Genomic DNA, 125,308 nt, shown 5'->3' on the forward strand with positions numbered 1-125,308 from the left:
TCAGAGGGCCAGTTGCCTCCATAACAGCCACCTAGGTTTGCCCGTCATAAGCTCTGCGTAGCAAGCAATTTTACACAAAAGTCCACTGAGGTGAGGATGGTCTTCTCATGCATAGCCCTAAACCATGAGAAAAGGGACATGACAGAAAACTCTGCCATTTCTCTAGCACTGCCTGGCTTGAAGCCTGGAAGAGGGAAAGGTTACCCGCAGTTAACAGATGACAGTAGATACCTAGTTTTAAGAACAGAGCCAGAGTCACAGGTTGAGATGTTCCAGTCAGCTACTAACAAGCCCTGACCAGAGTAAGGATTTATATTCCATCCTCCTCTACCCACCTGCCAGTGACATTGATTATTGTGCCCTTTTCCCTTGAAGTTTTATCTAAACGTAGGCTTCCATAAATATCTTTCTTGATCATTCATTCCTTGTCAGGTGGGTGAACTGAGAGAATCCTCCTTCATGTGGGAGCAGAGAAAGATTTTCCACTGCAGTTTCTCAGCTGCAATGAAGCCAAAGCTTTGTTATTGCTCTGTACTCCTGCCGTGTTCTCAGTACGAGAGCTCTGACCTGTCCCTGCACTTCAGACATCTCACAGATGTGCCTCAGCAGTCCCTCACAGACCAGACAGAACTGAACCCCCAGTATAATCCTGTACACCTTTTCCTTCACACCACTGGTCTTGCTCCACAGGATGGCAACATAGTGCCATCCTACATGCCTAGCCTTACCCCCTAAGGCTAGTTGGTGTACAAACCTTGATATTTTTTTTTCCTCCCTCTATACAGCCAGAATTTAGTCCTTTATATCTACACCAAAATTCACCAACATTACCTTCACTCCACTCTGCTAAAGCAGACTTTGCTGACTACCTAGACATGCACTGAAATTCCCAGTCTCTGAGGAATTGCCTTTAAAAGTGCCAGGAGGGTTCTGGAGGCTGATAGACAGCCCTTTGCATCTGTTCTCTGCTGGGACCTGTAAGACTGGTAGTTTTGGCCAGTAGATTGTAACTCCCTGCTCACAGGCAGCAAGACCAGGAGGCAAAGGACAGTACCTTGTACAGGTAGAGCTTCTCCAGCTCCAAGCAGTTTCTCTGATCTAAAGAGAACCACAGTGTTGTGATGCCAGGTGAATTCAGCTAATTCCTGAACCTGCCCCCTAAATGGGCAACTGCAAGGCAACTTTTGCTCTTGCCTAGGTCTTGTAGGGAGCACATCCCACCTCACTCCAGATGCAAGTCTAAATGTCTTTAGGTGCCCAGCACTAACTCCCAAGGAGCATGGGGTCCACCTAGCGCAGTTAGAGCAGTACTGCCAGAGCTGCAGGCAGAGCAAGCCACACATGCGAGCTTCCTCTGTGAGCACAGCAACACTTAAAGCCTCAACCTCTATATAGTCCCCGGGGTGGGGGGGAGAAGGGAAATTCTCTGGAGGAGAAGGCACTTCCATGAGGACAGCACTTACTGGACATATTTCATCACTGTAGAGTGACTGAACGCAGGCAGCACCTGTTTAAGTTGAACAGACACAGCGCATTTACTGAAAAGACTAACCTAGCATGAAGGCTGCATGCTTAAAACCTGCTGAAGGCAGGTTTCATTTAGGAAAAGGCTCTGGACATTGCTGGTTTGCTACCTCCCTGACGTTACTGCTGGACTTTCATTTCCCAGAGAAGATGCCAAAAGAGACTTAAGCAAGGTCAAGGCGTATGAACCAGATCAGGAACTAGAATGGTTCAGAAAACAACTCCTCCTGCCATCTTCCACTGCTTAGTTACCACATCGGAAAGAAATTGGGTTTATCTAATGTCTCCTACCTACACAAGCCTTTAGGTCTTGCACTTTTCAGAGGTACTTCTTGCTGACATATCTGAAAACTGAGGTAATAAGGGTAGGGCCAAGACATGGCTACAGCAAAGGTTCAGACAAGTGTCTTAATCATGTTCTAATTATTCCCATTTCCAAAATGCGATAATGCTACATCCTGCTCCCTCTGACAGAGGCATAACTAGGTGAAGCTTGCTGACCGCAGGAACAAGTAGAGAGTGTTAGCTGCTGCCCCAGATCCCATCCATATTCCGCACGTGACAAAACTGCAGCAGACTACCTAGGGATGAAGCTAATGCTGGCAGGCTGTAAACTGTCTGACCACTAGAAAACATTAGGCAGACCTGTGCTGTACCTATGCACTGTTGAGTAGTTTAGAAAGGCAGTTGATAAGCTTAACAGTAACAACAAAAACACTTATGGCAACGAACTCAAAAGCTCATAGGTTGCCATAAGCAGTCTCCTTGAGATCAAAGTCATGCAGTGCTTCCAGATTGAAATCTTAGACAATCTGGTTGTGCTCAGATAAAACATAGAAGAGGGAACAAAAATAATTCTCCCATCTCTCCTTTTACCCACAAACAGATGAATCACTTTGATTTAAAAGACATCTAGTGGCAGACAAACTACAGAAAACAAGAAATCAAAAGGACATTATTTTGGAACTCTCTAGGCTTCCCATTCCACGGGAGGTTCAGGAAGGAAAGGAGCTATTTTACTCTTTCATAAAACACAAGGTGGGGGCTTGGGGGTGGAAAATAGATTAAACTGTGAAGCAGAGTTTGAAAGTGATTCTCAGACAACTAAGTCAAAATGATAGTGGAAGATGGCACTTGAGGACCCTTAAGTAGTACTCCAGATCCTCCTCTACATGCATCACCTAAACTTGCCTTCCTGCTGGCAAGAGAAGACAGCAGACATGCTATGAAACCTGAGAGTCTGGATGACTTCGGAAATTCCAAGTTAGGCTTAGGAACGGCCTAAAACAGCACTGTGGGATGAAGGAAGAGGTGCGTGCATGCCACGCGTGTACTTTTTTGGTTAAAAATATAAATAAGTTATTAATTCTTCCTACCTCAATCTTCTAATTCTGTTTATTTATAACAAATAAAAGTTTTCATCCCACGGACTGACAGAACAGCAAAAACACTACAGATTGCTTGGACCCGGACAAACCTGCTGCATGTTAAGAGATTCAGTGAAGCGGCTAGGAAAGCCCACAGTGAGTTGGAAAGTGGAAAGCCAGCAACACTGGGAGGCCTAAGGGAAGAGATACTCAGAGTCCCATTCAGTTGAAAAACAAGGACTAAGCCGCAGAACCCCAAAAGAATACAAATTCTAACCGGGTGCAGAAATGTGTAAACAATGCCAAACATGTTTGAACTTTTTTTTTTTTTTTTTTTTAAGTAAGAGCTTTCAATAAACACACATATATACAGCCCACTCTTGCAGAGACAAGTGGTTCCATGTTCATGACAAGGCTGGGGAGTCAGCACCACCTGGCAGGTGGTTCACAAGGCACAGAAGATGCTCCTGCGTGCATGCTGACAGCTACTTCATGTTTCAGAAGGGGAGGCCAACAGCTCTTCAAGATAAGCTCAAGGCAGACGCGCACAGCTTGAGTTATCTGCAGCAGCCTGCGTTACATGGTGAGGGAGATGAGAGGGAGCAGCCGGAAAAAGAACAAGCAAAACCCCTCCGGGGACTGTCGAGAAGGGTCTGCAGACAGTGTCCATCCACAGGAAGTCCAGTCAGAATTTGATAGAGAAGGAAGTCCCACACGAGCAACCCTTCTCGGCCTGGGGGTTGCTCACCACCTGGAACGAGCTGCGAATCAGCTCCTGGCTGAAGTCCACCAGGGAGCCTTTCACAAAGGCCAGACTGTCCACATCCACCACTACACGGGCACCACCTTGTTCAAACACCCTGCAGAAAAGCAGCATATTTAACCATCCACTGTGCTGCCCGCCACTCCGACGGAAAAGCGCAACCCGAGCGCCTTCTTGTCTGGCGCGCACCCTTCCCGTCACCTTCGCGGTGAGTGGTCGCCCCTGACCGACACCGCCCGTTTGCCCTTGCCTGTCATCGGGGTGGATGACTGTGTCCAAGGAGAACTTGTACTGGAAGCCAGAGCAGCCGCCTCCTTCCACCTGCAGCCGCAGGAACTCGGCGCCCTCCGCCACCTCCAGCAGCCTCTGCAAGGCAGCAGACGCGGGGTGGCGGCGCTCGCCCCCGCCGCCCGGCAGCGCGCGCCCGGCCAGCCCCCCCGGCCGCGCCCCGGCGCTACCTTCACGCAGCTGGCGCTGAGGTAGACCCGTCCCTCGCCGGGCTCGCTCTCCGTCTGCCCCGGCGGCGAGGAGGAGGAGGAGGAGGAGGAGGAGACGGCGGCGGCGGCCCGACGCGGCGGAGCCGGGCGGCAGCTGCCTCGGGAGAGGAGAGGGAGGGAAGGGAAGGCCGAGGCTGGGCGGGCCGCCCCAACGGGCGGGCGCCGCCGCCCCGCTGTGCCGCGGCGGGCAGCGCCCGGCCCCGGCCCCGGCCCCGGCCCCGGCTCGACGCCACCACCGCCGCCGCGCCCGGCCCCGCGCAGCGCTACCTCGTCCAGCCACCCAGCGCCAACCGCCACAGCCGCCCAAGCGGCCGCCCCGCCGCCATCGCGCCGCCGCGCCCGCCCCCGCACGGCCATTGGCTGACCCGGCACCGCCTCTTCCGCCGGCTGCCGCCATGACACCTACCGAGGCGGAAGCGCGCAGGAAGCGGCTGTTGCTAGGTAACGCGCTGGCCACGAGGCCGGGAGGGGCAGGCAGAGCTGCGGGCGGCGGGGAGCCGCGGGCGAGGCCTCCCCGCCCCATTTTTTGTACGCAGGAAACAAGCGCAGCCGCCGCCAGGCCCGGGCACCGCGCCCGCGGCCGGGCTGTGTGCGCCAGGGCGGCGGCGGGACAAGGCCGCCATGCCAGGGCGTCGCAGGCAGCGCAGGCCCGGGGCGCTGGAGCGGTCTGCGGGGTGACAGGCGCCCCGTCCCCTGGAGGCAGCGTCCAGCTGGCCGCCAGAAATCGGGCAGACCTAAGCAGATAGACACCCACTGGCTGACGCTAGCGCAAGGGTGAGGGCGGCCAGGCTGGCGGCTGGGGTAGCGGCTGCGCTGGCCGGGCTGGTTGCTGCCTGGGCGGGCGGCTGTCAGGGCAGCGCCGGGGAGGAGGGTGGGGAGCGGGGAGAGCCGGCAGCCCCTTTGCTGCGCCGAGCGCTTTGGCAAGCGTGCTCTGAGAGGCGGTGTCCTGCGTGCCCTTAGCCGTCGCCCACCACCACTGAGCGGTGGAAGCACAGCTCTGGGCTTCTGAATAATATTTTGGTGGAAATACTGTAACGGTTCTGGAAATCTAGGGAGAACGCTGAAAACTAGCCCCAAACAGTTACTTCTGTCACTAGAATCGTGTACAGCTTGGGCCATTTCTTAGGCTCAGCTTGTATTTTCTTCCTTCAGCAAATGTGCATCTTGTGCTACGGTTTAAAACAATGCTCCTCTCACCTTTCACCTATTCCAGGCAATGAATGATTCAAATACAGGATGATTTTGACGTGGTTGTGTCAGCACAGTTAGGATGCCTTGGGTTGGGGAACAGGCCATGGCAGAAAGCACAAAACTTGGTTTTTGTCCTTGAAAGCGTTTGCTTTCAAAACTAGCCAAGCTCGTGAGAGAAAAATAACTTAGTAAATAATACAAAGGTTTTCAGCAGAGTGTGTTTGCACTGGAATTAGCTGTTAAAATTATTTATATGGAGTAGTACCCAGAGACCCTGATATGGATCAAGATCCTCTTGTAGGGGGAATTACACAAACAGAAGAATAAACGCAGAGCCTGGCCTGAAGGATTTTTTATGTTTTTTCCTGGTATTGACTTTTCTGTTTTGTTTTCTTTTATCAGACAGGGTCTAAGCTCAGAAATCCCTGTAGAGGTCAGTTTTCCTTTAGATGAGTATTTATGACTCTGATACTGCAAACACAGACATACACATGCTTTGCTTTATGCATACCTCTGCAATTCCACCTTGTCCTCCGTTCTTGCTCATCACTTCTCTTTTGTGAGAATAGGATGCAACAGGATTGGGCAGATCTGGATTCTTAATCTCAGCTGTGGGTGTATAAAGCACATTTCTCAGATGCACTCTGTATGGTTTCACCTTTTCTTGGAGTATAGAGTCTTTACACTAGTAGCAGTGCTTCAGATCTCTCAAGCCCCCAGCTAGCTGCGCATACCCACTCCCTCATATTCTAAACTGTGTAGGTGTTTAATGGCTTTTCATTAAGTTTTCAGGGTCAAAATGGAAAGCAAGCAAGGAAGTCAAGCTTAGTAAAAGGTTATGTGTTTTTGTTAAAGATGCTTTTCCTCTTGAAAAACTTGTAACTAGAGATTTACAGTGGATGAATCTTCTCTTACCTGGCTGAGTCCTGAACTTGGCTGGCAGCCAAGAGCTGAGCTGCTCTACCTAGTTTCTCTCTCTTAAGCCTGATTTGGCATGTGACTGTTGCTCAAAGAAGTGCCCACATTTAAAAGAGTCTTTATCTCTTTGTTCCTCAAGTGCTTCTGCTGGAGGCTGCAATCCTGTCCCTCTGCCTCTTAACTCAGGTTTGTGGAGAGTCATACAGGGGCATGACTGAGGAAAACCAGTCAACCCAGCGTGAGGGAGTCATTTGAAGTCAGCAGACCTAGGGACTCTCTGACTGTTAGCTTTCTCACGCATCTGAGTCTGAGCAAAGCCATATCTAGAACAGGTTGACGTCTCCACAGCCTAGCAAAGGCAAAGTAGGTGCTTAAATCCAAGATGAGAGCTACTTTACTTAAATTGTTACCATTAAACACAAGAGTGGCACTTTGATGCAGGGACCTCTAGTCTCCTGTAAGTAGAAGTATTTCTTTTGGCATGTGCATAGATATTAAGCATGTGGTTAAGTGATTGCAGTAGTAAGCACATAGTTTCATCATACATATAGAAATCCCACAGTTCAGTAGCGAATGCAGCTGCCAGGCTGAGAAGGAGCCAGTAAAAGAAATACAGCCATGTATGTTTGTTTTATTTATGCCACCCTAAACAGGTATATATAGCCTGGCCTTGGCAGTTTACTTTCTCTTGTCTATGGGTTAAATCTAACAGTTATAGTAAAACTAATATATTAGAGTATCACAGGCAGGGTCCCAGAGGAGCTGGTGTTAATCCAATTATTGGCAACACTTGATGAATCCTCAAACCAGTCATACTGGAACACTCGATGTATTAAAAACATGTCTGGGGGTTTCTGAAGTTATTATCTAAGTGGTGTCCCAAAAACAGAAGACCTTTGGAGGAGTGAATCAAGAACTCCTGGGAGAAGAGGGGCAAGAATCATGTCCACTTTCCATTTTGCACGGACTTCCATTCTCTCTCCTACAGAGTTATTAGACTCATCAGCAGGGCTGCAGCTCCCTGTATTGTGACTGCATTTACTGGAAACAAGTTTTTAGGGGTTGATACAGCCCCAAAAATAAAGACACTCTTACTTTCTGATTGCTTTCCGTTTTAGCAGGGCTAGGCGTCAGAAGTGTGACAAAGTGTCTTTGAGGCATTTCTGGAAGTTGCTCAGATAGTTACTGCAGATTGAGAGAATGAGAAAGAGGCCAGCTGGTCTCAGTCAGAATTAATTTAATGTAATTAATAATCCGCTACTCGGATGAGTCACTCAGGTGCTGGGGGGAAATTTTCTGAGAGGCTAGTCGGGGTGGGTGTAGCTAAAGAGAAAAGCTATTTCCTTGTTCCTCTCCTTTGGCTGTTTCTTTTGTGAGCTATGTGGCGTGGTGTTGTTTTTCTGTTGTTGGAGTTATGGTCTAAGTTTTCTTCCTTCCTATACTGCGACTTTGTTGGTCTTGTGGTTCCTGATAGTTTGATATAATCTGTTTTTGGGTTTGATGTTTGCTTTGTTTTCCCTATCTGATTCTGATCTGTGGACTCTACGCTTGGGAATTTCTTTAGCTCTGTGTAAGCTCACTGTATTGAAGAGATCTGTCTCTGAGTTTAATTCTGTAGATATTTTGCTCTCTTCTTCTTGCTCTGTGTGTGTTTAAAGCCTCTTTTACCTGTTTCAGTGAAAAACAGCTTGTTTCAGTGATTCAGAAACTGGTGATAATGTCTGGCATGGAGGTAAATGTAAAGGGTGACTTGTAATCTGTTTAGATGTGAATTCTGATGGTCTGCAGCAAAAGGAGTGTTGTTCTGGATGAAATAGCAGTAGAAATTAATTAGTCCCTGGATGTGGATTTTGGTAGGGATATGACCCCTGTGTTCACTGCTGCTAGAGTGCCTGCAGATTTATCTGTGTACTGAGCTGCAAACGCAAGGCTGTTAGAGGGATTTAGATTCATTGGGTGTAACTAGCTCGTAAAGTGGAACCTTAGACTTTTACCTTATGGAATAGAATTGGTTGGATTACAGAAATGAAGAACTGTAGTATCAGTCTTCTTGCTGGAATTAATTATCTGGAAGCTTTCTTAGCTTTTTTTCTGGTATTTCTGCACTTTGTCATATGCGCCCCACGATATTTATAGTCTAGGAGGAGTTCTGTTTGTCTGCAAAATAACACCAACTTAATGGTGAATTGAATCTTTCTGAAGTATTTTAGTGAAGTGATAAGATCTGAGGTGACCTGGAAGCCCATGTATCATCTCAGATGTTCAAAGGGCCGCGCTCGTGAAAGAGGATCTGTTAGACGTGTGATGGCTTATGCCGCCCTGGGGAATTGAAGCTTTGGTACTGTTACGGCAAAACTAGGATGGTGTTGACATGTGATGCAAGCTAAAAACCTTGGGCAGAGCATACTTCTTCCTTGTGTAAAGGCCTTGTTCATATTGGTATTGATTTGTGTTTATTGGGCTTTTTATTAATCCAGTTCTGGGGGGAAAAAAACGTGTGTTAATACTGATTTTAGATTCAAAGACTGTTAGTTCAAAGCTTTTGAAATACATAAAGATTTGAAGAAAACAAATCATTTCTTCTTTTGCTGCTACTGGGCAAGAGCATCCGTGAAGTAAAGGCATCTGGTGAGCAATTTCACAGGGAGGAATCCTGATTCATTTCTCATGGAATTTGCTTCCCAAGCTTGACTCTACTTATTCTGCGAACGTGTTACAGTGGCTGATATAGTGCTGCTCTGAACTGACAGGACTTCTGCTCCTGACAGCCAGATAGGCAGCCTTGTTTACCATCTGTAAGAACTGAAGGTGGAGAGAAGGAAGGCCTTTCAAAGGACGTCAGTTCTTATGCACAATGAAAAGACTTTAGACAGGTCGGTTATGAAGTGTACTAGGTGGGTTTAAATATGCAGCTTAGTCCCAGCGGGGCCTTTTGTTTTTGGACAGGGCTGCTGTAAGCGCTCTAGTCTGCTTTCGTGAGTCTCTGCAAGCTGAATGACTGTTCAGAGTATATATTTTTTCTTTTTTTGAAGTCCCACTCTGCTTTCTAAAGGAACGGCTGCCCTCTCTCTGAAGAGCTAACCGCTCCATGGAGATATCTACTCCAATGAGTTTCTCTCACTTCTACTAATGCTTTAGGTGTTTCTAATGTGATTCATTTTATGGGAAATATGCACAAAGCATGGGAGCTTTACCTCTGAGTCACTTGGCAGTGTAGATGAAGCTGAGTAGGCAGACACCTTAGTGGGACAGAGGTCTGAAAAGGGGAAGGCTGCGTCAGCTCTGTCTCATGTCGCATTCCTACCGAATCAGCGCTCATGTGCCTTTATCTCCGCTATGTTCCTGACATGACCCTGTTAAGCTAACGCTTGCTAGTACATGAAATTGGTGAGAAGCTTTAAACTTTAGCTTGGACCAAACACTTTCCTAAGTGTCTTAAATGTTCTCTGGTTTGTTCCAGTGTCAATAGCGCAAAGCTGGGAGTCTCTGGCATTTCATGAGTTTGAGAAACAGGACTAACTTGTATATACTCTGTGAAATGCAACAACCACAATTTCTTAGTAGAAGTAACTCTTGGCAGTCAGGTTACAGAGACAGCTTTCAACGTGCAGAATATCAGATACAGAATCACTAATAAATGAGGCTTCAGGCCAGTCTACTAAGGTAGCTTCTCCTTGGTTTCCCCTCCTTGCTGGAGACACTGCAAAAGCTCTTCCCAGTCTATGGCATTTGCTGTATGTGAACATGTCCTCCATCTGCTGCTTCCATCCTTTCTAGTACTGGGTGCTTTGGTATAGCATCCAGAGGCCAGAAGTGAAAATTTTCAGTGGCAACTCTATTGAAGAGTCTTTGTCCAAGTGCTGTAGTTTCAGCACAGCTCTTCTCCTGCAGTGCCCTTTCCTGTTGCTGAAGGAATCACTGTGGCCTGTCTGCTGATCTGCCTTTCCCCTTTTCCAGGGTGCAGCCTCGCTGCTACCTCTACCTGCCTGGTCTCAGGTGCTCCACCAGGCCCCTCCCTTTCCCTTGCTGCACTTGCTACACTGGCTATGCCTTCCACATGGGCTTGCGTAGGTTTTATGGGATGCAGAAAGGCTGTTCCCCTGCTCTGCTTCATGGCCTGATCCTCCCACCCCATGCAGTGGTAGGAGAGCATGACATATCCAGATCCGGGCAACTGTTGGCACTAACCCTAAACCCAAAAGCCAGTCTTCTAAGTCCTTAGAGCCGTGAATCTTGTGACTTCTGAACTGCCTTTAGAAATTATTCTCCTCTCCTGTACAGGTTTTTTATAATTCATCCCTTCTACAGCCAGGAGTTCTTATGTTACCTCACACAGAATTGTTAATTGCAACCTAAACACCTGCAAATCCTAATAACCAACGGCTGGGTAACCTTCCTGTGGCGCCAGTATACCCCACAGTGGCAGCAGGACATCAGTTTCAATAAACCCCCCGCGGGAAGGCTGCTGAATGCGTGCCGAGGGGTGTTGAGGCACGGCAGCACTGCGTGATGTGATGCCGTCCCTAAATCTGGAGCCTACTGAGCCCCGGCTTATCTCACGTATACAATACTCTTATTTGGTCATGAGGGGGCATGTAGTCCTTTGAACAGTCGACGCAGGTGGTGGAAGATCGGCGCGCAGCTTTTGGCCGGAGAGCCCCTTTGCCGCGGTGGGCTGCCTGCGCTCCCCCCTTCGGCCAGGGGGGCTTCGTCCGGCGGCGAAGGGCAGCGCGGGGCCCGGCTGGTCTCCGGGGCAGCGGGTTCCGGGGTCCCCCCCCCCGCCCCCCTCCCGGGCTGGCGGCGGCCCCGCCCGCAGTGGCGCGGCGGCGCTCAGCTGACCGGCGGGGCGGGGCGGGGGGGCCGGGCCGGGCCGGGCCGCCGCGCTCATGTGACGCCGCGGAGGAGCCCGCGCCGCCGCCGGCAGAGCCCCCCGCCATCGCCATGGTCCCGCCGGCGCTCGCCCTGCTCCTGGCGCTCGGCACGGCCGCCCTGGCCGAGCCCCTCCGCTTCCTCGACTGCGGTGAGCGGCCGCGCCGCGGAGCCGCCCGCGGGGCGAGCAGGCGTCCGGTGGCAGGGCCTTGAGGGGGCACACGGCAGAGCGCCGCCCGCAGCGGCACCGGGGGGCACTTGGCAAGGTCTTGAGCGCTCGGCCCCGGCTGCGCTCCGGCGGCCTCGGGCGATGCGGAGCGCGTCTGGCGCTGTGGCCTGCGGCCTAGGCCAGAGCCGGGTTAGTCCCCGGCTGCCGCCCCTTTGAGAGGGGGGTGTGGAGCCGAGGGCCTCGAGCTGTCCCCGATGGCTGGGGTAACCTGTTGGGACCACGTGTTGCTGTCTGGAGAAGGTCTTAAAATGGGACGTCTTTGCTCTTTCTTGCAGGTTCCAAAGATGGAAGCATCCAAGAAGTGAACGTGAGCCCCTGTCCCACGCAGCCATGCCAGCTCCACAAGGGGACCTCCTACAGCATCAATGTTACCTTCTCCAGCAGTAAGAATTAGCTCCTCTGGGCCTCGGGTGTTGGTGGGGTAGAAATATTTGTGCTGCTCTGTGAGGAGGGATGGGGCAGATGAGGAGGTGATGCCTTTTGTCCCTGTGCCCAAGTGTTTGGGGAGGATTGGGGAAAGGTGGCTGGAGGGCAGCTTTGGGTGGGAAAAAGTAGCAAAAGAAGGAGGAGGAGTGTTGCTTATTTGTGTTCTTGGCAATCTCCAAGCAAACCAGAGGGATGTCTGGCGGGTGTGATAACAGAAATGTTTTCCCTGCTCTGGTGCTACTCATGCTTCTCCATATTCTGCAGAGATTGAGAGCCAGGGCAGCAAAGCAAAGGTGTATGGGGAGATGCTCCATGTGGACATACCCTTTCCCATTCCTGAGCCTGATGGATGCAAATCTGGGATCCAGTGCCCCATTCAGAAGGGCCATTCCTACAGCTACCTGAATAAACTCCCTGTGAAGAGCGAGTACCCTAGTGTAAGTAAGCAGGAGGCTGGTCAACTCCTCTCAGCTACCATCCTTCCTGGGGCAGTGCCGTGGCCTGCCTTTAAGGAAGGAGACCTTGTCCTGTGGTGGTGGGGAAGAGGTTAGAAAGAATCCTCGACTTTCTGGTATCACTTCTGCTGTGAATATAGCTCCTTCTCTAGTTCCTGCTTTGGGGCAGACCCAGCAGAAGCAGCCTGGGGCCAGCTGTTGGGAAGTTGCTTCAGCTGCCCAAGCGTCTGTCCTTCTGTACTGTGCTTGTATGTTGCCTCACTGCAGAGCCTGCTACTTCTGGCCAAATGCTCAAGTTTGGGGGTGCTCAGCTTCAGGACACGGTTCAGCTGGGAGGCTGCAGGTTGCTTCCCCTCCCTACTTACTTGGAGAGTGGGGGTCCCAGTGCAGAGCATGCAAGTCTCCTGTGTTGCGTTGCAGAACCCTTACATTGTGTGTAAGATACTCCAGGAATTGCTGCATGAGTGTGAATCACCTACTGCATCTGAGGCAAGGCCTGGTTCTGCTCAGTCCTCACTGCATGGAGCTCCCAGGGCCTCTTTCTTGCTCCACAAGCCAACTGAGGCTACCCTGTGGCCTTCCCTTTCTGAACACATTCACTTCCCTGTTTTCTTTTCTCTCTCTTCCAGATTAAGCTGATTGTGAAGTGGGAGCTGGTAGATGATCAGGACCAGATGCTATTCTGCTGGAAGATACCAGTGCAGATCACCAGCTGAGGAGCCCTGTAGCTAGCAGGCCTTGGGGAGGGGAGAAACAGAGAAGACAACACAGACCAAATTCTTTTATATAATAAGCATTTCTTACTGCTTCCTTGAGAGCTCCACAGCCTCTGAGCAGCCACTACTGTGATCCTGCAAGGTCAGCAGTGGGCGGAAGGCTCCTATACCGGTTAGAGTCCTCTGGGGTCTTCTAACAACAACTCGGGGGGGGGGAGCAGAGTCTGCTACTGTTGGCAGGTGTGACTGAACATGAGGGCATTGTCCTCCAGGTGCTCTGTGGAGGTGCTTTAGGTGTTTGAAACAGAGCACTCTCCCCTCACAAAGGGATTTCTCTCTGCAATGAAACTGGCTAGTATCTGAGCTGCTACCTGGTAACCCTTCAGTGCCTCTTGTAGAATGCTGGCTGCATCCATCCTCTTCCATTTCTCCTGCTCTGTTGTGACCAGGGTGCTCCTGGGACATGCATCTCATCCATATGGCTAAAGGAGAGGGAAGAAGAGGAGGCTTTCCCTGAGTTGGCAACCTAGTCTGTTCTGGGCCCTGCTGGAGCCAGCGGATGTGGAGCTGGGAAAACTTTCTTTTGGTGGATGTAAAGCCAAATGGCGTTCAGTGTCTCTGCAGGGATGTTTCTTTCTCTAACCAATGGTTTGCACTGCCTACTAACTTGGAGCTGCTGGGGCCTCCATAACCTATTTTTATAGCTTTCCTTTTAATAAAGGCTAAACAAAAGCTTCCTGAGTTGTCTTCTGTGAGTGGAGGGAAGGAGGAGAAACAGAGATCATACATCTTCAGGTTGTGGTCATGCTGCTCGTATTTCTCAGCTCAAGGCACAGAGGGTGGCCTTGCTTTTCCTGAAGCATCATGGCCTTGGTGTGGGTGACCTGTGTGCAGCTGTGTACCTCCGTTCCTGCTTCTGACTGCTGGAGTGTCCAGCTGGCAATGTCTGGCTGTGCTCCTGCCTTGCTGGTCCTGTGCTAGCCTGAAGCAGTGCAGAAGCTCTCTAAAGACATGATTATTTTTGATGCTGCCCTGCTTCTGGCAAGGGCTCTTGAGACCTGCAAAGCAGCTCCCAGACCTTCTCGAGGGCTCTTGCCAACTGGGGGAACATGCAGACCCTAATGCTTAAACTGCAGCATCCTTGTATGTGAATGAGGCAGGGTGTGTGGGGACACATCTGCTAAGGGCCTGCATGGGCTGGAGTGGGTTCCAGCAGCTGGCAGTGGGTTGGGAAAGATAAAGCAAGTATTTGGCCTGGCAAGGCTCTCTCTTCTCATCCAGAAGCAAGAGGCTAGTTGTCAGCAAGAGAGAGGGGTAGGAATTAGCTTACAATGGTGAATGGGCCTTGCTAGGCTAGACCTCCTGAGAGGACATGGTTCTTGTACCACAGCTGAGGCATTTCCACTTGGCAGAAAGAAGGCAGACACAGTTCAGACCAACCCCAGTGTCTTGAGGCACAGGGCCCAAAATAAATGTTTTATTTAACAACATGACAGAAGTTTCCAGCAGACTCACTTAAAAAAAGTCACCAACAACTTGACAGAAACTAGGCTGGAACTGCCCTCCCTCCTACCCACCCAGCCAGCGCAAGGCACGAAGGCAAAGTGCAAGGGTAAGGATGCGCCTGGGATGGCTGCAGGGAGAGATGGCTGTGGGGAACCAGCTAGCCACCTCACCATCTCTTAAGGTTAGGCAGCAGCTTTAGAAAGCTGGGATTGACCCCCCACAATGCTCTGGCCTTGGGCAGGGTGCTTCATGGGGAACAAGGGGGTGAGCACCTGTAGTGGGGGGTGAGGCTTGTTGCTGGGTCAGTGCAGCCATGGTGCTCACTTGGGAAAGCGGCAGGATGAATCGAATTTCTCTGCCCAGTGAGGGAAGGAGACGGGGTCTGTGCAGTAGGGGAAGATGTCCTGCAGACCTCTGTGGTGGGAAGTGGTGCAAGGAGTGCTGGGAGTCTGTAGCCCAGGCAAGGGGAGGCTGGGGAGGGCTCTGCTGTGGCACAAGCAGGAGCTAGTAGTGAGCAGGCCAGGAAGGACAGGGGCTGCAGAGGCTTGGAGCTTGGCCCTGGCCTGTACACATGCAGGCACCGCTGGGAGAGAGGTGGCAGGGAAGCTGTGTGCTTTGGAGGGGAAAGAGTGAAGGGCCTTAAAGCAACCAGAGCCCCAGGGGCCTTTCTCTGTGCTGCCGGATCCCAGGTACCAGAGCAGAGTGCTGGAAGGGAGTACCCTCACCTGCAGCTCTCCTAGAGCTATGCTGCGGCTGGGCTCTGGGCTGTCTGGGGCACGCAGTGGTGGGGCTGGGCCAGGGCCACGTAGCCCGGTGAGCAGCGGCAGCGGTAGGAGCCCTCTGTGTTCTCGCACGTGCCACCCTGGCACAGGGGCTCAGGGCCGCTCACCTCCTCACATTCGTTAATGTCTGTAAGGAGAAGGGATGTGAGCTGGTTGCATGAGGATGTCCTGATTGCCCCTCCCCACTACACAGCAAGCAGTCCCAGCCCACAGCCAGCATCTCCTTGTGCCCCTGCCAATCCCCACAGCCTCCCCAAGCTTCCCCAGCACCTCCAGGCTGCCACCATGACCCCCTCCAGCCTCCTGCACCCATCACACCAGACAGCACCCCTCTTCCCTCCCCACCCTTGCTCCATTACTCTGTTTAGCATTCTCGCAGAGCCCCTTCACTCCCCCCCCACCTCCACCAAGTATGACATCCCCAGCATCTGACACCCCCATCCCCAGCAGATAAGGTGCCCCCCCACCATGATATGTAGCTGGTGACCACTCAGAGGAACGCAGCAGCTCCCTCTGCTCCACTCACAAGTTGTGCTATAGCATAAGATCTGGGAGAAAGGCCAACTCCAGCCTTGGAAAATGCCCTTTCCTGATCTGATATGGGCTGGAGGAGGCAGATGATGGTGACCCTGAGAGGCTGATTATCACCTCCAGGACCAGAACACAAAGGAAGCTTGCGCTGTGCAAACAAGGGGTTGTTTTATTAACCTGCAAACTGTGCCAAAGTGCTCATCCAGCCCGTCTGCTGCCGGGCCAGCTGTTTGCGGAAGGGAGCCCCATGTGCAGCCGCACTAGCTGCGAAGATTAGCTCTGCTAAAGGCAGCTTTCCAGGACCCAGTGCCTAAACTTTGACTTGTGGAGAGGCAATCAGCTGGGCAGAGCATCCCAGTCTGTTTCATACCCCTTGCTTGCACTTACAGGACCTTCAAATGCCTGCCCAGACCCCAAATTCTCATCCGATGAGGCAGATCTGAGCCCTCCGATCGCAAACTCCAGCCTCATCCTGAGCAGATTGGCAGTGACTCCAAGACCCAGGGAGTGAGCATGAAGGAAGGAGGGACAGCTGATGGGCTCATCAGTCCACCCAAGTGAGAGCAAAAGACCGAGTAGAGACAGATATCGGGGGCCTGAACAGCTCTGCACACCCCTGAGACCTTAGACTACCCTAGCACGGCTAAAACTCTGCACAGATAGGGCCAACTGCCAAAGAAAGGGAAGCACAACACTAGGGAGGGAGATTTGAAGCAAAACCTGCAGGTGTGGTATGAGGAATTATAGCAGCCACAGGAGGGACAAGAGGTTAAAAAAAAAGGGGAAATGTGAGATGGCAAGATTGGGGAATAAGGCAGCTTTAGTATGCAACAAAGCAATGGCTGAACTGGCACTGCAAACTTGGGATAAACTGCAGGACTAGAATATCAGCACAAATGAGACAGGCTTACTTAGAAGCCCAAGCAGGAAAAGATGTTAGAGAGCACATTGGAGAGTGGTTCTCTACACAGTAAGCTGTCTACGAAGTGCTGCCCAGAGGGCCTCTGCAGGCTGGGGAGTGGTGGGAAGCAGCCTTGTTGATGTCTCCAGGAAAAGGTAAAAGGGGAAAAAGCAGGCAAGATGTTATGGCTGGGTCAGTTGTGGACCACCAAAGGAGAAGGAATAGAATGAGGCTATTTTAGAGCAAAACCACCTGAAAGCCAGAAGCAGTAGAGCTATTATCAGTGTGCGGCACCAAGCTAGTGAACCTGCTCACTAGGACCGGGCAGCGGCTTTCAGAGCTGTGCAGCAGGGACAGCCAGATTGCCCTAAGGGACAAAGGAATCAAGGGGAGTCAGCCTTTACTGAGGGACAAGGCAAGCTAGCCCCATATGGAGGAGACATAGAGCAGCATCAGGAGTACTTTAAAGGCTTGAAGTCAGCAAGGTAAAAACATGGGTGTGTGACTAAGCACCATTGTAGGGAAACTAAAGGGAAAAACTGAGAATGGCTTCAGTGTAAAATGACTGCTAGTTAGGAGAGGACACAAAAGGCAACAAGAAAAGGCTCTATAAATACATTAGCAGGAAACAATGAAAAAATGTCCGTCTGCTCCTTATCGGAGGAGGAAACAAAAGCCAGACAACGCTGAGCCAGTTAGAGTAGCTAACACAGGCTTTGTTCCAGCCAAAATGTTGTTACAGTCATAAAATGCCCATTGTGACCAGATACAGTGTGGATCATGTTTAAAGTGTTTAAATGAGGGCACAGGAGTACAGGCCAGACTATGGGAGGCAAAGGCAACGTGATGGGCAGGTTCAAGAATTAGTTAGGTAAAATGCATTCATATCATCAAAGGCCTGCTGAAACTCATCTTCAAATACTTAATGCTCCAACAGACCCTGAAAAGTTAGTGTTTCCCTCTGAAATGGAGGATAAAGCAGGTCCCAGAGACCTGAGGAAGGGTAACCATGGTATCTATCCTCAAAGACAGAGGAGGAAGAACACAAAATTACAGACCACTCAGCTGGTCCCCCCCCCCCCCCCCCGCCCCAACTTCAACAGTACAGGTTTCTGAGTGATTAGGTCAGAACTCCCCTCCCTCCAAAGTCTATTAGGGTCATTAAGCAGCCAGGGTAGATCTGTTAAGGTCTGATTATGTTAAACCAATCTGGTTCCCTTCATTGACCTGAAAACTGGCCTCTCAGATAAGGGAGAAAGAGTGGGTGTGATATGTCTTGGCCCTGGTAAGGATTTCAACACACTCTCACGTGACACTCTCAAGCAGACTAAGAAAATATGGTCTAGATGAAGTTACAGCAATTGCACAAAGAGTTGCAAAGCTGCTCTCAAAAGATAATTAGCAAGAGTTGGCTGCTCAAATAAAGGTCATTTAAAGTGGAGTCTGCCAGGGTCTGTGCTGACCCCTACTCCATTCAATATTGTCAGTAACATGGACAAAAGAAGAGTCCACATGCTTATAAAATGTGTGTGTGAGATCTCAAATTGTAAATACTCTGGAGAGGAGGCCTGGAGTTCAGACTTACTCTGATAAAGCACAGAAACAGTCCAAAAATCAACCAGACAAAATTCACTAAAGACAAGTGCAAAGCACTGCAAAAAGGAAAACAGAGAGAACAGGGAATAATGGGTTAGGCAGCTGTTGCGCCCAGCAGCATTTGGGGAAGTAGGCTTTGTGTGAATAAGTTGCACGATTGTGTCACACAAGGTAAGCTGGGAGCTGCAGCGAGTGCCGTGGCTAAGGAATGAGAGGGTCTTTGTCCGCTCTGCTGACTGCCCAGGGCCTTGGCCTTGGCCTCTGCTGGCTGGCTGGGGGAGCTGCATTGTAAGAAGTTTGGAGACACGATGCAGGGATGTAGAGGAGATGAATGAGGAAGCTTTCGAGACCATGGCTCTTAGGGTAGAGTGCAAAGTACCGGTGAATTTAGGGGAGAGTAAGCAGGGATGTAGTAACAGTGGCTGATCATGTACAAGAAAATTACATGAAGAAGAGCATCAGCTGCTCCCCATGTTCACTGATGAACTAAGATGCACTGATTTAGCTGTTAGCAAGGAAGAGGTAGTTTGAAATACTAGAAAGATTTTCCCAGCTCTAAGGGCACGAAGCATTAGGGAAAGTGGGGAATACTTTTTCTGGATCCTCTGACAACTGTCCCAGCTAGCACCAGCAGAGAGCGGCAGTAGCTAAGGGATGTGAAAGCCATGTTGCCTTGCACAGCCCCAGCTCAGGGGACAAGGGAGCAGAGAAGGCCCTGCACTCCCTCTGGGGCTGATGCACTTCTCTGTTTCTGCAGCCACTCACCCACACAGGCCATGCGGGTCATGTCCAGTTGGAAGCCATCAAAGCAGTCGCAGGTGTAGCCCTCCCTGACGCGTACACAGCGCCCGTTCTCGCAGCCATTGAGAATCCCACACTCTTCAGCCTGCAGCCCCTCAAAGCCCTCGAAGCGGCCTGTAGGGTGTCAAGGTGGTATCAGAGTGGGGTGACCTTCCTCCAGCCCGCAGAGGGGATGTCAGGCAAGTGGTGGGATGGTGCTGGTGAGGCCAGAACAAACTCAGAGCAGCTGGGAGGGCAGCAGGGAGGGAGAGCTCACTCCAAACCTGAAGCACGTGGTTGGGGTGGGAACTGCCAGGCAGTTCCATGGACACATGCTGGGTTGGAAGGCACCTGTCTGTGTCTCCCAGTACTCACCAGTTTGGCTGGGCAGGTAGCGGGGCAGGGGCTGCACTGGGCCATGGTGAAGAGGGCTGCCATGAAACTCATTGTTGGGTTCTCTCCGGGGGAAACTAGCATCCGAGTTTCCATACTCAGACTCCAAGTAGTTGTAATAGGGGCCCATGTCTGGACTGGTAAGGCCATAGTGAGAGTCTTCCAAGCTTGGTCCGTACTCATACCTAGGCCTTTCTTGGAGATCAGCCTCTCTCTCACTGTCTTCACTGGCCCCATTACACAGGAAAGCAAAATCAGCTACAAACCATGAGAGAAAAAGGGTCAGCATAGCCTGGCTCAAGAGAGTTAAGCCTCCTACAGCTAGTGAGGGTATGCCCACACTAGGCTGGCAAAACCAGGCCTTCACTCAGTAGCAAAAGGCTCCAAAGCTGCATCTCTGTAGTTGGCTCATGGAGACCTCATCTCTGAGGAGACTAGCTCCTATCTGGGACTAGGGAGCCCTTGAACGGTGAACCCAAACTCCCAGTATGCTCACCTCCCAGGCACTGCCTCATTTCTCCTAAGCTGAGCAGGACTGAGCCTTCTGAGGCCTGTAGGGAAGCAGTATGGAGCATAGAGCTCCCCTCTCAAACGCCTTGGAATAATTTCAGACCAGTTTTCAGCTATATCCCACTCCATTGTTGCACCTCAGCCCCTGGAGAGGCAGGGGAGCTCACTCAGTCCTTGGGACTGCTTTGGAAAACAAGAAGAGACGCAGCTGCAGCCATACGTGGCCGACCATGTGTGGCACGACCAGCCGCAGCCTAGCCTGTCTCCACCTCTGCCAGGGGGCTGATCGCCCATGCCTGTGCGTGCTCACCAGAGGACCTGTGTGGGCAGAGTGCGCAGTTCTGTCCCCAGGCGTCACCAAGCCGACAGCAGCACTCTGTGTATGTAGTCTGCTCCCCGTGCAGCAGATCTTGGCAGATGTAGTCAGAGACAGTCTGCCAGCAGACATCCAAGTGGATTTCGTACTCATCCAGGGCATCTGAGAGTGACATAAGCAAAGAATGCTGAAAGGTGCAAGGAAGGTGCAATCCCCCACGTCTGGAGAGGGACAAACATGCGCCCCATATCCTGCCTTGCCTATCCTAGGCTCCAAACTGGGCCTGGCACTGAGCCCCTGCTCCCTTGTGGGCAGCCCCTAGGGCTGGGCATGTCCCTGAAGGCGCTCAGCTGCAGGGCAAAAATGTTTGGGCTAAAGGTAGGTTGATACCAGGGAATTAGTCTTACCTGCCCTGCTAGAGAGGTTCACACAGCGGTTGCCAGTTGCATCCAGCACAAGGGGGAGGCTGCAGAAGCAGTGGTAGGAGCCGACCGTGTTCAGACACTCACCACTGATGCAGTACACTTCATTCTGACACTCATCCTGATCTGCCAATGCACAAATACAGAGCAACTTTTTAGGCTGGCAAGCACGGACAACAGAGGCCTACCCCTGCCAAAATGAGGACCCTGGGGGGTCTCTGCCACTTCTTCTCCCATTCTCCTAGGAAGGTCCTAGGAAGCCTGTCAGCCAGACCTGGCCCTGCAACACAGACAGCAGGGACAACAAAGAACATAGCAACACTGCTGCTGACCCTTCTCACAAAGTGTAGGCCCCTTCTGCTCTTTGGGGCCATCTTACCAACACACTCGAGCCTGCTAGAGTCATAGATGTAGCCTGTACGGCAGAAGCACTTGTAGCCTGGCACTGTGTTCAAACACTGTCCATTGCGGCAGAATTCAGAGCCGAATATCTCACACTCATCCATATCTGAGAAAGAGATGGAGGGAGAGAGAGTCTCAGGGGCCAGAGCCGTGGAAGCAGGGCATGCTGGCCTCTGTGCATGCAGAAAGCCAGCACAGCATCTTAGCCTGGTCCACCAGCAGGCCCCAAAGTGAGCCCTCCTCCTCTTCCATCTGCCTTAGGCCTGCAAGCAGACAGGGAAGCACCCACAGGCAGAGCCTGAGGACAGACGACAGGGGATCTCTTTGGGCAAGATATTTCCACAAACAGGAAATGCAAACACTTCTGGAAGGCTGAGAACACAAATCCCTGGAGGTAAAGTGCCTCAGAGTCAACCAGTTGCTGATCTGAATCCCCCAGTGGGTGGAAGTGCTGTGTGCTGGACCCCATCTCTCGTTTGAGATGCGCATGGGAGATTTCTACCAAGAAAGAATCACTGCCAGCAGTGAGACAGGACTGGCAGAAGGGGCACTACTGGCTCGGTGACACCGAGAATCTGTGATTTCTCTGAATGGAGGGAAGCAGCCATTTCTTTGAGCAAGACATAAACATTCCCCACCACGACCCTAGGAAGATAGTTCTGTGAATCCATCTCCTTGCAGGGCTTTCCCCACTCCCATCACTCTCTCCCCTGGAAGAAAGAAGAGAAAATGGTGCTAGTACCTGTGAAAGAGATTTCTCCTAAGAGCAAGTCTTCCTGGGGAACATAGCCCTTCCCAAGAGGGCAGATCTCTTCATACTCCACTGGCCAGGAGGCAGATGCCAAGGGGAGATGAGAAAAAAGCAAACAGCTCATCAGTACAACCAAACTGGGAGCTGATGGGCAGAGCACTGGCCCTGCCTGGGCTTGGAAAGGGAGTGGTGAGGCCATTGTCCTACCTGTGCCTAAGATGGGGCAGGGGTAGGTCTCACAGTTGTCACCCCAGGCTGCCCCCACAGTACAGCAGCACTCTTCCTTGGTGATGTTCTTGGCCAGGACACTGTCACACAGGCTAACATCACTGATGTGATAGTAACACTGCTTGCGTTCCACGCTGCCAGGGAGACGGGCTGTGCGTCTCTCAGGGCCCTCTAGGACACAGCAGAGCAAAGATGGGATGGGGGCCTCTGTACCCCACTGCAGCATCCCATACCCAGGAGGTCCCAGAGCAGACCCATCACTGGCAAAGTGGCCTTCCCAGATCCACCCCTCCTGGTTCCTCAACTCTTCCCAGAAGAAACCTCACCCATGCCTGGGTGGTCTTGTGCGGCCCTGGCCAGCACCCTGTGACCTCCCCAGCTGTACTTCACTCCAACTAGGGCTGCCATGCTCCTGCCCTAGCTGCATCTCACCCATGGCTGCTCGTGGCTGGCACTCTCCAGCCTCTGTGTTGTACTCCTCATGGTCACTGGGGCACAGGCACAGGAACGATCCCTCCACGTTCTCGCAGAGTGCAGTCCCACACACAGCAACCATCAGCTCACACTCATTCACATCTGCAAAGCAAGGGGCAGTGATAGATGTCTGCTCACAGAACAAGAGTAGGAGAGCGTGGCTGCTCCATGCACTGGGGAACCCTGTCTCAGTGTGGACAGTCTCTGTATGGTCTGCAGCATCGAGTCACCCACTAACAGGGAGATGGACCCCACTGGGGAAAAGCTGGGAGCTCTGTTAACACTGTGGCTAGACACAAGTCTGGCAAGTGCATCTTGCCCTGTTCCCAGGGGATGAACTCCAGCTGCTTCGAGTCATAGGATCATAGGATCATTCAGGTTGGAAGAGACCCCTCTAGTCCAACCTCCTGCTCAAAGCAGGGTTAGCTATGAGCTCAAACCACGTTTCTCATGGCTTTACTCAGTCAGGTCTCGAAAAACTCCAAGGATGGAGACTGCATGACCTCTCTGGGCATTTCCACTGCTTGACGGTCTTCATGGTGAAAAAAGTTTTTCCTTATATTCAGCCCTGCCCATTCTTTCTAGGTACCCGTTAAAAGGCCTCTCTAACACCTTTGGCGTTTGCAGTCCCCAAGCAAGCTTCCTTTTACCTGCACAGAAAAGGGCTCCATACTCACAGGGAGGCCACTTGTTCTTTCATGGAGCCCCATTCCTCTGCAGTCCTAAGAGTCTGGTGTGTAATGGGAACAGGATGGGACAGCTTCTGCCCCCAAAGACTGCCTAGTCTGTCTGCGATTCTCCATGCCTGGACACAGTCCCTGCCCATGCCCTGGGAGCAATCACACACTGGAGGCACTTCTCTACGAGGGCTGTGGAGCGGACCCATACGGCCCCAGTATCTACCAATGGCTCGTCCTCAGTGATCCATAGAGCGATCATGGGGGACAGGGCCCGAGAAACTGGCTCTCACCAATGCAGTAGTGCCCAGAGGATGAGCTCTCGTAGCCGCGGTCACAGAGGCAGCGGAAGGAGCCATCCGAGTTCTCACAGAAGCCATGGCTCCCACACAGCGTCTCATTGGCACACTCATCTATGTCTGCAGGAGAGAGGAGAGCAGGAATCACCCTAGAAAACACCTCTTCCAAGGGACTCCTCCAGCCCATCCACTTCTGCTCTGACCGTGAGGCACAGAGAACAGAGCAGGCATTACCTTGGTGTGAGGGATTGGGCCTGGCTGCCCTGCTCACTACCTTACTATGAGTGTGTGTGTTAGAGCAGCTTCTAGCAACATCCAGAGCTGCAGAGAGGCCAAATGGGTAGTGAGACAGGAGCAGGAGATGGAAGGGAAGCGCAGGAAGCGGCTGGTGGTGGCAAATGAGGGTAGCAGAGGTCTTTGCAGAGGTGGAAAGGGACACGGAGCCTGGTTCCTACAGGCTCACAGCAGCAGGAGGTACAAGGGTACATCTGAAGTGTGCAGGGCAGTTTCAGAAGGGTGGGGATGAGCAGATAGATCTAGGATGATGCCATTCTGCCCCTGACCGTGCTGACCTTCTCCATTTGCCACAAAGCAGGGAAGCGATCTCTGCCTTGCCCCAGCCCAGAGGGGTTGGACAGTTGTGACCGAGTCCTCTGTCTATAGTCCTCTGGCTGCACCTTGCCCCTCTCCTGCCACTGCGTAAGGGAGATATCCCTGGAGCAGCCAGGACAGCCGCCTGTCCACAGCCCGCTGCTCCCAAAGCCAGGAGCAGCTCCGTGTGCTCTAACTGTTGAGCACTGGCACAGCCTTGAGCCCAGCAGTTGGCAGCAGCTCCTCTGAGCCACAGGGAGCCTTAAAAACTGCAGAAACCCCTTTGCCTTTATCTCTTTGCTTAGGGTTGGAGCCTGAACTCCAAACCTAGACCCCACAGCCTAACACGCTGTGGTACCAGCAGCCTTTCCCCTCACTCACCCCTGCCATGTGCCTGGAACAGGCAGTAGACCCAGCAAGCACAGCTTACTGGGGGCTACAGTCCAGCCCCAGCCCTGGAAAGGCTGTAACCTGCCCAGGACTCTCCCTGAGAGGGAAAGCAACATAATGCAGTGTCTATTCCAGGTGCCAGGAAGAGAGAAGTCTAGACATAAGCAGGCAGCTCAGCCAGGAAAACAAGCTCTCAGCATTATCTGTCTCCCCACTGGCCACATGCTTCCTCCTTTGTCTCCTCCCCCACACCCCTGGCAGAGATGACCTGCAGCCACCTTACTCCTGCCAGGAGGAGGGACAGGGACACTCGGGCTGTACTCACCAATGCAGTCACCCAGGGGGGTCCAGTGGAAACCAGGCTGGCAGCCCATAATACAACGGTAGGAGCCCAGGCTGTTCTGGCACCTCCATGCGCCACAGATGGCATCCCCATATTCTTTACACTCATCCACGTCTGCAGGCCAGCACCAAGAGGTTCAGGAAGAGGAGTGCAAACGGACAAGGATAGTCAAATAAGGACCCTGCTAGCCCACTGCACAGCATCAACCAGATCCAATTTGCCAGAGACCCTGAGCTACTGCTAGTCCTCCTTAGAAGCCATCAGCAACTTTGGGCATTGGGAACCAGAATGCTCCATCCCTGCACCAGCCAGAGGTTACATCCTTCCCCCTGTGTCCCAGGGGTCTGATCTCCCCCAGGATGAGCTCTCACCTACACAGTCATCAGTCTCCTGGGAATGCTTGAACCCATTTTCACACAGACACCTGTAGGAGCCTTCTGTGTTCAGGCACTGGCCTTGCAAGCACCGGGACTTGTCTGCACATTCATCCACATCTGCAAGAGCAGGAAAAATTGTCACCTCAGTTCTTGCAGCAGGGGAGGGGGTGAAGGGCAGGACCTGAGGTATGTCCCTGCCATTCGCCAGCTCACCTTGGCAGCTAACTCCACCAGCCGTATTTGAGAAGCCAGGAGCACAAATGCAGAAGTAGGATCCATGACTGTTGAGACACTCGCCATGGGGGCTGCAGATCTCGCTGTTCAGGCACTCATTCACATCTGCAGAGGGAGAAGAATCAAAGCCATGCACCCACCTCTGGGAAACATCCCTTACCCAAGCCACATGGATCCTCCCCTCCAGTCCCTCAGAGGCAGCCCCCTAGGACTTGTGGTCACCCTGGCTTTCTTGTCATTGAGACAACGAGGCTCTTCCGCATCCATGGTGACTTTGTGTTTGGCCACCCTACAGGTGTGCCCAGCATGGTGGCATCACCTACTTTGGTACTGGCATCTTCCCTGCCAAGAGAAAAAGGGAATCCATGGGGAGGCTGCATGTTGGGGACCCAGAGGGCTACAGGGACGGGACTTGTACCTTCACACATGGTGCCGTTGATGAACTCGAAGCCAGCCTGGCAGTGGCACTGATAGGACCCTGGAGTGTTCCTGCACTCTCCTCCCACACACTGAATGGCAGGATCTTCACACTCGTCCACATCTGCCCAAACAGAATGTCACAGCACAGAGTAAGGCCCCAGCTGCAGCCGCTACCTAGCACAGCCATCACCCAGTTGACAGCCTGCAAGGTAGGCTCAGGGCACCCTCACAGAGCACCCCATCACAGTCAGAGGAGGGCAAAGACTCACTGTTATTAGGGTGTTAGAAGTCAGCCTATACCTTTTACACACATACACATGCACGCGCGCGCACACACACACACACACGTATGCACGCCTCCTAAGGCACTTGGGTGAACTGGATCCCAGCCCTGAGCTGAGTACTCACAGACAATCTCACAGGGTGCTAGCCCCAGTATCCACCTCCACTGGAGCTCTGCTCTGGCTGTCGTGACCACCAAGAGCCCAACACAGTCCCACAGCTGCTGACGAACCTTCTCTTCGGTCAAGTGCACAAGAGCAGACATCAATCCAGGACCAGCAACGCCTTCTCTGGGTCTGCTTTCTTACCTGCCAGACTTGCCTACGATACCCTTCTATGCAGAGGCAGGGGCCTATATCAGCTCTTACCCAACTGCAGAGCCTCCAGCAAACCCTCTCACCCCAGCTCCCTCCAGGCCTTAGCCAGAGACCGCTGATACTCTGAGAGTTTTGCTCACAACAGAGGACAGAGTTCATGCCTTCCTTCTAATGGAGGGCTGTGCGATGCCAGCAGACTGCAGTTTCCTGTAGAGCCCATGGTGCATGTGTGCATGGGGCAAGGGCAGAAGGCAAGTCTCCATGCTCAGCCTCAAAGCAGCAACGATGTTCATCACTCCCACCTTCTGCAGGACAGTTACCTAAAAGGTCTTTGCCCTCCTTTCCAGAAACCATGTGCAAGGCAGAAGGAAGGAGGTACTTTCCTGTAAGGGCTAGTATTCAGGCAGCAGAAGACATGCTGGTGCAGAAGGTCCTGCTCTACCATTTTCCCCTGCCAGGAGCTAAAGCACTGAGAGTGGCAGCTCCTGTGCTCAAGACAGGGACCTTTTCTTCCTCTCTGCAGAGCACTGAGTATGCTATAAGCATAAATGATCATTGTTCCCTACCACCTCAGGCAGGATAGCGCCCAACGGCTCAGCTTCAAAGGGTTACAAGCAGCAGGAATGCTGTTGCATCCTTTTGGAGATGAACCATAACCTACTTTATTTATCACAAAACTATCATGAAACCCTTATCATTCTTCAAATACAAAACCCAGATCCAGAGACAAGGCCACCAGCTGAGGCAGGAAAGAACATGCCATCCTGCCATTGGGTCAGTGTAACCCAAACAGCACCAAAACCTGATAAGGAGCCCTCATGACACAGCCAGGGCAAGGTGGCTGACAAGGGGGTCATGTGGAGTCTTGGAAAAGGGGGAGGGCAGACAGAAGGGACCAAACCCAGGCACAAACTGAAATACAGGAAATTCCACTTGAACACAAGAAAACGCTTCTTCACTGTGAGGGTGGTTGAACACTGGAACAGGTTGCCCAGAGAGGTTGTGGAGTCTCCGTCCTAAGGGATATTCAAAACCCAACCGGACAAGGTCGGGGACAACCTGCTCTAGCCTATCCTGCTTGAGCAGGGGGGTTGAACTAGGTGATCTCCAGAGGTCCCCTGGAACCCCAACTATTTTGTGATTCTATGAAATCATGGTTCTTCCATCTCACCCAAAAATCACATGGAAAGTGACATCATTTCACACTGGATTTCTCAGATACCAATACAGAGGAAAAGAGAGGGACGAAAACCACCTTCTTTTACCCTATTGGAGGCCCCCATGCACGGGGAACTTCTGAGAGTCACATCAAAGGCAAGCTCCTCCAGGAGGCTGTCTGTCACCTATGTGCAGATTGCAGAGCCCTGTGGCTCTCTGAGAGAAATCGTCAGTCCATGGGGCAATCTTTAACCAAATACCTTTGCCAGCTCCGTCCTCTTCCTTCCCTTGCCCCAAATAGGGAGTCTGCCTTGAGCTCACTCTAATAATGGCCCAGGACATATCCTGGAGGCCAGCAGCCAGGGAGAGAGGGAGTTTTTCCTCTCTGTGCTAGGGCAGTCGAGCTGTAGGGCTGGAATATTGGGTTCTCTCACATGGGTCCCTTTCATGTCTGAGCAATGCAACCAACGCAGATCCATACTTGTGTTAACATTCTACCACATATACCTGTCACAGCAGAGCTCTTGAATAACAGTAAAGAGATGGAGAATGATTGTAAGGCTATAGAAATCTTCAGACCCCACTGATAACCCAGCTATGGCTATGTACCCCTTTTCCTGGGAACTCATTCCCTTCAGTGCCTATTCCTCTGCCCCTGGGAAAGGGATACCTTCACACATGCTGCCATCTCTGGACACGGCATAGCCAGAATCACAGGCCACACAGGAGTAGGAGCCCTCAGTGTTGAGGCAGAGTCCAGAGGGACAGGCAGCCTCAGCTGTACACTCGTCGATGTCTGCATAAACACACAAGCGAGAGTGGGATGAGCAGGAAGGACAGAGAGAAACCATGAGCAGGGGGATCAGGAGCAACTGTGTTGAGGGAAGAGGCCAACACTGGGGCCAGAGGCTCAGTACTAATTATCGGCAGCAGAGCCAAGCACTCAAGAAGAGCCCAAGAAAACCTCTGGATTGGGTGCACAACACTTCTGAGGGTGATGGGTCTGAACCAAGAGCTCCCCAGTACCTTGGCAACTCTTCCCATCAAGTGCCACCTCGTAGCCCTGGTAGCAGGCACAACGGAAGGAGCCGTCCAGGTTGACACACTGTCCATGAGCACAGGTCCCCTCCACAAGGCACTCGTCCACATCTGCGTGACATAGCAAAGGGCAATACAGCATGGCAAGGGTGCTCAGAGACCCTGGGCCATCTCCACCGCTCGCACCACAAGGGTTCTGTGCTCTGGCCACAGACATTGTCTGTCCCCTGGAGAAATGTGCTGCATATGCCCCCCACTCTGTTTGAGGCTTGCACATAGCACTGCCATGAGTGTGCTTTCCTGAGAGTGCCCAAGTTCCTCACCAATGCATCTCCCATTCCTGGGCTGATAACCATCTGGACAGCTGACACACTTGTAGGCCCCTAGGGTATTGACACACTTTCCATTGGGGCAAGGACTGGGGTCCACACACTCATTGATATCTGCCAAAAAAAAAAAAAAACACCACACACACAAAAAAACCCCAATACACTCCTTTCAGGCTCCGAAAGACATACACTGCAGGCTTCTCCAGAATGTCTCTACAGCCAGAACCTCAGAATCCCCCTTCAAGACAATGATTCCGAAGGACAGGAGTGCTGAGTTCTTCAGGGCTTGGGCGACATTTATTAGAATCTCAATTATCATTTGGGAACCTACAACTACCCCTGAGGGCTGACATAATCCAGCAGTGCAAGTCACTGCCACAGGACATTGTCAAGACCAGAAATATGTACAGGTGCAGAAAGAGATCAGACAACATCTATGCAGGGCTGTTTCACTAGGAGTTTTCATAACTATGATTAGGATGCAGTCTCCAGCTCATGAAGTCCTTAAAGCCAGTACTTCCTGAAGGCTATGTTTGGGACAGCAGCATTCTGTACACACTCTAATTTCTACACTGTATCCTTAAATGTGCTGCCATCCTCCATTGGGAAAAAGGCTACCGAGAAAGAAAGATCTTTGACCAGGCAGACCATATGCTCACAAGGTCAAATGCTCTCAAAGGCCCAGGTCATTTCAGATGAATGGAATGTTGTGGGGACAGGTGGTATGAGTCTCTGCAGCCTTCTCTCCCTTCAACGTACTGGGCAGCACAGGGATATGGTGACAGAATCAACCTGGCACTAAAAAGCACAGCCATCTCTTCCCAGACTGGAAAGCCAGCACAGGTTGGTCCCAGTGTGCTGTGGAACTCTTTGTGGGGAAATGGGAGAGGATCTAGAGAGAGCTCAACCAGCCCAGGAAAGCCTGTCACTCCTGCAGGGTGAGGAGGGGACATCTGGCTGTCACAGGAGGTACACAGCAGACAAGAATGTCTTTCCAGGGCAACCAAGCAGTGAGGGAAGGAGGTATTCAGCTCTGGCTGGATTTGAGGTGCAGGGGAAGAGGGAGCAGCAAACTTCACCTTCGCACTGTCCTCTGGGGTTCATGACAAAGCCCTCCTTGCACTCGCAGTGGTATGAGCCAGGAGTGTTGATGCATTGCTGCCCGGGGCATGTGGAGGGCTGGACACATTCATCCCGATCTGGCAACACACAAGGAGACAGTCCTGAAGTCTTCACCTTCCAGCGTGGAGAAGATTGGCTGCAGGAGAGGAGCTGCTCCACCTGCAACAGGCTCTGCCCAAGGATGAGCCATGCCAGGACTATCCTCCATCGCCATCTCAGGCCATCCCTAGACCCCTCCTCTGCCATTATACCAGTGATCAGGGCTGGCATTGCAGGCTCCTGTCCATTATCCCCATGGGCCTGCCCTGCTGATGTTTATCACCTCCATGTGCCACAACTAGATGGAGCAAGGCCTTCCCCCTTGCTCAGCCCAAATTCCAGCTGATGACAAACGTAGAGCAGTAACAAAGCAAAGCAGCTTTCCTTCACCCCAGCAAGCAACTACACTCTAGTGAGCTCCCTTCCCCCACCACTCACTCCTCCCAAACTGTCAGCAAAGGGCAATGGAAGATGTCTGCATGTGAGCTGAGGAGTCCTGCGTAGGGCAGAGCAGAGCTCACTGGGATTTCTAAGGCGGTCTTTGCTGATTGCCATCTTCCACGACAGGGTCCTGTCCCTGAGTGAGCAAGAGAGAGTGATCCCTGTGGATCAGGGTCTCCCAGGCCAGACCTGCAAGAAGGGAGTATGTGCATGTGTGTATATATGCAGATGAGAAAGAGTGAGGGAGGGAGAGCGAATCAAATGAAAGATGAGTCTGGAAAGACCCAACTGGGGGGGGCCTTTCAGAAGAAGCTTCTCCCTCACCCTGGGCTGGTGGCAGTCCTGGGCCAGATGGCATATCACTTACCCTGACAGATCTGCATGTTCTCTGAGACGATCAGGGTGTACCCAGAGTAGCAGAGACACAAATAGGAGCCCACGTTATTGATACAGCGACCTTTTCCAGCACAAGGATCCTTCAGGCATTCATCTTCATCTGGGCTCAGGCAAGAAAGGCAGTCACCATGAGCAGCTTCCTGCTGACCCTCCCTCCAGGCCTGAACTCTGTGGGGCACAGGGTGGGCAGGGGCCCAGTAGAGATGCCAGAAAACCTTTCCTCAGGGAATCTGCATGACCAAAGTGTCCGTCGAGCCCTACCAGGCACCCTGCGAGTACTGAGGGCCTGCTCTTTGAACCTCCCCTGAGCACAAAGGCTGGGGAAGCTGGTCAGAGCAGGTGTCCTCTGGCCCCAGGACTGCTTAAGTGAGACAGGTGACTAGCTCCTCTCCTGTACTGGGAAGTTTCTACAGGCTGGAGAGAGCTGAAGGTCAGCACTGCCCTGAACTCTCAGTGCCTCACATGCCAACCTGCCTGTTGCACTCTGGCATGGGGCTGTGATGCCCCACATCTCCCTGCTCACCTCTTGAAACAAAAAAGGTGTCAACATACCAATGCAGCTGAGGCGGCTGGGGTGCAACTGATAGCCAGGGTTACACAAGCAGCTGTATCCATCCACGGTGAGCACACAAGTGCCTTCTCCACAGGAAAGGGGGGAAGAGGCACAGCTACCAGTCCCTGGGGTGAAGAAAGCATAAGGTTGGGGGCAGCACCTAAAGGGTGCAAGAAGTCCAAGGTCTGTCTTGTGTCCCCACTAACACTCCTGGGAGATTGCTGTCCCCGTGTTCCCTTCTTGGACAGTAATGGAGCAGGCCCAGCTTGCTCCTCTAATCTTCAGGCAGCCTGTGTCCATGGAGCTGTAGGGAGGACATGACATCCTCAAGTGCGGACCTTGCCCCCTCCTCTGGCCCTGAACTGAGCTGGGATGCCCCAGTCCCCTGCATAACTGAGCCCAAGCCCACAAGGTGCTGTTATGAAACCAGCCAGCCCCATACAGACGAGAGGCCTTGGAGAACAGCTGCTGGCAGAGCATGGCACATTCAAAGGGGCTCCTTCTGAGGCCAGAGCAGGGTAGGACACTCACCTGCCTTCCTACAGCCCCATTGAACAGGGGTCAGCCAGTGGTGGGGAGGCAAAGGGGTGCAGGAGAAGGCCATCAGTGATACTACACACCTCTAAGTGCTCGGCCAGGCCCACAGCCAGACCAACCTCAAACAAAAGGCTATTGATGGAGGCACATTCCATAGCAAGGTGCCTCCGCCAGGCCTTCTCCCAGAAGTGCTCCAGCCCTGTGCAGAGGAGCAGGGGCTGCACTCCCAGACACTTAGGCAACCCTGCAACAACAGAGTTCTTGTTATCCGTGCAGTAAACAACCCGCCCCTGGGAGCCACGTGCTTCCCCTTCCACTCTGACTTCCCAGTGACTCAACACTCTGCTGCAGAGGGGAATGGTGCCAAAGACACTGGAGCAAGCATGTGATTCCCCTTCTCTGGGAGTCACTGCCATGCTGTGTCAGACGAACGAACTGCAGGCAGGGAAGGACACAGAAAGCCAAACTCTTTGCTCCCTGTACAGGATCACTCTCATATCTCCCCACATCCGGCTGTCTTTCCCAGGCTGGGAGCAGTCAGGGTCAGGCTGGGACAGGGTGGGTGAGGCAGCGACAACACACCAGGGTGTTATGCCAGGGACTTTTTGGGAGGAAGTCAAGTGGGGCATGTGGGAAGACAAGAGGGCTGGGAAAGGAGAAAACCCTAGTACAGAGCTTTGGGCACAGTTTCCCTGTAGTTCCAGGCACATAGAGGAGGGAAATCCCCAAGAGCTGTGGACACACACCTGAGCCTTGTGTTGGCATCTGTGTTGGAGCTGCATCAACGTGGTGGGTAGTGGTGCCAGGCCTGGGGGGAGCATGCAGGGACTCTTCTTTCTCTGCTGAGATGATTGAGGAAGAATAAGAAAGACATGAGCTCCAGCCTGGGATCCCAGACACAAGTGTCTGCCCAAGATCTGCCCATGCTCGGTATCCCAGCACCCACAGCCCCGAGACAGCTTACAGGAAAAGGCAGGGGTAATATCAGGCCCAGGTGCAGAAACCTCACCATCTTGTTATTTAAAAAAAAATTTATCTGTGTCACTCCTTATAGAGCCAGCATGGCCTGCTCGAGAGGCAACACATCCCCACATCCCTACACATCCCCACATTGGCTGCTCCAGAGCTGCTCCAGATCTCAGATCATCCACCCACTGTGTAACGAGGACTCCCTCTGCACTGACCCTTAGCCAGAACAGCCAGGAGCCCATCCTGCCCAGCACTGACTGGTGCCATGCAGAGGAGGCAGCTCAAAACCTCTTCTCCACTACCACCCTGACCATATGCCAGCTGGGCACTTACCGGTGTGCGTAGCAGGCTCTGGGGTGGCATCAGCAGGGCCCTGAGGGACAGAAACATAAGACTGTCTCTTCCCACGTGAACGCAGCTGAAAGGTAATTTCCCAGAGACACTGCCCTACCCACTTTCTGGCTCCTCTTGCACTCTGAAACACTGCTATGGGAGGAGGAGCTGCTGTGAGTGGGTGTACACGGCAGGGCTACCGTTACTCTGAGCACCTCATCCTGAACAAAGCACAGTTCCTCTGGACCTTGGCATCCCACTTTACATTCTGACTTCTCAGTTAGACACTCCAGGGTAGGGGTCTGCACAGTGTAGGGTACTGGTGGTGCAGTGACTTCAGCCACAGCAGCTCATTCAATGTGGAAGAGTCTGCAGTTCACACTCTGTTCCCTTAGCCAGAAGATATTTGCTCTCCTTAGCCCTATCTCTGATCACATTTCACACCTCCCCATCATCTATTTATATGATACACATCACTCCTCCTGCTCCTCATACCACCACAGATACACACAGGCTTAGTGAGAGGAGCCTTACTCACCTGTCCAGCAGAAGATACTTCACCTGGAAAGTGAAACAGGGCCTGGTGAGTAGAGACAAGATAGTCTGCCATCCTTCCTGAGTCTTGGCTGCTCTAACATCACCCGCCTCCCAGATACTGCCTCTGAATCCCTCATTGTCCTCAGTAAGAGCTTGCTCTCAAAGCCAGCCCACCAGGACTCCTCTCCCAGCTCTTCACAGACCCCAGGAGCTTCCACTCCAGCAAATGCTGGCACAAGCAGTCAGTCATACTTCTCTCTGGCTGTACCAGACAAAGGCCTAAGGACTGTAGTGCCAAGGCTCCCACACAGACCTAAGGTCCAAGCAGAGGTAGCCTGGCCACCCAGCACCAGTTGCAAAGATGTAATCACAGGAGGCTAGAACTCTCAACCTCCTCTCCAAAGGCTTGAAGAGCTTGCGTCTAGTGCCCCGGGAATACTGGTCAGACTGAAAGACACTTTGCATATCCACATATATGCAAAGAGCCCCTATCAACTAGAAATCCAGCCATGGGGACAAGACAGGGCCTGGGAATTTGCCCTTCCTTGCTATAGGCCAGGATGGAGCAGCTTTGAGCATCAGATCCCACACTACCCTCTCCTGCTGAGGTGCCAGGGTGGGGGAAGGTCTCCAGGATGCTCCCACGCAAGCTGTCCTGCAGTTGCTGTCTTCTTCCTGCCCAATCTAATGTCCAGTTGCTGCTTTGCCCTTGCTCTTCCAAGCTGAGCGGTAGCTCTTCTGCCTCCGCCTTTCTCATGGACAGGCGGATATCAGAGCTAGAGTAGGTGTAGCCATGTCCTGCTGGGCAAATCTCCTTGAAGGCTTCTGTGAGGGAAAACCAAGCCAAAGCTTTAGAGGGTAGGAGGTGAAAGGAAGAGGCTGATGCAGAGACCACAAATCCAAAACCTGGCTCACAGCACCCAGACTTGAAGGTGGGACAGTGAAGGAAGGAGTAAAAACAGATAGGCCTACAGTGTCTGTATGTGAATGTAGGTGACAGTTTCTCCTAGCCTATCCTCTTCTGAAGTTTTCTAAGGGTTAAATCATGGTAGAAACACATCTGGGCTGCAGTGGGTGGATGCTTCAAGCGGAAGGAATTGGCTCATAGTGCAGGGTAGGTTTCTAACAGGTTCTGGCCAGCATTCCTGGACACCAAGAACTACATCTGTCCCCTGGGACAGTACTGCTGGGGAGAGATCATGCTGCATGAAGGTTGAAGCTGAGCGAGGGAGCAGATAAAAGTGAACCCATGATACCCTGGCACTGTGGGCTTTGCACATCACTCAGGATACTCCGCACAAACCACCCGCAGATTTTTCCCATCCCCAAATAATTCATTTTTGTCTCCTTCACACTGTATGCTGAGAGATGTTAAACTCCTCCTCACCTGGCTGTCATTCCAGCAGTAGATGAAACATTCATTTTAAGGGAGGCAGAGTGAGACGGAAAGAGCTGTCAAGAAAAGCTAGGCACAGATACAGCTGTGCTCTCCCTCTGGTGCACAGTGTTTTCTTACCAGGGACTTCGGTATCCACCTGATATTACCCAGGTCTGCTCCCTGGACTGCTGCACCTGTATCACAGGTCTGCCTCTGCTGCAGGTCCTGCAGCCATGTACATGGTCTAGTGCTGTGTCTCACAGACCTCTGAGCTCAAGTCCTGGTCTATACACTGTTCCCTGGACTGTATAACCCTTGCCTCACTGTGGGCTGGCTGTAGGCAAGGAGCTAGAAGAGAACATAAGTTCAAGCAAGCCAAGCCCCAGTCTAATCACAGCAGGCAAAGCCAAAGTGGGCATATCTCACCTGAACCAGGCACAGGGCACTTCTCACAGTTCTTCCCCCAGCCTTTGCCAACACGGCTGCAGCAGCAAATCTGCTGGGTGATTCGATGGGAGAGGGGGAAGGAGCACACACCTCCAACTGCTGAGCGATAACACAGCCCCTGCTCCATGGACACTGCCTTGTCCGCTGAAACACAACAGCAGAGTCAGCCTGACATCAAGCTCTACCCTGACCAAAGAGAGAAAGGATGTTCAGCCTTTCCACCTCAGGCCTACTCTTTGCCTGTACCTCCCACCCTATCCTAAGAACTGCCCCATTCTCATTCCAGAAAACCCTCTGGGCCATAAATCATCAGGCCATTACCCCCACCTGCGCCAATCCCCAAGTTAATTCAGCTCCTGTGGGAGCTCTGTCAAACAGGGAAGCTGTTCTCCTCTACACTACTACTACTACTCCTACACTACTACTGCACCACACGCACGTTCCCTCAGGGCTCTGCAGTGAACACGAGCAGAAGACCATGAGAGGCCCACAGGGAAGAGCCCTGTCTGAGGAGGGATCTAGGTACCCATGTACACACACACAAAACAGCGTACAGGCACACAGTGTCTCCCTCTGCACCCACACACCCTTGCAAGAGGCACAAAGCATACTGCAGCCCCGACTCAGCTCCCGATCTGTGTGATCCTGCTCATACCTGGAGGGCCTTGGGCAACTGCCCCTTCCCAGCTCGGGGATTCTCTGGAGCACTTACAGATACAGTGGCTGCGGGATGGGTCCAGCATGGTGCCAGGTTTGCAGGTGCAGCGGAAGCTGCCACGGGTGTTCACACACTCAGCATCTTTGCACAGGCCCTGCATCAGGCATTCATTGATATCTGTGTGGAAGAGAAAGACTGGCTCAGCCAAGAGACCTTGACCCTGCTGCCTAGTTAGGGCCTGGAAGCCCTTGCTGGGTATGAGAAGGACTGTGAGGAAGAGTGGAGCTCTCCCCTACTGCTTTTTAGTCAAGCCAGCCTCCACAGCCTGGATGGTGCCTGCAAACTGATTACAAAATCAACACGCTGTTCTCTGATGCCTTCCAACCTCCTCTCCCACAGGCTAAGAGTGACCCCAAGCAGGAGCAGAAGGTTACTGTTATCCTTCACCTTCCAGATGAGCTGGTCTCAGCAGAATCAGGCCACAGTGGGAAAGAGAGCAGCAGTCAGTGGGGTCATGTGCCAGGGTGCTCCCACACACAGAGGTTAGGTACCTTCCTTGCTATGGCGTTAGGGACAGCTGAGCCAGGACTCACTGAGAGCTCCCAGGAAGGGCACAGAGATAAGTGGCCAGTGCAGGTACTGGCAGAGGCTCTAGTTTAGCCACAGCTCTTGGAGGATGGGAGACGTAGGGAATCTGGGAGTTGGGATGATGCTCTGATAATCCAGGACATTTCAGCCCTCCCTCCACATCACAGGCGTTGGCTGCCTCTTGCCACAAAGCCTTGTTTCTCAGGCCTCTTGGATGAGCTGCATAGTCTGTCTGGCTGCAGGCATATGGTTCTCCTTGTCACTGCCTCAAGTGCCCGTCGCTCTTTAGTCTCTGGGGCTTGCAGTGATGCAATTGCCTTTGACAGATGGGAAGGAATCACCATCTTTGTTGTTCACTCTTGGCTCTGTGCTGTCAAATCAGATGATGTCAATGCTACTCCGTCATTCCTCCTTCAGGTCCCCTTAGCCCAGAGCCTCCCATCAGGTGCACCAAGTCAGAGCCCGGGTCTCAGCCACACAGGTGTCCTAGGCAGCCTCTACACTGAGCAGTTTGGTGGGAACCTCCGTGGTAACAGCAATCCCACATCTGCTGCACAGAGCTCACTTGCTGCAGCTGCAGAGATGGCTCTCAAATGACTGTTCTGCTCTGGAATACTCATGGAAAACAGATGTGGTGCCTCTGATGAGCCATCCTGTTAAGATCACTCTTACAGCCCTTAGGGTCATGTTTGTGAGCCTTGATTGGAAGGCAAGTCTTGTCCTCTAACTCAACCCCTGGTCCTGCTAATCTGGAGCAGCCCACCACAGAGGATCCTTGTTGAGAAATACAGGCCCACGCACACAGAGGGCAGTGACTGATCCTCACACACAGTGCCCAAGTGCCAAGCAGAAGAACAGGGGGCCAATCTCCAGCTTGCCACTGTACTGTGCCTTTCTGTGAACAGGCTGCGTGAGCAGAAAGTCACCAAGTTCAAGCACTGCCTCTGCTACTGACTCAGCATGCAACATAAGACACAGCCTTTGGGAAGGGAAATGGTTTTCCAGAAGGGAAACACCATAGATCTTATCTATTTGGCCTGCAGTAAAGCCTATCCTACAGCACCACATAGGAATGTATTAGCTAAGCTGGAGAAGATGGGAATTCACAAAAGGTGTGTAAAGGGGGAGCTGAGGGCAGGTTTCAGGGTGAAGGGGCAAGGAGGGAGCGTTCCTCATGGCTTGGTCTGGCTTTATATCTTCAGTGAAGACCTTGGCCCAAAAAAAGTAAGTGTCCTGATGAAATGCACTGTGTCATGAGGCACGAACAGTGGAGGAAGATCTGGACTGTACAATGGAGTGGTAAGAATGGGATGAACCTCAGTAGCACTTGTGGACAAACTACAAAAACATTTATCACAAGCTAAGAGTGCATCAGGTGGGAGCAGCCAGTAAGAGGGACCTGAGTGCTCCCAGAACAACTGTAAGCTGCCAGCATCCCATTGCTGTGAAAAAGGCAAATGTGATGCTAGGTAGCACCATGACAAACGCTTTCTGAAGACACAGGGTAGTCCTAATGCACATATAAGGCTCTGGTGAGACATCAGATGCCCTGAGAGTACCTGGTGGTGCTCTAGAGACTGACTCAATGTGGAACGGGTGTAAATGAGGGCTGCTGGGACACTCTGAAGAACAGAGACATGAGAAAAGCTTAGCTCAGAACAGCTGGGCTCAGAAACTGCTTTCCTAGCACTACCTTATTCCTTGGAGACGGAGCATCACTGCTTGGTGAAAGTGAGGCTATCACACAGCCAGCCACAACAGCCAGAGTTTTGATTTAACGAGCTAGGAGGTCCCCTCCAGTTCTGTGCTCTTGAACTCCTCCTTTCATCCTACCACCTGCCCCATACATGGTTGAGACACACTGGGGCTGTCAGGGTCAGGCTATGATGTTTGACCAATCGGAAATATTAATGCTACAGGGAGGTGCAGCAGTCTATAGACAGGAGCAATCAACAAAGACTTTCTATTCTAGATGATACAGAAAATCTGTGCATAGCAGTGCCACTTGCCTATCCCTCTCTTGCTACTCTGGGAAGAAGGGGTGGCTGTGACAGCACTTGTGACAAGTACTAGTCTCCTGTCCTGTGCTAAGTAGAGGACAGAGATCATGAGAAGCAGAACCAGTGGCCAAATGTGCTATAAACCCCACTCAGAGAAGAAGATTGGGCTCTCCAGAAGAGCCTCGGGGTTCATCTGTCTCACTCCCTGGCACCACTTGAATGCCTTGTCATTCTGACACACCAAACGGATGAGGTGTTTGGCCTATGTATAAGCAAAGGGATTGAAGGGATTAGAGTAATGAGAGTGCAAGACAAACAAGCACCAAGGGCTCGGCTTTGTGCGCTTAATATAAAACAGGACCACATCCTGGCCCTACTCCAACCCCCTCTTTTCCACTGGCAGCAGAAGACTCACCCACAGTGGAAATCCCCAAGGGGAACAGAGGCAGGCAGGCAAGCTCTGCACCACACACTCCTACCCACTATGGCATGCCAGAGACACAGCTGGACCCAGAGGAAGAGGCCTAGAGGCCCATAAACTGAGATCCATAAGCTGTCTCATCTGCTTCCTCATACCTCACACAAACTGATTGGTGCTCCTCAGAAGCAGCCATGGTGGATCAGGCAGCCTGCAGCAGAAAGGTGCAGGCTGGGTCTGGTGAGCAAATAGGACTTGAGTTAGCAACGGACACAAGGAGACATGGACACCAGGGCGCAGGTGTATGTCCAGTGCAGTCACTACAGTGTATCGTAGACCTCCCTACCATCATCTCCAGCTCCCCCAGCCAGCAGCCCCCAATGCATTGCAACCACATTAATCCTTCCAGGGACATCCTCTTTGCTGGTCTATGCAGCACTGGGAGGTTCCCCGGCCGATGGAAGGACAGCCTATGCTGTTCTCTTTAACAGCCATAGATCTGAAGCCTCCAGGCTGTTGTTACAGGATCACAGAATGGTTGAGGTTGGAAGGGATCTCTGGAGATCATCTAGTCCAACCCCCCTGCTCAAGCAGGGTCATCTAGAGCACATTGCACAGGATCGCATCCAGGCAGGTTTTGAATATCTCCAGGGAAGGAGACTCCACAACCTCTTTGGCTGTTAATCAGAATCCGCAGTCACTGAAGATGCTATGGCTCCCAGTCCCCAGCTGCTGGTGCAGGAGGATCTGTGTTGTGTGGCCAAGCTCCTTTCTGGAGGAACGAGTCTGGAGAATGTCTCCTGGAATCTGGTTGGATTATGGGAACTGAAGCCACCCATTGCTGGGTATTCCAGACACTCTCAGCTCAGATTCATTATGGTCTTGTTCCTGCTCGATGGGATGCAGTAAGCTAAGGAAAGTGGTTCCCATAGAATGAGCTATTTGTTCCTCTGCTGAAAGGCATCAGAGACAACCCTTGCTGTCTGTATGGAACAGAGCGAGGTGGGCTCTTGCCAGGGCCCTCCTCTAGTCACTCATCAGTGCTTTCACGAGAGCCTGCAAAGCTGGAGCTCAGTGAAGTGGTCATTCAGCTCCTTCTCAGCTCAGCTCTTCTACAACCAACAGCCTCAGGAACCATCAGTTCTCATCAGCGCCTTGGTTCTCCTCCTACCCGGGCAGGAAAAAGAGGGCCATATGCAGCCTCCCCCACAGTCCGTCAGCCAAATTGCTCACTCCAGACCTTGAAAGGACGTGCTGAGCTTCCTGACATGCATCCCACAGCCACAGCAAAGATCAGGAAAGCACCTCAAGGCAGCAGGCTGTCTGCAGAAAAGTACTTCTCTAGCCTGGCTTACAAAGGAACCAGCAGAAGCACATAACTCTGCTTCATGATTTTTCCTGTGCAAAAATATTTTTCTAGCCAGCTCCACATTGCTGTCTCCCTCTGCTCCTCAGCCTCACCCTGCTCCAGAGGGGATGCCAACCCAGAGCAGGCACCATATGTCTCTGTTCACTGACACCAGTCACTCATGCTGCTCTGTTCCTCAGAGTCCTATTTAGCTTCTCTGGGTAGCTCCTCCTATCCCTAGCACTGTCTCTGGCCAATGGCTGCAGAAAGGATGAGATGTGAGCACCAAAGAGAATAGAAGCCACTGCGTTGTTGAAAATTCTCCCCCAGGACAATGGGGGGAGGCCGACTCATTAATTAAGCAAGCATGGTGGAAAGTCCCAGCTAACAGATGAGTCATTAGATTGCCAGCCCTCAGTTTGCACGGCAAGGGCCCAAGCTCCCTGCTGCATCTTCTACGTGACACCTCTCAGCTTATCATGAATCACAAAAATGGAACCAAAAAATTCCACTTCAGTCAGAACACAGAAAACACAAACATTGTGGGCCAAGAGACTCTGAATAATCATGAACAGAGGAGAAGTACAGGGATGGTGCCTTCCTCATATGGAGCTGAGGGACTGTGGGAGGGAGAGCGCATAGACCCCAGCAGTATGGGGCAGGCAAGCAGAGCCTGGCAGCATATACAAGTGACATACTCAGAACAGAAGGATTCACTTTTATGGCACTCTCCCACTTACAAAAAAGATAAATGGACAAGCAGACAATCTTCCAAAACTTTTGAGGCAACAGAATTTCTGTTGCTTCAGACCATAGGAGAAGTGCTTTTACACATACACTTAGCACAGCAACAATGTAGCTCCTTACCATGTATGTACAGCAGGGAAGTGATGTCAAAATTAAGAATGTCAGTAGTATTGATCAGGTGAGTTTCCTTGTGTTGGCCTAGCTGTGAGCTGACTATGTTTATGAGCTGAGTCATGCAGCCCAGCGTTACTTGGGTTTTTTCATGCTTGATGGAAGCACAGGGATGTTTATCTTTGTAGCTCTGTATCAGGGAAGTTGGATAACTATTTTACTTGTGTAGATAATTATTACTCTTTCTGACAGAGGATGTGAGGAGAGAGAGGGACAAAAGCAGCATCCTTACCTTGACAATGGCTCCTGTTCAGGCTCTTATATCCTTGGGGACACTCCACCTGTCCATTCTCAATCACAGGGTGTGCTGGGAAGAAAGCAAAGAGTGTGGGACATAGGCAACAGAACAAACCACCAGGGCCCTATCTTCTCTTCCTCCTTCCTTGCTTCATGCCTACCTCATCAGCTACTGAATGTGGGCTCAGTGTCCTCCCATGCAACTTTTCCCTCTCCTGCCGTATCTCCTCTGCCAGTAAGACACGATCCCCATCTCCATGCTATTGCTTGTGCGCCTCTTCATTATAGATAATAAAAGAACCTTTGCTAGTCATGATCTTCCCCTCCATCCTTGTGCTCAGCCCCTCTACTACAGGCACAAGAGTGACCACTACCAAGACAGCCCTTCACAGGGATCCTACAAGCCCTTTCTCCTCCATAATGAGACACACTGCTTCCTGCTCAACCTGAACACAAGATCAGCAGCTCAGTACCCATACAGCACAACCAAGAGGCAGCTCCTACCCACACTAATACCACTTGGGCAGAGGGGAACCCAGGCTGGCCTTCAACAAGCTCCCAGGGCAGAGGGAAAGGCAGGAGCAGCCATGGAGGAAAGGCTTGGATGGCAGACCCAGCCATGAAAACACACTGACATATTTCCCAAGCAGTGGCTTCTGCTACTTGGCAGGTGCCACACTGGTGACCCAGAGGTGCCACCTATGTTTAGTTGTCTGTCACTGTATCACCTCAGCTTCCCCTAACCAGCTTGGATAGTCAGGTTGCACATGACAAGAGGGATCAGAGTGGAAGAAATGACAGAGTTCCTTGATGAGATGCTGAAGTAACAGCCCAGGCCCCATTTATTACCTTTTCCCCTATTTTACAAGGATCTCTTGGCTCTGACTCCATGTGGTTTGCAGCCCCAATCACTCTCAGAAAAGACAATTTCAAATTGCTGCTTAAAATAGTTTTGTGAGTTTCAAAACAGCCTGTAACCTGCACAATTAAATCTCTCAAAAATTTTTATAGGCAAGTAAAACGTGGTCAATAAATTCTAAGGTCAAATTTAGGCATCATATATTGGAGCAACAGAAAGGGAATTTGGGAGGTGAAGGACTGGGGAGTGAGTAAGCATGGGGTGGAGTAGAAAGGATGGAAGCCTAAGGATGGGATTTTCCCAGGGTGGAACTTCTTTTTAACGGTCTGGACCATATGTTTGGAAACAAGATGTGAGCGTAACCGCTAAGTAACTGTTCAGCCATATTCCCAACAGTCAAATTCCTCCTGCCTGTCATCAGTAGCTTACACTCTAGTGTCATTAAATGAGAAGCCTTTCATGGCATAAAGTGTATCTGCCTCTAGAATCTGATAGACTCCTAACACTTTGCAGCTTTCAAGAACCAGGGGCAAATGTGGTAACACCCCTGAGACAGGAGTTGGTCAAAAAGAGCCTACAAAGGCTAAGAAAACAAACACAATGCTTGTGGCAGAAATCAGGGGAGTCCATAACATTGAGCCCATAAGCACAGTTCAAACCCATTCTAGGACACTTCCTGGAGGGCAAAAGCTAGGCACCAGCTTCCTAAAAAAGGTGCTTAGGAAATAACAGACACAAGAACAAGAAGGTGTTCACCATCCTGTGTCAGGATGGAGGAGAGAAAGCCTAGTTTCTTCAAGTATATTAAATTAAGCTACAAGGGTCTTTAAGTGCAAAGAGAGATTCTCACTGCCTGGTTGAAAGTCTAAGAAAAACCTACTGACTCCCTTACCAGTTCAGTCATGAAGCAGGGGTTGTTTTAAAATATCTGGATGTTAAGGGAAAGGGGGTGCAGCTGGCGATATGATACTGGGAATCACATACCAGGACCCCAGACGTTGAGAGCAGGGGCACTGGGTAAATTTCCAACCTTCTGGAAAGGGAAAAACAACCTCTAGCTCGTGAGCTCCAGGCCTGGGGCCCCAGTGAGATTCCAGGTCCTCCCACACCGCAGGCTGTGGGCTAAGGGCTGCCGACAGGCATTAACTGTGCTTGGAAGCATCTGTCAGCCTCAGCACAATGTGATAACAGACGCTCAAATGAAGCAGCATCGTTATATATGAGCCCTCCGACAGGGAGCCAAGCATACTGGAGATCAAAACAGTGATGACATGTGTCAGAGCCCTGCTCCATCTCCAAAAAGCCTTTGCAGAGAAACAGACCCTGTGCAGCATCCCTCTGCCAGATGCTGCTGGAGAGAAGGCAAGGCAGAGGGTGGAAAATACTGGGGAGGGGTGAGTGTGCAGGTCTTGTGCCACCTCAGCATCCATACAACTCAAGTCTGCAGAAACCTGCAGCTCATTAATGCAGTAAATTAGTCGTGAGGCTGTAGATGAATGGCATAATTTTGTGAAGAAACCGACGTTCCCTGGAAAGAATAACTGTAATGTAACGTGAGCAGATCTTTCTGTACCAAGGGGAACCAAGACAGTTTCTGAAGTACTGGATGGAAGCTGCTCTCTTTCTGCCAGGATATAGCCGCAAGGGAAGACAGCATGTGGCTGCAGGAGGATGTAAACTATTAACTCTCAGCTTTGTACTTGATTACTCAAGCAGAGGATCGTTTCCTTTCATAAGCTCTGATGTTGCCGAACTACAGCAGAGACTACAACCTCCCTGAAAAACCAGCCTAGAACACCTGAGTCTGCAGCAAAGGAGATCAACATCCATCCCTTTCCCACACCACTGCACTAGGAGACTGAATTTGGAAGCTATTCCTCTGAAACTTAACAGAGGGAATGCACAGGAGAAAGCAGATCTGATGATCAGAGAGGTCAAGAAACTTGTCAGCATCCACAGCTAGAAGGCTCTTGGGCTCCTGTGTCTGTTTGTCTACCCTCTCTCCAGGAAGGAAGAAGGAGGCTTAGGCTGGAGACGGAGCAGCTGAGCTGCATCTGTCAGGAAGAGGGATTCCAGGCTTGTTTGAGGGCAGGTAGCTCTGGCCCCTGATTGAAGCGTGTGATCTCAGAGCCTCACATCCCAAGCACTTCTGCCCAGCGGGATCTGTGCTGAAGGGATGAACTCTCCAGGTAGCTGCACACCAGGACTCCCCCTGGCTCTTGGCAACACCCCCCCTTCCCCATCCCATCCAGCTTTGCTTCAGGTCACCACACTGTGCTGCTTTCTGTGAGTAGACAGCAGGTGACCCCAGTGAGGTCAGGCTTGCAAAGGGGAGTGTGTGTGTTCCAAGTGGTTTCAGTGACCAGGTAAAGTTAGCTCATAGCCCCAGAAAAAATAACAGGCACAGCCTGGGCTCATACTAGTGCCTTTCTCCTCAGCTAGCAAAATATTCAAGCACATCAAAATCAGAAGAAAAGCAGATGCATGGAAAGCAGGCAAAGGGTTTTTTTCAGTCTAGCAGGATGATTTTTAAGCAGCTAGGCACACTCCAAAAGTTTTCTGTCACTTCCCGCTCCAGTCCTGCCATCCTAGGAAAAGAGACTCTACTCCAGGGCCCTGGCTCTCCAGTTACTACAAACCCATGCTTTCCTAGGTCCTTGTCCAGAGACACAGTCCATCCCTTATGGTAGACAGAAGCGGCACAGACACAGTCCAAATGAATGGTGAAAAGGAAATGCTGCCTGAAGACAGGATGAAGTTCAGACTGATGGTGAATTGAAAGTAAACTGCTCCTAGTGGTGGTAGCCACAAGAGCCTGAGTGAGACAAGGTTCATAGGATGATATAATACACTGTATTAGGCAGCTAATACGACTCGGTTAAAAGGGGTAAAGGCAAGCCTGCAGTTAGATCAGAAGAGAAATGAGGAAATGCTTGGACAATAAAAGCTTGCCAGTTTCTTTCAACTCTTTCCATTTATCAAACTAAGGGCATTATCTCTCTGAGAAGCCTGGGGCTCAGGTCAGTGTTTTGCCTCCAGCTGGAGAAGAGCAAGTTTGAGTGAGCCTCCATAGCCTTCATCCTGTATTTCCTTTTTTTTCTACTGTATCTTCCCTGACCTGATTGCAACAAGAGCAGACCAGGGGTTGATTTCAAGAGGATTCCTGTTGCTCTTTCAGTGCCTCCAGGCACAGCATAGAGGAGCATGTTGCTTGCGGAGCCACTCAGTGTTTCTGATGACGGCAGCTCCATGGGTGAGCTGCCACCCCTCTCACAGTGGGAGGTCTGTTTGGGGAGCACTGCAGATGCCAAGCCAGACATTGCAAGATCCAATTTTCCAGTGAAATTCAGACTTTTCTCTAGGACAAAAAACTTGAAAAAACATGGGGAGTGGGAATAAAAACAAAACAATGGCCTTCAAAGACTTGACTCTTAATATAGTTAAAACCCATCGGCAGGAGGAGAGAAAGCAGCAAATGAAGATCGGCAGTGTGTATGCCTGGCCAGTGTGTTACCAAGCCCATGGTTAGGCTGATTGCCCAGCTACGCTGCAGGGTAGAGTAAGGGATGGTGGGCAGTGGAAAACCAGAACCTGGAATAGGCTAGTTTACTGCTGCAGCCAGAAACTCCCCAAAACCCATACAGGAAGGTTAGCCTTGTAGCTCCTGCACAGTACAGGAAAGGGTGTACATCATCAGCATAGATGCAGCAGCATGGCTGCCTTCTCTTGGAGCGCTCCATGTTGCAGAACTGCGATGTCTCTGGAGACAGGAAGGAGGTGGAAGATGAGGGCTGCGACTGTCTCCGGCTGAGTGCCTTGCTCTGTGCACCCTTCTCAGCGAGGACCTGGGAAGGGAAGTGGAGGAAGCTCTGCAAGGGTATATCTCAGCAGGCACAAAACAGGGGAGTCTCTTCTACTGGAGAAGCCCTGGGATATTTCAGAGCCTCTCTGGCCACGCACCTCAGAAACCAACCTCTCTGATAAGTCTTAGGGTTAAAAAAGGAAAAAGAGTAAATTTGAGATGGGAAAAACTCGATGTCTTACATCATAGTAAACACTTTGCCTTCAGGGAAAATCTCTCCATTTCCAGCCTCTATTTGCACATGCCTGAGGAGGGCCAAGACATCCTAATGCTTCAGGGAAAAAAGTGTCCAAATTCACACCCTGCCTGGGTTCTGTGTCTACCTGTACCTAAAAGGTATCTTGGGCTTTGTTAGTTTTAGTTTGCACAGATCATCTCTCATCCTGGTCTCAGCATGCTCTTCTTCACAGATCACTGTATACCCCAAAATAGTATATGCCTGTCTGGTAGATAAGCAGGAGTAACTCCACATAGCAATGTGCCTGGTACTAGCCCTGGCATCCTAAAGTTACCACAGAACAGTACATTGCTTTAGCACAACTTCCTCACCAGCACAGCTCAAATATCCTGCCTGTGTTTGGGCTTCCTCCCAGCCACATCCAAATGTCTCTGCTTTAACAGCTTCCTAAGCATCTGATTCCCTTTCACCACTATCGACCTTCTTTGAATTTTATCTTCACAGTCTTCCAAGTCTTCCATATCCCTCCTGATTTTGTTCTAGTCTTTTAGTGAGTACCCCAGAGCCTCTTCTGAGTATTAAAGACCTGGAGGGTTATTAGACGTTTTAGTCTGATTTATTCTGTATTACAGTGCAGTACATTTCATCCAGCAATCTCCATTCTCAGCTCAAGGACTATAGTTGCACTATAACATGTAGGCGTCCTGTCATACCCCAAGCCCTCTCTCACATTTTCAGTGACCACATTTACCCCAGCAGCTCACAGAGCAATCTCTTTGCTCTCCCCCTCCCCCAAGTCTGTCTCTGGTCTCCCGTATCCAGGAAATCCCATCTTCAGCACTCATTCACACGAGCAACAGAAAATTCCCAGGGCCCTCTGCAATAGCTTGCTCAAAGCTGCTTCTCTAAGTGTACTTCTCTGAAGAAGCCTAACAATATGCGCTCTTCCAGGAGCAAACAGACAGCTGAAAGCCCAAACAAAGCCCAACAACCTCGGAGGCTAATGCAACACTTGTTACAGAAAGTCCTGGTCTGGTCACAGACCCACCTTCATTCTGAACTCAGCTTTTAGATACATTCTTTTTAGGATTCAAGTGCCTTAGCCTTTTCTGGTGTTAGGTAAAATATGAAAAATAGCAGGAATCGGTCATGGCAGGTTTGCTCGGACAGATGCCTGCCTTTGTTTCTTCCTCTTCTCTGATGTCTTTCCGCACACAAACACGTACCAAACATGAAAGCTGCAGTCGACAGAGACATCCGGACGTATCCAGACTCTACTAACAATCAGTGTCTCGGGCAGACAGTCAATCCAAACAAGTTCTCCACTTGTCTAGCTCTTGCCTGGCTGCACTTCTGTACATTTGTAAGTGTTTACACTGAACTAGCTTCTGCCATTTCTGTCTCTGGTTGCTGGAATGTTTGAAATTCCCAGAGCTGTCAAGTCTGGTTCTGGAGTACGCCTCCCCAGGACACATGAGTGCAGAAAGGAGTTTTCTCTGAAGACCACAGTGCCAAGAAGAAAGCTGGAAACATCAGTCAGACATGTTATCTCGGTATGTATGACCAGGTCTCTGAACTACAGTTCAGTGACTTTGGGTGAGCAAAATATAAGCCAGAAGGACAGGAGATAGAAAGGATATGACTGTGGGACATGGTTTACAGGTAGGAATGATGCAGAGTGATGCCTTCACGCTGGAAAGATACATTTGTGAGCCTTGGCAGAGGAGGCACACGGCTATAAGTGGCAGTAGTCAGTGTCTCCATTAGAGCAATAAAGTAATGGAGAAAGGGCTGTTTCCCTGGCTCCTTTCTGGGGTGAGATCGCTCATAAGCTAAGACAACACTCTAGAGAACAGCATGCCAGCAGTCTGATGTTCTTACTTCACAACAGCACAGCTCTCTTAAGCTATCTTCACCAAATGTCTGCTTGATGACTCCCTTCACTTGCACCATGTGGTCTCCTGCACGTGCAGCTGGTTACAGAGCAGTGAATCAGAGGTAGGCATAGACAGAAGAAACGTGCACACAATTAAAGAGGATGAAAATGGCCCCTTCAACTAACCTGAATTCCTGCCAATATCAACAAGAGCCATTTGGTCTCCAAAGGGAAACTGTATAGCCCAAAGACAGGGGGACTGGGGATGGGATTTCCTTGTGGTGCAGGAAGACAGAAGACCCACAGGGATCCATATTTCATATCCTCATGGAATTAATCTGAAAAAAGTCAGACAAGCATCTGTCCACTCAACAAAGATGAGCAGTGACAACCCTGTCTTGAATTCCAGCAGCAGCTGGAATGCAGGGCAGATGCTGAGCTGCAGAAGTGGGACCTGCTGGCAGCAAACATTTCTCAAATGCATTCGCTTTGCTGGCTGACTGCAAGAAGCACATGTGGGTATTTCATGCCTGTTTTTGTGTCTTGGAAGTCTGTGGTTATAGAAGCATTTTGAAGCCCAAAGATGTAAGTCCAGTGAAGCTGCTGCTCTGGCCATGACTGCTGAGTGATACCTAGCATCCTGGCACCAAGAGGAAGGAGATGCAGGAATTTTATAGCCATCTGCAGCCTAACAAACGTGCTAAACTGACCCCGTGCTTCCTAATGGAAGGATCACAGAGAAACATGGTAGGTAGGAGACTGCCATGAGATAGGTAGGAGAAAGCAGTGATTAGGGATGCGAAGATCAGGCACTCATTAGGGATGAAATGCTAGAATGTCATGAGAAGAAGGGGAGGGGGTTGAGGCCTGTGTAGGGCATTTCCTTGTTTGTACTAAACCAAGCAACCATTTGGTCACCCGCATACTGCACATGCTTAAGTCTCCCTCAGGGCTGGCACATGGATGAGCACAGACAAGCAACAACATGACCCAAGGCCACAGCAGAGTCTTACAGAGCAGAAAGATCACAGTAATCAGATGTCCTCAGGTTTGCACTGGGTTCCAGGATGCTGACAATCTAGTCTGCGATTGCAAGGAATTTGGCTCCAGCCAGCTCTACCCCTGACTGAAGAGAAACTGCGCTAAGGCAGCACAGGGAAGACAGAGATGCAAACAGCTCTTGCAGGTGTACATGTCAGTAAGAAGGACAGCCTCTGGGGCACAGGTAGAAGGGGCCAACATCACATTTCCACAAAATCTGCTGCCTTGAATGTCTCTAGTATCCTCAGGGGTCAAAGAGTCCTGGGTCACAGGCTCTGTTTATTTTAGTCCTTCTATACCGTGAAGGCAAGAGAACGAGCAACTAGACAGTGATGTAATGGGGCAGCTAGATAGGAAATAGGTGAGAAGATCCCTGTCTGCCCAAGCTGAGCCACAGTCTCCCTATAATACCCAGGATTGCACCTGGGACAGGACAGCACCTTGCCCCACCCTGGACCAATGGAGCAATGCCTCTGACTGCAAGGGCCACAGTGCCCTTAGAGTTGCTCTGACACTGGCCCACCACCTCCCCTCTTCCACTCTTTCGTCTCCAGGCCAGTTGTGCCTCTGAGGCTGGTGCACAGTGTCCTGGTAGTGCCCTGGGGTTCAAAGGCAGAAAGCAAGTCCTGCTGAGGAAAGATGTGCACACAAGATGAACTGGACATCTCTCGTGAGGGTCTGAACAGGGCCTTCCTCCCAGCAAGGAATTTTTCATCACAGGCTCCCTACTGTTCCTCCAGAATACGTGGGGAAAGCTGAGGTTTGATGGGCCGTGTCCACCATCCCACCTCCAGCTTCAGTACAGCTCTCGGAGGCCATGTTGCCTGCCTGCCAGTTCATCTGCAGCTGCCAATTCCACACTCTTGTTAAGGAAGACTGAAGGAGGGGCAAGCTAGACTATGCCACCCTGCTTTTCAGCATGGCATCTCACCACCTTCTCCTGCTCTGGGGCGCATCCTGTCACATTGGCCTTTCTGGGACCTCCACTTCCCAGCCACCCTCTCTAGGCTTTGAACCTGGGAACCACCATGTGGCTGTGTCTGCCCAGGAGGAGGGCTGTGGAGCAGATGCCCCAGACAGCACTAGAATTACAGAGTCCCTCTACCCTCTCAAGGTGGGGGTCTTGGTCTTGGAGCATGGTGATGGCCTAACGCCCCAGTGAAGCAGCTGAGGAATCCCCTCTCTCTGGGCTGGATCAGTCTGTCCAGCTCCTGAGAGTAGAAGAAATAGAGCTGGATTCCTGTGCCCCTGGAATGGACTCTGGGTGCGCTCCTGCCAATTGTTTGATGTAGTGTTATTTCCAAAGCCGCTGCCAAGCCTGTGTTGGGCCTAGAGCAGGCCCGTAATTCTATAGGGCCGAGTCTGCAGCCTCCTCAACTAATCTAGGACTGCACCTCCTAAAACCACGGCCGTTGTTTTCCTGTTTCTCCTTCCTAATGGATCTGGCATGGATCAAACCACTGGCTGCACTGGGGTTTTACAGAGGCGGTTTGTGGAGAAAGTGTTGAGCTTGGAGCCAGCACCCAAACCAGATCATTCCTCCCCGGTGCGTGGGCTGAGGCCGGAGCAGAGCAGACATCACCCTGCATACCATGTTAGACACATTCTTCTTCTCTGAGGGCCTTTGGCAAAGGACACCTACATTCCAGGGCACCTGGGATGTGCAGCCCTGCTTTGTGCCTCCTAATCTGTTTGAAGCAGCCTGTTGGCCCTGGATGGATCTCTTTTGCTTGCAGAGGTTGCAGGCAGTTCCTCGGTCCCTTTTACAGAGGCAGCCTTCTCTTGCAGCAGCACTTACCTGGTCGAGGGGGGCAGGCTAGGCACCTGTCCACACCCCAGAAGAGCCCCACACTGCCACAACAATCCTCCAGCGTGGTCAGCCCTGGCAGAGGGTTAGCGCACTGCAGAGAGAGGACCAGAGGGTTCAGACTTCTCCGTGATAGGAAGAGGACCATGCACCTGCCCTTTGTAGATACTGTGGAAGGAGGAAGGCAGCTTTGGCTTGCTTACAAGGTGGGGGCAGAGTCAGCATGGGGGACTGTGGCCTGGGGTTAGATGCTAAGACAATCCTCATAGCATAGCTCCCCACAGGGATGCAACAGGATCAGGGATACAGTTTAAGACAGCAAACAGTTTCACAGGCACAAAAGCATGAAACTCCCTTAATTGAACCCCTTTGGAGGAGAAGAGGATATCAAACAATGCAGAGCACAAATGAGAGATGATATCACCCAGCAGAGCCCTAGGATCAGCCCAGTGCCTGCTTTTAGCCACGCGCTGATTAGCCAGCAAAATGGGTGCACCACTCCAGCCCTGCGGGGAGCTTGCGGTCAGGCACTTTTGCTTGCTTAATGTGTCTCTCTTCCCCCCGGCAAGGCCCTCTGGATTACAGGCTTCCCATTAGAGCTGAGCTGTCGCAGTCCACAGGCCAAATCTGGCCCTCGTCCATGTGAGAAATGGCCACGTGCCCAGTGCTCACATTCCAATCAGCTTGGCTTCAGGCTGAGAGGGAAGAGACAAACACTTTCTGCCTGGGCTCCTTGCCGTCACCCAGTCTCCTCAGCCACAGACCCAGCGATAGCTAAAAAAGGTGTGAGCCCAGCAAGGGCATCCTTTCCTCCCCCTTTGCCCTTTTCAAGAGCTTCACCTACAGCCCTCCGTAACTGCTGGAGAAAATTAGAGTGTTTCTAAGTGCATCTTTAAGCTGGCCACTTGGGAGGCAAACCTGCTGCAAGGGTCAGAGAGCTGTTGTCTCCTCACAGAGGGACAGGGCTTTTCCAGCCCCTTTGCGAGATGTTTAGGGCCTGATCTCATTTATTTTTGTGCTAGGGAATTGCTGAGAATTTATCCAGCTAGAAATGCCCTGGCTGAAAATACCTAAAGGATAGGAAAGGAACCAGGAGGAGCCCTGAAAAAGAACTGAGTTCGCTGAGCAGTGGAGAGAAGGCAGAATCCCAACCTGCCCAACTGGGGGTCTCACAGAGAGCAAGCTGCTCTGGGGTTTTCACAGGTGTTCTTGTGGGTGCCAAAAACCTCCAATACTTTTCCAGTGATGCAATAGAAACATATGGGGAAAGACAAAATAAGAAGTTATGATGACTGCGGGAGAGGGGTGAGAAAGCCCCTCACATGCATTTGCTTCCTAAATACTGACCAAGCTGCCCAGGAAGGTGATGTTCCATGGAAATCAGACTTTCATTTATTGTGTGAGAGGGAAAGGAATTTTCCTATGTTTTATACGTTTCCTACAATAATCACCGAGCGTGGCTGTAAATGTTTCTATAAATAGGGCACCCTTTTTAAACAAGACTGTATGTGAAAGCTATCAAGTCTGGGCTATACTGCCCCAGGGCACAGCCTGCTCAGGGCAAGACATTGTGGTCTCTCTGCTGGGCCCTAAAAAGGGTTTTCCTTCCAAGTAATACCCACATAGCATATTGCTGCCCATGCCACAGCACTCGGGTGCTGCCCACGCATCATTCAGACATGCTAAACAGCTTCACGCAACGAAAGGCCACGCTCACTGCCCCACATGTAAATGCACCCAAACCCAAGAACAACAAATGTATCTGCAGGCAGACCTCAAAACTTGACAGGTGATCCCTTACCTGTCCATGGAGAGCTTCCCGAAAGCACCTCCCCATCAGACCTGGAGGTCTCTGCTGCTGCCTGCTTTCCGTGCCAATGTTGTTGCCATTCCCACTGGTGTAGGTGGACCATGGCACCGCAGCGAGTTGAGGCACCACCACTCTCTCCACACTGTTTTCTTCTGACAGCTCAGAGTCACCCCGCACCCTAGCCACCTGGTGAATCTGCACAGTAGCTTCTGGCGGATGGTTGATGTGGACATTCACCAGGGAAGGGTTTAAAGAAGCTGGAAGATGAGTTTAAACAAATGTTTTGACACTAGCAAAAATTTGGCACCTGAAGAGCATCTTGTCCATTAGCAAAGTCATGAGGGAGGTGAGGTAGGCTGACACTACGAGGAAATCTAGAGGAAGACTATGTCTAAGATAAAACACTTATCTGGCCTTCTAACAGGACAAACCTACCAAAAGCTTTCTCCAGCAACCTGAGCTCTTCAGAAACTAAGGGAGCCACTTTTCCAATAACCTGGCCTGAAAAGCAAAACATACGGAGCTACTGACCTCCTTGGGCCTGTTGATGGCTCCCCTGAAGTTCTGAGAAATAGCCAGGGTAGGAGGATTCAGAAGAATGAGGGAAACCTGGGCTTCCAGCAGAGGAAACTAGCATCAACAGGGAGCCATCAGCACAGGAAATAGTGGTAGGGATGATATTTTAATCTAATTCCAGTACAGAATTTAGGAGCTCAAAAGGATTTTCCGACTCAACATCTCCTCTCACCTGTGCCAGAGCTAGCCCTATCCTTTGCTCCTCTTTCATCCCCATAGCATTCCTCCTGTACTTCCTGATTCCCATATTCGCCGCCTCAGTAACCTTCCAGTCCCCAGGGCATGAGGGTCAGGCCATGGCTTTGTAAGTGCAACAAATCGGTTGAAGGACTCTTCTCTAAGACAGGTGCCTCTGCATGCTGAGAAACCAGGGTTTGGAGGCCCAGGCCACACTCACCCAGCTGGTTGGACAGGGGCAGTGTGTATGTGGAGTGCTTCATGGAGCCACTGGCCATGGTGTTTGGCACTCTCCCTGCTTGCTTCTTTTCCAGAGTGGAAGCCGGCAAGTGGCAAAACTTCCCCGTGGAATTAGAGGGACACCAGCATTCATCCCGGCCTACACAACGTCCTCCATTCAGGCAGGGGATCTGGCAGAAATCTGCAAGGCAAAAAAAGGCCTGCATAGCAAAGAAACTGAGCTACTTCCTCTAGCTAATGAGTGGCTGTGGGAGGCTGGACAGCTGGAATTGGCCTGGCACTAACCCTGTAATGCCCAATGAGCAGACTCAGGACGGAGCCAGGCCCTGCATTTGCAATAAGCAGCCTGGAGGCAAGTCTGGGATCCCTGCTGTGTGTCACTAACCAGCAGGCAGCAAGCGGAGAAACCAAGGTACTCCCTGAGCTATAACATGGACCTGGAGTCATGGGGTGAAGACAATGAGTTCTCACTTGGTCTCTGGGACTATGGACAGCAGGAGGCATCCATGCCCTGCGGGGCAGCCCCACAGAGCCAGGGTGATGTTGCAGGCACCAGCAAGATCCCTTGGAGCGTGGCAGGACTACGGCAGCAGCATGTGGCTGAGTCAGCAGAACACCTTTTCTTGGCATCAAGGGGTTTTAAGCCCCTTCCTCACTTGGCAGGCTTCTTACTCCCATCCCAGAAGGGAGCTCTGTGGGGTGGGAGAGGTGGAAAGAGAACAGGCAGAGCGCTGTATACTCAGAGCGTCTCCCTCAGCAGCTGAAGCGGGTGAAACATAGAGTGGGACAAAAGAACTGGGACAAGTTACTGGGAGTAACTTGTATGCACAGGCTCAGAAAAAGCATCCACAGATGAAACTGAAGTTTTGTCTGCTCTGGCCTCATCAGACGCTTGGAGTAACCCATTGTCTCTCTCAATGTGAGTGACACTCAGGTAAGGCGCAGGGTTTCCTGACAGATCATCCTGACTTCATTTCAGCCTGAGATGAGACATTGCTGCTGCACATTCCAGGATGACTTGTCAGGTTCAGCCCAGGGGATGAACTCCCACCCTGCTCAGAGCTCATTTACTCAAGCCTTGCAATCAGGCTGGGGGGATGAGGAGACACCTCACTGGACTGGGATCTAGGCAGAAATTCCTAGGACCTATATCACTCAGTCTGCACCACAACTAGACTTTTCTTTGCACTCTCTGTGTTTGAAGGACCTGAGAGTTACAGGGGCTTTCAGAGGATGAGCCCTACCAGGGTCCTGTGTGCTGCTCCCACTGACTGGCTCCAAGAGGATATGCCCAACCCCGTGGGTATCACAGTGACCTAAAAGGCAATCCCAGCAGCTCTACAAGGTGAAGAGAAGTTTCAGCAGCCCTGTTTGTAGGAGCAGCTTGCAACCTGCAGCCAGCACTCCTGGCTGCCACGTGAATCAAAGGAAAGAACAGGAGGAAATTAGGTGATGAAAGTCAGACCCAAGACGGGATGCCAACAAAAGCAGGGAGCTGGCTCTAAGAAGGAGGGGGAAGCGAGGCCCGGCTGCAGGCCTGACTGAAACGCACATGTCCCCCCTACCTAGGGTGGGATGGAAATCGAAATTGCCTGCCCAGGAAAGAGAGAAATGAGGCAAGGTCTGTCTTGCTCCCTTGGAGACAGAGATGGAGTAAGCCCTAAAGGCTCCAGGGGATATCTCTCTACGCTCAGGGAAAGACCATCTCCTCCCATCCCCAAGCCCAAGCCCTCAGTCTGTAAAGACGTGAAAGGCAGAAGGAGGAGAGTGGGAGACCAAGAAAGGAGATGGGTTGGGGGCCTTCAGGTGCTCACAAATGCGGAAGCCAGACTTGGGATCATGGTTGTGCCCCCCTTGGCTGTAAAGAGTGGTGGTGTCTCCCTTCTCGCAGCTGTTGTAGCAGTGCCCACTCTGGCATGTCTGTTTGCAGATGGTAGGTGTGAAGACAATCTTTATTTTCCTAATCTTCTCTGTCAGGTTGGCCCCTGTGAAGGAAAAGGGCAGTGTTGAGTGGAAGCAGCTTCTCCAGGCCAGGGGGTGGGTAATCTGCAGCTCTAGCTCCAAAGCATTCCCAGAGCAGGGAGGGATCTGTGACCACAGCCCTGGGCAATGTCTTTCCTTGCCCCTTGTCCATTCCTGCCTGGTCTTCTGCTCCAGCATCATTAAGGGTTTATTAACATGAAAATCACCAGCAACATGCTCTGCCTGCTCAGCTAGACTGTGGCATAATTCCCTATGAAGAGAGACAAACTAATTCCAGTATAAAAGGCTGTTTTTCTGTTTTAGGAAATATTCTTTCTCAATCCACTTAAGTAGTGTGGAGCCTGGGTGTCCTTACACCACTGACAGACTTCCCATGCAGACAGCCACACCGGTATCCACTAAGGAGCGCATCTGGCCTTGAGAAAATAAATCTCTCTCTACAAACATCCTCTGACCTCTTCAGTTACCTCCTCTTCGTCTCCTCACTGTCTTCACATTAGATAAAGGAGAAAATCACACTCAGAGAATTGGGAAGCTTGAGGAAAATGGACAACAGGCTGTTGCATAAACATGAACCATCTGGCTCAACACCAGAGCCCTCTATCCCTGCCCTGCAAGACAGCAGCGTCTGTGGGTGCCCCCCTTGCTGTGCTCACACCCCCACCACATACACACTTCCCATTTCATCCCCTACTTTCAGCTTGCAACTTAAATCAGGCTCACAGTCCTACTCAGAAGGGCTGAGATGCCACATGAGGCCTCCTTCAGGAACCACAGCTTCAGGAGCAGCCAAGCTGCAGTAGTTTTCATCTGTCCTAGCTGGAGATCTTCTGAGACTCTGTCTCAGAAATGACAAGTTCTGGCAGCCTGGCCTGATCCCTGCTCATGTCAGAAGGCACAAAGGGGACAGCCAAAGGGAAAAACTGAATGCTGGTTGCACAATGTGACCTTGAGGGCATTTCAAACAGAGGAAGATGCTGGGAGGCACCGTTCCTACAAACTGATGAATTTCCCCTTCAGAGCAGTGAGCTGGGGTGATGCTCTACATCTCTGCGAGGCATCTGTCACATCCCGTGCCTTCCCTTCCCTGCCATCAGCATTTTGCTCTCCTGCTGTGTCCACCAAGAGACCTGTGGAGTCTCTCTCTTCCTCAAGCTCAGCCATGTGCAGGCTGACCTTCCCTTTCCTTCCTGCCCAGTTTCACTGTCTGGAAATCCAGATACTCTTTGCTATCCTGACTCTGCAGTTCACAACAGGTTGCAGTAAGCTGTCTCAGCAAGATCACAATTCTTACTGTTCTTTCCTCGGTCCTAAATTGTCCATTTTGCTTCCTTCTCCCCCTTGGAGTCGGGCTCTCTTCTCCTCCCCTCTCCACCTCCAAGGTGCTACAGAAGTGACGGGAGTCTCTTGGGAGTTTGCTTGCCACCCCTGAACTGTGATATCCCCACTCATATCACTGCCCTTCCCCAGGAGGCTGCAACATGAAGCCCCTAAAAGACTGACAGACCTGAAGGCCTTACCTCTTGGAGACGTGTACTCCTGGGAAGCTGCATGCGGTCCAGAGCTGCCCTGTTCATATCCATTCCCACTGGGGAGTGCATTAGACATGAGGTGACGGCTGCTGTCTGGGTAGCGCCGGACAGTCCGTGAAGGCCCTGTGTGCTGGGGGGAGATGGGAGAGCCAATTCTGCTCTGAGTCCTGTGGAAGACAAAAAATGAACCAATATTCCTCACAAGTAACTGTGCTGACTCACAGTGCCTGTCTAACGGGATACTCTTTGGCAATATTCACTGCCAGGCTGTCTGGGCCACCACTTTGATACAAAGCTCTGTCTACGTGAGCAAGGTGCCACTCTTCACCCGTTTCCAGTCATCACAATGACACCACCTTACTTTAGGGACTGTGACCCTCTCCCTCTTCCTCCTTGTCCCATCAGCGTAAAGTTCCCAGAAGGTCTGCCTTGCCTCACTCTCTGCCCTCTTCAATATAGCATCAGCTCATCAACTTCCCAAGACAGCGCACAGTTGACAGACCTGTCACCAGAAGGACTTCTCCATAATAACACACTAGCTAAACTTCTCTCCCTTTGGTAAAATCTCAGCAAAAGCACCAGCCCAGTCTGAGCAACAGAGCTGACACCAGCTTCTCTCTCCCCCTCCATAGCCTTTGGCATCGGACACATGCCTTGCCAGGCATGCCAGCTCTCTAGGGAGAGTGCAGCCACGTGTGATGAGCTGACTGCAGCAGCACAGCAGTTTGCCTACTCTGGCACAGAAATGAGATTGTGGAGTGCCTGAGCCTGGAAGGACACAGTGATCACCAAAAAAACCCTCTCTTTGTGGTCAGGCTGCCACAGCATGGGGACACCCTGACTGCCATGCAGAATTTATGCCAATCATGCCATCATGCTCAAGAGCTGCTCACTCTCCTGCCTAATACCCGTACACAAACCCTCCAAATGCCTGCAGTAATGATGGTGCTGAACTCTTCCCCTCACTTCGATGGCAAGGCAAAAAGAAAGGCAATCTGGAAACGCTCAAAAGGAGGCAGCTACTCATAGTCTCTCAGCCACATCTACTCTGCTCCAACATATGCCTGTTTTGTGGAGGTATGAGGAAAAGGAGACCACGCTGACCAGCCGGACCTCTGTGACATGAGTGTGATCCTCTCACTGACCTAATACCCTCATAGTTGCCCCAATTCCGATTTGTGCACCAAGAAATGCAATGCAACATTCTTCTGCTTTCTAGCAAAAGTACAACAGGTAAGGTGTCTTCTTGCCTCAAAAGCATCTTCAGGCACCCTCAGAACAGTTTGCTCTGCATGTCAGTTGAATGTAGCAGTCCAGGGTTATTATTCTGGAGTCCATTTGTCAGTGTTAAAATATCAGGTGCTTGTTTTTTAACATGGGCAGTACGAGCACACAGTTATGATTTTAGTAACTTGTAGTTTGCATTGGCTGTAAACCAAATGTCCCAGGGACAGGCATAAGCACAGCTGCTGAACAATGCTGTTACGGTGGGAGCTGCCTCTGAGCTAGTCAGAAAGCCGTGAAGTTGCCTGATTTGTTTTGTCTTGTACGAGGGGCAGCATTTTCAAAAGGAGTCTTCTTTGGACCCCCCACTCATTTGATGAGGGTGGCAGAGTTGGCTGAAGTAGCGCCCTGAGTGTGGCCTGCTCCTGGGAGCCCGGGGGTCTAGTGTACTCAGCCCTGTGGGTACACGGCAGTTGCCCTCAGAGGTGAATCATAAAATCAAAGTCATTCTCTCCTATCACTAAGAAAGCTCTGTGCCTGCAGGAATGACCACTGGGACTCCAGAGCAAGGAAGAATTGTGCCCATGTCAGGAAGGGTTGTGATGATGAAGAAAGCTTAATGGATTGTCTTATCATAGCCCTCTCCCAGCAGACACAAGCAGCTCCAAATCTAGTTATTCTCATGGTGGGAGCTTTCTCTGGGCTTATATGCCCAGCCCTAATAGAGCACTGAAAAAACAGAAAGGCAGCCAAGAGGGGAAGTCAGGCCAACCAAATAAATAAAACATGGCCCATGAGAGTCACAAACAAGAGAAAATGACCAAGAACTCACTCCTGTAAGTGCAGTTACAACTTTTTGCAATAATTGCATTCATGGCTTGTGGTCTTTTCCGGGGACTAAACATGTAGAAGCCGTCCAGCTCACAAGATCACACTTCTTACACTCTGTGATAAGGGTATGTAGATCCCTAAGCAGAGGTCTTTGCATTAAACCAACACAACAGCACATCTTGCCCTACTGCATTCACTCCCATTCCCTTTTGCTGGCTGGCAGCATTCAATCTCCCAGGGTGCTCTGCCCTCATCAGCAAATGTCTCCCTCATTCTCACCTGCACCACCTGCAAGGAAAAAGGCTTTAGTGCACAAAGGACCAAAGCAGGCTAGCTGTCCATACCCCTCTTGAGTTTATTTGAAAGTTCAAGACTGGGATTGCACTGCAGTTGAACTTAAACACCGACTGGTCCTCTGCTTACACCGTTCACACCAAAGCCTCTACTTTGACCCAATGGCTGGGGCAAAAAGGCTAGCTCATTCCCATTGAAGTGTCCAGAGAGGTCCACCCATTTTATGTTTTTTACCGTTTTCCTACCACGGTCAGGACAAAGGAGGTGTTACAGGGTCTACTGAGAACACAGATTTCTAAAATCAATAGGACTGGACAGTCCAACAAGATTTGGCTGACAGCAGCTCTGGCTCACTGATGTTCCTGGCTTGGATATCTTGGAATAATGGTAAGATCTGGGGAGATGGAAAGGGAGCTAATGCAGTGCTGGTATTCAGACAGGTCAAACTTGATACACAAGGTAACTTTCTGCCAATGAGCCAGAAATCAGCCCTGAACAAAATAACGGAAAAGTTGATGCATGGGTCAATTAATTGGGACCTAAAGGAAAGGAATACATAAATGAGATCAAGTCAACAGGGTCTGTGGAGAACTGTTCTTGTCAAATGAATCCATTTTCATCATTTGATAGAATTATGTACACACACATGACAGGCTTGGAGCCCATGCTATTCTGATAAAAAAATAAACACAGCAGTACAATGTCAATCAGGCACATGTGAAATGAATAACAATCTGGCTATATGACAGAGTACAAGAAGTAGTTGTCCCTGAGGAGTGTATTAGGTGGGTTCCAGAGCGATCAGTATGAGGCCAGGCATGATTCAACAATTTCATCTGGAAATAAATATTTTTATTTCAAAATAAACATACGATTGACATTGATAACGTGTGCTGCTGACACAAAAATTTGCAATGTGGTGTGTTGTGATGAGAACAAGCAATCATACAGAGCAGTTTGGATCACTTTGTAGGGCAAATCCATCCAAGCAATATGGGATTTTGATACAGCCAAATGCAGAATTACACTTCTAGGAAGAAGGAACGAGGGCAGCAGCTGCACATCGGGGGAGGGTATCCTGGAAACCAGCATTTCTGAAAAGATTTCAGAGTTAATGACAAGCAATTAAATATGAACTGTCAGTACAATACCCTGACATCAGGGTAGCGAAACATTCTCCAGGAAAAGGAAGGTATTTTTACCTCTCTACATCACAGTAGAGAGCATATATACAAAAATAGCAAATCTAGCTCTGATGTGAAATGTGCCATATTTTCTAAGGGATGTTGAAAAATTGGGGAGGATACAGGAAAAAGCATGATAAAAATAATTTAAGGGCTGGTGAAAATGCTTTTATGTGAGAAACCTAAAATACTCGATCCCTTCAATTGAACAAAAGAGAAGGTGAAGATGTTATCTGATCACAGGGCACAGATATCTCCACAAGAACAAAATCTCAGATGTGAAGAGCTTTATAATGTAGCAAAGAAAGGTAAAACATGAAATGACATCTGCAAACTGAAGCCAAAAGATTCCATACTAGAAATCACATACACACTTATCAGTATAGCTGTTTTCCTACTGTAAAAAATATCAGATGTAGTGGATTCCCCAACTTCTAATACCATCAGTTCAGGAGAAGAAAGTGTGCTTCTGGGAGATGAGATATCACTGGAACAGGGCAAATATAACTAAGTGAAGATTAATAATCTGTACTATCCCAGAGGTTTATTTTAGATTATCTCTTGTTCTATTGATCATTTCTGGCTTTGCACTGTAGGAATCTAGGAACAAACACATTCATTCCAGAGAAAGAAGTCCCTGGTCAGGGTACTTAAAACCCAGCCAGTTCTACTACAAGAAAAGCTTGAAACTGAAGTAGCTGAGCTGCTGTAAGGAGGCAGGAAGGGCAGCCCTGAGAAGAGCAGCTCAGGTAACCCACACTGCTGGGCAGACATCCAGCTTTGCAGATTGAAGGTTATATGCTTTTCAGAGTGGAGTGTTGCTAAAGGTCATTCAGGTATGGAGGAAGAGCAAACGGGACAGTTCAAAGAGCACAGATGGATAACAAGATTCATTAGGAATATTTCCTTCTGATAATAAAGTCTTGTAAAGTCTAATAAGTCTTGTTAAAAACCAGGTCTAAACTGAGATGAAGACAGCAAACTGCTTATTTTTAATAAACAGTAGGGATACTGTTATTCTGACACCACCAGAAAAATTGCAGAGAAGTGAACTTTATTTCAATACTACATCTATCCCTAGCAACCTCTTTCAGAAGCTCTCCTGAGATTTTGCAGAGTACCACCTATCCCGACTTCCAGTGGGCCATGACATGAACTGCCTATAAATTTCGAAGCAACTAATCCAACCCTGCCGCCACCAAGAAAACTTTTGTGTTGCCTGCTGTGCTACCTCTGATGTTGTTAGTGACAAACTAGAAGTCATATGGAGGTCTAGGGAGGCTAGATGACAACTACCAAGCCCTGGAAGCTCAGGTACATTGATTATCCAGTCTTCCAGGATGTTTTATTGTATTGACAGAAGGCCCCAAAGGAGAAAAGATCAGAGTTTCCCAGCCCAGCAACATTCACTGTCTTAGTGTTGATCAGTGCAGAGCAACTTCAACCCTGGGTTTTGAAGGGTCACTAGATCAGCAAGACCAGTGGCATGAGATGGGGAAATAGCAGCAGCTCTTGTGCTTCAAAATACTCACCCCAGGTCTATCCTTGAGGAAGAGAGAATGCTACATTCGATCATATGGGCTTGGCTAGGCTCTGCCCCATTGCCTGTGTAAAGTAATTCCACCTCCTTTGCTTTATGGACAACTCCTGTGATTCCCAGGATCATCAGATTTTGTAGAGAAAACAATAGCACATGAATGGGTTTAGGAAAATAATCATTAGCCTCTTGGTTATGAAGAAAAGTGGATTATATGTGCTCACTGCAGGAGGGCAGTGCCCACCTCACAAAGAAAAAATGGAGGAGGAACATTGCTCCGTGCCTGGTAATACCTGAGGAAAAGCCATTCTACTGGAATCATGTTGGCAAAGCATTTCAGTATGTGATGCTGTGGGGAGGAGGCAGATTTGCTTTGAATTAATTTGTTTATTTGGTTCTATTCTAGGCAGATGAGCTCTGGGATTTGTACACTAAGTTGAGTAACACCCTCCCACCCCAGGCCACAAAAATCAATGGCAATCCACGGCATCTTAGTTTGTCAGTTCCAATCCATCCCCAAGTCATGCCAAGCAGCTAGCTCAAGGTCAGGAAATATAAAACCGAACTTTTCACCTACAAAGCTCCAGACACTGGGCGAATGGGAACTGGCTTGCTTGAAGGGTCTTGGGGAACGGGCCTGAGCTCACCATGGCAGCACAGTCCTGGCCAGAAAGCACAAGCACCTCCTAACCATTTGGTGTCTCTTAATACATGACCGGAGTTTGCAGTCTCTATGTAGTTCCCCGTGATCCACACTGCTGCAAGTTCTCTCCCTTGCGTGGCTGTCCTAGGAGTAAGAGTGAAGATGGAAAACAGATGGGGCGGCTCAGCAGAATGGGGAGCTTGTGCTACTGCTCTCCGTGCCTGCACCTGCTCAGAGATGAAGCATTCAGGCTCAGGAGATTGAGACCTCAAGGCCTGTATGTTCTGGGATAGTTAAAGCCCCAGGGCTTCACATTCATTCAGTCTTAGAGCCTCCCTCAGTGCTGCATTACTCAGTTCCACACTTCCAGCCAGGCACATGGCCAGCACAGATCTCTACAGCCTGAAGCCTCTGCAGAGAGGCAGTGGTCTCTTCTTTTATAGGCGACCGCCTGCTAAGCAGCTGGTTTCCCTGCTCTTCATCCATCAGAGCTGCTGACAGCTTTCTCCATGTCAGGCACAGCCTGTGGGACAGAAACAGCATGCAGACTGCTAGGACACCTCTCCTTCTGTGCTGATCTGGGGCACCCATCACTGTAATGTCCAGTCAACATCAGCAGGGGTCCTGAGGGAGCCATGGGTCAAAGGGGAAGGGTAGAAGGGGTAGTATTCTTGTTAGAAGAGCATGGATCTCTGTATTCCTGCTGATCTCTCCCAGGACAAAGGCTGAAAGGTTACTGACTGAGAAACCTCAGTCACTGGCACACAGATCATCCCACTCCTATAGGTATTAACTGCTAATCAAAAATAACAGAGATGCAAGGCAGCGGGCAGCTGTGCAGACAGACTGATCCATATCTGCAGCAGTTCAAAACTACCCAACAAGCAGTTGTAACTGCCCCCTTCTGAGGTGCAGGCCAAGGATGACTGGAGTCCCCTTAAATCCCCTAGGACCGATGCCGTAAGTCAGAAGCAAGGGAGACCTGGTTCCTTACATTCTCATGCTACACTCATCCCTGCAAGATCCAAATGACACCTGTATGACATTCAGCAAGGGAACTGCATACATACCACATGCCCCTTTCTTCCATCTCTCCTTTTCTTCCTGGGAGGAAAACAATGTCTATGCAAAAGTGCTTTATTTTAGATAGGTTTTCTTACTGGCTACATTGTGCAGACAGTTAGAGAAGGTGCAGAAATGTTTTATTCCCTGGATAAAATGGCTCTCCTGACCAGTCCCAGATGAACCTGCAAGATGGCTGTTCCCTGCCCTGAAGAGGTGAGTGGTATCAGTCACCCCACTGAACGCAGAAAGCTGAGCCAACAGCCTCCTGGTAAATGCACTGACAAATAGGAAGATCGCTGTTTTCTGAATCAAATGCAACTTTTTAAAAAGCCTGCAATTTCAAGCTCAAGCTTAGGTACAAAGAAACACAATAATCAAGTTTAAATTAGCAAGACGACCAGATCCAGGAAACAATACTGCCTTTCTAACTCACTGAAGATAGGAAGTATTTTTCAAAACTCAGGTTACTTTTGATGGCCATGGGGAATCTAGGTGGATATACAGCTGAGGCATCTCATAATGACCTAAGGATAGCTATCCTCCTTGGAGCTCGAGGCAAAGGTGGCAAACTCTTCAAAGCACTTCCCTCCCCCCACCAGCAACACCTGAGTCTTTCCTGGATTTAGCTTCTATGAGCTGCTCTTCATCCAATTGTTGATTTTGGCCAGATTATTAGCAAGTTGGGAAATAGTGTTTTTTACATCTTGTATAAAGGACATGCAGAGCCAAGTGCCACAGGAATATTACTGTTTTTTTTATCCAACCTGCCTCACCCTCTCCAGCAGCTAACCAGAGTCTAACCAACCATAGTAGAGTGGATAGTCTGAGGAACTGTGGAGAAAGTAAATCCTAGACAGCCTGGTCAGCAGGAAGGAGGTGCTGATGTCAGACAAGGGAAGTGCTCTCCAGATAAGGATTGAAGAGTCACTCTTTCAGGTGGAAACAGATCTGCACCCTATTGAGCATCAGTGAGCTCACATACAGACCACTGATTGCTGAGGAGCCAGTGGGCATTTCCCTAGAGGGCAATAATAGAGAGTGGGATGCGATTGGCTGAAACAACACTGAAAATCACATCCTCTTTAAGAGGCCCTCAGAGAAGGAACCATCTCCCAGAAACCCCCGCCTCAGGATCCCAGTTCAACAAGCTCCATCTGTCCAGCTACAATCAGACTGCTGCTTCACCCTCTAGGAAGTAACTGCTACCTACAGCCACCTGGTTTCTGCTGGCCAACTCTTCCCTGGATGGCTGCTGCTTCTTGTTTGGGGAACCCTGCCATGCAGCAGGGAAGAGCAGGGCTGCTTTCTTGGCCTGGCCCAATGCAGCAGGGACCACTGGCTTCAGAGCACCCACAGAAAGGTAACGTCTTCCTCCAAACAGTTACAAAGCAAGGATTGCCACAGACAGCAACCAATACAGTACTGGTATTTGCACCCCAGCTTCTTAGCCCATAGTCTGGGCAAGCTGCTCCAAGACAAGTGCTCTCAGCCAGGACGGGGGCTGAGTCACGCTCAGCTTCTGATAACCTGCCAGAACAACAGGCGGGTTCTCCCCTGTTTTTCAAGCACTGAACAATATACTCCATATCTGTCTTGTCCGTCTGCCTGTCCCTTTGGCTAGACGCCCTCCCCGCTTGGGGCCGCAGGGACCAAAATCAGTGATTCACTTCCCCCTTTGTAATGCTCTGCAGTTGCTGATTTTCCACTAAAGCATCGCAGAAGAATGGGCAGCCTCAACATCAGCGTCTGTGTCTACAGGGAGAGAGAGAAGCAGCCAGGCTTGGAAAGCAGCAAATTGACCACAGACAAGAAACTTCCCCTTTCTTGGACTCTAAACAGGTTCCTAAGCAGGCAGACGGGATTCATGGCTCCGTGTCTGAGCCCTGGAGCACAAAGGCATTGCTTTGAGAGCACTGAAGTTTATTATCAATTAGCTCAAAAACATGCTGACAGGGAAGACAGCTCTGTTAGGACTCAGGGAGGAGGGGGGAACCACACCATACAAGGCACCTGACTTCAAGCCCACCCACATTATGCCCATACATCTTGGCTCAGGTTATTACCCCCATGAGCAGCGAGAAAACTCTAAAACCTGCCCTCTTCAGGCTTCAAACTGTCCCTCCTGCAGCTACCTTCAGCCCTGCTACCCTTTGTGCAAGTGAGAGAGACACCAAAGCCCAAAATCCCCTGCGAAGGTGGAGGGGGGGAAAGTGAAGCGAAGATCCTCTGGCCTGGAAAGGCAGGCAGTGTCACTGCCACCAGCCTCAGACAGGCAGGAGACCTTCCTGGCTGGGGAAAGGCTCAGCTGAGCAGGACTTGCATACCCTGAAGGCCACAGGAATGACCAGCAAACTGCCTTCATGCCCAATTCTCAGTCACTTTCAGGCAGATCTCATGCCAAATGGGACTCCAGACAGAGACACCTAGACTGTCACAGTGATATCCAGGCAAGTGATAACCCTACTCCTTACCGCAATAGGTCTCAGACACACCATCAAGCTGCCTAGATCTTCCCAGGGTCCCACTGTCAAAGCTCACATGCTCACCTGTCACCTCATGGTGCTCATACCAGTCACTGCTCATACCAGGTTATCGGGCAAGCAGGAGGGAGGACATCCAAATCCTCTCCCCACCTGAAGCCCCTGCCAGTTCTTGAGGGCTCCTGTAGACAGAGACACCACTGACAACACCCTTGTTGCCAAAAAAAGCACTGCCAAAATGGGGTTACCCTAGGCAGAAGTGGGTGTCAGACTACCTGCCTCACACTCACACTCACTGCTGCCAGAATAGTGCCAGCATCCGGACTCCATTGCCACCAGTCACCACAGCGATCAACAGACTGTCACTGAGCCTGCACTGCTCCAGCTCTAGGATCTCTGCTGTGCCACCTTGCAGCAGTAAGTCCAGCTTCCTGCTCCATGTAGCATATGCTGGCTTAGAATTCTCTGCTGGATATCGGCTGTTCATGGGTCTCTCACTAGAAACCACAGCAACAAACACGCAAGTTCATAGGACAATAAAGGCACTGTACATCTGCCCTATACCACCAAGTTTATTCCCTCTACCACTAACACAGCATCTTCCTTCTTTCGATCTCTAAAGCAGTTCAGGTGCTTTAGGGTCACCTGAGCTTGCTCTCAACCTGTCATGTACTACAGCAGCTCCTTTTCCTGTGCTACGGCTCTCTTTTCCTCCTTCTTCATTTCTTCATTCCTCCCTCTTCATTTCTAAGTCTAGACCCAGAACATCAGTGCAAACTTTGGATCACCTCTCTGTTGCACTCCCCCATGCTGTCCCCCATATCAGTTCAGCCTGCAGAGCCCGAGCCAGTTTGCGTAGTGTTACAACTCCACAGTGGGAATTCACATCTCTGCAGCAGAGCTTCACACATCTGCCCCTTTACTGCCCAGCTCTGTCCACACCTGCCTAAAATCAGCACCTCCTTGGAAATAACAAGGAGGAAAAAAGCACTTTAAAGAGATAATAGGTGCAGAAGACAGCCTTCTCAGAAGCAGAACCTATACTGTGGAATATATCGTTACATGAGACAAGATGGAGTACAGACCTCACTGCACCAACAGTGAAATGCATCTAGATGGCGGGCTGGCATCTGTCCTTCTTTCCTCACCAAATTCTCCATCAGAAGTTTCTCTGCAAGCAATACACTTGCTTGCACATAATTACAAAAAGCAATTAAATAAAAATGCTAGAAACTAATCCAACTACTTCTGCACGCTGAGAAAAAATAGAGGGAGAAGGTGATGGACTGTGAATTCTATTTTTAACTGCTCAGGAGCTGCCAGACACTACATAAATGGATCTCTGTAAGCACACAGACACACAGCTAACAGGTTCTTTTTAAGCAGCCTCTGCAGGTCTAATTTACCCCTTAGCCAAAGTGGCTGTTCACGCTTCTCTGCACAGCTCTCTACTGGCATAAAATGCCCTTCCCTTGCCACACATGCCACCTGCCACTCTGTCATTGATCTTCTTTGCTCTCATTTCGTGTATTAGGGAATGAGCAACTGACACCCTGGAAGAAATCCAGCTCTCCAAGTAGAAGAACATCACCTGCCTGGCCCAAAGGCAGTGCAGAAACACATCCCGCACAAGGGCATGGCACCAGGCTGTCACAACAGAAGATCAGCCTGTGCTCCTGCTTGGATCTATTAGATGCTAGCACTGATCCATAAAATGTCCAAAACTCTTGATTTCAAAATATCAAGCGTGATGCAGGGCTGTTTGAAATCTGCCTGTCTCTATAGCTGAAGTGCAGGCCAGTGAATCCCAGAAAAATCAAAACACAGCCTGCAATTGCTCTCAGCTTCAAGTGGAGCCAGCAGAGGAACCAGGCCAGGCTGCTGAATTACAGATGCCATATCTGGGCCAAAACCTGCGTGCTCCATAGACTAAACCAGGTATCTAGTGGGAGAGGGAGTCAAAGAGGGCTACCACTTCTCTGGAAGCACAGTCCAGTATGGCCTGCACTCTGTTGTGTGGCGGGCAAGACATGCTGCTGCACAGCCCTCTTCCTAAGCGCAGCCACACAATCTCATGGGCTGAAACAGTATGAAAGCTACTCCAGTTGGTTCTCCTTCCTGGATGCAGGGGCTGGTGCACTCCCAAAAGTTGTACAGCAGCATGAAAAACCAATATGGCACCACTGCCAGACACAGTAACACAGCCTCTCTCATGAACTGCTGAAAAGAGATCCATCCAGAAACGTCCTAACAGCTGCCACCATCCTAAGGACTCCACTAGAATAACCATGTTAATACAAATGTCACCCCACGGCCACAAGTTTTCCACCATTGCAAAATTAGGTGTAGACTAGGCCAAAACATGGTCTTAAAGTCCACGGGAACATGCTGAAGCAGTGGGAGAGCTGCGTTACTCCCTGTAGTCTACAAATTCACTAGGCGTGAACTGAACATCCCACAGAAAGTTCAGCCATCATTGCTGGCTACGGCTCTGCCTTCATTCCCCTTCGCCTTCCCCCATGAAGCACCCTCCAGTGCAGTGAACAGCAAGGTCCCTGCACAGCAGAGAAAGGAACTGCATTTAGGGTAGAGATGCACAGGAGACAAAGACAATATAGCAACCTGCCGACGCAGGCTTCATGCCATAAGCACGCCAAGGTGTCCTGTCCCAGAGGCCACTCCGTCTCCACAAGATACAGCAACTGTGAGCTGAAGAACTGGTCCCAGTTCAATGAAACCTCCTGCAGAGGTATTAGACAGAAGGAAGGCTCCCACTGGGTTATGGGGAGGGATCACTTATCTCCCTTGTACAGCAGAGAGGAAAAGAAGCACTTTAAGTCTCATTTTTCATCTTGTTGACTAGCAGCACTCGCCCCCTCCACCAGGCTCCCAACTTCAAAGCCCTGAAAAAACAGATTAGCCTATTCATCCTTACACCCACATACACCCTCAGGAATCAGAGAAGTCATTCTCCCTCCCCATTTTACACACGATATAGAAAGGGCAGGCAAAGTCTCTCTAGTCACAAGCATAAAGCAGGGTGAAGAGCTTGCCTCTACTCACACACACAAAGGACACAGGAACAATGGGGTGGAGAGGAGCCGTGTCTAATCCTCTCACCTGGAAAAGCAGCTTTCCGTATACAGCAGGAGATGCTGGGAAGTCACCACTGTGGATCTAAGATATACTTCAATTTAAAATGATGGCTTGTATGCAGCTTAGCAGCACCCTCCCTACCCTTTGATCTATTAGTTTGATTTAACTAGGTTGCCCCATGTCCCTCCATCATCTGCCATACATAGGGTACTCTCATCTACAGTACTCAAGCCATGAGAGCTGTGCTGGGGAATTACACTTTGCTGCCCACTCTCAAAGTCTCAGAATTGCCAGGAATCAGGGAACAAGCATCCCAGTGATTTTATTCTGTTATCAGCACTGGCTCCATCCCTCCGGTTGTTTAGTAGTCAAAATATTAGAGCCCAGCCAGGGGCCAAGAACATATCTGGATACATATGCATATTACCTGATACCTGATGGCAGGGTAAATGTTTCTAGGGGAATGGTTCTTGCCCCATGAATCTGCTCTCACTCCCCTGCTATGTGGCCTTCAGTATCCCCACTGATGGTCGTCAGTAACACGTTTTTTGGTGTCACTAGGCGTGACTGGATCAGGAGCAGATAGAAAGACTGTGTCTGCATTGGCAAAACCTGGGCTCCAATTCCTCAGCTGTGCAGGCCCAGAAGTGACAGAGAAGGCAGAACTCCAGGGTTGTTATCGACTTGTCATTATATCCCTGGAAAAGTTTGGCACTTTGCTGTTGTAGAAAGCCTTGTAGCTGAAAAATTAGCACGACCACCCTGCCAAGGTTAAAGGCAATCTAATACATGCTGTCTGCCCCCTCCCGCTATCCTCGAGCTCAGGGTATGCTCCCCATACTCCGAAGCCAGCACTCAGCTCAGCTCTGCAGAGGTAGGTCTGTTAACCATTCCCCCCAGCTCTCTCCCTGCCCGGCATTTTGTAGTTCTCAGAATTCCTAGCAATTGGTCAAGATCTTTTCTGGCAATAAATGGTACTTTGACTCGGGGCAGGACCCCAGGGCACGCAGGGGAAAAACGCATGCAACTCAAGTCTTCTGACTCCAAAGTCCTAAGCACCGCTGGTCTTTCGTATAGGGCCATGCTGCATTACTCTCCTCCGCTCAGTTCGCTGTTCACTCCTACTCTGCGAAATCTCTGCCTCTCCTTCTTCCCAGATTTTTTCCTCCCATGGAGGCTTTTTTTCCTTCAACTGTAACAGATGATACTTTTCCAGCTTGAATATCTTCTTATTTTCTGCCTCTGCATTCAGTCTCTGTGTGACCCCGAAAAGACTGTATGCAAGCCTGCACCCAGCCACCAAAATGGGCTGGTGTAGGCAGCTCAGTGCCAGCCCCTCGCGGTACCAGACGCTTACGGCAGCACTTGCCAGAATGCTTCTGGAGAAAGGCGTGTTTCTGATGGAGACTTCTCCAACTCCATTGCAACCATGCCTTGCACCAAATCAGCTTCAGTTCAGACCTCATGTCCTGCCAGCACTTGGTGATATACAGAAACTCTCAAAACCGAAGAGAACCACTTTGATTTTGATTAAGTACCAGCCTAATCCAAAAAAGGCAACATACGATCAGGTATGAGAAACCACAGCATTAATCTATATGCACCAGGGAGCTGAAAGCAAGCTGGAGGGTAATCCCAATACAGGCGTTAGGGCAAAGCTCTCCCGCGTTTGATCACGCGGCCTTAGTGCTCTTTTAACGTTTTTCTTCTTTATATAGCTGCTGTATAAATTGCATTGTCATACATGTCCCAGATGATATATGTCTACTATATAAATTAGGCTCCTATTGGGTATAAACAGTAGGGTTGTGGAGAAGGCTGGGAACTGCCCTGGGCTGGTCGCGGCCGGCTGCAGCCGGCTCCCTCACTGAGGGTGCCCAACCTGCCGGGGCAGTGGAGGACAGCAGTGTGAGGCAGGGAGCGGCCGAGAGGGACGGGTCGGCTGCGTGCCGCCCCCCGCCTCACTGAAGGGCGGGAGTGTCATGTGGGGCGAAATCGAGGGGAGCGGAGGCTAGGAAGGGCAGAGGAGAGGCATTTCCCTAAGCGTTTGTCTCTTTATGTCTTCTTTGGTTTTAATTCCTGAATCCATACTTAAAAGTTTATTAATAGGCAGGGAATCAAATTAACTGAAATTCCCCAAGTAAAGACTGTTCTTGCCCACAACAAGGCTCTAAACGGGATTTTTCTGTACTCCTTGGCCTCTCACATGTGCAATGCGTTTGCCCTGCCCCCTGCTCTCCAGCATGCAGTCTCAGACTAAGTTGACAGTAGCATCATTTTTCTTCTAGTTGTAAGGAAAAGTGCGTTTGAACATTTTCTCCCAAAGCTTAGAGGCTGAATTAAGCTATAGGAACGACTCCCAAGGAGGTGCAGAAAAAACAGGCCTAGTATGAGGACCATATTTGGAGTTCAAAAGAAGCCTGAAAAGCTGCTCTGAAGCATATGTAACCCCCTAGAAAGTAAATACATAAAACACATAAAACAGAATAGCGCTGACAGCTTTAAAACAGCAGAAAGTAGAGCAACTGTATCTAGTGCCAGGCTAGGGAAGGTATATCATGTAATTTAAAAATAGAAGTATTTTTATATAAGAAAAATGACATTTACTCTCCTCTTGGGTAGCTCAAGTTTTTCCTTTAGACTTCCCAGCCAGCTTGCCAAGGGCTTTCAACTGTGTCAAAACAGGAGAGGGGCTGAGATCTGGAACTTATGGCGATCTCATTGCCGTGAGTGGAATTCCTTTTCACATAATCCCACATGGACTGGCACTGGGTTTTTTTGTTTCAATTTTTTAACAAGGTCTCAGATATCCACTCAAAGCTGGCTCTGGATCAAGGATTATAAGTGCTTGGCCACCTTGTGAACACTATATTGCCAAAGAGAAGTACCCAGGAAAACTGCAATTAGGGCTTATCTGCATTGGGAAAACATGCCATTCAAGCAACGAGCATAAACACGCTGCAGTGGCGGAAGTCAAGGCTGGCACCGGTATTTACCCCAGGAATTCAAAGTCACATGCTGTGGATCTCCTGAGCTGGTTCCATCCTATGCAAAGTAGGAAACCATCCGTGGCACGTGCAATGGGAATGCGCTTATCCAGAGAAGCTTCTCAAGCAAAGTCAGCTTTTATTTTTAGTAGCCATTTGGGTATTAATAAATCATAATCCTCATTAATGTAAAGTGAATGACAGTCATAAGTGAGCAGAGGAGCAGGAGGGATATACAGTAGGTGCATGTGGTAGTACACAAGTTCTCCTTGTACTGTATGTACTGTTGCAGTGGGCAAATAGTCCTGGACACTTGGCAGAAACCCAAGTGTAGTGGTAAGAAAGCTCCCCTTTTCCTCATAAGCGTGTAAAGTTCAAAGCTGGCAAGACAGGAGGCTTCAGACACTGCTTTGAAAGTTAAGACGATGCTTTTCCTATTCAGAGCAGCATCTTCCAAACAAAGGTAATCTCTTAGTAAATTTCCAATTTATCTGCTAGCCCTTGATAACAACAAGCTAATCAAACTGATTTTGCCAGGCCAGAGCTCTCAGTGTCACATTTTGAATAGCTTTACATCCGTCCTTAACAACTACAGTGGCTGCCGTGGGCTCCACTCTCCTCTGCAAATAAACATGCTAGACATTTGACTGCCACCAGGATGGGAGCTGATTTCCAGTCATGATATTAGACTCATTACAGCCAATTTTCAAAAGGAGGAAAATACATTTTCTCCATTCAGCAACCTCTGCTGCACACCCGAGATCCTGTCTTCTGTTTGCTCCCTGCTGCTCTCATCATTAGCTTCCAGGAGAGAGAACAGAGACGCTGGCAAAGCCTCCATGCTGTCTTGAGGATCCCAGTGTCTCCAGGCAAGGAGTGCTTGCCACAACTTCTCAACCCTTGCTAAGGCACATATCCCTTCCTCTTGTCAGGGAGGGAGGAGATGTCTCCTCCTGGGTGCTGGAGAGGAGGCTCTGAGGTCAGGATTCAGTAGGTTGGGCATGTTGCAACTCAGTCTTCTTCCTTTTCCATCCTGAAAACACCAAGCACCTCCAGCAACTGCCTTGTCTAAACAGAGCCCTCACAAAGAAAGCTCGCTGCTCTCCAGAGCTTAGTTATATTAAGCTGTCTGTGCAGTATCTCAGCACCTTAAACCACAGCTATTTCCTTTTCCCATGCCCAGGTTGCTGGGAAAATGATTTGCTGGTCCCAGTCATCTTTTCTTCTTTTCTGCGAAGAGGCAGCATGTCTTGTATCCCAGAGAGCCTTAGTCCAGCACACACGCCCATCTGGGCAGCAGAGTTGCCTGGGTAGATGCCGGTTAGACTTGTGTCCCGTACTTGCACAGCTGTGACTTTCTCAGTGGCAGCAGCAGGGCCCTCCTCACATGCTGCCTGGAGTCAGAGGCAGGTGGCTGCAGAGCAGCAAGCCATCCATCCTGCCAGCGAGGGGCAGGGGCACAACCCCTTTCCACTCCCTGCTAAATAAACAGGAATTCTTGTGATACTCCAGCCTTAGGAAAACAAAGCTGTTTCCATTTAGCTTGGCTTCTGGGCTGAGGTGCAGCTCCGCCCGCACAATGATCCATCAGGGCTTTGCTTCTCTGGGAGGAGATTCAGGCTGAGATCAAGAAGAGGGAGGATTTGCAGCTAGTCTGTGCTGGGAGGGCCTCTAACACCCCTAGGATTTCACTCTCCAGAGCGCTGCCTATTCCAAACAGCACAGCACCAGGGCCTCCCAGCTTCAGCAGCAGCTAACACATCCCCACAGGCTCCCTCAGACTGCCAGCTCTAAATCTCCACTGAGCCATGACCTGCTAAAGGGACTTGGGAAATGGTACTTATTTCTCAGACTGTTTTTTAGGAATGAAAGTTTGAGCATCTCCAGCTACAGAGTCAGCAAAGTAATCCCAGAGCTACTTTTCTTCTAGCCTTGTCTCCCCCTGTGCAAGTGCTGAGGCTGGAGAAGGCTGGGCATGTGTTCCTCTTTAGCCTCAGAAAGAAGACATAATATGCACAGGATGGGGAGCAAAGGAAATGGTGATTCTTCCCTGGTAACCTCTCCATCCAGAGATGCAGATGGTTATGTGTAACAGTGCAGTACTAACATCTGTGCTCAGGAAAACCCTCAGGCTAATATTCAAGTCCCCATCTTCCCAGGGCTGCCAGTGTGCTTAGAGATGGATATATGACTGCTGCACTCGGAAGACCCACAGATCCTTTTGTTAACCCTAAACATCTGCCAGTTGCAAATACAAACCCATTGTGTGACACATATAACCAGTCCAAGTCTGGTGGTCAAGGAGCTGCTATTTCTCACTGAGACAGAGGGCGGGAGACTTGACAGTAACTTACTTTCTGCTGTGATAGTCACACTTCCTAGGCTGAGATACAGTGCAGGGACAGAGCTGGGCACTCCCAACTCAGGTGCCCAGGACAGTAAATACGGGCTGATAAGATGAGAGGAGGAGGCACCACACTGAATCCCATGGACTCTGCTAGGCAGGCAGTCTTATCAGTTTTTCTAAGCATCTCCGTAGCAGTCTGAAAGGTAAATCACCAGCAGTCCAGCTAGCTGAGGCTAAGAAATTGTTTTAAACCAGCCTTGCCTCTTAAGGAAATGGGCAATATTTTGGTCCAGATAGTTTCCGAATAACCCAAGAGGCTGTTCTCCTACCACTGTCTGAACACTTGCTTCAAAACACGTTGAAACCAAAATCAGTCCCATCCCTGCTTAGAGAGCAGGTCTCTGAGGAGGATACATATTTTTGTTGTGTGTTTGTACAGCATCTAATACAGCACTGTTCTAGTCCATGGCTTCAGAGCTTCTAATTGCTACCTCAGTACAAATAAACATGAATAAAGCCAATATATATGCAAATAATTAAAAAGAGAATACAAATCTCAGTTGTGTGTGGATTGGTTTGCTTTCTTGGCACAGCAAGATGTGGCTTAGAAGTCTATAAGCTCCCACTCTTGCACAATTCCTCCTTGCCGCCAATGCAAATGTACAGGAGGTTGGGGACTGATCGTGTGTTGTGGACCACAAAGTCATCTCACAACAGCTCTGACCTGGAACCACCAGTGGCCTTCTTTTCCTGACCCACCCAAGAGCTTCTTCTACCATTTCCTCCTCAACAAACTGGACAAGCAAGCCAGCTGCTGCAGGATCAGGGCAGGCTTACTGGAAAGAGTCAGTGTCCCAAAAGCACAACTTATCCAGGAGGACAGCTAGGACTGGAAAATCCATCTGAGCCGTTCCTCTCAGACTTCAGAGTGATCAGAAAGCCAGTGAAGTTGAGCTCAGGTATGCACAGTCTAAGAACTGATCCTTGTAGCTGCAAATCTGCATTAAGATCTGCCTAGTTCTGGGAAGGCCAATATGCATGTTCGTTGTGCTGCTACAGCTCAGTCCCAGTATGGAGAAGGTCTGATGCAGAAGCACAGAAAGTACTTTAGTGATAGCACAGAGTGGTTGTGATATTGTGACTGCAGGAACCAGGCTCCAAATTCAGACGAGTCTGAGAGTAAGTTTTTATGAAACGAGTGACCAATCTAATAACTGAGCGCCCCCAAAAGCAGAGTCCACCCCTTCTCTTTCCCCCGCTCCTAGCCTTGCAATTCTGCCCAGCCTGCTTTGGGAACTGTCACCCTCTTACCTTGCTCCACAGCTAGGCCAGAAGTTGGCTGACTGAAGGGGAGATTCAAAAATATTTGTGAAACAATTCATCTAAAAGCAGCAAAACTTTTAAGTCATGCCAGACTGTGCCATGTGGTACAGGAGCTGAGCTGTACATGGAAATCTGCACTGGCTGAAGTGAGGCCTTTCAAAACGTAGACAGGTGCCTGGGTGGAGGCAGCTCCCCACCTGCCTGCGGAACACCACTACGCAGGTCACCTCATATCACCTGAGAAGGAAACACACCAGTCTGCAAGCAGAGCTTCCCAGAGAAGCCATAAGAGCTCCCTCTTGGAGACATTTGCAGTGACCTACGCAAAGCCCTGAGGAATGTGCTAGAAGGCAATCGGTATTGGCTGAGGCCTGGGATCCTACCTGCAGTGACTGGAAGAGACAAATGTCAATGCTCTCACTGAAGTGTGGGATAAGGCAATGTCCCATGGCTTCCATGGGGTATGAACAAGGAAAGGCATGACATGGTCCTCAATGGAGTCCTATTTATTTGGGACAGTGCCAAAGGATTTAAGGTATAGAAGGCAGCTGGGCATTCAGCAATCCAGGCTCAGCAGCCACTAGACACTGTGTCTGACTGTCTGGACAGTAATATTCTGTCAATGCCTGCACAGTCCTGTGCCCTCTGTGCGGAGCCTGAGGTCATGTTCCTTACTGGGAAAGCCTTAAACAGGTGGCGTATCTCCAAGGGCACTGCTCTTTCTCCACTCCAGTCCTTGCACACAGAGTGGTGATTTGGAGGGGTAGGAGGAGGTCATTACTGTGCGGAAACTTGTGAGTAATGACCAGGATTGCAGGCATGTGCTAAGGCTGTGTGCTACTTGTGAGCCAAGCCTCTCTCAGGGCAGCAGTGATGTTGGCTTGGCAATCACCTTTGTTTTGCCTGAATTTGGTTCCCATCAGATAGTCTTTCACTTGGGCACCAAGATATGCTGGCTTCAGTGAACCAGTTCATGTCAGTAAATTCCTTTTCAGCCATCTGAGCCCCTCCATAATTGTAGATGCCTGAAAGTAAGTGTCTAGAGATGTCTCCAGCCCATACACTGCCTCTGCTCCAAAGAGACTGAAATGCAACAGCTACAGACACTTTAAAAGTAACCTGTAGAAACACAGAAAAACAAAAGCCAAATTGTCCATTCCCCAGGCAGCTCTGATTAGCACTGACTTCCACTGGAAGGCACATTTAAATTTTCTGCTGTGGTGGCCACCAGCAAAATGAATCTTTCTGATCTAGCAATTGGATGAGTAGCAGCAAGAAATACACAGGCCTTTACAGGTGGTGCAGAGTCTACCGTTTTGCTCCCATGTCCATGGCTTCTTACAGAAAAGCAGAGGTGGGGGTTTTTTTTTGAAAAGTGTGCAGGTTGTTCTGTTCCAGGAGACACCATTCCCAACCTCTCCATCCCTGTCAAGCTGCCAGAATAACAGAAATACTAGTCAGGGAAGGGCACCTTTCATAGTTACTGCCTCCTCAAGCCGAAAAAAACACAGCTCCAGCAAGACTTCACGAAACACAAAACGTAAAGGAGTTGCAGCTCAGGTATAAGCACCTCAGAGCTGGCTTGAGGTAGCCAGGTTGAAACCGGTAAGTTCTTTTTGACACACAAGAAACAAAGGCAATGCCACAGTTGTCACCCTAAGCTGAAAATGGCCTCTAGAAGAGTTTTTCCTTCACAGACCACCCCGAACTCCAACAGCTGCATCTTTGCTTCAGTACCAAATATGCAGGCACCTAACTGGGTACAAAAATGACCCACACAACAGTAGGTGACACAAGGTTATATAACAACTAGCTCAATGATTGCTAGGGTTTCTGAGGATACTCACCTCAGACATGCTACGTGTATCATCACTTTCAGTTATATTGACATAGAATAGCCAGACCTGTGTACCTTCCTGTGGGTACTGCCTGGACATACTTCCCTAAACACATCCTCTTCTGAAAGAAAGTAAAACCCCACCCCTCAGTCCACTCTGCTGCTACCTCTAAAGCTGCTCAAAGGCTGGACAAGGGCAAACTGCTGAGCTACCCAGCACTCATTCACTGTGGGACTTATCCTCTCCCATTCCAGTTTGTGCCTGGGGATCATGACACAGTGCTGGAGACAAACCTAGTCCCTTGGAGAGACAGCAGGGCCTGACACCCTTATGTCAGCCCTGGGGAAGACCCACGACCTGGAATCAAGGTATCCTGTGTCACAGAGCAGAGCAGCAATCTCTGGGCAGCGGTGAGACTAACAGCACGGGAGCTTGGGGCTGGAGCTGGGAGCTGACTATGGCCCAACAGAGCACATCATTAGCTGCATGTCTATTTGTATGAGCTCCCTATCAGGAGTTGGGGTTGACTTACACAGCTGGCGAGTGCCGTGGAACGGGTGCCTGAGCCACTCTCGGGGAAGCTTCTCTCTCCGCAGTGCTGGTTCTCCTCCGAAAGGAGCTTGCAGGGGGCTGGAAGATGGCAGCACCAGGAGGATGGTATTCTTGCTCGGGAACAACTTCTTCACACCTGGAGCCCTGGAAGCCCGAGCGACAGGTACAGACCTGGGGCCGACTGCAGGAGCCCTTGTTCTGGCATGGAGGGTCACACACAGCTGAGGAGACACAGAAAGACAGTTAGCAGGACGCATGACTCGTCGAGCAGTGTGCTCAGTGCTAATCAGTGCACCCTCTTTTACACCATGGTGGTACACAGCGTGGGGTAGCACAACCAGGGAGGCCCCATCTCCTCTCTGCTTTCTGCTCCTGCAAGCAGGTAGATCTCTCCTCCTCATGAGAAGCATTAGGACATACATTTCACACATGCTCGTTCCTGCCCTGGCCTGGAATCAGGGCCCAGGAGCAAAAGGGTCGGTATTATTACTACTGTGAATCTCTAATGCAGGATCACTGCCACTAAAGACAAAGACCCAGGCCTTGTTTCTGTTCCCACACTTCTTCCCCATTGATCTAGCAGAGCACTTCTCAAGCTATATTTGGTTAAGAAAGATCAAAACCGGCCAGCAGGGTTTGCCTAGGAGAGCCTATGGTATCCAGTTTGTCCTGTAGAGCTGCAGGCAGGAACAGGGACTCAAATCCAAACCGGAGGCAGCAACGGCACAAGGAGAAGCAAGAAGACGCAGATAAGGCAAGTAACAATGCACTAATGAAGCCTCTTGGGAGCAGTTCACATGTTATGGTATTGTTTTATTGTGTTTCAGCATTTGATTTGCACAGTGCCCCTGTCCTGTTCCCTCAGCAACATTCCAGCTCTCCTTGCACCAGCTAATTTTGGAGTCACCATGCTCAAATTCTTCTGCAGCTACAAGGGCTTACAGTTCATTAACTTCATGCCCAAATCGCTCTCCAAGCCTGTGTGTGTTCCTAATTACAGCACATCAGCTTCAGTTTGCGCCCCAGGAAGAAAGTGCTGTTAACTATATGCTGTACCTTAACACTTCCCAAGTTAACAGATGCCAAATCTGGTTTATAATCCAGTCAGCAAAAGCCAGGAAACCACAGTTTGCCCAGGTAGTACCAGGCTAGTTGTTCTCAGCAAGCATAACTAAAAGTGTCTTCCTTCAGAGAAGGAAAGGGCTGGTTAGCCAAAGAGCAATGAAACCCCACTGGCCAATGTAAGACAAACATTAATCTTCAGCCACATGAAAACATTGTGAAAGGCTTGAAATGCGCAATGACCACTTCAGCTCAGGGCTTATTAACCAGAACTCCCCCAGGGAGGTAGCAGGAGCAGTCTGACATCCCAACTACCTTCACACACAGCTACTTGGTTTTCATGAACCCATCATTCCCTCTCTGACTATGCTCTCACACAGCATCCATCACTGTGAGATCTAAGCACTCCTGCAAGATAGGTTGAGTCCGGAAAACAAACATATTTAGAGCTGTAACCCCATGTGCCATTCATACATCAGGCCCACCATACATCATGCAGCTGTTGCCAAGCGAGAGAAGTCTTGCACTGGCTCTGAGCCCCTCTCACAGCAGTAGAGGAAGACGCCTCAACAACCCTTCCTTCACCCCAAAACTGGTCTCTCATCAACTTTTCCTAACTAGATCAGGGATGTGTTGGCTGGAATACTTAATCTGACCTTTGTTACTGTGTTAATGCTCAGGAAGGAGGCAGACCTCAGGCAAAGGGAGAACCCAGATCACGTAGGGCTGCATAGGTTGAAGCCAGAGCTTTTGATGAAATCCCTCAGTAAAATAAATCAGACACCACTGTAGACTCTGGAACAGAGACAGGGCCCTAGTCAGGCAGGAATTAACCGCGTCTGGGAAGTTCGGCACTCCAAAATTTGATGTCATTTATAATAATTCAGCTGTGATTTAAACAGGCTCCCAGTCCATACCATTATCTCCCAGTAAATGCCTGATTTAGTAAACTCCATCATACCAGGAAGCCTGCCATTCCAAACAACCATTTCATGTGCTGAAATATTGCAGAGCAGGGAATTGCAGTAACAGAGACTCCAGGACCCGAGATCACAACATTCCTCACAACGTCTCCCACAAACAACGTTAATATTCAGGTTAGGTGTAGATTATGCCCTTCAGCAGGAAAACAGTGATAAGCGACCAGGCACTCTAAATATTAAAGTCCCTAAGGCAGCTGATATAAAGAAGAGGAAGAAGGGAATGGGTTTAGTCTTCTTGTTCCTTCATGCAGGATGGGTGGGGAGCTGCCTTAGCTGAAAGATTCCAGCTCTAGGATTAATCCCCTTCCCTATTTCTTTTGCAGACTCAGAAAGAACTTGAAAGAGCTTTTAAAAGTCACTGGTTTTGACTGAGTCTAGATATGCAAAGTAGGAAGAACAGATCATTCAGCAGAAGTACTGCCAATTCCAAGTGTGTGAAAATCATGAGTCAGGCCCCCAAAACTGTGAAACTGTCAGATAAAACAAGAAGGTTAAAAATACATATTTGGAATTTTTCTCTTTGCTTTTTGGTTTCTGAGCCCAGGGGTTACTCTGAGATGTTTCTCCCCAGCCATGAGGGTTATAAAAAGATTCTGTTAAGATGAAAGCTACTCATTTCTTCTCATTACAATCTCATGTAATCACCTGCTTCAGGAGGTGGGGCTTTAAGAAAATCAACAACAAATATTTCAAAACTCTTAATAAAAGCATGAGATTTAGAGCCCTGGTAAAGTATTATTCAGTAACAATCCTATTTTTTTAAAGAGCATCTAGCAATACCCTCATCGATCAAGTCTTGTGCTGTCTGATCTTCAGTGCATGAAATACATTCTCACTGCAGAGTAACACTGCAAGGATGATTGTCGTGTGACTCTAACCACCTAGGCAGGGAAAGCAGGTCTGTAAGAGGGGAAGGCTACTGAGTCCAGTCTCCTATCACTGTGCAGGTGCTATGCTATAGAATTCCTTATGTTAGCTTGGCCCAGGTTTGAGCAATGACATTGCAAGGTGACATTCAGTTACTGTGCCCTTGCTGATCTGCATGCGTGCTAGGTCTAGGACAATGGTATAGCTCTTCACTGTAAGCTCTTTGAGCTGCTCTCCTGCTCAGTCCCATTTAAATGCGGAAAAACCTGTCCATCTACCTAGGCATCCCCCAGAAAACAGTAGGAAGGTTATGGAGGACTCTCACCACTGTGGTGATTTAATCCACCTTCTCATGGAAGAGTGAAGTGCTTATCGATGCAAACTGGTATGTAACCTGGGCTCCAACTTATGCTTCTGACTACATTAGCAAACTCAGAAGGGAAGGACAGTTTAACATGAGTGAGAGATCTGTGTAGGCTGACAAGCAGGGAAATCAATAGCAATACATGAATAACAGAGAATGAAAGCAGCTGCAGTGAAACAGTCCGTGCTCAAAGAATGTACAGTTATTGTACAGAGAATAGACAAAAGGGCATGTGAACATCATCTCCATTTTGCACATGTGGAAAAGCCCAGGCTCTAATGTGACTGTCTGAAGACATACTGTGAGACTGCAGCAGAGCCAGTGATAGACCCTGGGATCCCTGCACCTTCATCAAGTATCCTAACTACAAGTCTGTCTACACAAGATCAGAAGTGCATGAATTTATTGAATTCCTCCCAACATGCTAATTTAAAAGGTTTCTTTTAAAGTTTAAAATATCCCTATCATAAAAAAGCTTATCCTGTATTGCCAGGTCATCCAGGACTGGTACCTTGGGGAGCAGCAGAGAACCGTGGTCAGTCATGTTGACTGATAGAAGTGGAAGTAGTTAAACTAACTTGGGGTGTCTGGCAGAGGGAGGCTGAGCAGGAGGATTCCCCTGCTCTGATGGTTAAGCAGAGAGGATAGAATCAGTCTGAGTTGGAAGTGAATAGCCAGCTGTGAAGAAATACAGGCAACAGCTAAATTTTCTGCAAGTGCACACTGCAGTCCCTGCTTCCCCCGAAATCTGGGCAGTGCAGGGAGGCTTCTAGCTAGCCTGTGTGTACAGGTTTCCTCTTCTCCAGGACATAAAGCGAGAGAGGAAAGAGCTGGTATGCACCTGAGCCTCATCCCAGGATGAAGATGAACAGGACAGGAGCTCGGATGCATTCATAGGTACCAAGTCCAGATGTAGCTTCTTTCCTTTAATTACCCTTCCTGAGGGAAGATCTTTGAAGTCCCACAGGATGCCCTGTCTGCAGTTCAGTGTTTAGATCTGACGATGCTTGGGTAGAAACCAAGCCTGTTCCAAGTAGGTGAGAACGTCTTCCTTAACTGCTTTCTTAACTCACGTTAACTTTAGCAGAAAATGTCTGAAAATCTGATATTTCTCTTTTTTATCTTCCCAGTCATTGACTCCCAAGAAACTCTCCAGGTACTCACTGCACTTTAGTCCTAGAGGTTGGAACATACCAAAAGGCTAGAGAAGGCTGCCTAGGGCTTGAGGTCAGTCATGAAAAGATGTTACAAGAGGAAAAACCCTGGAAAAGTATTGGTGGAGAAGGAAGAAATCACTGGGCTTGCTACGTGATGGGAATTGGACTAAGGCAACAGTTAGGCCTATCCTCTCTCCTATGTCCAGACTCACACCCATCAAAACCAAGGTTCTGCCTGAGACCTGAATGTCAGCTTCTTCCCTGCTTCATCACACTAGGATGTTCCCTCTGGCTGTGTTTCTACCCTGCTAAATTTCCTAATATGCCCCATAGCAAAGACCACAGGATCCAAAATTAAACAACATTACAGCGCAGAAATTAACTAGGACGGGATGTCCAGCTTGCCCTGGCAGCTTTAAGAACAGCCAAATATCCCCAGCAGGTTGAACTCCAGCAGAAAAGCCCCGTGAGCAAAGTAGCTGGGAACTAAACAAAGTTTACACATCACTGGTCTCAATCTAAGGGCTGCCTGAGGTTTACCATCCCCTGTTGGGGGGACACTGTCAGGCCTGATCATGTCATGACATGACAGTGTCCTTTTAGTTAACCCTTGGGAACAATGGCCCGGCACCTGAGCAGTCACTAGACAGCCCACACGGCTATGAGCCCAGATCTGTGCTGCTCCCACAAAAGTCCCTAATGAGAGAAAGATGCTGCCATTGCTGGCCTCACGCTCTGTTTATAGACACTGTCTGGCAGCACAGCACGCTTTCTACCGTTTGGCTTCTGTTTACAGGGGGAAGGGAGACAGAGAAAGGAGGTGAGTCAGCCCTTGGCCCCCTGCTCCCGAACAGTGATTGTTAATGTAATTATTCCAGAGCAGCCAAAGTGTTCTGAGATCCTGCAGCAAACAAAGCAGAGCCTCATTCCCACTAAGCATGTGGGCAGCCCCTGCCACTTGAGCGAAGTCAGATGCTCTCAGAAATTCTGGGCAGAGCTGTTATGTTCAAAAAGCCGGCCCAGCGTCCGTGCTCGTGCTCCCCTCCCATCCAGGCTGCCTCGGCGCTGCAGACAGCCCCTTGCCTCCTTAAGAGAGAATAAAAACACCAGGGCAGGTGCGCTGGTGGGTGCATAGGACAAGTGATCCCCTAGGAAGGCACAACATGAAAAGGCCTCTGCCTGGGCTAGGTGGTGAAATGCTGTCATTTAGAGATAGCAGTCACTGACAGGGACTGGGCTGTGATTAGAGAGAGCTATTATGGACAGAGACAGCAATACGGTTGCCTCTAATTTGCATCTCACTGTTGCCTTCACAAACTCCTTCCCTTCTAGTCCTGTGTCTAGTCCTGTGTCTTGAAATGATCTCCACCCAGCAACCAGCTGTTCTGTAAGTCCAAACAGCCACACAAACCTGACTGAGCACCTCAGGTCCCCCTGGCCCCCCGCTGCTCGGGGCTGCCTGGCTCAGCACGGCTCTGATTCCCGGCAGCAAGGCAGCTCACTCAGCCTGGCCAGCCGTGGTGCATGCTCCCAGGCTGCAGCTCTGACTCCTGCACAGTGCAAATGGCTTTCACAGAGCAAAGGCAGTCGGGGCCTCCATCACGAGCCCTGGCGCGTTCGGAGTAACAGCAAGAGCGCTTGGTGAGCGGAAGGTTTTAATCAGCCAGCACTATGAGAGCTCAGAGCTGGGAAGTGACAGCCTAGCATGAAGGCTATAAAAGACGAGTAGAGGAAAAATGTCATTTGGCCACAAGAGGAAGAAGAAATTTCAGAGGCTGGGGGTGTTGCTGGCCCACAGAAACTCAACTCCAAACAGGAAAAGAATTCAGAGTGCTGCATTTTTATGCTAAAGAGAAATTTACGCATGTTTATGCTGGACCGAGATCACCACTGGGCTGGAGGCAGCTTTGGAGCCTCAAGTCAGCCAGTGCCAGTTCAGCGGGGAGGACTGGTTGGCCCGACAGCAAGAAATGCGCTGGCTCCTTGCCCAGCAGCCCCTTCAGCAGGGACACAGGTGGCACCAGCACCTCCACCCAGCCCACGCCTTGCCATGTACCCTGTGGACGTCTCCAAAGGCAGTGTCAGAGACCCACGCCCCAGGGAGCTGCAAATCGAGGGGCCCAGCGAGGACCTTCAAGGCTTCCCTCCCAGGCTTTCCCTGTGCCCAGGCTCATGCCACCTCGGTTCCTAATGTCTATAGTCGAGAGGAGCACGGGGCCGGCCAAAGGAGCGGAGCCCTTCTTGGCCCCCACTGTGGCCATAGGATCCCGCTGTAGGCACCCAGGCCCACCATGGCCATTGCCATGGAAATGGCGAGGCCTGGCCTGCACTGGTAGGGGCCACGCTCTCCTTAGCCCTTCTGATTTGGGAGGCTTAGGAGGGCCAGGGCCCTCTCCCCTCCTTGCCACAGTCTGGCTGGGACCCGGCCCCTGGCCTCCCCTTATGGGATGGGAAATGTCCCTCCCTGGCAATGCTCAGCCCAAGGGCGTGCTGCTCTCTTCCAAGGCTCCCAGTGATATTCCTATGTAATACACTTAATTATTCCCTCACAAAGCTTCTAGTCACTTTCCTATACAATACAATTCATTAATTCCCTCTACACCCTTAGCCCTGCCAGTCATCCCTCAATAGTCGAGTCAGGAGTCACACTCTGCGAGTAGATGACAACCCCCGGCCATTACCAGGAGGAGCAGAGCAGTCTCCTGGCACGGACTCCACTCGCTGATCAGGCTCCTGTTGTCTCCAGATAGTCTTCCTCCCTTTCTGTGTATTTACCAGCAAAGGCGACTAGGGATGCCAGGCTAACGGAGAGGACAAATGCAATCTACCCGGTCATATAAAGCCCCAGCGCAGTCCCTTGCTCCGTGATGGCACAGCTGTGTCTCACCGGTGATGCAAGATTCCCCCAACAACTGCTTCCAGAATTTGGACTCACTGAAGGCAGGCACCTGAAGTGGAAAAAAGCCCTGCTGGTTCGATCTGAGGCTCCCCCGGCCCAAGAGTTGAGGGACTCACTCTGGGCTGCCTGTCCCATCGGCACAGAGATGTCTTTTCCAGCAGATCGAATTGCACAGCAGCAAATACTGGAGTGGAGACATTTGTAAGACAGACTCCTCACTTGCTGTGCGGTTTTGGAGGACTGATGCATTTGGAAACTCACAAACAGCACTGGATTCACAGGTATGAAAACTAACCAGCAACCAGCAAGCAGCCCTGATTTACAACCTGATTCGTTGCATCTCTGGGTCCTAGCTTGTGTGTGGTTAATGATGTCACCAGAGCCCCTTGCACAGGATTATTTCCTTGTAAATCACTCCGCGCTGCTCTCATCCCATGAACACATGGGGGCCAAATTGCCCCCGCCCGGAGGCTCCGACTCAAAGGGCCCAGCATTTTCAGGCACTGGAGTTCTTCCCGTGAAGGACACCGTGGGGCCACACACATGGATGCAGGGGAGAAGGACACAGCTCTTTGCACTATACCAGCCCCAGTAACTCCCCATTTCGAGAAGGCATGAAGGGTCTTGGTCTTCTGAATGCAGCTGCCCCATGCTGGGCAGTTTCAATGCTGTGGGAATTCCCTGCTGCCTCCTGCTGTTGCAAAGCCTTCTCCCATGTTGCCTCATGCTCCAGCCCCACCTATCCTAGCCATTTTGCCAGTCTTATTAATTGCTTTTTTTAATAACATTCAGATAACTTGAAGCCCTGATTTTGCCCTCAGCATAAGTATTGTTTGCTTATGTAAGCACAACCCTGGACTCTGCCAATTCCCATCTGCTGTGTTTTTCACAGACTTGTATCTTACTCCAAACAGGAAAACAAGGTCGTAGGGCTAGAAACTAATCTTTAATATTTAATTATGCCATTGCAATACCCTGCCCCGACAGGATTCTGCTCTTGACTGAAACTAATAATAATAATAAAATAAAGACATAATTACTCAGTGTGAGCCAAATTTGCCAGCAGGTGCAGAAAGTTGACCCCAGGCTAACATTCACATGGGAAGGCCACAGCGCTGTAGAGGCTGTTCTCTGCTGCAGCTCTGGGGAATGCACATCTAACTGCCCTACCCTGGCCAAAAGAGAACACATGTACAGGGTCAAAGCAGCATTTGAATGCTTTCCAGGGGGCGCATTATGAGACCCGTGCTGGCTGAGACTTTCATACTCACGTTTGATGCACCGGTTTGTGCCCGGAGCCATTGTCCACCCTGAGCAACACTGTCTCCCACAGACGTTCGGCCTAAGCAAAAAGACAAAACAACATGATTAGGAAAAGGGGAAGCTAAGGTCTGTCTGCAGCCAGCACCTCTGAGTCACCCATAAAATTATTTCCTGCAGCATCTGATATTTCCTTCCAGATGGACCAGCAGCTGAGATCAAAACCAATCAGACAAGGGCTGAGTTGTTTAAGTGCTTGGAAAAGAAACCCCCAAGGAATATGTGAATGCTGCCGTGTGAGCAATTCCGTAGGGAGTGTCTCCCTTTGGAACTGTTGCTATGCTCTGTTCCTGGCACAGTGCTGAGAGCAACCACTTTCCTTCCAAGAGTAATTGAAGGCCAATGACCTGTGATCATTACAGATCTCACAGCACTCTATATTTTGTTCATAGTATTGGGGTGTAAAATGGGCCTACTTCCAACTTTGGTCATTGCATTTTGCCTCCATAAATGTCCCAAGCTGTTTCAGCTGAAGACAACATTTTGCTCTGTCTCCTGTTCCAGACTGCTGCTGTCTGTTGCTGTTCAGTGCTCCAGCCCCACCCAGAGAAGACCTGCATGCCAGCGGCTACACTGGCCACTCCCCGGCTTTTCTCTCTTCCTGAGAACCCATGTTCCACATCCCAGCTACCTACCTCAGGCATGACGAGCCCACTGAATGGCAGGGCACTCTCCAGTGCTAGCAACAGTTTTTGTTTCTACTTGACATGCACAATGTTATATAATTCCAGGATGCTTAAATCTTTTCCACGGTTGTTAAGTCCAGCACTTTGCTGCAAGGACTTTTTGACTGCCTTTCCATAAACAACATCCTTCCCACCTATCCTTTATTATGTATTTTCGGGCTATTTTCTGTAGTGATCACTGGCAAAAGAAAGTCGTGCGTCCAATAGGTACTCTGGAAAGCTTAAGCAGGCAGCTAATCCTGCTTCCTCTGGTCACCCCTCACATTTAAATGGCTATCAAGAGAAGGAACAACAAGTGGCTGGTTGTTTTCCAAAACTATTTAGCCATCACGGAGGGAAGTTTTGGGGAATATATTATCTTTGCATGTCTAAGTAGGTGGGAGAATACAGTCATCAGAAGATGTAAAGTTAGAAGTAGGCAGCCTGAAAGCCCTGGAAAGACTCTGGAAATGAAGTTGGGAGTACGGATTATTTCTAACATCAGACAGGGCAGTTAGAGCAGCTGACAGAATTCACAGGAATCCCAGAAACGTGTACATTTGTTTTCTGGAACGACTTACACATGAACACAGCGGGGTCAGAGGATGCTTTAGCTCAGCGCTGGTATTCTAGTGATTCCTGCATTCACATGGCATGAGATGGAGACTCCAGAAGTGCTGGAGCTCAAACTGTGGGACTCACATTTTAAGAGTGCCAAAGACAGTGGGTAACGGGCATGTCAGGGGATGTTCTGGAGTTCAGGAATGAAGCTGCCTGTATAGATGCAATCACTGCATACGGGAAGAGAAAGTGGTCTGAGAAGCCTCATAATTTGTAAAGCACTACCCAGCCCTTCAGAGTCAACATTTTATTAACCTAGGTAGACTTTACAGGGAGAAAGCAGAAAAATTCCCTTGATGTGACTTCCTGCAACAACACAAGCCAAAGAAATAATTCTTGCATCAACTCACTTCTGTTCTGACTTGGTTAGAGCACTGATTTTCACTTTGTTGTCCATGGACACCTAGGCTATCTATGAGGCTCTTCTTTAAGACAACTGCAGAAAGTATCTAAGGAAGGCAAGTCTATTGTCAGCAAACTTCCATTTACTTACTATGTAAGAGCACACAAGAGGCCTTGAACATTTTAAAGATGTGCCCATCAGTAAAGGTTGAAAATGACTTAGCTGGAGCATGTCTTTCTTTAGATAATTAAGGGCTGCTGAAGAACTCCACTCCAAGCATCAGCAAGGCCCGCTTTGCTTAGACTGTCACAGCTCCCATTCTTCCGTCAGCACTGCTGAAACACACTTTGCAAAGCATATTCAGCAGATCTGGCAAAGAGCAAAGCCCTTTCCCATTCTCTCTTTAACTTACTGACATAATCAGAGGTTGTTTCTCTTGTAGGCAAAGAAGAGGTTGCTTCTTGTGTGCTCCTTCTGGAGGGAGCGTATGAATAACCGCTCTCAAATGCCAACAGCAAGTAGAAGTTTCTAGGAAACAGTGCGAGACTAGACAGACAGGGGCCTGAACCCTAGCAGACAAGATCACTCTCTGAAGGCACTAAACCCCTGTAGGATTAGGCACAAGTGAATCAATAGTAGAGTTAAATTGTATTCCCATAATCAGAGTGGGATTGGATAAGAGTAGTCTGAAACAGCAGCCCCAGGCAGAGCACTGTACCTGCCAGAGGTGATGAAGGTAGCACCACAGGGTCCTAGCAGGGCTTTTCCAAGGAGTCTTTACAAAGAGAACTAATCTGAGATGTTCTTACCTTGCTGGACCCCAGTGTTATGCCCCCACCTTAGTAGTCCAAAGATAGTCTGAGCTCTCACATGTTCCACTTTCCAACCATGGGGACATCTGGGGCCCACTTGGGCTCGCTGAGAGGTGCTGCCAGATTTTGCTGTGGCAAAGGCCAGAGCAAGCTTTCCATGCCACAGATGCCCCCTTAGGCCACAGCTAAGCACTTTTTGTAGCAGCCTGCCCAGTGGCTCTCCCGTCCCTTCCCCTCGCTGGGCAGACCCAATCTCCATACCGTGCTTGGTCCCTTATGGCTGCCAGCACCCACCCCTCTGTGTCCTGCAGCTGGCCTGCCATGCTCTTTGAAGGCAAGGGCCAGCAGGTCAAAAGGAGCAGCCACAGTCTGTGTGGGCAAAGCAGAAACCCAAAGAGCAAGCATAGAGCAGAGCAAAGGTCAGGGCTGAGTCACCAAGTAAGTGTGGTGAGTTTGGCAACAGAACATCTCCAAGAGGGACATACTAGGCAGAGCAAGAGGACAGGCACGTTCAGCAGCTGCTTTCTGGCAGTCTGTACCCCTGGCCAGCCAGGCTCCTACTAGCGGCATCCTCAGTGCCTGTGCCCATGGGTGCGAAGCCCATACTCCAAGGAGCCCTGTGATCCTCCTGCAAGCACCTTCCCACTGCTGGAGGTCATTGCAGAGAGACTGGCACCGCTATGGTGCGTTCTCCAGGCCTCTGCTCCCACACAGACACCCTCAGGGCCACCAAGTCTCACCACCTGCCATGACACCACAGACACCAAACCAAACCCCGCCCTACAAGGCCAGCACAGTGGGGAGGAGAGAAGGAGAAGGACGGGGCGTATCCTTGGATTGGCTGTTGAGCGTTGCACCCTCCTTCTTGGGGCACAGCAGCAGAGGAGCTCACCCTTCCACAAGGAGCCTCCTGGAGCCTGCTTCCCAACCTCACAGCACTGAGTCTGGGAGACAAGGTAGGAAGAAAGGACCCCTACTGCAGTCTCAGGGGACTGTGGAGAACCCCTAGAGAAGCAGAAGAAACACCCAAGGGACAGAAGGAGTAGAGTGGAGGTGTCTAGAGGGGTGCGGGACTTGTTGTCAGACAGGACTAATTACTGGGCAGGGGCTAGAAAAATAGAGGACGACAACTGCAGAGAGGAGGATCAAAATCTTCGCTCTGTTATTTGGGGAAAGTAAACACCACAAGAGACAACACAGCCCTGCCAGGCTGAGTGCTCTACACATGAAATCAGCAACAGATAGAAAATAAACTGAAGAGGAAACAGTTTTGTAACCTTGGGAGTCTCTTCATGATTCCTGTAGCAGAGGCAAGATTGAATCACTCATCTTCCAAACCCCAGGGAGACAAGCCAGTGTCATAATCTCCAAGTTACAGATGGAAAGAGACTGCGTTATGTCCACTCAGTATGTTACCAGCAGAGCCACATTTGTTCTGCCCGTGTTTCGAGCCAGCAGGACATGGCCCTGCTTCCAGTCTGAAAGCCGCAAACCTGTTAGCCTAGTGCCAAGCTAATACACACTACCTTTTAGCTGGACTCCCACCCACTCACCATGTGTTGCGTAGACTTAGCGTGAGACAGAGAGGGAAATACTTTGCCAAGGATTACACTGCAAGTCCGTGACACAGCTCAGAAAGTCTCACAGCTCACTGGCTCGCTGTTGTGCATGGTGAAGCTCAAATAGCTAATGCCAGTGTGAAGGGTCCTTCAGACTCTAGACATATCCCCGCAAAGCGGAGTTTGTTCTCAAGCTGAGCTATCCCTGCCTCAGCCACTCTCCAGCTGACTCCAGACATCAGTTGCTAACCTCAGGAGAAGGCAAATGCTAGCACTGGGGCTATGCTCTCCAAAGGACAGCCCAGCATGTGCAGACAGGCGCAACTTAGCGGGGCTGCCCTTATGAGACGGGGACAGAGACAGCACTTCAATGAGAGATGTCCTCTCCTTCCATAACCTCCCTGATGCGAGGGTTTACACAGAGAGGGAGACAAGGGAGAACCTCCTGCAGGTGAGTGCTTGGGAAGAGTGACATGTGGATAGTACCAGAGGGCAGAGAAGGAGCACAAATATTTCACAATAAGGAATCCCAAAGAGACAACTCCAGCTGGCAGCCAGGCGGGCAGGAGCCCACAGAGCATGGGGGATCAGGTGAACAAGGGCACCAGCAGTGGGAAAGACAGCTATTGGGGTTTTGCAGGATGAGAGCCGGTCCTGGAAGCATAGGGTTCCATTTAAAGCATTTACTTGACATTTGCATGGCTTAAATGCCATGCAGTTTTCACTGTCTTATGAAGAATTCAAAATGGATCCTTGGAGGTTTAAGGAGCACAGCATGTTTATAGCGTGGAGGACAGCACTCGAGAGAGCGGTGGGCTCCCTATGTTCCCAGGTGCATTCGGCCTGCTGCGCACGTTTTGTCACCAACACTTCCAGCAAACATGCGCTCAGACATGAGCCACCTCTGCTGGCACTTCCAGCCCTGGGCCTCCAACAGTGCTTTGATGCAAAGCAAAGTGACTGGCTTCCTCCAGGCCTGGCATGACTGTCTCTGGGGAGCGCCAAGGTTGCTGCGGGGAACTTGGGGGCTGTCCTGAACATGCTGAGCTGTCTCTGATCACCTGTCATCATACAAGGGACGGGGACTTCCAAACAGATGCAAAGGCAGCTGGCAGAGCTGCCCCAAATGGGGACCTGCTAGGCTTTGTGATGCACTAGGCCCCTGGCATACCTAAGAATAGCATAAGCCAAGGCCAAATTCATAACCTCTGAGGCACCCAGCTGACATGTGAGGCCGAGCACCCAAACTGCCTGCTGCTTACCAACCCCTTGGAACAAGAAGCAAGACAGTAGAAAAAGGAGAGCAGAGAGAGGGGAGAGCAGGGAGCGGGCAGCAGCTGGGTCTCACCCTCCTGTCCCTTCAGCCTGAGTTGCAGAAGGGACAGGAGGATGGAAGGGCATATGGAGGGGTCAGCAGCTCTTCCAAGTCAAAAGGACCTCAATATGACCCTGCTCAGAGCAGACAGAAAAGATTTCCTCATGCAGGTCTTTCAGCCAAAGTCCCACTGAGCACCCACACTAGGTCATGCTACACAGGGAGCAAGGAGGGGTGCCCTAATCCCAGCTCTGCACTGATGCCAAAATGAGCCTTGGGCAATCATCCCTCTTTCCTGTCTAATGGAATAGGTTAATTGGCACCTATGCATTCACCCTCCGAAGGGCCAGATCTGCTAGGATACACCTTTACTAGGAAATGAAATGTCACTGGGGTCATTCCCAGTTTCTGGGACTTGGTTGCCTGTAGCACTGGCCATTGAGCACCCTCCAAAACAGTTCCCAGAACAGCTCACAATAGAGCAGAGGACAGAGACCATTTCCAATAGCCAGTTTCCTTTTTTTTTAAGAGAAAGAGAGTTAGATAACTCAGACTGCTGAGTAGCCACAGTACCAGAAAATGCTCTAGGGCATATTTTACTAGCAGAGATGTGGGCCTTAGGGTTTGCATCTTCAACAAAATGCAGGGTGAGGTATTAGATAACAAGCCACATCTCAGCTCCTGCCTGAAGTCCCAGGTACTCCCTACTGTAAACACTGCAAAAAGCAAAAAGAAACTAAAAATCAAGCTTGTCCCTGGCTCAGTAGATAACATGCACCTAGAACGGGTAGGTCGGTGCACAGTAGGTATGAGCTATTTATCACTGGCCTACTTCTTTTCTGTGACAGATATCTCATAAAAACCTCTTCATAAAGCATGAGGCCAGTGCCATGAAGCCTGCTCTACATCAAGAAACACCGTTCATGGCCCTGACTGAATGCACAAGCATGACCTGCAACCTGGTCAAAGGAGCAAGGCAATCCTTTGTGATCTGTATTGCTGCAGCAACCAGAGGCCACCGTCAGGATCAGGTCCTCACTTTGCAAGGTGGTAGACAAACATCCAGGATGATAAAAACCTGCAAGTTTTGCAGTGTTACAGAGACCAGAGACAAGCAACTGTAACAAACACTATGGAAAGAAATAGTAGTAAGAGCATGAATTCACATAGTTAAAGCACGTGCACAGCCTCAGTGGTGATCACTTAACTGTTTCTGAAACATTCGGTAGAACCATTCTTTCACTATTTATTTAACAGCAATCTATGCATCATCTTTCAACTTTATGCAGCACTTTGTGCTGCCAGATACACTGGCTCCATTCAGGTCATTTACAGTATCCTACACTGAAGGCCAGGGGGACCATTAGATCATCAAGTCTGCCTTCATACTGCAGGACAGTGAACTTCATCCAACTGCATATGAAACCCTTGCAGTCAGATCCAAGGAAGAACATTAGCAAAAGGCTGCTGGCATCGATGAGGCACTGAAAATGCTCTGCCAAGACCACATCAGCATTAACTGCCTCAGCTCCTGAGCAGTCCGATACACACACTGCAGAGAGAACATAAAACCCACAAAGCCTAAGTAAAGTGGAACTGTACAACCACAGATAGTGTCTACAGCAGGGATTAAACAAGAATTGGGGTGCAAAATGCACAAAAAGAAAGTGAGAGGGAAAGGGTAGGAGAGAACTCAGGGTTCGCAGCTTAATACTCAGTGATTATATGTCAAAAAGCTTCAAAACTTTCCCTGCACCACCAAATTGACCATGCAGGTAACAGAAGTGGAGGTTTCCCCAGACTATGTCTCCCCAGCTACACACCTTCCTCTAAGGTGGAGCATCTAAGATGATGCGCACATCATCTAAGGATTCATTTTCACAGAACAATACTTTTAAAGGGGGGGTGGGTTGTCTAAGATATAGATTATACGGGTGAAAATACAGTAGCTAAGGTATCTAGCAGAGGACTGTATAGGGAGACTGCAGGGACAGTAGCCTCACAGCTGGAAGTATTTCAGGTTACCCAGGCTACCTAATTTGGGAGTCTCCAGGCTCCTAGAGCTTCACCACACAAACCTTCCTGTCCCGAGGGACCTGAGCTCTGGACAGGAGGCAGAAGCAGGAGTGCTGCAGTGCGGAGAGGGGATCTGTGCAGTCTGCCTCTTCATAGGTGCAGCAAGGCTGGATGAGGTGGTAACACAAGGGATGCATGCAGCAGGTTGGCTTATCTCTCAGCGCCCTGACTTATCTCCCCCTGTGCCTCCTAGGCCTCCCACCCTTCTGGTTGTGGGGCAGAGCAACAAGGGTGGTCACAGCACAGAGGACACAGAGGCAGAGGAAGATGCTTATGGCATCACAACAGGCCTCCCAGCAGGACTAGCCAGCCCAAGTTAGGGACACATCCAGCACAGGAGTACAGCCATACCTGGCATGGTCAGGGCCATTTCACAGGTTCAGGAGCTCGCTAGCCATGACACTCAGGAGGAAAATCTTTCCATGGACCAGGAGCTGCATCCATGAACTTACACACACTTTAAATGTCAGACTGAACACGCAGGACTGGAAAGTCATCTGCCTCATGGCAGTAGGTAGAAATAGCTTATCTGCAAGAGTCGGGGGGGATGGAAGTGTGTCTGGAAACCAGTTAGGAGGGGGCTGGAGAAATCAGCAGGGTAAGCAGAGCACGGTAAAGCAGAAAGAGATGCTTTAGGGGTTGTATTTTTTTCCTTGTTCAATGCTAGAAGACAATAATTCTCTACAATTCTCGCTGCGGTGTCAAAAGTTGCCTTACAGTGAGCCAACAGGAGGAAATACTAACATCCAGCTCTTACAAGACTTTCAGTTGGATGCGCTCATGGACGGGTGTGAGCACGTCCCACCTGCAACAGTCAGATGTGAGCAGGGTGGCAGACATATCAGAACAGTCCCTGAGCAAGAAACTCAGTCTTGAGCATACCCTTGCAAAACAAAGCGGGAAGATAATTATCCAGAAAGGATATAGCACTAACGACTGGGTTTTTCACCTGCAGGATACGGTCTCACAATAAGAGCGGTGGTCTGTGTGAGGCCCCTAGAGGTCCAAGCAGAGAACTGTGACTTGAGAATCAGGAAAGACCAACCTGACGGTTTAGATTTTAAGCCAAAATAACTAAATAGCACTGGGGCTTAGTACAGCCTGCAAAGCTACCTGAATGAGGGAGAATTAAGGTTGTCATGCTAGAAAGTAGCAGGAGTGCAGTGTAAACAGCAGAACAGAAAATATCCCACCTGGCAAAAAAAATGAAACATCATGAAATGAAGCCTTCTGGAGGCCCTGAGTTTCCTGGATGGAAACGTGTCCAATGCAGCAAGGGATATAAGAAGATGGATGAGGTGGAATCATGGGAATTTTACAGAATGACTTGGAGAACAGCAGCAACTAGGTTTCCATGAGGAGTAACGCCATGTGGTTACTCACTATTATTTTAACTAGACTTTCTCATAAACTCCAAAGACAGTCGGTCACAGGGAAGTTTAAAAAGTGCTGATTTGGACTCCAGAAGAAATGGAAAGCTATCGATGACAAGCCATTATATGCATGTTCCAGAGTTCAAGTTCCTGAGGACCACAGTAAGCACATTATTCCTAGCCCTCATCTTCCAGAGCAAACAGAAGGTAAAGAAAGCAGTGCAGATTGCTAGGGAAATACAGCAGCAAGTCTCAGTATTTTCATTCCTCTAAGGTGGGAGGTAGTAGCAGTCTCACATACCCCAGGAAGCCAAATTTAGCTAATAACAGGTCACCAGAGCAGAAATGCTGGACCAACCATCCTCATTCATGCCCCTGATTAAAGGATGAAGGTTACTTTCAAAGAGGTTCAAAACTCTTCTGAATATAGCCTGAACCTCAGCGCTGCCCACCCACTCCTGATGACAGTGGGGCCAGCTGTTGTCACTGGAGGCAGCTGCAGCCTGCAAACCTGGTGGAGACTATTCACGTAGTCATTACAAAAGAGACAGGCTACATCTCAGATGACTCAAATCCAGTTAACTGCCACGTGATCCTGAAGCAATGCTGACCCACTCAGACTCTGGAAAGGATAAAAACCTTCTGAGCCCACTTTTGAGTGCCCACACCTGACTGAGCAGGACTGGAGCTTCCCAAGGAATCATTTCAACATACTCTCCTTCCAGACGACTGACAAAACAAGGCTGATGGAATAGGTAAGCCAGAAACTGCTCAGGACTACCTGCCATTGACTACCCGTTAATGATAAATACTTTGTATATCAAACGTAATGGGAAGCAGAGTAAGGCTGTTTTTACTGCTTCTGTAGGTTTGCTGTAGGAAACTACGTGGAATGGAGCAAGAGGTGTCTCTGGCTTTAAATTTTGTAGGGATGCAAAGACAGGAGAGAGAAACTGTAGGGATTAAATTGCTTTTTGTAGTCCAGTGAAGTTCCTTGCCCAATGTCAGCAGAAAGTCTTTCTGTGGATCTCCTCTCTGGCCATGTCAGAGGGTGATGAGCCCACAGCCTGCCTTCTGCATACCCCGGGCAGGGCTCACATCGAGAGTGGACACATGCTGCCACATGGGTCTTACAAACTGTCTGTGCAACAGCTTCAGTAGCTCTTCCCAGCTAGCAGAGAAGCTCATTGCAGGGGGTATCACCCATTGGGGAGCAGAGAGGGGAACTGCAGAGGAGGGAGCCTGAGGCTGAAGGGTACGTCAGCATCGCACCGGCCATCCCATTTGCAGGCTCCCCTCTATAGCGGAGCAGCTGGCCTTGCCATATGATCTGCACTCCACCTCCACAGGGTTGTAGCCAGGGACTGGAGCTGGAAGCAGCTCTGCCAGGCAAGTTGTAGGAAGCCTCCCCCGGCTGAGCCAGCTGAAGCCATGGGAAGCTGTTGCGTGCAGTGCTTACAAGGGGCCCATTATGGGAGGAAGGAGCCAAGAGACCAGGTACCTGCAGCCAGACTCCATCCTGCAGAGCCAAGCGAGCCCCTCTAGCCTCTCCTGCCACCCCCAAACAGAGCACACCACTGCAGACACACGCCTTCTCCCCTGGCAGCCCCCCACTCTGCACACTTTCTGGGATGGCTGTACACAGCCCCAGAGAGGCACAGTAACAGCCACCGCCTGCAGCACAGCGCAGCTGTCTGACCTGCTGAAGCCCTGATGTGTCAGCAGAAGGGCATCAAATCCAGCACGCTCGTAAACCACATACCCCTAGCGAAAGGCAGCAGGCAAACACAGCGTCTCCCCCGCCACCTGTATCTCACACACACACAGACATGCGTTCACACAAGCACACATGCACGCACACATTCTGTGTGCGCCCGAGCGGTGCAAACGCCTCCCGCACATGTGGGACAGACGCACGGCACAAAAGCGAGTAACTGAGCTGGCTCCTGATCTGCTCTGGAGCCTGGGCTCTAAGCCAGGGCCAGCCAAAGGTCAGCACAGCCCAAGCCCCACATGGATCAGCCCTGATAACTGCCCCCCAGATCCGGAGAGACAGGCATCCCAGAGAGACACACGAACTCTGAGTGCTGCCTCCTCTCGCAGCACCCATAGGAGCGGGAGGCAAAGGCTGGGTTATCAGGGAAAAGGGAGATGTGCCAGGAGCTAGCACAGGCACCAGAATGGGCTCTGGCATCTCCGCTGTGCGATTTCCTGAGTTCAGGACCTCCAGGAATCACATTACACATCTGGTCCTAAAGCAAAGTCCCTCTAGCCACAAAACTTACCCTATCATTCTCCCTCCGCCACTTGGCTCCTTTGCCCGGGGCACGATTCGAGCTTTGAGCCCATTTCTGGGCCGCTGGCGGGAGGGGTCCCCCCTCTGCCTCTGGCCAGAGCTGGGGCTGAGGCCCCGGCTGGGGGAGCTTGCAGCCCCTCTGGCATCGCTGGCCTGGCTCCAAGCACCCTGGGGAGCGGACAGTCCATGATCGGGACGCTGCCTCCGGCTGTCCCCTCTGCTCAGGCTCCCCATCCTGGCTGCAGAGACGTGGTCCAGGTGACGGGCTGCGGGGAGGGGCCCTGACTCCGAGGGGAGGGTCTGCACCTGGAACAGGTTGTACATTGTGCCCGCGGGTCGCACGGGAGCACCCTGGCTCCGAAGCCTTGGCCGCGTTGCCTCTCTACTCCCAGGTTCAGCTCGGTAAGAGGCGCTCGGTTCAAACCTTACAGCAAAGTCTCGCTGCGAATCCCCAAGTCCCAAGAAAATGACAAACGTGAGAGGGAGGACGCTCCCCCCGGCGCACCGCATTGTGTCAGCCCGTGGGCAAAGGCGAGACCCGGGAGGTGCAGCGAACGCTCAGCGCTCAGCGTGGGGCTGGCATCCTCCTGCAGCCTGGTGTCCAGCAGGAGCTCAGAGGGAGAAGGGACCAGCCAATTTCCTCGAATGAGTCTGTTGAAGCAGCAAGTCACTTCCCCATGTCACCGGGGCTTCACCAGTACCTGTTGCCTACAAGATCCAGGGGTGAAGATAACCCAGCTAACCCAACGGCGTGGGCTGTGGAGCGCGTCTGCAGCTGTCCCTCCTGCCTTGCAGAAGGAGAACTGCCAGTCCCTCCTCTCCGGTCCCCTCTCGCCTGGCTGTCAGGGAGCTCGTGTGCTCTGCAGACAGCTCCCAGCACCTTCTCGCCTGCCTCTGGCACTGGCAGAGTCTGGAGGGGATGGAGGGTTTTATTTTTGGAAACCTCCCCCTTTTGTGTCTTTTTGATGCTGACATCCCCCCTCTCCAGAGGACACGGCTCAGCCCCCCTCCTTTAGAGAGGAGACATTCCAGCAACACCCACTTTGGCAAAGGGAAACAAACTACAACAGAGAGGCGTTAACCCCTGCGTGGCCAGGGAGGCCCTTCCAGTGCCTGCCCGGGAGCTGGCGCGTAGCCTCCAGAGCCCTCCCCGCCGCGGGGCAAGCCTGCAGCTCGGCTCACAGCAAGTGTTCGGGTTTCCGCGCAGCTGTAAGCACTCAGGAAAGGTGGATCAGGTGTGAGTGTGGGGCATACAGACCAGGAGACATGGATGCCCAGGAAACACACCACCGCATCCCCTGCATTTGGGGACTTCCTGGAGCTGCATCAGCACTGCTAGCCCTCTTGCCGCTTCTGGCCCCATTTCCCAGGAGGGAGCTGAAGCAAAGCAAAGGGAGGAGCCGTATTTACCATCTCACCCTGGCTTTAACACTCTCAGATCCCTCCAAATCCAGCTCAGTGCTTTAGACACTTACATATATGGGGCCCAGGCTAGAAGGGGGACCATCCAAAGTTGTTGGTCCTTCAGCTAAGAGATGCCTTCCAGGATACATGTCCCAACAGCTTAGAGTATATGTCCCTCCCTCCCCTCAGCTGCCTCTACATGGGCACCTGGAGATTGAGGGATAACTTGAAATGACTGCTTAAATGCCTTGAGAAAGATTGAGGGAAGAATAGGAGGAGGGAGCAGGGGGCCAGGAGTCCCCTTTCAGTCCCCCTACACACATTGGCTTGGCCTTGTCCTCTGCCACATTGCTGCTGCTCTGTGCTCCCCATGGCCACCTCAGGCAGGGAGCAAGTCCTGCCAGAGGAGTGCAGGCTGAGCCCCAACCTACCACATGCTACATTAACAGTGGGCTTGCTCTGCCTGCAGTGGTGACCATGAGCTTGGCAGGTGACTAGAGGACTCTCATCACATTTCTGGGCTCAGGGAGGGCAGAGGAGGGCACAGTGAGTGCTCAAGGGGAGGAGATACCCACCGGCGCAAGTCCCTGGTGGCAGGTGCTACAAAGTGCATCAGCCGGTTACACTTGCTAAGCTAGTCTCACAATGCCAGGCTCATTTTGTCACCAGTCAGATGAAAGGCGCATTTCACTCATCATCCCATTGCTGAGAGCAGCTAGAGGATGTTTATGGAAAAATATGAGAACCAGAGTATGTATAGAGCAATCCTTCTGGTACACCTTTATGTCTTCCAGCAACCTGTGGTGCAGGGGCTTCACTGAGCCAGATGCAGCAGCTAGGCCATTGGGTTTAAGAGGCAAATTGTCATATCCACCCATTAATTTACCTAACCTGTTTTTAAATTCACTGATATGGGGAGGTCTACAACATCCACAGTAACTTCCAGTGCTTGAATATGCACTGTACACTTGGCTTGTTTTAATCTCGCACCTGATGATTTCACTGGTGATTTTGTTGTTATAAGAAATAGGAAGGGACTGTGTCCTAGTCCCCTGCATGCAACCATTCTAGCTCCCCCGTCCCCCCACTCATTGCTTTGATGCCAGGGAGTCCTGGCAGAAGACTCTACTTAGTCTTCTGCCGCCTTTGTAGTGCTTAGGATGAACGAATGCCCACACTTCACCTCACCATCAACAAGCTGTCTCCATTTCTGTGCTACACACTAGCAGGCAAAGCTGCCTCAGTGACCCCAAGACCAGCTCCTGCCAATACCTGTAAACACACAGACCCGAGGGAAGCTGGCTCCAGCTTCTCCTGCTCCCCCATGCCAGCCCCACCAATGCTACATGAGCGCAGCCCCTGCTCCACACCCACCATCCCCCAGCATTTTCCGGGACCCCTTCCCACCAATGTGCCTCTCCTGCCATCAGGCTCCTCTCCCTCGCCTGTCACAGAGGCCTGCCTCCCCTGGCTGTCATGGACCACCTGCTTCCCAAAGGGTTTGTGGCGGGTGGTCCTGCCTCCTCTCCAACCTCCACCATGTGTGTTCCTAAAGCCTCTCCTGTTTGAAATTGGCGGCTCCAGCTCCTCTTTCCCCACTGCCTCTTTCCTTGTCAGGTTTTTCCCCCACTCCAACACATCATGGATATTTGATCCATCTCTGAACTGTCCTATCCCATGGAACACCTGTGCCTTACCACACCAGTGAAATCTGCTTTTCTGGAGGGTCCTTGCCTGGTGTCTGAGAGCCCCTCGGGGTCTTGGGAGCATCTCTCCTGGTAGGCTTAAGGCCTCGGGCCCATCACCGGGGCCTCCAGGCCGGACACGTGCTGTCCACCTTTCCAGCAAACACTCAGTGACCTGAGAGTCAACTGCAACCAGATGGCTCTCTCTGGCTGGCAAGTGAGGCTTGAGCAGACCCTCCTGAGACCGCATTGCCCATCCTGTTCCTAGCCACTGCTAAAACCCTGCTCCTGGTTTTCCAAGTCCCTCTCCATGCCACCACCAACTCACCTGTTCCCTTGCCCACTCCCACAGCTCTTGGGCTCAGCTGCCCTCACCCCTTCCCTGCTGCTCTTCACAGTTCGAGCACTGGGAAAAGGGGGAAGCAAAGAGGGGAGCTTTGCTTGCCTGCGCTGCCACCCTGGGCTGGCACCCACATTCCTACCCCCTGCCAGGCCTTGGAGTCACAGCCACTCTCTAAATCCCAGCTCAAAACTAGGGAGCCAGCAAGGGTCCCAGCCACTGCAGGGTTAAGGAGGTGGTAGCACAGACACCAGGGTCAGATGGCATCTCCAAGAGCTTCTTGCGAGACCCTGCTATGGCCTCTGCCCTTTTAGGTCCCCTCAGAGCACAGCTGTACCCTCCCTGGGCTGGGAGTACTTCCACCAGCCCACACGTTGGGGTGTGGAGGAGCCCACAAAGAAGGAGCAGAGGGGATAAATCCCTTGGGAGTAGCCAATTCTGGAGCAAAACAGGGACCAGGGCCCACAGCATTGGTATCCCTGCAGGCGCACTCGCCAACAGCACAGCAACGCAAGCAGAAACCCCCACAGCAGCGTTGTCCTCTTGGCAGGCATGAAAAGTGATGAAGCGGGGAGGTAATTTGGCAATTCCCTCCTGGTTGCGGGCAAGTGTGATGGGAGCAACGGGAGCTGTGTGGGTTCAGGTTTTGACCTTGGCTATGGCAGCTAGCTCCCCAGGGCAGCAGCCTCAGAGCAAATACCAGGGGTTGCTTTGACACTTCCTGGGGCATGATCAGCTCTCCCATCTGCACCACTGAAGCACAGCCGTCACTTGGGCACAAGCTTGCAGTGGGGAGTCCGCAGCTCTTGAATCCAGTGAGCAGTGCCCGATAAAGCCATGGCTTGTTTCTTTGTTCTAAGGAAAAAGAATGTCCTTTCCATCCTCACCTAATTACTTTCTTATGCAGCAGTGGAAGGAATGCTTGGTGCCTAAACCTGACACAAGAAAATTATCAACACCATAAACAAAGCCATAAGCAAAAGAAGCCAAAAGCCCAGGCACTGCTAAAGACTAGAGCAAAGCAACCCTGATGCAGGCTCACTCAGGGTGCAAACAAATTCCTCTTGCCGGTAGGCGCTGGGTCACTCCTTGGAACAAGCAGCCTTGTGACTTCACAAGGGAGCACGCCTTCCTGGGGCAGCGCCTCGGGGCCCCAGCCTGCAGCAGGGCTGTGGGCGCTGGTGCCTCCCTGCTGGAGCCAAGGAATGAGGACTGTAAACCAAAGGAAGCCATTGACGGTCCTCCGGTATCCGGTCGCAGCTGCCCCTGCCTCTGGCTTTCGTGGAGCCAGGCCCAGGGAGCTGGCATCCTTTTTCAAATCATTTTCATTCCATGTTTACAATAACCCCCCAGGAGCTGGACACTGAGCTCTTTCCAGCCTCACACATACAAACACTCGCTCGCTTTCTCAGAGATGTGTCGGAGCTGTTTGATCCTACATAGCCGCCGTGGAGAAGCAGGGGCCTGCCGAGGGCACAGAGCCATGCCCCAGCCTTGCTGTGCCAGGGCTGCTTGCCACAGTGAGCCGGCGCAGGCGGCAGGCAGGCGCAGGCTGTGCGTTACTGGCTGGGGCCTCCTCCCTGAGGCCACCAGCCCGAATGCTGCCCCAGCAGCCTGGCAAAGGAGGAAATGGCATGAGCACCCGCTGGAAAGGCTTGCATGCCTCTGGAGTGGAGCAATTTCCACCCCTGGCGCAGGTCAGCAGCAAGGGCGATGCACAGGGTACTCTGGCACCAGCTCACTCCCTCCCAGCACAGTGAGTGACTCATTTCATATTTGTCCTTCCGTGAAAACGAATCTGTCGGAAATTGGGAAGCACAGAGTCCATGGGGAATTGTAACGCAAGTTGGGCTTCAGCGTGCTGCTCAGCAGGGGCTCAGCATGCAAACATGAAATACCTCATTTCTCAGGAACTCACACAGACAGCAGTGCACGGACAATCAGGCTGTTCACCAAGGAGACCAAACCCTTGCCCAAGAAGAGAGATGAGCTGCAGGGGGGGTGACGAGGGAGCAAGCCAGTAAGCAGGGCTTGACAACCCATTGCTGGTGGCTGGGCAGCCTGGCCTGCAGCAACGGGGAACATAGGGCTCATGCGAACAGCAGGGTGGGGGCGGTTCAAAGTCCTCAGAGCAAAGCAGAGCAGCTCCGCACTTGCTTCACTTAGTTCACTGTCCAAGCTTCTAAGTGGCAGAGAGACAGCACCAAGGAAAGGCCAACTGCAGAAGCATATGCAAGTCAGTGCCTCTCAAAGCCTACGCTTTCCAGGGCTAGGGCTGTGTATCAAGGTGAATGAGATGCACGTTGGAGCCAGCACAGGAAGGAATGGGCTTGCTGGAGCCCTGCAGAGGACAGAAACCGGGGCTGATTGTGTTGATGTTCAGGACTGCACTGATGGGGGGGTCCTGCTACGTGCGGACCCCTTGCACCCCCAGTTCCCTACCCTTTGTGTCAGTACCACATCTGCAATACCCACTTGGAGTGGTAGCACCTGAGAGCCATGCTTCCATGGCCACTTGGCCCCCAGATGTGGCTCCTGGCACTGTATCCCTTACATTAATTAGTCCCTTTTCTTCCTCCTCAGAAGGGTTCACAGCCCATATGTGCGTCTTCCTCTGCTGTGAGCACATCCCTAACATGCTGCAGATGGAACACATTCCAGGGATTCAGGAGCTGCTCCTGTAGGGAAGAAGGAACACTTCCCTCTGCTCACAGATGAAGGGCAGGGGAAGGCGGGCCAGCCCCACTGGCTTAAAAAATCAGGGCCAGCCTTTTAGAGGCACAAGTCACAGGACACAACCTCTCTGAGAAGGGTCCCCTCCTCACAGAAGCAAGAGCCATCCCACACAGGGAGGGATGACATCGCAACCCTGGGGAGCTGGAAGAAGAAAAGCCTTCCAGGCAGCAATGCAAGAGACCTCTGGAAAAGACCTCTGTAATGAAGGGCATCAGACAGGCTGGAAAAGCAGCTTCTGAATTGCAGAATGCAGCCAGCAAAGCCTCCATGGATACCATTCCACCTCCTTGGCTTTGGCATGAGATACATGCAGCTCAGCACACTCACGGTTACTGGACACAGTAGACTTTCCCACCGGACAGACAAGCTGCGTGAGCTTTTGGGAACAGCTCCAGCCAGACACATGCTGGCCCTCCAGCCACCTCCACCCTCTGTTGGTGTGTCTCTCAGTGCCCCAGGGTATGTCCCAGCCTCCCCCATCAGGAGGAGGCCAGCAGGCAGCTGAGAATCTTGCTGGCAACAGCTTGTTGTCAGAAAACAGAACAAGAGAAACTGTCCAGCAACTCCTAGTCAAAAGCCCAGGTTTGCTGGTTTTATTTTTCCTTCTGCTTTCCTTCAAGCAGGACCATTTCTGAGATAGAGGAGGGAGGCACTGACCAGCCAAGCGGGTGTCCCTTGACTGGACTCCTTGGTCCTGCTGTTGTCTAAACATATGTCCGTGCGTTACCAATGGCTGAGACCACACGCTGGAAAGGAAGTTACAAACATGAGATAAAAATATACTGCTGCAAAGCAGAAGAAACCTGGGGAACAGGAACAGATGGCAGAACCCAAGGGACAGGAGTGAAGAGTGAGGCAGAGAGGAGTTTGCTGTGGGCTACTGCTGCAGAAAGGCTCTGGTGGGGCTGGCTATACAACACAGCTGGTTCCTTATTTAACCATCACATTATTTCAAGCCCCTTCAGCAACTCTTAACTCTTCAAAAAAAAAAAAAAAAAAAACAGCTAGAAAGCGACTCATGCAGAGCTACAGCAGCTCAGGGGAACCTGTCCATTTATAATTAATGAAGTCCTGCTTGCAAGGATCTAACTGCAACCTCCACTCTCCCCAGGAGGCTTGTCTGGCTTCTCGGCTTCTTCGATACCTGCAGATGGACTGGCATGTGGCAGGGAGAGGGGCCTGGAAACCAAGAAAACCTGACAATCTCTTAGGAGCACGGCAGCCCCGATGAGCAAGGAGGCTGCCCTAACCAGGAAAACCATTCCATCATGCTTTTCCTGCCTGAACAAGCCTGCTCAGGACATCAACGTGACAAAAGGGTTTCAAGCACAGGACTCATTAATCAGCTATTTTCAATAATGGAAGAAAGGAAAATAGAAAACAAGGCTGTGCAGGAGAAGGAAGCAGAACATCCTGGCATCTTTAAGGACTCCGACCTATCATCACAGAATGCTCCCCAAGCAGTCCGGACACTGTGGAGAGGAGTGTGGAAAGGATCCTGACGCGAGGAATTTCTGTAACCCTCTCTTCCCCTTCTCACCAGGGTGTTAGCTCTAAGAGTCTAATCCTGAGGCAGCTGTTGAACATCAACTTCTATTACAGACTGCAGGGGAGCAGGGAAACAGGGAAAACAGTTTCAGGATATGTAGAGACCCAGGGGTGCTCTCCTCAGTGATCTCCTTCCTGATCTTTGGTATCACTTCATAGGCAGTGCTCCCTAAGGAGTCCAGAACCTGGAGAAGAGAAGGGATAGAGACCCAAGCAAGATCACCCAACAGCAGGGACAGAAGGAGGAAGGTAATGCCAAGTTTGCAGTGAGGGATCTCTTCCTGGGGAATTCTTACCATGGAAAACTTTTGTTAAAAACACTGAATTTCCTCAGCATTTCCTTAAACAACAAGAATACCTGAAAAAGCAAACCTTAACCAAGCTCTCAAGTCTCTGTGTGTTTGAGCTTAAAGTTGTTTCATTCTTGCTTCTGATTCCAAAGCAGTTTTCCTAAAAGTCAATTCCTTCTTTTGTTTCTTTCAAGTTCTTATTTCCTTCACATTTTTGTTCCTTCCTTGAAAACCTCACCTTCGCTGCCCCAGGCACTGGGAGGTCAGACTGGAAGTTCTTCAGCTTTGCATTTCAGAGGAAAACTGATGATGGCCACGCAGATTCCGAGAAGGAAATGAACAGCAGAGCTCACATTATACCTGTAGTTTAGTTTGGATATGCTGCCATCCTGAAATTGCTGGGCCACTCCCCATTACAGAATTCCAGATACTCTCCTACCAATTTGGGAGCTGGAATGGCTGTGCGAGAAATGATCTCAGCTGATTACAATGCAGTGATTTCGAGTGAATGTTAAATAGCTTATTAATAAGTGAATCCGAGGGAACTGCAAAAAGTGGCAGTTATTAGGTGGTGCGTGTTAGAGCTCAAGTAGTCAGTCATCAGGCAGTAGACTAGTTCTTTTACACATTACAGTCCCATTGGGTAATTATTGGGATTTAGGTTGAGTACCTAATTTCCCAGCTATGACTTCATAGGCTGGGAATCCAGCTCTCCAGTGACATCACAGCTCTAGAAGTCTCCCTCATCAGAATTCCGTGAGGATTCTGCTGTCACCCACTCCACACACAGGTGTGGCACACACTCACAGAGCCTGAAGAAAGGGCCCGGGCTCTTAAAGCAAATAAGAATATTTAGGAATGAGAATTTAACAAGGAAATGTAGGACAAATGCAGAGAAGAAGAACAAAGCTGCTTTCCATGCTGCTTCACATCATGTCATCGCCTGAGAAGAGTGAGAAGTTGCGGATGGGGAAGTATCCATTTTCCAAAGAGACAGGAGCAACTCCAGGCTCAGAAGAACAGAAAATGTGGATAACAGGGTTATACACATGGTAATCATGATTTTCCTGTCTCTCCTCAGAACTGGGCTTGGAGCTCAGGGCAGAAGCAGAGATAATACGAAAATGCCCTCTCTTTTGATTATTACCTCTGCTGCGAAGCTGAGCTCCAACACTAGCTTTCGGCCCGTCTCTCTGCTTTCTCTCTGCTTCCCCTTTCCCCTCTCAGCCTAGCTGAGCAGGGAGCCTTGCACAGCACAGTGTGCAGAAGCAGTGCCAATAGCCCAGCGGCCACCTGTGTTCCCTTGAGGCCAGCAAACCCTGACAGCAGAGTAGCAGCTGAGAGGGCAGCTTGCACTATGGAGATGGGAGAGATATTCTCCTTCCTCCCCCGACAGCCTAGGCTCCATGCATCCCAGAGCCAAGGGGAGCACATTCTCCCTCCAGCTCCGGGAACCAGGGAGAGCCCATGGGTAGCAGGGCTGAGGGATGAAGAGAAACTCCCGATGCCCTGGGAACATAACTGTCCGCTCCGAGGCTGCCCAAGCTAGGCTGAATCCTAGATAGCTCTTGCCATATTTCAGCGAGGCAGCATCTGCCCCGAAGAGCGTGAGGGAGGCAGGCAGGCAGAGGTGGAGAGCAGGGAGGGTACTCACACAAGCTGGGAGCACAATTCAAGAGCAGATTAAAATGAAGCAAGGACACCAGCCTGCCTTATTCTAATCCAAAGGGACAAGGGGATGTCAGAGGCTCCCGGCTGGGCACAGAGCACAGCCAGGACTACCCTAGATACAGGAGAAAGTGCTGTCCGTAGGGGCTGCTCTCTGTGCAGCCCAGTTCAGTGCCACTTTGATCTCTTGCTCTGTGAGGGGATGGGACTGACATGGGCCTTGGCTTTCCTTAATGCTACGCATGGCCTGAGTCACCGCTGCCTGCTCCCAACTTTCAGCAAAGCCAATTACCCCTCTGGCCCATCTCCTACCTTGTTACTCTCAGTCAGGCTCTGCTTCCCGGCAAGCATGGCCATCTCTGCTCCAGAGTATCTGTGGAGGGTGTGAATATCACTGACAATGCCTTAGACTGCGCAAATCACCCAGCAATATCATTGGAGCTAAAATCCCACATGTGAACAGGGTTGAGGGGTGGGGGGAGATAGACCAAGAGTCTTGGTCTCACCTCTGAGTCTGCAGTCACCATCCGTAGCTCAGGCTCTGTGGTTTCAGCACGTTGCATCCTACCTCATCCCCGTCATCCCCATGGCTTCCCACCAGCCTGTACTGAAGGCTGTCTGTCCCCCCATACACCAGAGAACTGGTGCTCCTGTCTTCCAGCCCATACACTGCCACCCACCCTCACAGTAGGACCCACTTCTACCCAGCACAGCAGAACCCTTGGGAGTGGGATCAGGCCCAGTAGCAAGAGACAACCTCAGGCCTTTCCCCTCTTTCTGCCAGCAAAGGCAGCAGGGAACTGCTGTGACCTGCAGTGCCTCTCAGACCACACAGCCTCTTGAGAGGTTGAGGCAAACCACAGAAAATACCACAGAGGCTGGCAGCCAGCTCTAGCCTTGTGCTTCCTCCCCAGGAGAAATCCAACACCAAGGGCCTGTGCACCCTGGGGATGTAGCCTGGTTGTCCGTGCCACCAGGGCAGCCATCTCCTGAGACCGCTCTGGTCCAGTTGAACAGAGACTGGGGCTATAGGATATTCTGGCATACCTCATTTCTTTCCTCACAATCTGACTCTGGGCTGCTCTGAACTACTGCTGACCTACAGCTCTCCCCCTCACCTGTCCCTGCCCCAGCATCCATATCCTATATGGCACCAGCCCCTTGGCCCCTGTTCAGCTCAAGCCTCCAGCTGGCTTTGGGGCCACTGCTAGAAACATTATAGCACACCTGGTCTTCACATGAGGGTTTATAGCCAAGGCTAGCACATCTGGATTGTAAAATAGACGTTTGGAAGTTTATCAACATGTTTCCAAACAGTCTGAGTATGGCGGAGACTCTGTCTCCGTGCTTTAGTGGAGGAAGCAGCTGGGCTGGGAGGATGGTTCAGTGCCCTTCTCACGCCCCTTGCAGGCTGGGCTGAGCTGTGCGCACACACACACTCCCCAGAAACCAAACTGCCTCTTCCTGACGCTACTGGTCCAGGAAGCCATGTCAGCAAGGCTCCAAGAAGGAAACGGGGAAATGAAATCCAGTGCCCTTCCCACCCCAGAACCAGTTGACTCAGCTATGCCGATCTTAGACTGTAGCGAAACAACTCCCAGAAACAATGTGTTCAGAAAATCAGTTGTGAATCTGCACCATGTGCACTGAGGAAGAACAGTCCACCAGGTTATTCCTGTCTCCATCAGCCTCCTGGATTTTTGCTCTTAGCAAAGTCCTGATCCGCACCAGCATCAAGCTGCCACTGGTGGGTGGCATCCAAGGAGATCTAAAGGACGAATGAGGCCTGCTGCCCTGAGTTGTTTCACCTGCAGAGCCCCTCTCATTATATTAGCTTCTCATACCATGCAGCACTCACACCTGTGCTAACAACCAACCTCACACACAAACATTCAGTAAAATACTCTAATTTTGTCTCCTCCCAGCCATCCCCTGCCGACAGAAACAGATGTGGTATTTGGGGGTATGACTGACACACATGCAAGAGGTGCATAAAAAGCGTAAGCTGACAGAGCAGGAAGAGGCTCAGCCCACAGCAAGCAGAAGAGCTTTGGTAACATGGTGATTGTCACTTCCCACAAGATCTTCAGACATCCAAGGTCTGAGTGCACAGTGGCTGAGGAACAATTCCTTCTCCTGATAATAAAGCAATGTAACACTAGATAAGGATGCACCCTCCCAAACTGCTTCTCCCCTCATTTCAGCCTGCAGTTACCTGGCTGGCTGCTGGCAGGGTATCTGCTCATCTTCTTCCACTTTGCTGGTCCACCTGTGGGTAAAGGTAATGTTCCTGTCCTGCAATACTGACTGCCGTGCTACACTCCTGTTACGCCTCAAGGAGAGAGCACTCCACTTCACTAGTGGCTGAGCACTATATGAATATCTATAAGAACTGTCAAGGATGACACAAAAGAAGTCACTGCTTTCAAGCTATAAATGTTGCTTCACTCCTCTGCAATACAGTTGGCTATAAATGTATTTATAACTCCACTGACAATCCTTTGGAGGCTTGGGTAGACCTGGCTCCTTTCATCAGCTCCACCTAAGTTTCTTCCCCTCTTTCCCACATGCTCCCAGTAATACTGAACTATCACTTTAGAGGCACTAATTCAAAGTGATTCCAAGCTCAAAGCTCTTTAATGAAGAAAGCCACGGAGGGATGGGATTGTGAGGGTCAGTGGTAACATCAAGCCTTCAGACACTGCACCTGCAGTGACAGAGATGCAGATGCATTTCCATAACGCCTTGCGCTCAGCCCAGATTATTCACCCCTATATATCTGCTTTAAGAGCCTGGTGCTGGGGCTCCCAGCATCTGCAGAACAAAGCAATGAACTATGCCAAGGAACTAGGAATGAGTGACTCTGCAGCAGTGCTGACCAACTGAGTAGTCTTCAGTCCCCTGTGTAGCTGTCACCTCTTGGCGCAGGCCTTCCCACTCCCCAAACAAGAAAAAACTCTAAGCCAGTCTTTCCTTCATGGAAACTCCTTGTGGAAACCCACTATTGCCACCTCAGCTGACGGAAAGGCAATGATGGAGCTGGGAGAAGGTAATGAAAATAATCATGAGCATCATCTCAGTCAGAACCTCCTCAGGGACCCCACCATCGACATCTCTTACCAGATTTCACATCTCCAGAGCAGGACAGAGTTTCTGCCCCACATTTGTGGCAAAGGACAGAGCGCTGTCGGCACACAAGCACACATGAAACAGCCTGCACAGAGACCTGACAAATTCTAAACAGCCCATGACAACAGGGCCGGCAGCACTGCCCCACGGTGCAGATACTGGGGACCTGTGTTTAATCCCAGTTCTGAGACAGGCTTCTTCTGTGATCTCAGGTAAACTACCTAGCTTCAGCCCTCAGGCACAAAGTGAAAAAAAGACTATCCCACACACTGTCTCTGTGTTTGCCCAAGTCTTCGCTTGGCCCTCTGGCACTAGAGTGAGCCAAATTATATCAAACAAAGGGCACATAGTAGGAGGGAAAGGTTGAATTAATGGCAGCAATACACATGCCATTTCTTAAGGAATGTTTGTATTTAGCTACACCTACCATGGAGCACGTGTGAAGTTGTCTTAAGTCTATGCTATGGCCAAGTTTGCTACAGATACTTCTTCCGTGGGAACTAGAAAGCTCGCAAACATGCTTTGCGAGCAGTGATTCAAGACAAGATGAACTGTAGGAGACAACAAAGGAGAAGAGGTTAGAAGATAAGGAAAGAGCATTCCAAACATCATTTCAATCTTTCCAAGAAAATTCCCCTCTCATATCTGGACACATCAGCAGGCCCATCAGCCCAGACTGCCCCAGGCAGTGTATTTTTCCCAACAGATGAGGCAATATAGCTTTGCATTTCTCACTAAATTGAACTGGTCACTGTTAAGTTTTCAGGTCACTGGACCTTTTGTCTCTTCCTCCTCACTGGAGCATAAATCTGACCCCCCACCCCCACCCCAGTCCATCACTCCCCAAGGCTGTCAGGTCTGGCTCACGACAGCCAGCACTTTGTTCAGTGACTGAATCAACACTTCTTCCCAATGGAGAGTATAACTCTGAGGTGACAAAGATCAAGCGTGTTCTTCCCAAAGCTGAGGATTTGCCTTTACCTTTTAATCCAGGCAGAGATTTCATAGCCTGTAAAGGCTGGGAACACTGCGTAAATGAGTGGAGGACGGACAGCACTTGGGGCACAGTCAGGCACAAAGGGAAAGAGAGAGCATTTTCCTTTCACCACAAATCTTTGGGGCACCAGCAATGAGGCACAGCAACAAACAAAACCCCACCAGCTACTCCATGATTATTTTTCAAAATAATCCTACCATTGCCACCACCAGTTCAGGTCTAATGACAAAGACGATCCAATGGCTATTGGCATTTAACTTCCACATTAGGTTATGGCCCTGCCTCCTTTAGGGAGGATTAGAAGCAAAACAGCTTCACCATTGTGCTGCCTGAAGGCAGGCGTGTTACAGCAGCTCAGCTCAGAGCGTGTCTGCACAACACGGACAGCTTCCAGCTGCACTCTGGTTTGCCCTGGAGCGCTTCCGTGCCGCGAAGCTCGGCTAGTGCAGCCACACGTGCAGCTCTCCTGAGAGAAGCAGGAAGAGCGAGGGGAAGCGCCCTATCAACCTGCTTTTGTGGCATTTCTGCACCGCCGCTCTGGCTCTGCTAAGGGTGACATACTAGTGAGAGTACACCGTGGGCCTGAGCGCAGCACAGCGACCCAGAGTGCTCGGGGATCCTCCCCGTGATAGCCCACCACCTGGACGCAGGTGCCAGCCTGTTGGAAACGGAGGCTTTGCCAAGCTGGGGTGCCGGGTGTGAAGGAGCCTCTGTGAGGCACAGTCCTCATTTCCAACCCACAGCCTGCAAGGCAGAGGATGAGGCTGGTGCACAGCAAGCATGGTTTTTCAGATGTCCCTCTGCTGCCTGGGGTGGCACAGGCACCACCAAAGCAAAGGGTGGCCCACTCTGTGTTCCCAAAGGATACCCCAAACTGCAAGACACCCCTCCCTGCTGCTGCCCAAAAGTAGGGCGCCTGGTTAGCAGCTAGCACCAGCACATGCCTCTGCCTACGTCTTTCCTTCCACCCCTGCTCAGCCCTCAAGTGAAGGCTGGAGGCGCGGGATGCTCCCCCTCCCCGGCATGGCCATTCAGTTGTCAAAGCACACTGAACCCCGTGAAGCGCAGCTGGGAGCAAGCTAGGGCAGCCCAGTTGCAGCTGCCACTGTCTCACTCCCCTCTTCTCCACCCTTTGACTTTCCTGGCTGCCCCTGTGTCCCAGGCCATTTGCAGCTCCTGGGATTTGTCCTGCTGCAGGACAGAGCAGGGAGGGCAGTAGCTGGGAAGGCCCAGGGTGGAGACAGCAATCTCTCTTAGGCTTCTTTCCTCACTGCAGTCAGGGCCAGCAGGCAGGATAGCCCCTGCAGCTGAGGCAAAGAGGGAACCGGCTCCTGCTGACCTTGCCTCGCCAGCAGCCAGCCACATTCCCCCCAGAGCTGCTGAGTAGAGGGGAAGAATCACCTCCCTCGACCTGCCAGCAATGCTCATTCAGTGCAGCCCAGGATGATGTTCTTTGCTGCAAGGGCACATTGCTGGCTCATGTGCAGCTGGTTGTCCACCAGAATCCCCAGGTCCTTTTCTGCAAGGCTGCTCTGCAGCCAGTCAGTCCCCAGCCTGTACTAGTGCATGGAGTTATTCCTCCCCAGGTGCAGGATGTTGCACTTCCTTTTAGTGAACTTCATGAGGTTCCTGTTGTCCCATTTCTCCAGCCTGGAGGTGCTCCCACAGCTGTCCTCTGGAAGCCCTACTGGCACCCCAGGAAGCAGGTGACCCCCAGGATTCAGGGCCAGGCATGGAGCAAGAGTAGTCAAACAAAGCAATTGGAGGCACTGCTCTTACCCAAGAGATCTTCCCAGGTTCACCTCAGTGTAGATAGAAACTAGGAGGAAGATGCTCTGTGGGGCATGAAGTCAGGCACCTACCCTGAAATAGCATGCAGAGAAGCATCCTTTTCCCTCAGCCAGGGAAATAGGCAGGTTGCTGAACTCACATGGGGGAAATCTGCCACAAATGCTCATGAGAGAGGTGGCACAAGTGACTTCAGAGTTCGGGCCTTTCTGAATAGAGGAATAAGGAGGAGAATCAGTGCTGGCCAAACCAAGTTAGGGTGCAGTGGACTTTCCTTCATTTTACAGGGAAGGCAAGCCTGTCTCCTTCCTCAGGGATGGGTGTTGGGGTAAGCATGGATGGCACAGGCTTATGGATTTGGTCACGGCTAGAGGAGCTGCAGGTGCCTTTACTCCAGAGATGTTGCACCTGCACCATGATCCAAGGACCTACACAATGCTCAAATGAATCTCCAGTTTCCAGTCCTACTGGGTTTCTCTCAGGCCAGCACTAGCAGTAACACCTAAGTTATAGGGCCATGTTACATTGGTTCACAGAGGCTAAGCCCAGAGTTCCAGGAGGCGTGCCCCCCTTACTTGTACCGACTGTACAAACAGAGCAATAGCAGACCCAGCCCTTGCTGTTTCTCTCCATTTCTTGCTTTCTGTTCAAAGCATCTGCAGAAGCATGTAGAGGGAGGGAGCCTCATTTAACAGGAAGACTTTCTTCCTTCAGACTCAATTGCCTCTGAGATTGAGAGGAATAATCCCTGTGGCCCCTCCATAAATAGCCGGACTCCCACATAGCCATTTCCAACCCCTGCCACCCCAGGAGTCAGTGCAGACATACAAAGATCCCAGGCCCATGAGACTGTTTGCACTGATCTGTGCCATTTTACCTCCCAACGCTTTTCTGGTTCTAATTATCTCTGCAGAGCTGATGACACTTAGACATTTCATCTCCCTGGAGACTCTTTCTGGCATTTTAAGCCTGATTTATGTGATGCAGTCATGGACATCCTAATCACCCGTGCTCACCACTAACTTGTTAACACTCTGGCTGGCTACAGACCTGGACACTTCTTCTGCTCCCACAGGCAGATCCAAAGCAGGCTGAACCTTTGCACCCACCGGAGTTAAACTCCTGGCAATTTTTTCCTCCTACCCCTTTCCCTCTCATTAGTTGCTGGTCATTAATCACAGCAGCCTCTTTCCACAGGGGAACAGGCTCAACAGACCCAAACCTGTCCCTGCAATTGACAGTCTAAATCTCAGAGACAGGCGCTGAGCAAGGGCAAACCCAGGTAGCAGTTGTCAGATAGCACTACCAATAACCCTAGCTTGGTCATTAACCCCAGCCGCTCAAAGGGCAAACCTCAGGTCCCTCCCAGACCCAGCAGGATGCTTCTAGGAAGGGAAGTGGCCTCTTCTTTGGTGGCTTGAGAACTGGCTGGATGGCCGAGCTCAGAGGGTTGTGGTGAATGGCGCAGAGTCAAGTTGGAGGCCTGTGACTAGTGGTGTCCCCCAGGGGTCAGTCCTGGGCCCAGTCTTGTTCAATATATTCATCAATGACCTGGAGGAAGGGACAGAGTGCACCCTCAGCAAGTTTGCTGATGATACTAAACTGGGGGGAGAGGCTAACACACCAGAAGACTGTGCTGCCATTCAGAGGGACCTGGACAGGCTGGAGAGGTGGGCGGAGAGGAACCTCATGAAGTTCAACCAAGGCAAGTGCAAGGTCCTGCACCTAGGCAGGAATAATCCCATGCACCAGTACAGGCTGGGGACTGACCTGCTGGAAAGTAGCTCTGCCGAGAAGGACCTGGGAGTGCTGGTGGACAACAAGTTAAACATGAGCCAGCAGTGTGCCCTTGTGGCCAAGAAGGCCAATGGGATCCTGGGGTGCATTAGGCAGAGTGTTGCCAGCAGGTCGAGGGAGGTGATCCTGCCCCTCTCCTCAGCCCTGGGGAGGCCTCACCTGGAGGACTGTGTCCAGTTCTGGGCTCCCCAGTACAAGAGAGACATGGCACTCCTGGAGAGAGTCCAGCGGAGGGCTACCAAGATGATTAGAGGGCTGGAGCATCTCTCCTATGAAGAAAGACTGCAAGAGCTGGGCCTGTTCAGCCTGGAGAAGAGAAGATTGAGGGGGGATCTCATCAACGTGTACAAGTATCTGAAGGGGGAGTGTCAAGAGGATGAGGCCAGCCTCTTCTCCGTGGTGCCCAGCAACAGGACAAGAGGCAATGGGCAGGAACTGAACCACAGGAAGTTCCATCTGAACCTGAGAAAAAACTTCTTCACTGTGAGGGTGACAGAGCATTGGAACAGGTTGCCCGGAGAGGTGGTGGAGTCTCCTTCCCTGGAGATATTCAAAACCCGTCTGGATGTGATCCTGGGCAATATGCTCTAGGAGACCCTGCTTGAACAGGGAGGTTGGACGAGATGATCTCCAGAGGTCCCTTCCAACCTAAACAATTCTGTGATTCTGTGATTCTTCACCCTCATGGCTCCTGCTCTTACTAGAAAATGGTTCAGAAACACAACAGTTTGGGATCCAAAGAGCTCTTAACGCTTGTTACTGCCTATCTCCAGAGGCAAATCCAAATCCAAAGTACAGCTACAACACATGTATATCTGTTTGCAACACCTCATTGGAGGAATTACAGAGTGGCGATGATACTGTGCTCAGGACACGATGACAACTATTTCAGTTTAGCCAAACAAGACAGAGTCCAAGACTGGTCCAGCTTACTAAATGGTGCTAGAGCTTCAAGCCGGGCAGGGTACCAAATATTGTAGTAGAGCCCCTCTACATGGCCCCCAGACATCTTTGCATTTGCAGTCCTGACGACCTTTCCAAGCTTCTCTTAACCATCCCGCTATTCCTTTTCATATTATTTCTTGCTCCAAATCCTCACTGCCTGCATAGGCTACTTTGCAGAAGGAGGGGCCATCTCTCATGACATGTCTGCACCATACCTAATGCAAAGGGGCCTGAACTGCATCTGCAAGGTGGATCTTATATCACTGCATTGCACCAGGACGTGTGTCTCGCTCATGTTTTGGGAAAGGGACCATCCAAGTCAACCACTACTGTTACCTGGAGAGGAACCATGCCCATGCTGAACACTATAACCTGGACACCCCTCACGCTCCCTCTCAGAAACCTTTGCAGTGCCCACATCCAGCCAGGCTTGCAGAGGATGAGGTTCAAACAAGGGCAGCTGAACAGGAACCCTGCACACCAGCCAGGCCTTTATGTACCATCCACAGCATTTGCATCTGAAGCTGCTAACAAATGAGGTGAAGGAAAAGTCTGGAGCTTGGAGCAAGTCTTGTCATGGTCTGAGTTGGGACTCCAGAGCAGCTGGTGCTGCCTGGCAGGCAATATACAACTCTGCTGTCCCAAACACCCTCGCTGAGCTGAAACTTCCTCCGTACTGGGGCCAAGTATGCGTCATCTCACCTCCTTGAACCACTATGGTTTAGAAAAATTATAGGTAAGGAAAGAACTCCCTCTGCCCACTTTCCCAAAGCTGACTTTATGCATCCAGGATGTGACAGGGGTCAAGGCAGCATCTGCCCTAACTGGCTCATGATGTTTCACAGCAAGTGAACAAACCTACCCCAAACTTGTAGGCTCCAAGACCCCATCAACATATCATCTAGAGCATAAGCATTTCTCAGCTCTCACCCTGTTATGAGCGCCCCGATAATGCAGGTGCTCCTTCCTACTTCACTTGCGGAGCTGGGCAGGCTCTCTTCCAGCTGGATGCCATCCAGAGCCTCAGCTGAGGTCTGAAAGAGGGAGCACATGGTCCTCAGAGGGATGGGAGAGGGGCCACGAAAGCCAAGGCTCAGGCACTGTGATAATGCATTACCTATGGGTGTCAGTGCAAGAAGTACCACTGGGTCAGATCTTTCTATTGCTACAACTTCAGAGATTTCCTTCTTTCCATCTGCCTTCCCATCATTTGCTGAGGTGACTGCAGGGGAGAGGTGGCTTGTAAGGGTCACTCTTGGACCCTAAGGAAAGAACCTGCTGCAACCATTTTGCTAGAAACAGGCCAGACAGCTGCAACATGCCCCCCAGCTCTCCAGCCCTGCTGATGACTCACTGGATTGCCCAGTGTGCAGAGAGTACCGGGAGCCTTACGATCTGGCTCACAGCTGCACACGCTGCCCTGAAGGCTTGCTTGGAGTGACTAAGAGTCTGCAGCTGGACAAAGGAGTGAGTTAACAAGCTGTTTAAGTCCTTCATCTGAGGTCTGAACAAACAGTTGCTGTCTGGAATCTGTCTCTCCCCATCCTGGGGTACTGTCCTGGCCTGAGATGTTTTTTCACAACATTTCCCAAGGTGGGAAAGCAGCACCTTTTTTACCACACAGAACTCAAGGGCCTTCTCCTTCCTCTGTGCCTTTGAACCAACTCCAGATTCTCAGCCCTGCAGGCCTCCGGCGTGGCCTGCTGGGGACCTAATTAACTTCCTTGTTCATTTACGGTCCTTTGTCACTAAAGCAAGTAATTGGTGCATGGAGGGAGCAGATCTGTCTGTTCCTCGAGCGTGCTCACGTGGACTTGAACGTTCCCTTAAGTCTGCTAGAGAAGCCCTCTCCCACTCCCAAAGGGTGTGCACGCTGTCCCCCTCCCCAGCAACCACTTCAGAATCAACTACAGAGAGCACATTGCCTTCCTCTTTTCAGCAAGCTCTCTAAGCAAATTTGCAGCCATCAGAAAAACATCAGAGTTTTCTCAGGGCAAGACACCCCTGAATTCAAGCAAGACGGTCCGTCTGGAGCAGGGATTGCATCATAATCCTGTCTCCCTCACTAGCACTGCGAAAATCCTTGGAGTTTCTCCTTGTTATGACTTTTTGCTGGGCTCATACACACACATACACATGCTCAGAAACCTCCAGCTCAGCAGGCAAGCTGGTAGATGTGCATGCTAACACCAGGCATAGTGGTGATGCTGCCACGCTAGTTTCTCCCCCACCGATACCCACACACCAAATTTGTGGAGCTCAGATTTGCCCACAGCTCAGTGGATTACAAGGAACAGGTCCTCACTGCTGTTATACCCTCCCTGTTCCCTCTTGCCCCTGGCACCAATAGGACAGAGAAGAGCAGAGAGCAGCGGGGCCTGTTCACAGGAGAATGGCTAGGCAGGATTACCTCAGAGCTCCTGGACCAAACACAGGCAGTTCCTCAGCCTTTGGAAATCTCCCTTGCCTTTGCTCCTTGACCTTCCCAGGCTGGGGGAAGGGATCCTAAAGAACATGTTTGTGTTGTTGTTCTTAATAGGGTGTTGTGTAACCCAGAGGGAAGTGACTGCACCGGGGACCCCGGCTGAGAACAGAGACTTTAATCCTGCTGCCCAGGGAAAACTTGGAAAAAATACCTACATCTGTTCTGTTGCATTAGGCTCATGGCTCAGAGGCTGACAGCTGACCCTGGCTGTTCATGATGCCAAAGTACAGCCCCCGCCAAACAGTGCCAGGGTAAATTACCATGACTGATCGGAAATGCAAAAGGCAGCCAGAGAAAGCTAGGGAAGGAGCCCTCCCCTCTGCAGGTTCCTAGAGAAGAGAGAAAGGCAAAGTGCATCAGGGCACTTTGTCTTCTCCATTGCCGCACTGGCAAACAGAGCAGAGAAGGAACAAGGCTGGAAGACAACAGGAACAGAGTCACTCTAGAGCCAAAAGCTGGGCAGGAGCTCCTGATGAGTTGCGTGCCTGCCCTCATATGCTCACTGCAGATGATGAGATGCAGGGAAGGGGGCAAAAAGTGAGGAGCCAGAGAAGAAATCACAGCTGCATCCACCTCTCCGTGGGGCTCACCAAGGATGGGTTTCAAGAGAGAACCCTCAGCTCACTGAACCTACGCTGGGCTGAGGCTATGGTGGAAAAAAAATGCTCTTGTATCTACAAACAAGGTCTGCAGCTCAGGGAGGGCATGGGGCAGACGTTGGCCTCTTAGAGCATCGCATCCTTACCCTGTCCAAAGTCTTCCAGCTCTAAGACTTGCAAGAACATAGATGTGGGGTTCACTGACACCACATCGCAACATAGCTCCCTCCAGGCTCAGACTTGATGATTGTTTCACATCCGTCCAACAGCTCAAGAGGGATATAAAGGAAATTACTTTATCCAGGGAACACCACTACCCAAATTTGACTAAGATAGCAGAGTTAACATCTAGGTGCTCTGGAAATGAGCCAAGCAGTCCTCACCATATTTAATCAGGCTCTAAATTGATACACCCATCCAGAAGACAGCACCAGCTTGCAACACAGTTGGTGTTGTACTGGGACTGCAGGGCAAAAGGGAGAGCCTTCTTCTCTGGGTAACCCCTTTTACAACCACACCAGGATACAGACGGTGGTCCTTCCCTAGAGGAGAGAGGATTTCTGGAAAGTCGTTAACACTCAGTTCTATGAAGGATCCGTCTGTTCCTTATCCAAGTATTAAATCTGCTCAGTCCTAATTAGCACGAGATCTGTGATAGGATTAGGGCAGATTCTGCCTTCCTCTTCCTGCCTAGGGCCACCAGCTGCCAAACACCCCTCCAGGTTAGCGTCCTGCACCAGGCAGTGGCTAGCTTCAAGGGAAACAAAGTGAAGCAGAGGGAATGTTTCATTCTAAACTCTTTCAATCTGAGGCAGGCTTTGGCTCTGAAACAGGAAGGTTTGTTTGCTTTAAATCTTATTTAACCATGGATGTTTTCATTATCCACATGCATGTCACACTCTTATCCTCCTAAGCTCTTGCCAGAGTCCTCAGTCCATCTGTGGAACAGAGCTTTGATTAGCCATACACTTGTTGCCTTTCAAGCCCTGTTGGCTATTGCTTTGACCTTGTTCAACAAGACAGGAATCAGGAGGAGCTGTGTATTTCCTCTGCATCGTTGATCCTTCCATAAGCCTCTACTTCAGTGCCCCAGCTTTATATCAGAGTCATTCCAGGCCTCTATCCATCTCCACTGGCTACCTCAGAAGCAACTCCCCTCGTTCCCACAATCCTAAAGCCCCAGTGTTAAACCAAGCACTCGGGAATCAGAGATGAGTGTTCAGCCAAGAAACACAGCCAGCCAGATGGTTTCTGAACCATAAGCATTTCTGCCCTAGAATCTGTAGGTGCCTTCTGGGTCTAACATCACCAGACTCACAACCCTTTGCCACCTTCCACCCTCTGGTGTTGCTGTTTAAGCTGGTGTCTTTCCCTCTGCTCTTTACCCTGTCTGAGAGCAGACCTGTCAAGGTCAGCATTTCAGGCCTACAGCTGGCACGGCAGCACCAAGTGAATTACACCTCACTAATGTATTTGGTATGCAGCTCCACTGAAACTCTGCCACTTCTCACTTAAATCACAGCTGGGCCCTGCTCAGGAGGAGGAACTGGGCCAGAACAGGGCCAACTCCTAGAAAGACATTCCCAGAGTGCCTTCCAAAGCCGTAGGCCACTGAAGCTGCTAACTGCAAAATCTGAAATAAACTGGACCAAGTCAGCTCCGTTCAAAAACCACCCAAGAACAGAGATGGTCCAAGGCAGGAACAGTCTATGCGGGGAGCAATTCACAACAGTTGCCCCCTCTGAGCATGGTAACAGGGTGCTAAATCCCCTCCTAGCCTGCAGCTGCACTGCTCGGATCATCTCCTTCTCCAACTTCCCCCAGGCTCTCTGGAAAGGTAAGTAGTGCCTGCAGTTAACAGAAAAGCTCATTTAGTCAGAAGGAGCCCTAAAGAGAGAACATTAGCTCTATGATACGGCTCAGTTACGCTTTCCTGGTGCATGCATTAAAACTCCCTCTTCTTCAAACTGATGAATAATCTGCGTCTCACAGCCCAAGGGAATATTTCTAATCTGGTTAGTGTTATTGCTGTTTGTTCATATTAAACACATCGTGCTTACTAAGCTATTTGTTCTGAGTCTCCAGAGAGAGAGTTCTGTGGGTTAATCGTACATATGTAAATCCAATTTCCTTTTATGCATTTTAAATGTGTTGTCTATTGGAAAACAAAAGGGGAAAGGGGAGAGGTGCAACAAGGACTTGTGCTGAACCCAGGGATGCTTCCTAGAGGCTCATTTCCCATAGGCTTCAATTTAGGGTTTAGAAGCACAGCAGGAAAATCTGTCAGCCAACCCATCTGCTCGTTCAAGAACTCCGCTGAAGAAAAATACTAAACAACAGTAACCCAACCTTCAGGGTTTCGAGAGCTGAAGCTGGCCACCTTTACACTTGAGTAGCTCAAGTTGAATGTCGGTCCCCCTCTGGTGGCCAACTGGCCGCAGTTAGCTTCTGTCAGCAGAGTAGGTCTGCCACATTGCTATCTGCCCCCGCACTGGGTCACCTTGAGCGTCCCTGTGGCCAGTGCATGCCTCTGCACAAAGGGCTGTTGGACAGCCTCACTTCAGAGCACAGAGCTGAGTGAGGGAGCGCAGCAGAATTGGGCACCAGTGTAGATGTCAGGAAAGTCTTCTAAAACAAGATTCATTACCACAACAGCCAGCGTTTGCCAGTCACTTAACTTCCCAGCCTTAGGGTTATCTCCCGCTAGGTCCTCTATTATTAATAGTATTAACAACGTAGCAGTAGGAGCCCTCAGCTTGAAACAGGAGTCCTTTGTGCAAGGAGCTATACAACCTCCAAACAAAGAGACACTGTCAGCTCTTTAGGATGAGGAATGAGCCACAGACAAAAGACAAAAATAAACAGAAAGAGGTGGGGGAGTAGAAGGAAACAAGACAACACTGGTCAGCATAAGAGAGTGGTCCAGCGAGCTGTTGTCAACAGGTGAGAAAACTCGGTACAAAAACAACAGCTCAACATCTTACTTGAAGACACCAAGACGACATTTTTGTACTATTACTTTTAGCTTCAATTGTTACCTGTGCATTACACATTGCTCCCAAATATTGGAAGGACCTAGGAGAGGGAAGGCTGTGCACTGTTGCTGACTGCTCTGATCACATAGACAAGGGAGAAGAGCCTGCCAGTTTTCCGAGTAGGAGTCTGAGTCTGTTGCACTCCAGCAATAAAGGCCTCCACAAAGCTAAGCTAGCCTCTAAACAGCAAACCATCTCTCCTGACAAATCTGAAACCCCCAGAGCTGGTTTCATCATCCTCCATAAAGGACTGCAGAGAATTGTGTTTCCTTGTGTTTCTTCCTAACTGCAGTAAGTGGCACTATCTCATCTTAAGGCAACCTCACACTTTTAGCTACAGAAGCACAAGAAAACCCTAAGCAGCTGTTCATTCTGGTAAAAGATCAGATTTTTAAGATTACTCAAAAAATTACATCAGTCTACAGACCTTCGGCATTATGTTAGCGTAAATCTCTGAAATTAAGGGAGGGGTATGGGCCAACACTATTCTCATAGCTTATCAGGAAACTGCCTCAAGAGGGAGAGAAGAATTTGGTTTTGGCCACTGCAGAGTCACTCCCCACAAAACCCACCCCATCCTACTCTAGTCTTCACGTGCCTGGAACAGCATTAGACCAGTTCTAGTTTCTCTATCCCTCATTTGGCAGAAGAGCTCCACTTTCTTTGTCTGTACTCATTGCAGCTTTATACCAAAAGCAGTTTGGCTCTCAGCCTCACTCCCCACTTCCAACTCAGTGTGCAATTGCCCATGCCCCAGCTTACTTTGTAGCACACCAGCCCTGCAGAAGGGTAGCTGGAAGAGACTGATTGAAAATTTTGGATGAGCTTCAGCTACAGCTGTTTTGTTTTATTGCAAAAAAAGTTATAGTAAACTAAGTCTAAAAATGAACAAGTCCATGCAGTAACACCTCCCTGCTACAATGAAGTTTCATGCTCTTGAGAGCATGAGATCAGGGTTTCTCACGCATTCAATGAAAAAAACAAACAAGGAAAGTTGAACAGCGAGATTTTAAAATCTCGGATTCTGTACAGCAAGGCCGATGCCAAAACAGGCTGAGGTTCTGGTGGACTTTGCTGTTTCCCGTAAGTGGTTTCCTTTTATAGTTCCCATAATCACATGTTCAAGCTTTTCTTGCTCTCATGTGCCGGGTCCTCAGACACAAGATGGTAACAGAACAGCAAAATCATACAAAACCTAGGAAGTTCACTGTGGGAACAAGGAGTCGCTGCCTAGTTGAACTGACCAATTTGGCCATAACATTATGAAAGTGACCAACTTGCTCTTTACATTATGAAAGTGAGAAGAAATCTTATCCAAATAAAGCATCATTTCCCAAATGCTTCACTCCAGATTTCTGAAGACACTCTCCCAGTAGTTCTAAGATCCAGGCAAAAAGATGCTGATTTCGTAATATGCAAGAACATCTGCCTCGTTGTATGGTGGAACACATGCAAAGAGCTAATGCAACACTGACTGAAGAGGGGCCGAATGTTTGTACAGCCTAGGGAACAAAACATGTTTTCACAGCTTTATAGGCAGCAATGCTAACGGACACAAAAATCACATTCCAGAATCTTTTCAAGTTGAGAAGTTATGATTTTAATCCTTAAGCCACAAAGAAAAAAAAAAACCCAAGGAAAACCAGTGATAAATGCAGAGCTTTTCATTAGAGCTGGGAACAGCTCAGAGAATCACAGCAATTTGATATTGTCCCTGATGGCAACCAGCTGTCAACTTATTAACTACTTGCTTGGATGTTTTAGCAGAAACTTGCAGGTACATTGTTTCCAGCCTGCAATCTGAAAGTATCTTGTACAACTTCACCGACACAAAGGATTCAAATATCCACTCTCCTGGCTTCATCTAACCCTCCTGACAATATAGTT

The 125,308-nt window shown here is 50.5% G+C and overlaps 3 protein-coding genes across 6 annotated transcripts; 1 reads left to right on the forward strand and 2 right to left on the reverse strand.

The window, feature by feature from the left end:
• Positions 1-2,901: 2,901 nt before the first annotated feature.
• On the reverse strand, positions 2,902-4,519 carry ISCA2 (iron-sulfur cluster assembly 2). Its single transcript, XM_068946562.1, has 4 exons — positions 4,419-4,519; positions 4,113-4,245; positions 3,905-4,020; positions 2,902-3,751 (listed from the first exon to the last, which is right to left on the reverse strand). The coding sequence occupies exons 1-4, from the start codon at positions 4,475-4,477 to the stop codon at positions 3,577-3,579; spliced, it is 483 nt and encodes a 160-aa protein (XP_068802663.1). The 5' UTR covers positions 4,478-4,519; the 3' UTR covers positions 2,902-3,576.
• Positions 4,520-11,078: 6,559 nt separating this feature from the next.
• Positions 11,079-13,687, forward strand: NPC2 (NPC intracellular cholesterol transporter 2). The gene is made up of 4 exons (XM_068946563.1): positions 11,079-11,280; positions 11,634-11,741; positions 12,049-12,221; positions 12,869-13,687. The coding sequence occupies exons 1-4, from the start codon at positions 11,202-11,204 to the stop codon at positions 12,953-12,955; spliced, it is 447 nt and encodes a 148-aa protein (XP_068802664.1). The 5' UTR covers positions 11,079-11,201; the 3' UTR covers positions 12,956-13,687.
• Positions 13,688-14,400: 713 nt separating this feature from the next.
• LTBP2 (latent transforming growth factor beta binding protein 2) lies at positions 14,401-99,877 on the reverse strand. Of its 4 annotated transcripts, none has more exons than XM_009670889.2 (35): positions 98,965-99,877; positions 87,867-87,937; positions 79,244-79,484; positions 57,851-58,029; positions 56,162-56,332; positions 54,328-54,528; positions 53,346-53,611; positions 51,536-51,638; positions 41,917-41,991; positions 36,467-36,589; positions 35,734-35,898; positions 34,524-34,754; positions 33,931-33,953; positions 33,393-33,432; positions 32,837-32,929; positions 31,553-31,678; positions 30,972-31,100; positions 30,082-30,201; positions 28,997-29,116; positions 28,662-28,784; positions 28,306-28,431; positions 25,877-25,999; positions 25,438-25,563; positions 25,219-25,341; positions 24,830-24,961; positions 23,518-23,643; positions 22,506-22,649; positions 22,053-22,244; positions 21,837-21,917; positions 21,072-21,200; positions 20,678-20,818; positions 20,265-20,432; positions 19,427-19,702; positions 19,037-19,186; positions 14,401-15,370 (listed from the first exon to the last, which is right to left on the reverse strand). In XM_009670889.2, exons 1-35 carry the CDS (start codon positions 99,483-99,485, stop codon positions 15,204-15,206), a joined length of 5,325 nt encoding a protein of 1,774 aa, XP_009669184.2. In that variant the 5' UTR covers positions 99,486-99,877; the 3' UTR covers positions 14,401-15,203. The 4 variants fall into 4 exon arrangements, with proteins under 4 accessions (XP_009669184.2, XP_009669183.2, XP_009669185.2 ...); XM_009670888.2 differs by having other exon boundaries at positions 32,837-32,932; XM_009670890.2 differs by lacking the exon at positions 28,997-29,116 and having other exon boundaries at positions 32,837-32,932.
• Positions 99,878-125,308: the final 25,431 nt, after the last annotated feature.

The sequence above is a fragment of the Struthio camelus genome, chromosome 5, assembly GCF_040807025.1.
Source record: "Struthio camelus isolate bStrCam1 chromosome 5, bStrCam1.hap1, whole genome shotgun sequence".
NCBI lineage: Eukaryota > Metazoa > Chordata > Aves > Struthioniformes > Struthionidae > Struthio > Struthio camelus.

Bases quoted from the DNA above. Each gene is read 5' to 3' on its own strand.
- NPC2 (XM_068946563.1), top strand. From the start codon at position 11,202: ATGGTCCCGCCGGCGCTCGCCCTGCTCCTGGCGCTCGGCACGGCCGCC. The intron at 11,742-12,048 runs GTAAGAATTAGC...CATATTCTGCAG, and splicing joins CAATGTTACCTTCTCCAGCA to AGATTGAGAGCCAGGGCAGC. The intron at 12,222-12,868 runs GTAAGTAAGCAG...TCTCTCTTCCAG, and splicing joins TGAAGAGCGAGTACCCTAGT to ATTAAGCTGATTGTGAAGTG.
- LTBP2 (XM_009670888.2), bottom strand. From the start codon at position 99,485: ATGCGGTGCGCCGGGGGGAGCGTCCTCCCTCTCACGTTTGTCATTTTC. The intron at 53,612-54,327 runs GTGAGTGTGGCC...CTCATCTTCCAG, and splicing joins GCCCCTGTCCAACCAGCTGG to CTTCTTTAAACCCTTCCCTG. The intron at 26,000-28,305 runs GTATCCCTTTCC...CTGTTTGGGCAG, and splicing joins AGATGGCAGCATGTGTGAAG to ATGTGGACGAGTGTGAAGAT.
- ISCA2 (XM_068946562.1), bottom strand. From the start codon at position 4,477: ATGGCGGCGGGGCGGCCGCTTGGGCGGCTGTGGCGGTTGGCGCTGGGT. The intron at 4,021-4,112 runs GTAGCGCCGGGG...GCTGCCTTGCAG, and splicing joins TCAGCGCCAGCTGCGTGAAG to AGGCTGCTGGAGGTGGCGGA. The intron at 3,752-3,904 runs GCAAGGGCAAAC...GCTTTTCTGCAG, and splicing joins GTCATCCACCCCGATGACAG to GGTGTTTGAACAAGGTGGTG.